The sequence below is a fragment of the Gopherus evgoodei genome, chromosome 4 (genome assembly GCF_007399415.2).
Source record: "Gopherus evgoodei ecotype Sinaloan lineage chromosome 4, rGopEvg1_v1.p, whole genome shotgun sequence".
In the NCBI taxonomy this organism is placed as follows: domain Eukaryota; kingdom Metazoa; phylum Chordata; order Testudines; family Testudinidae; genus Gopherus; species Gopherus evgoodei.
This window is the reverse complement of record NC_044325.1, coordinates 79,683,098-79,827,276: the sequence shown is the minus strand read 5'-3', so window position 1 is coordinate 79,827,276 and position 144,179 is coordinate 79,683,098. Positions and strand designations below refer to the sequence as shown.

Sequence of the window (144,179 nt, the reverse complement as noted above, 5' to 3'; positions counted from 1 at the left end):
TCCATGGTTATGTTTGTTACAGCCTTACTGTGTGACACTATATAAATAATGCACCATCATCTCTGGAGGCAGAGGCCAGTGCTTCAGAATGCCATAGAATGCAAGTTTCAACCTATTGGAAAGAATAGGTGAAGAAAATGTCCTCCGTTTTGCTTAGTCTGGCCTTAGGCTGTGTTTGTAAGGGTGAACCCTCTTTCATTTCAAAGTTCCTCTGAAATCAGCAGGATGACAAGCCTCATGGGATATGGGGAAGTTGCTGCTGCTGCTGCCACCTTTACCTTTTGTTACATTTTACAGGCCATTTGAGCCTAATCGATGCATGCTTCCCTCATTGCCTGCAAAGACACTGGCTGTTGCGACTCAATTTTCTGTGGTCTGCATAGTCTGGGGACAAGGAGAGAAACCACCAGGAACGCTTAGTGCCATCTAGTGGAGATAAGGATGATTTGGCCAATTTTTTTTTCCTGTTACAATAGACACAGTCCTGTCAGGTACTTTAGGATTGAAATTTAGTTTATAAAAAAGAAAGACAAGAGAGTTACAAAATGTTTCCATTAAATATTTTTAAAAGTCAATGAACAATTACTTAAACATTCCCTACACTGTTGAGAACTCAGGCACTTTTATTTGTGATAGTGAACTTGTCTGCCTGTCTAACCTTTCAATTACATCTGTCTAATAATCTGCCTGTCTCTTTAGGCATTATGTTCCTCATGTGGACATTTGATTTGCTGGAGAACCCGATAGTGAAAATGACTAGAAACAGAAAATGAAACTGGCTAAACTGAGACAAGTGCAGACAGGAAATGAACAGCATCAATGGTGAGAAGTAAACTAGAGCTGAATGTATTGGATGCAGTATCTGTTTTAAAACACAGTTTTTCTAATTTACACTGTTACTAATAACACAGGTGAGGATATTGACATGCACATTGTACATATATGTGCATGTATTTATACCGTCTCAAATGAACTCACAGAGAAAAATGATAAAGACAAAAACACCTATTCAATCATGGGTGAACTTTTCAAAAAGCGATCACTCCAGACCTGACCTCTCAACCCTTGTGTTCAAAGGAAACCTGCATAACACCTTCAAAATATGAACCTGGGAACTTAAATTCATAACTCTGTTTGGCACTAAAAACCATGGGCTTAACAGAGACTCTGGTTTTATGGCTCATTAGAACAATTTGTAATACATCTTACTGCCTCTTAACCCTTAATTGCCCACTTCATTTTAGTGGTCTCCTACAGTATGTGTGTGTGACAGGATCCCTGCGATGCAATGTGGAACTAGGGTATCACTGTGTCCTTTTAACTCTCCAGTCTCGCATAGTGCTTTGCTAGTGACAAACATCAAACCCCTCCTGGTGCTATTATCACTCTGCACAACAGGATGTGGAGCCCCATACCCAGTTAGATTGCATGACTGCTCCCTGAATCACTCACAAATCACACAAGAAAGGCACCAGCAAGTCTCCCAAGCCCCCAGCCTTGGACGCCAGAACTATACCGTCTTGCCCACGTCAGAAGCCTGACCAGTGTAAGATCATTGCCCAGTCTGCCCCGCCTCCACCCTTGATATAGAGAGGGCACACACTGAGCTGAGATTTCCCAAACACTTCAAGCGAAACACACTTTTAGGTAAAATATAAAACAGATTTATTAACTACAGAAGATAGATTTTAAGTAATTATAAGTGGTAAGCATAAAAGGTCAGAGATAGTTACCAAAGAAAATAAAAGGTAAGTGCACAATCTAAAACTTAAACTTATTACACTAGGCAGTATTTGGATCAAACAGTTTTCTCACCCCACTGGATATTGCAGATAGGTTCTAGTTCTTAATACACAGGCTTCCCCTATATATCTGGGATTAGTCTCTTCAATTCAAGTCTTTGTCTTCCCATAGGGTTGCCCGGCGTCCAGTCTAAAAGGGACCCTGGCAGCTCTGATCAACACCACTAACTGGGCCGTTAAAAGTCCAGATGGTGCGGAGCTGGCAGGCTCCCTACTCAGCTCCCACAACCAATGGGAACTGCGAGGGTAGTGCCATGGGCAGGGAAAGCTTGCAGAATCCCCTGGCTGTGCCAATGCCTAGGAGCTGGAGAGACATGTTGCCACTTCCCAGTAGCTGCCTCAGGTAAGCGCCACCCCAGAGCCTGCATGCCTACCACCCCTCAACTTCCTGCCCCATCCCTGAGCCCCATCCTGCATCTAAACTCCCTCCCGGAGCCCGCAATCCCTTCCCACAGCCCAACCCTCTGCCCCAGCCCTGAGCATCCTTCCACACCCAAACTCCCTCCCGGAGCCCAAACCCCTCACCCCCTCCCACACACCAATCCCATGCCTCAGCCCAGAGCCCCCTCCCACACTCCGAACCCCTCAGATCATAACCTTTCGTATGATATCCTACATGGCATGCTTTGTATGAAATATATCATAATTCTATGACAGAGATGAATATGAGGGTTCCAGAGTGCCACAGTGTGAATCCCTTATGTTTAACAATCGGTCCCACCTTGTATTTAGCTTAGACAATCTTACCTTCTTCAGATCTGAGGAAGAGCTCTGAGACACATAAAAACTTGTATCTACCACTACCAATAGTTGGTCTAATAAAAGATAAAACTTCACATACTTGTCTCTGTCATGTATTTATATGTGCATGCAGAGCCAGGTAGTGAATCCATCCAGACAAGAGACTCAATTACTTGAAAGATCACACTAGGGTTGATGTGGACTTTGAGCTCCAAAATCACAGCCTTCTACTAGGACCAAACAGATTAGGCAATATCTCTTGTGTCCCATATGATTGTTCCAGAGTTTCCCTCTATTTATTAGATGCGTTATGCCTGTATGTGCATGTATAGATTTTCTCTGTGGAAGGAGCTGTTAGAATTGTATAAGCATTTAAAATGTTGCTTGATTTTATGTAATCATAAAACATTTCAGCGCCTTTTTAATTGGTCAGTTTTCTACTAAATAATTAAAAAATGAACATGTTCTATCCCCTTTGGTTTTTTCCTCTATTTCTTTTCCCACTTTAATTTTATTTCCACTTTCCTTCTAATTAATATCTTAGTTAATTTTTCTGCTAACTTTTTAAGTGTTTGTTTTCCCTTGTTTTTTTCTTTAAAGTTTATTTTTATTCTCTGTCCCTCCTCCCTTTCTTTTCTTGTATTCAGAAATCCCTCAAGACCACAGTACCTTCGCCATATATAGGTTCTTTGTCCAGTGTCATCTCTGAAAACTAGTTGCCAGTGCTCCTCACTACAATCATGCTGCCGAGAGACCAGTGAGGGCTCATTGAACTGTATAAGTAAGGATGCAGAACTGGTGCTCAGGTGGGCATAGGTATGGTGTGGCTTAGTTGGGTATGTGAACGTGGGGAAACAAGTTCATGTTCTGGAAGGGGATAAGAAGTATAGGGCATTGCTGAACAGCTGCACTTTTGATCACCTGCAACCCTGACCCCATTTAAAAGTTTGTGTGTGAGAATTTTTTTCCTGGTTTTTAAGTAGAAGGTATTGAGGGTGCATGTTCAGGACTCAAATCGACAGTGTGAAGGAAGCATTGGTATTCTCATTAGCCTGATATGTTCTCACTAACCCATTACTCAGCAGACAGGCTATTGCATGCTGGACTGTCTGGAATTTCTCCACAGAGTTCTCCATCTCCCAGGTCCCAGTAGCTGCAGGAATGGAGCCATGTGCCCTCTAGATAGTCTCCAACTGATAGGTGGATCGTAGTGCAGCAGCTTTTTTTGGTTTAGCTACAGTGCTTGATTTGTGCCAGGGCTGAGCCCCAGCATCATGGGTGCTGGTAGGGCTGGATTACCCAATAGGCAGACTAAGCGCATGCTTAGGGCACCAGCAAAGAAGGGGGCACCAAAAAAATTGAGATTTAAAAAAAAAAGATTTGATATTTGATATTTCAAAAAAAGCATTGAAGTAGTAGTGATCATGGGAAAAATCAGAACTTTGTTAGGCTTCCTTACACTCCACTACACACCCTTCCCCCGTTTTTCTGTTCTCTTTTTATTACTTATCCCCACCTAAACCAGGGGGATGTCCTACTAACCTAGATCAAAATAATGCCAGGAAATCAGAAACTGTAACTGATCATCCTACTCCTGGTGGTAAAACAGACCTTGTTCTAGAAGGTGTGGATGTGTCAGAGACTGAACCTGCTCATGCTGTAAATAATAGGAGAAAAGATCCTGGTATGTGGGTTGATTTCAGTAGCAAAGATGTAGCTTACTGGATAGATCAGTGAACCAAATGACTGTCAGCACCATGCTGGGTCAATTGAGCAATCATGTCGGACTTTCTGGGTCTGTGTGTGGACAAGGCCGTGCTGGCTAATGACACCCCAGGGTAGCAGCTGGGGCTAAGTCCATCGTGCTGGCTAATGACACCCCGGGGTAGCAGCTGGGGCTAAGTCTATCGTGCTGGCTAATGACACCCCGGGGTAGCAGCTGGGGCTAAGTCCATCGCTGCGGTACCCCGAAGCGATCAGAGGACAGGCACCGGGCAGGGCTGACGGTGGCCACAGGCTCTGCCAGGGGTCACTGCAGGGTTCATGTGGTCGAGGCGCCATTGGCACGGGAAGGGCAAGGGTCTGCGCCTGGGAGAGTAGCGGGCCCAGCAGCAGCTCAGCTGCCCCAGCCTGCAGCGCTGCGCAGGGGGCGGCCCGCCTTGCCAGTCCCCAGTCCGGCTTCCTCGGCGGCTCCGCGCTCCCTCGCCCGGCCGCAGTGAGTCCACCGCGCCTGCAGGGGTCGCTGCCGCGGGAGGCGCGGAGCTGTTCGCTGGGCGGTAGCAGTCGCAGCAACCGCAGCGTCCGTGGCTGTAGACGCCCGAGCAGCAGCCGCAGGGGAAGCATCCCTGAGCCGCGGCGGCCTCGTTCCAGCTCCGGCCCCCGCCGCACGATGCCGACCGTGGAGGAGCTTTACCGCAACTATGGGATCCTGGCCGATGCCACCGAGACCGCGGGGCAGGTGGGTCCCGGCCGCGGCCTGCAGGGCCCTGTAAAGCCCCGGGCTCGCGTGCGGCGGCTCCCGGGCGGGGGGAAGCTGCGGGAGGCAGGCCTGGAGCGGGCGGCGGTTAGGGAAGCGGCTGGCTGAGGCTGAGGGGGCGGGGATCGGCCCGAGGCTGAGCAGCTTGGCGGGCAGCGGGTTAAGCAAAACAGTAACTGATTAAAATATTGCTCACGCCGCCCAAGCGTCAGCCTGGGCCAGTGGCGTTAGCGGTGAAAGCCTGGCTCCCCCCAGGCCATTTGCTGTTGCTGAGACCTGGCCTGGTTCAGTCGGAGGGGACTCGACCTTGTATTTGTTACACGCCGCTTTGATCTCAGGCGTAAAAGGGTTTTGTAGCCAGCGTTTCCCCAGGAGGTGGAAGGCCTGACTTCCAGAAGTGCGTAGCGACCACTGCTCCTGTTCGGTTTTAGTGGGAGCTGTGGGTAGCCATCACCTGTGAAAAATCTGTTCCTTGAAGCTCCCTTCTGCTTGTCAGGCCTGGGGCTCTGTTTCAAATGTGGTGTTCTGGAGTTTGAGTTATTAACGCAGTCTCAGAAAACAGACCTGCCTTGATCGGTGTTTGGCCCAGATAAACTTGTGGCAGTCATAAAAAGAAAAAAGATATGTCTTGCATTTTTTAAAATGTATTATTGCCATCCAGAATAGGCTGTGTTGGGTAAAGCATCCTTTCTGCAACAGTGAGGAAAGCAGTGTGTTAAAAATAGAATTCAGTTCATTTTCTTTAGAATAAAATGATCTGATTTTTTTGTTCCAGTTATAGTATGTTTTTGGGAAAATTCTGCTAGCATTTTAAGGTTTCAATCCTGCGTAACTTCATGTAACTAAGTAGAGTTAAGCATGTGCAGAGGAGCTTGCAGGATCTGGGCCTGTGTGCAATGAACAGCTAAGCAGATGTAGGAGTGAAAATGAAAATAGCCAAAGTAAGTAAATGACAACTGGTGCATAATAATTGAGGGATTACTGGTCAGGGGAAACTTATTTCCAAATATAGAAATTATGTACAATAGTTTATTTAAAAGACAAGTGGTAGGAACGATATTTGTATAAGACCAATATGATTATTCATCTGTCTACTACTGTCACTTACAGATGTATAATTTGGAGAGAGAGAGATTGCTGGTCCAGTTCTGGCCAGCAGTCATCTTTAGGGCATGAAAAGAAAAGCATCTCAGTATAATTTCCTGGCTTCCTAGATTAATTTAAAAAAAAAATGCCTTGGCAAGGCCAGGTGAAAGATCAAATGTCAAACGGCATCTGAGAGAGAAACTAATTATTGTAGTTCTTTCTATCTTTTACAATTAATTCCTTCCTGTCTAGATAGTAGGCTTCCAGGTTCCGATCCTGTCATAGAACCCTGATAATCATGTGGAACTCTGTCAACTTCATTGTGACCCTGCTTGTGTAAGGGTCTGCTCATGTAGATCTGATTGTAACATTTGGCTTTTAGATAGTATAAATATTTAACATTATTCAGCTGAACAGAAGGTGATTTATTGGTCCAATTGTCTATTAAGGGCCTGATCTCTCACTGAAGTCAGTGGAAATTTTGCCACTGTCTCAAAAGTAGTAGAATACCATAATCCATTTCCTACCTTATTGGTGGTTTGGACAGTAATTTTTTTCATTAAATGAAGCCTTTATTTTTTGATCAATAATTTTGTTTGTTTGTTTAGTAGTCAACACAGTTATGTCAAAGCAAATTATGGTCTGGTTAATTTATCATTAACATACATGAACTTTTTGCAAATTGGTTGCTGTATTAATGGTGAAAGTGAAGTGTAACTGAGAGTAAAAAGTCCTTTCTTGGTCCTAGGGAAATCCAAAGTAGATCCTGCTTTATATAGTCTGTCTTTTCTTCTAGCATAAAGATGCTTATCAGGTGATATTGGATGGCGTAAAGGGAGGTGCCAAGGAGAAGAGACTAGCAGCACAGTTTATTCCAAAGTTCTTCAAACATTTCCCTGAGCTGGCTGATTCAGCTATCAATGCCCAACTGGACCTCTGTGAGGATGAAGATGTTTCTGTAAGGATATATGCTGGACATTTTGTAGCAAGCTGCTATATTAAGTCTTATTTTGTGCTCCCTTTTATTCCTTTCCCATTTTATATAAGTATTTTCTTGCAAAAAATTGGACTTCAGTGTCCATATGTTTCCAAGCATATTATGTCTGTGTGTCATAAAATTATAATTAAACTAACAATACGTTAGTGCCTTCCTCTTGTTTCAGTCAAAACAATTCTGATCACTTTGGGTGAAATAAGCTGATTCCTACAGATGCATGTCACTTAGCTCATTGATAATGCTTATAACGCAAATAATGTCTGTAGAACACATTGTAATTGGACTCATCTTCTATCACCAGATAAATCTTCCTTGGGTTTCTTTCTTCACTATCCCTTGTGACTCGACTCTTTCTAATTACAGGAAAAAATTCTCTAGCCAGAGACTGAATTAAAAATATTTTTCATATCCCTAACACTTTAATATAAAAAAGTACTTTACATTTATTAAGCCTTTCATCTTCTCAGGGAGGTAAGGAAATATTTCTCCCATTTTACATTTACACATTGGAAACATGAGAGACAAAAAAAAAAATCGAAGACCTGATTTTCCAGCAGTCCTCAGCACCCACAACTTCAATTTGCTTTGATGCAAGTTCTATAGGCTAAGCACCTCTGGAAATCAGACCTAGGTGATTTGCACAAGGTCAGACAGGAAGTATCAGCTGTGCTAGGAATAAACCCCACTATTTCTGACTCTCGTACACTAACAACTAACCGGTCCTTTTCTGTTTTAGCCAATAATAACTATCTAGAAGTGGTCGAAAATGATCAAATAAAGGATGGAAGTTGTATTATTTTTTAATACAAATTTGTTCATGAGGTTTTGATCAGTTAGTAATTTTTTTTATGTAAATGTTCAAAGGAATGATTAAAATGGCATTTGCCCAAAAATATTAGGCTCAAGATGAAATCATAGTTATTTTATAATCTCAAATATCTGTTCATGAGACTTCTCCAACCCAACCACAGATGTTGAAGTTTGAGCTGTCACTAATGTCTGATTAATAGCTGGGGCAGAGACTTTTTGGTATGGAACTAATGGCACAGCAGAGTTAAATAAATCAAAAACCTCACATGGGTTTTGCAGTTTACATCAGCATATGCAATTCAGAAAATCTGAGTTCAGCATTTAATTCAGGGATGCTACAGGAAGTAAAAGGTAGGAGAAGTCACACACTAAATCATCTAACTCTTTGTTGGCTTAGATATCAAACACGTGTTTTTTATCTCATTTAGCTGTTTTTCTTCTGAACCTTTTTAGAATCAGTGCAGTCTTACTCTTCCTGTAATTATGTGCTAAGATTTTGACTCTTCTGTTCAGATGATGACAGTATTTCATTTTGACAGATCCGACGCCAAGCAATCAAGGAGCTGCCTCAGTTTGCCACAGGAGATAATCTTCCCCGGGTGGCTGACATACTGACCCAGCTTCTGCAGTCAGGTAACATGTACTGATGATTTCCTTGCCTATTTCCTGCTGCCATGTGCTTCTGTTACATGTATGTTTGTGGCTGGTTTAGTTGAAGAGAGTTACCCTTGTAAAAACTGAATTCTTCCTCTATTGATTCATTAGCTTGTTATGTAGCAATTTGCCACCGTTGTCTTCATGTCCTGTTTTTGCTCCATTTCTTTTCCCCTTTCATTCACATCTCATATCTGTAGTGCAAATATGCTAGCCTCCAGTTCTGCTGGGAAGTGACTGATTATCTTAACTGTAAGTCATTCTGCATTAAATTATCTCAATATTTTTGTCCAGCTTTCCATGGCCTGGACTACCCTTTCCCTCAATACAAGAGCTAATGAACTTTTCATATATTGGTGCCCTGGATCTGTCTTGAATCAAGTATCCATGGGGATCATTTATTTCCTAAAGGCTCTGAAAGACCAATGGATTTATCTTCTTTGGCACAATTTAAACTTTCACATTTTCAGTGCACAGTAAATTAAAATGTTTAACATCATTCAGTATTTCATATACAATATACATTAGTTTATGTTCAAAAAGAAAACCCTAGTGGCTTTATAGAGAGCTAAATATTTACTAAATGTTCAGAGTTATTTTGTAAATGCACTATTTTAGTCTCTCTTAGTCAATAAATGGGAAAGGTTGCCTTTCAGAAGGGACATGCATTTTGATGCCACTTTGCAGCAGAAGTCCTATTTGATACAAAATAAGAGAGAGAGAATTTGCTTCCTATTTGGAAAGCACTGGAGAACTTCAAACTTATTCTAAAGTAAATCTGTAAAAAAAAAATGTATCATTAATATATCAGTTGGTATCACTTTGGTTACTACTGGTTTAACCATCTCTTCAGCTAACCAAAATATTTAGTTACGATAATTAATTTACAAAAGTTTGTGACTCTGGTTTTTAAAGCTTTCTATTGGTGAAATTTATTTTTTCATTTCTATTTTGTATCTTCACTGTCAAGATGACAGGAAATATTTGTTAAACATTTAAACTCTGTAGTGATTTGCTCTTTGTAACCAGATGTCAGGAGCAGAAACCTTTTTGTATTATGATGGAGTATTCTTTTGACCTTTTATTCTTGCCCTTACTTCAGCATTTCAGAAAGATACGTGACTTTGAATTTTCTCTCCCTTAGATGATTCTGCAGAATTCAACTTGGTGAACAATGCTCTGCTAAGTATATTTAAGATGGATGCTAAAGGTAAAGAACAGACTCTTTTATATATAATGTTTTAATTGTTTAAAGCTCACCAGTCATTGGTAAGTATCAAGGAGCGAGATCAGGAATGGTACTTGTATTATCTGCTGCAGGGTAGTGTAGAATTTTAAGCAAATGTTATTACTTGCTGTTCTGTGTCAGAGATCTTGAGCTGCTTGTCTTATATAAATACAGATCCCTTACAACTTTGTAATAGAGTGGCACCCGAAATATGTTATTTGATATGCAAATATACAGGAGGCATGATCTCTCCCTTTAAGAGCTATGTGTTCTGCTGTGCTGTATGTTTACCTTGTTTCTAAAACTAGTAATTTTAAAATAAGTTCTGGAGCTTTTCCAATTTGGAAAGTAGTTTTCTTCTTACTGTATATCATAATTATAAAATTGTTGAATGGTTTGCGTTAATTGAATTTTGTTTGCATTTCAGGGACACTGGGAGGCTTGTTCAGTCAGATTCTTCAGGGAGAGGATATTGTGAGAGAACGAGCCATCAAGTTCCTCTCTACAAAACTCAAGACCCTGCCTGAGGAGGTGCTAACAAAGGAAGTAGAGGAGCTCATATTAACTGAATCAAAGAAGGTAAGTGTTGTATTTCACTCCAGATTTAGGTTTTGTTAAATCAGCTTTTTTTGTAATAGAAATGTTTCCAGTATTTAATTATTTAAAACGCCATGCACGTTATGGCATGTATACATGATTCTGTGATTACCCTGCTATGTTTGCAACCCAGATATTACAGCATTATGTTAACGTGTGAATGCGAAAGTAACTCTTTTTTCCACTTTTGTTTATAATCTATTTTCATTGTCCAGACTGAGAGAAATGCAAAAATCAAGAAAACCAACCAAACAATAAGAAGTAAATTACATGGTTAAAGTTCTTTCAGTTTTAGGCATTAAGTTTTTGTTAGTAATCTAAGGACACTTGATATTTAAAAATTGGCTGAGCAAAGTGAGGTCCTACGCTCAATTTGATGACATTTCTGTCTGTGTGACCCTCAAGTTACTTTAACCCAGAGGCATATACAGAGATACTTTATGTTTTCCCATTTTTTAAAATGCAGGAAGCTAAAACTGAACTATTGGATAACAGCGCTATTCACCACATTAAGTGTAATAGGAGACGGGTATTGCAAATTGCCTCAGTGGGATTTTGTTTTCTGCTTTTATTTTAAGGTCCTTGAAGATGTGACAGGTGAGGAATTTGTCCTTTTCATGAAGATATTATCTGGCTTAAAAAGCTTACAGACAGTGAGCGGGAGGCAGCAACTGGTGGAACTCGTGGCTGAACAAGCTGACCTGGAGCAAACCTTCAATCCATCCGATCCAGATTGTGTGGACAGACTCTTGCAATGCACTCGACAGGCAGTGCCACTCTTCTCAGTGTGTATTTCTTTCCTTTTGTATAGTTAGTACCATATTAAAGTTACTGACTAATGTCTTTAACATCATGACTAATTGTGTCAGAGTGATTGCATAGCTGTGACTTATAGTCAGCAGTCTCACTGACCTAAGTCTTACATGTATTATGGACTGATCTGTTCTGGAGAAGTTCCATTCAGATTTGTAAACTTTTGTGTCTTCCCTAAGTTCCTGCTTTCTCACAAATTGAAGAATTTGATGTGAATGATGTCTCAGTCTCCCACTTTTGTTCATCAGCATATGTGGTATTTGTCTTGGTGTGTTAGCTGAGAGAATTGAAATTTTCTTTATTGGTTTTGGAAGATAATTTTACCAACTTGACTCTAGGAGCTCTCTCTCTAATAAACTCCGTGCTCAGCAACTTCTAGGCTTAATTTAGTAAACATAACTTTCTTCCATGGTTACAGAATGCTTTCAATACCATTCTTTTTGCTCTTTGTTAGCATCCCTGGCAGATGGGCAGTTCTGTTGCATTGGCTCTGTGTGCCCAGTGTAGTTTTTAGGAACTACTCTTTCAGAATCGGGGGGAAAACATCACAACTCAACATTATAAGAGGGGTATGAGAAATGAAGTATGTCCTTGTGGTTAAGGCACTGGATTTTATTTGTGGCAGTATCACAGACCTCCTTGGTGATCTTTGGTAGGTTATTTAATCTCTGAACCCTAGTTCCCCAACTTGCAAAATGGAGAAGCCTCTGAAATTCTAACCCTTGCACTGATTTAACTGTTTTTGATGCACTCCTCCACTCCAGGAGATTTTGACAGTCTGTTAAAGGAAAATATGGTGTTTTTCTTTTTGTATCTATAGCACAGGAGGAACTGAGCAACTTCTGAGACATCTTGTGTTCAAAAGTTTTGTCAGCTTTTGCCCCAGTCTTGCAAGGGAAAGTCATTATAAGATAAAGGCAGGATTTAAGGTCATGGGCAGGGATTTCTAGCCAAGTGAAAGCTCCATCTCTCAACTATATCAGACACAGATTACGACTTTGAAAGGAGGCTTCAGCCTAACTTCAGAAATAGGTTAATAACTTCTTTTTAAAATACTGACACTTACACAACCAGAGTAGGATGAGTCCTTGCAAAAGTTCCTGGGTTGTGTCTTTTTTTTTTTTTTTTTTTGCTCAGACTTTGGAATCTTGTACCAATCCCCTCTTTAGACATAAAAAGTGAATATTTGCCAGGTATACTATTAATTATACATACCCCATATCCACTGGGCTGACCTAGCACTATCTGCTGTCGAGAGAGAGCTGGGTTTGAATCTTAAGCTCACCCTCTTGCTCCATTCTCAGTGAGGGTTAGGAATATTGCAGAAGTGAGAGCACAGAGTCCAATAGACAAATGTTCTACTGATGGGTTTAAATTTATATATTGATTAACTCAGTCCACTGCCAGACATATTGCAGTAGTTTAAGGCCTATTTTCAGGGAAATGGAACTGTTATAGATAGGAAAAAATAAGCATATGCAATTTTATCAAAATCCCCTGTAGCCTAGGCACCACTCTTAGCTGGAAGGGCCCGTGTGTTTTGAGGGGGGAAATTGGCTAAGGGGTAGCAAAATGATGGGTGTCCATTGGGCAGGGAAGGTGGGGATAAATTAAATCAGACTTCTACAGTAACCTTAGTGTCTTTCTGACCTTTTACAGAAAAATGTTCATTCTACAAGGTTTGTGACTTACTTCTGTGAGCATGTGTTACCAAACCTCAGTTCCCTGACTAGTCCAGTGGAGGGCCTTGATATCCAGTTAGAGGTAAGCTAAGCCTGTAAGAGCTAATAAACCTCAAACATACACATCATAGTGCCTGTTCCAGAAGTGAATGTTTCTCTGCATAACTCTCTGGGATGGTAAAAACTACAGTGTGTTTTCCAGCAATGTGCTGGTCTACTCTTCTGTGGCTCTTTCAGTTAATAATGTGAGGAAAGACCATAGCACTGTACCAGCTGATGGAGCTGTGTTGAGCAGAACCTTCCTTCTAATGCCTAAGAGTAAATACAGAAAGCAAAACCCTTACCCTAATTAAGAGGAATAATGACTATAGTCATTAGTCATATGGTGATCTCTCTCAACTCTCCAAGCTGTTGCTGTTCCTTCACATTGTCTTCCAAATAGCCCCCTCAGAGTTACTACTTTGTCAGCAATGTGCTTGTGCTGTGCAAAAAAAACAAACAAAAAGTGAAAAATTTCTGCCTGAAAGATTTTACAAGCTGAAAGGCAGATCCAGATAGATAAGATTCACTGAGAAGCCATGAGGGAATAACTCGAATACCTTTTTTATATTCATTATTTTTATTGTGTCACTTCTTGTGGGCATCCTGGAGGGGAGTGTAGCTTTAGGAGGACTTAAATGCATTGAGGAAGGAGGCTTGAATGAACATCTGGCAGATTGCAGACAGGAGATTCAGACAAGCTTAGTCTGGCACTCACTGCATAATAATTGTTAAAATACATGTACAAATATTACTGTCACATGTTAATTTTCATTAGTTCTCTACAAATCTCTGCTACTTAAAGCCTGCATTAAAGGTAAAATGTCCTCACCTGGGATGAGTTGTATTTTATAGACTTTCCAAAATCATGATTGCTGTTTCTGGCAATTGAATGTTGCAATATGCTGAAGAAGCCATGTTAATGTTGCAATCCACTTTTATTTAAAATTATGCAACCATGTGATTATAACTCTTAGCTTTACCAAGAGCTGTTCTTATTTGTAGGTATTGAAACTCCTCGCTGAAATGAGTTCGTTTTGTGGTGACATGGAAAAGTTAGAATCAAACTTGAAGAAGCTTTTTGATAAATTACTGGTAAGGCAGACTTTTGCTGTGATACAATAATAAAAAATGCACTCCTCAAAGTGAGTGACCTTCAGTAGCTTATTACCCATTTATCTTTGGTCCCTTTCTGTTGTAAAGGTAGTTACCCCTGGTTACTCTTCTGTTCAAATAAGTGCAAAGATCTCTGCCCACTTTGAATCTCTCAGTAGCATTGCGGAGCTGGATGATTTCTCTACACACCATTTTTGATCTAAGTTGAAGAAAGTAGTATTGTTTGTGTTCGTATGATGATCTTAAAATCTGTCAGTGCTAGCAGTAGTGGCAGGGCTACCACAGACGCTTACTGGCTCAGAGCAGGTATAGCTGAGATGCTGATAAAAGTGTTGGTTGCTAATCTGCACTGGCCTGCAAACAAATGATAGTAACATGGAGCTAGTGCAATGAAGGAAGACTGTTAGAATTGTCAGAATAGATAAGGCCCTATGTAATGTAGCTTAAACTAGTTGTGTTGGAGTCTGTACAAGACTGCAGCAGAGCCTATAGAAAAATGGTCCTCCTTGCAATCCAACAATGCACAGAGTGGTACTAATAAATTAGATGTTTGCTGGACTGGCTGTTTCCAAACACTGACTTTACAGAGGAGTTTTGTACGATCATATATTCAAGAGAAACTGTTAAATAATTAGACTGCTAACCTGCTTACATGTTTAGCTAACTGATTTTGTAATGCTGTTCATTTCCTATTTTGAAGTTTTAATTTTCATAGCCATGCCCTCTTGTGAATGTGGGTAAGATGCAAAGAGTGGAGAAAAGGGAACAGGTGAGTGAAAGTGTCTCATTTATCTATTCTGCTTGGTGTTCATCAGGAGTACATGCCACTCCCTCCAGAGGAAGCAGAGAATGGGGAAAATGCTGGCAGTGAAGAGCCCAAGTTGCAGTTCAGCTATGTGGAGTGTTTGTTGTATAGCTTTCATCAGCTGGGGCGAAAGCTTCCAGACTTCCTCACGTCCAAGCTCAATGCAGAGAAATTGAAAGACTTCAAAATCAGGTAATGTACGAGAGACTGGAATGATCACTTAGCTGCAAACCTAGCTGGAATGGGCATATTGGAAGTGTCAATGTAGAATATTATTGATCCTTCCTCTGCTGAATTGTTTGGGTGCAGGAGAAGAATAAATCAGATTAGTAAGTAAAATAATGAACTGGTTGAAAAATATATTCAGCATTTATTTAAAAATTAAAAAAACCTCTTGTCCTATCACGGTTTTCCTTTTGCTTGTGGTTTTATTTTACAGGAATGTGTGAAGTTTTGTGCTTGGCTTGGCTGGGGTTCATTAAATACTTAAACTCTTTTTTCTGTTAGGCTACAGTATTTTGCCCGAGGGTTGCAGGTTTATATACGGCAGCTTCGTCTGGCACTTCAAGGAAAAACAGGTGAAGCCTTAAAAACAGAAGAGGTATGTATTCCCCAGGAACAGTTCTCTTATCGATTCTACAGAAATAGCTATTGCAAACCATTATAAATGCTATCCTTTTTTGGTTAGATGACTAACTGAATGATATTGGGAAATGACTCACTACACTGCTTAAGCCTACTAAATGAATGTAGATTGACACTGCCTTTCAGGCAAATACTATCAGTACAGCTGATAGCAAGTATTTTAGAAGCGAGAAAGCTCTTGTAGTTTGAATAAACTTTGTTTTGTGGTCTGGAAAGTGAAAAATGTTTTCTAGATTTAGTAAGTGCTAGATGACAGCATGTATGAATGCACCATTCTCTTACTTCTACAGACCCAGGTTCAATTCTCATGTGCAAATGAGTTTCAACTCAAATTTGTTATTAATATTTGTCAGTACTACAAAAGTACTAAATTAGGTGCCATTGGCCATGTCCAGGTTTGGAGTACCAACTGCGTTGCAGGTCAGTAGTCAAGGAGGCTGAAAGAGCTGTGTGACGGCACAGGGCCGCAGTGCCAAAGGGTGCTGGAAATCAGGACTGGGGTGCACTGTTTAGCAGGGAGTGCAGCAGATTGGGACTGAGGCTCATAACAGAGCTGTACAGTGGCCAAGCACTAGGACAGTGGGGGCAACAGATAAGATTGAATTGGTTTAGCAGAGCTGCGGCGGGAAGCTGGCATAGTACATCATTGTACTGTTGCTTGTCTCTAACCAGTGCCGTCAGTCACTTTCAGAAGCATTAGCCTTAATTTTTTATTATTTTTTTTTAAATAAAGGCAGTTTGCCAACACTTTATACCAGAAAGCAATGTTCAGTGTCCTGGGCTTGTTAATGTGACAGTCTTGTAGTTCTCTAAGCAGTTAAGTTTCCCATCTATTGCAGTACCAATCATGGATTTCAGAAGCAATGTTACTCCACATACAACAAACCAGTGGTGCTAGCTTCCTAAGTCAGTATCTGATTATTCAGTAGTTATGCCTGATCCTGGCCAGTCTTCCTTGCATATTGAAACAAGACAGTGATGGAGAGTTTTCTGCAAAAGGTTTTTGCTGGGCTGCTACTGTTGAACATCCCTTAGTTCTTGCATTTGCTTCAGTTACGCTCTCTTGACTGGGTTTGTATTGCAAGCCTGAATGGGTGGCAGATAGATACATGGAGTGGTTGCATGACTGGTAGTGTAATCTATCCAGATGCCATTTCTGGAGATGAGGGACAGTTCTAAGCCACAACCACATGCAGCTAGATGCAACAGGTCACAGTTGAGCTTTGGTTTTCAGATTATAGTAGTGTTTTGTTCACCCACAGATTGTCTGTTTGGCCTAGTTACACGCCATACATCTCGTTTTGAATGAGACTGCTAAATGTATTGAACAAAGAATGGAAGGAAATTGGAGATCCTGGAATTCTGTAGCCAATTGAATTTCATTGAATGCAAAATTACTGAGAATTAAATATTGTAACAGCTAAGTCATTTATAGAAATGTGCCATAGATCTCTCATCAAGGCCATAGAAACTTATTAGAAAGTGTGCAGTAAAATTCCAGTACTTCTGTCTTCACTAAATGCATCTGATGTAATCTCAAATTACTAAAATAGCTGGAATTAAAATTGCTGTATTTTTCCTGTTTTGCAGAACAAAATTAAAGTGGTTGCCTTGAAAATAACTAATAACATCAATGTTTTAATCAAGGTAAGCCTTAAATCTTCTGTTATGTCTAAGTATGGAACAGGTCTGTAACAGAAGGATCTCTAAAAAGGAAGGCTCAGGAACAGAGAGCTATTGAGAAATTTCCCAGATGGGGATCAAATTTTATTGTCAAGACACTGCACTGTCATCTCTACCATGGAATAAATCAAATTCAGCATTGGCACTACGTTAAACTTCTTCCCTTAAGTTTTTGTTAATTTCCTGGTCTGAGGAGATGAGTGCTCCCCTGCTATCATGCAAGTACATTTCCTTTGTGAACTCTCTGGAGCTACATGTTAGCAACTAACAATGGAAATTACTAAACAAAAAACTTATTGAATTGAAAGTAACAGTGACTGGGTGACTGAAATCCATTTCAGTACTCTACCTGCTCACGGTATAAAGTTTGTGGCATTATTATCATGACATCCAGCCACCTTGAATTGGGTGGATTATCCTGCTGAGGAGCTGGAATTTTAAGTGTTGCAGCCCTTTGTTTGTTTGTAGGCCAGTATATTGATGTTTCAGTATCATGAGGGGAAGATTTACTTTAAAAAACACTATAATGGGTCAGTTGTCCTTTGCAGTGTCATTTTGATCAGAAATTTGGGCCAATTGTACTATAACAATGATGTTCAGTTTAGGATTTACTTGCTGTGTCTGATTTCAGCAGGTTTGATGGAGTTTACAGTATATTTAAGCATAAAAGCAAGTTAAGGATTAAGCAAGTCTTGCCTCGTAACATTCCATTCTTTGGTATCTATACTTTGAAATATATCCCTGAAATGTTGACTTGAGGTTTAATGTAATGTTTTTAAAGCAAATTGTTTTGATTATACTTTCCCTTCAAAGTTCCTACCATGGCACTCAACTGAGAGTGCCAATTCAGGATCAGTTGCTCAAACAGGGCAGTTACAGCCCAAGGCTGGGGTTTTTCCACCTCTAAGGCAAACCAAACCAGCCAGACAAAAATGACTTCGGTTTCACCCCACTGGCTAACCACAAGTCACACAAGCAATTTCCTTAGACACTCCAGTCTCCCAGTATCACCACCAGTGCCACTCGTCCTGAGGATGAATGGTTATGAAAACCAACACCCCAATAAAAGAAAATAGTTCTCTTGATCCCAAAGAATCAAGCCCCAGACCCAGGTCAATATACACATCAGATCTTACTCACAAATCACGCTGTTGCCAATCCTTTAGAATCTAAAATCTAAAGGTTTATTCATAAAGGGGAAAAAGGTAGAGCTGAGAGCTAGAATTGGTTAAATGGAATCAATTACATACAGTAATGGCAAAGTTCTTAGTTCAGGCTTGTAGCAGTGATGGAGTAAACTGCAGGTTCAAATCAAGTCTCTGGAGTACATCCTCAGCTGGGATGGGTCATTAGTCCCTTGTGTAGAGCTTCAGCTTGTAGCAAAGTCCTTCCAGAGGTAAGAAGCAGGATTGAAGACAAGATGGAGATGAGGCATCAGCCTTATATAGGCTCTTCCAGGTGTAAGAACACTTCTTTGTTCTTACTGTGGAAAATTACAGCAAAATGGAGTCTGCAGTCACATGGGCAAGTTCCTGCACACCTGCTGAGTTACAGGGCGTATCTGCCTCCTCTCAATGGGTCAGTTGTGTAGCTGATGGTCCTTAATGGGCCATCAAGCAGGCTAGGCAGAGCTAACACCCACTTGTCTGGGATTTTCCCCAGAAATACAGCACAAATTTGAAATACAGACAGTATACAGCCAATACTCATAACTTCAACTACAAAATGATACAGACAGCGTAATCATAACAAGCAACCTATAACCTGGTCTTAGACACCTTGTATGACCCCCTTTACATAAGATTTGGTGCCACTACAGGGCCTTGGTTGCAAACCATGTTCTATATAGTCCCAGTTTATATCAATAACATCACAGGAACTCTAGTGTGAGCCAATTCTTGCTCATTCCCATGCTGCTGCTTAGCACCGTGGTGGGGATAGCAGAGATCCAAACAGGAGCCATTGTAATTCATTGTAGTAATGTACAGTACACATGTTAATGTATTGTGCAGAATCATAGCATGAGATACTTCTGTTAATACAAAATTAGAATTTCATATTAGAGTGCATGGAATAAAGTGGCTGAACTTTTTAAGTGGTTCATCCAGGTAATTCTTGTTGCTGGATCCTAGGACTTAAGTCATCTTTGGTTTTAAAGAGCTTGTTTGAAGGAGGTGAGGGAAATAGGGAAGTATGATTAATACAGACTCATAATATAGGTAATATTATGTAGTGTTATTGGCGTGGACTTCATTTTATGGTAAAATGTCCACAATTTTGTTTCTTTAGGACCTTTTTCACATTCCCCCTTCTTACAAAAGCACAGTTACGCTGTCCTGGAAACCTGTACAGAAGGCTGACGCAGGGTAAGAGTTACCAGGAAATCTTGCTTAATGTGATGTTATTACATACATACGTCGTGGAATCTTTATTTTGTGATGTTCAATAACATGTCAGTGTGTGTTGGTCAGCAGGATCTATAAAACAAAGATTTGCATGCAAAAAGCTTAGAGAGAATTAAGGTTATAACTGCATAATAGTACCTTGCAGTCATTGTGCATAAGTGATAGTCTCAGGGTCCAGTTTGCCATCCTATGAGCCACATAGCAGCTCTAGTTGTTGGCGAATGGTATAAGGTGTCAAGACTTGCTGGGATGATACAGTAGAAAATTTAATCAAAATGAGGATCCGTCTTTTAGGAAGGCTCTACAATACCATTTTCCATTAACTGCTCTGCTGGCTTATAAACACTAATCAGTGGGGCTGAGCATACTGTGTCTGTACTTATTACCTCGGAGATAGTGCAGCATCTTTCAAAGACCTCTTTATATTTTCTTGCCTTTGTAGTCAAAAAAGAACTAGTGAAGATACAACCTCAAGTTCACCACCGAAGAAGGCTCCAGCAGGACCGAAAAGAGATGCCAGGCAAATATACAACCCACCCAGTGGGAAATACAGTAGCAACCTGGGCAGCTTTTCTTATGGTGAGTTGGAGAGTTTGGAAGAACCTTGCAGTGTGAATTATACCCCTCTGGGAAGGATGTCAGTTAAGCAAGTTCCTTTCCAGATCCTCAGATGATCCAGAATTTGCTGTCATGATTTTTCCATGTAATTGTATCTATTACATGGAATATAATATATATATATTTTAATCACTGGTCTAGTAATAGGATAAGTTTACCAGCCTAATAACTAAGCAACTTTGCAACATAATTTTAGCAGCCACTGGTCTCTTGCAGATCTGGGGATTAAATTGTTTAAAAGCTAAAATTCCACATTATATTATTATTTAAAATAATGTTCTGTTATCTCCAATATTGTAATTTTTGTCATCTCCAATTTTAGACATGATAGGCAGACCTTTAGGGCTACAGGCTGTTTTAACTTTTAATATCATTTTAGAAATTATAGCTGGTAATGATTCTATTAATCTGATTTGTCCCTGTGCTAGTGCAGGATCCGCTGAGGATGGTAAACTTTGAGTTCCTCATTCAAATATGTCTAATTTTAAATATCCAAAGTTCTGTCCTTCCCTTTGTAAAGTTAAGCTTAATGTAATTTTAAAGGCTCAATATTAATAACTATTACAAAGGGAGGTAAAAATAGTAGGGGTCTAAAACATTTTGATGTATTAAGGCTTCCACTGGGATCAGACTCTAGATAACGGAAGCCTGAAAAATCTTGAGAGACACTTTGGTTCTTCCAGTGAGATCAAACTTACTCTTAATGGAGCTAAATGAAAAACTGACTCCACCGTACAAACCGTTCATTTATATCTTCTGGTTCTTCCAGTGGCGTTGGAGCCTTAAACTGAAAACATTAAGGTACCAATACAACAAAACACTTAAGTATATACTTAATTTTAAGTATGTGATTAGTCCCATTTGAAGTCAGTGTTTGAGATATGTTATGATGGATAGGCAATAAAAACTCTTAATAAAACTGATAGAGAACCTTTCGAACCAATATACTATACTATACTATACTAATATACTATAGTCTTGTCAGAAGGTTTTAAGTACTGTTGCGTAGATGGGGTTAGCCCAGATAATTGTACCTAAAATAATAGAACAACTGTAACAGGCATGATATTATTGCAATTTCATTTTTAATCTGCTATTCAAATACCAGAGACCTGTATTAGATAAACGTTTGCATTTATTTTCAGAGCAGAGAGGTGGTTTCCGGGGTGGCCGAGGGAGAGGCTGGGGAGGACGAGGTAATCGCAGTCGAGGAAGAATCTACTGAACGGACCATTGCATTCTCCAGAGCCATTATGGGGTAAAACACCAGTAAAAGTGAAAGTAGTGCTCATCAAAGGATTGCCTGGAGTACTGTATCCCTTCAAGGACTGCCTTCTGCTAAAGACTGACTTAAATGTTCTTTATACCTTTGTATGTATGATCTACTTTTCTAACGGACTACAAACTTGTCCATAGTGAAACTACAACTGTATTTTTGGATGATTAGTCAGCAATTTTGAGTTATTTTAGAAGTGTCTTCAGGGTTTATTCAGAATTGGAAAACAGCATAGATGTTTTATCTGAAACTACATCTTGACAGTTTGTATATTAACCTAAAAATCAGCTATTACTCAACTAAAAGTATATTGTAATTGAGTTTATAAATAAAATAATGGAAAGGGATGACTACAAAGGTACACGTCCATTAAGACTGATAGCTGCAGTAATCCTTTCCTCATCTGTAACAGTATCTTGCAATATGTGGAGAAGAGTACCATTATTAAATTACCATTTATTTACTCTTTAACAGAATCGTTGACTATTCAGACAAATGCTGGATTATTAAAGTCTGTAACATGGAAATACACATTTTTGCTTGTAGCATGAAGCAATCATTTAACTTAAAGTTGTGGAGAATGTGATGTTTTTGTTTTTGTACAAATTACTCTTCTCCCTAAATTGTAATGCAAAAGTGGTGTTTTGCAAATGGGTTTTTAATGTTCACTATGAATATGTATGCATATGCCCTGAAATTTCAGTAAAACAGGTTTAAAAAAAACAAACTAGAAGTACTTTAGGAGTGGGAAAAGTCAGATGCAATGATTAAGCTTCATAGATAGGAGTTGGACAGCAGCAATGGCCTGGCTCTTTCCTGTGCGTTTGAAGATTTCTGGGGTGGTTGGCACTTGAAATTTTTTTTTAAACAATACCAACTGCATTTTAAAAATACACAAATAAAATTTTATTTTGGGTACCACTGAAAAAAATCCAGCTATGTTGTTTGATTCAGGTGGAGAATTAAAGTCTCTGTACTAGTTTGTTCTTCGTGGTAACCTAAGATTTTGATTTAACAGTGGACACCCAGTACATACAACTTTATTTAAGAGCAGATATGGCACAGAGGTTTGGTCGTTGTCTTCCCCGCCCCCCAACTTATTTTCACCACTTTTTTTTACTTTCTCCTCAGGTCATTCTTAAAAGATTGAACATTGTAAAAGGTGTGGTTATAGTAAAAAAAAGAGAAGTTGTGGGGAAGGAAGAAATATTAACAAATTCTGTTGACATAAAATAGCTTAGGCTTTAGAGTGTTGAAGATTTCCCTAACTTTTATTTTCAACATTTTGATGACTGTACCCCAAACCAAATGCCTAAAAGTAATGTTTTCCTACTAGTTTCATGTGTATTTGTGAGGAATAGCTTGTGAATCTGACACAGGTGTCTTCATTAACATTCTCTGATATTTATCACTGCAACCTGAGGAATGCAGCATTTGCATTTCTGGAAATAGTGCAAGATGCTGTAGAAAACTGGCCCTTTAAAAAAAAAAAAAAAAAAAAAAAAAAAGGCCAGAACAGGAAAACTACAGAAGCTGTCTCCAAACTTGATTTTTGTGTAGCTTTGGAACAGTGATGGTAAACTTTGGACATTCCATAAGCACTTGAGTTGAACTTATTTTACTGATTACAAGACACTTGCTAAATTCAGATGTTCAGTAAGAAACTGAGCAATTAAACTTCAGCTTTCATTTTGAAAATAGGCACGGGATCAATGTTATATTTCCAGGTGAAAATTCAGCATGTTGCACATAGGGCAATAATTTGTATTATTTGAAGATTTCTTAATTATTTTCAAAGCCTATTTGTAAGCACATTTATATTCTAATCACTGGATGCAAACAGCTTCTTTGCTCAATGAAGTTTGAATGAGAACTTCTGAGACATCTTTTTTCAGAGACGGTGTGCAGCATCAGCAAAGTTCTTGCTGCCTCAGAAATAGCTAGTTTCCCCCCTCCTTTCATTCTCAATTTCTGATTCAGTGAATTCTTTTGGAGACACCTGTTCACCACCTTGTTCAACTGTAAACGTTCCCTTATGCTTTTGGAATAAATTCATTTTGTAATTTTGTTTGAGTGGCTTACTGTTTCATGATTACTGTAGTTTTAAACAAGTTTCATACTTTAAGACCATTTTGTGATGGCTCACTAATGGAACATTACAGTATCTTACAACTTTCTAATGGCTTTCATTCCGATAGGATCTCCTTGATTATTTCACAAATATATAGAATTAATAGTTTAATCTACAAATTAGAAGCAGCCACCATTAAGACAATGTTATAGCTATTTAACTCTCTAAATCAACACTACAAGCAAAGTTTCAGATAGGAAATGAAAGTACACCTCTAATAGAAATAGCATGAGTTTAGGTCAGTTGAATGCAATGACAAAGTAAACCTAGATCGTCACCAACTGGTGTTTAGCCAACCTGTTCTTAAAAACCTCCAATTATGGGGGTTCTACAGTCTCCCTTGGAATCCTTTTCCAGAGCTTAATTACCCTTATAGTTAGAAAGTTTTTCCTAATATATAGCCTAAATCTCCCTCGCTGCAGATTAAACCCATTATTTCTTGTCCTACCTTCAGTGAACATGGAGGACAATTGATCACCATCCTCCTTATAACAGCCCTTAGCATGTTTGAAGATTTATTGGGTTCCCACTGTCCTCTTTTTATCAAGACTAAACACACCTAGTTTTTTTTTTTAACCTTTCCTCCTAGATCAGATTTTCTAAAGCTATCATTTCTGTTGATGTCCTATGGACTCTAATTTGTCCATATCTTTCCTAAAATACAGCATCCAGAATTGGACACAGTATTCCAGCTGAGGCCTTCCCAGTGTCAAACAGAGTGGGACAATTATCTCCTGTCTCTTACTGACAAAACTCCTGTTAATACACCCCAGAATATTAGCCTTGTTTGCATCTGCATTATGACTCATTCAATTTGTGATCCACTATAATTTCCAGATCCTCTTCAGCAGTATTAGCATCTAGCTAGTTATTCCTCATGTAGTTGTGCATTAGATTTTTTCATTCCTAAGTCAAGTTCTTTGCAGTTACCTTTATTTATGTGGGATGCCAGTATGAACATATCTTGCTTGGGAAAAGTAGTGTTTAACATTGTAGACCCAAACTCCCATTGGCAGTGACTAGATTCATTAGCAGATAGAGGCTATTGAAATGATCTCTGTGAAATGAGTTTACTTTCTACTCTCTATCTTATTTTAATTGTTGGAATTTGCTAGGCCTGAAAATTCTATCAAGTAGTCAGACTTCCAGGAAGCATGTCTCCACTTTAGAAGAATTTTAAGCCAATATGTTGATTTGGACTTAGCCTCTATGAGCACATTCATATGGCCTCCAAGCTTTGCTATAATTCTATGTACCTATGGCTGATGTTTCTTTCTTAAAAAGAAAACTACCTTAAATTGATTCAGATTAAAACAACCTGTCTGTTCAGCAACACAGGCTTGCTGAGACATCATTGCTGTGTTTTGTTGTTTTCTTTGGTTTCCAGATGCCTGTAGGGTCAAATTTAAGGTTTCAGACAACCTCAGGCTACTGTCCTACTGTTCAAAAGTCTAAATCAAACAGAAGTACCTTCAGAGCAAGGAAGTATGTCAAGTTTCCTGCATTCCAGAAAAGTTCAGTAAAGAAATCATGGGGAAGGTTCGATGACATTGGGTACTGCTGCCAGTCGGCCACACAATACTTTCAGAAAGTGCACTGTTGAGCATGGCATGGCTTGGAATGCTTGAATGTGTTCTGTTACTACTGTGATGAGAGGTAGGGAGTGGGAGAGATTTTCACATAGTTCAAAGGCAAAGTTCAGTTTCCTTCCGAGAAGACCAGCAATGGTTTAATGTTTCCATTCAACCCAGCAAAGGCGGTGTAGCAATTTGTACAACTTTTGGTTTGATTTTAATAGGAAAAATATAGTTTGCAGGCTCCAGGCAGATGCTAGTTTCACCAGGCCTACTGCAGTCACCATTCATAAGGCTTCAATGCTTTGACTGTACGCAGTATCCTAGTATTAATTTCAAATAGAATTGTCTCATTACAATAATTATGGCATTGTAATGCCTTAAATCTCTAGGTCACTTTGCTCAGGTAATGAAGAAGGAAAAAGTGCTCTGTAAATGACTGCCTCTACAATGACATGTAAACACCATCAAATCCACAGCTAGTAGTGCAACTGCATATTTAAGAGCTTTTCAATATCATTCCACTAAGTTGGTGATCTTAGGGGAAGCACTGACCTTAATGCCCTGTAGTACTGAAGTAGCAGAACTTGGTTTTCCACAATTAAGAAACAAGCCTTCAAATGTGTAACGGAGCACATTCTGGAATCTGATGCTGCTGTTAGTGAAACAGCATAATGCAGATGCTTCCATATCCATCAGGCTATTTCTGAGTTTGAAGATGGAGGAGGACAGAATATAGTTGTGGACACATTCAGATTGAGTATTCAGCTGCAAGAGTAGGTAGCTCTAGCTAAGTATTAGACTAGGGCAGGGGTTCTCAAACTGGGAGTTGGGACCCCTCGGGGTCATGAGGTTATTACATGGAGGGTCATGAGCTGTCAGCCTCACCCCAAACCCCACTTGCCTCCAGCATTTATAATGGTGTTAAATATATAAAACAGTGTTTTTAATTTACAAGGGAGGGGTCACACTCAAGGCTTGCTATGTGAAGGGGTCACCAGTAGAAAAGTTTGAGAATCACTGGACTACGGCTATTCTGCATATGGAGATCTGGATTCCTAGCCAGGAGGACATTATCCATAACTATGAAGGTAATAGTAGCAATTCCTTATCTAAGGTTCTCTTCAGTGCTTCTTTTAAAGCAGGAATTGAATGTTTCAGTGTTATAGGAAATTAAGCTTAATTTTCTGAAGATTTTAAAGAGAATTTGTTAAATTTGAGTTAATTGGTCTTAATTTTAAGAAAATCACTTCAGACTCCAGTGGAAGTTTTTGAGCCTTCTAAGCTAACACACACAGTAGCTTGTTACTAACCCTTCAAACCTACCCTGTCATTAACTCCTTGAAAAAGTTGAAACTAGTACAACCAACACAAACCACATGTTGCAACTTTCATTTTGCCTTGTGGGAGCGAATTTGGGGAAAGAAGATTCTGAAATTCTGGTATCCCTGTGAGACCTGAGTCAAAGTTGTGGTGTGTGTAGTATTTGGTGGATCTGCTGTTAGTGAAGTCTGTGCCTATGCATGGAGGAATGTGAAGAGTACATACTGTTAGATGACTGAACTTTTCATTTATTTTGTGGTTTTGTTATATGTTGTTTGATATACAATGTAGTGCTTTTGTATATGCATATAATTTAAGGAATTAGAATTATTGTATTTTAAATAAATTATGATATAGCTTCCATCTCTGACTTAGTAGTAGAAGTGGCATTAATTTACATTAAAGTGAAGACAAAACTAGACATAAGACTGTTGCATTAAAAAAAATGATAAATACAAATGATAAATCCCTGGCCCAACAGTCCAAAACAGAACAAGCAGGATGCAGAAAAATTCCTTTACAAAATCACAACATTTAATCTTAATGTATGTGACAGAATGGAACCACAACTCCAAAACTTGGGACAACCAAGTTATCTTCTTAGATGACTAAATCTGAAGCCTTACACTTTGCCTGTTTGAAATGGGCAACTGTACGGATTCAAGGTGCAGTTTGCACAGATGGACTAGATCTATGATAAAGTTTGCATCAGTGTAGTTATGCCAGTTGCTAAAAAACAAAACAAAACATCGAAGACAAGACTTTAGCTTCCTGTCCACAAGTGGTCGCAAAATGTTTGCAACTTAGCCATGGACCTCAAAGCCTATTTATTGTAAGAATGGCCCAAGTCACCTGAGGGACCATTTCAGCCTATATTCCATGTATATGATGGAGCTATCATTCTCAATGGTGAGTGTTCTCAAAACACAGAGTTTTGACATAGACTGGCCCACAAATCTGCAACTCACTTCTGGAGGAAATCAGGATGAACACTTCAATCTACTCCTCACAATAACCCCTCCGCCAAAAAAAAAAGTCCAGTTTCTCCTGATAGAACACAGTGGTGAGAGGTACTAACGAAGAATAATTGAGTCTGTAATCGAAGGCTCTAGTCAATGTCAGTTTGAAAATGACCTTCCAAATGTAAAGTAAAAGTATAAGCCTACACAGGGATGTCTGTCTGAACCTGCAGACAACTCTAGCACCTCAAGCTTCTCAGAGTCCCAAGCTACAGCAGAGTGAAAACTGATCAAACAGAAAAGCAGCAGGTTCACTTCATTCTGTTTTCATTTGTGTAAGTTTTGCACAGCTGCTGTAGAAACCACTGGAACTATTCACTAGAGCTGAAAACTTAAAATGGGAGGCTAGGGGAAGATTCTCTTCTACTCTGGAGAAGTCAGGAGATAGAAGAAGGGGAGAAAATGCTGCTTCACCTTCCTAGCAGCCAGAGGTGTTTTGAAGTAGACACTTCAAATTTATTAGCAGAGGGTTAGCCAGAGCCTGCAAAAGATGGGAACCCCAAAGCAGATTCCAGGAACAGCACCTTGGCAGGAATCCCAGTGGTTGGGTGTGAGGAAGAAAGAGGCTTGACTTTTCAACTCTGTGTTGCTCCTAGACAGTAGCACCATCATTTTAGTTTAATTCTTTGGCTATTAGGAGTCAAGTACATTTTTAAGCCCTTAATATGGTGGGGGAGTGTACAGATTGAAGGAGTGAAAGTAAGAGTTGGGCAGAATAAACTAGAATGAAGACGTAAGGAATGGAAAGAGGTTGTGGACGACAGAAAAGAGCATGCAGGGGAGGAGGCAGCAGGCAGTGAAGAGGGAAGAAAAGTTCACTGGATTAGATCTGGGGTTGGCTTTTGGACACATGGGTGGGTCCATTTCTCCAACTTTGAGCACAGCAACAGTTATCTGCACTAGGCCTGGGCCCCAACCATTCAGCCCTCAGGTCAGGGTTCAGGTAAGGGTCAGTATGGAGAAAAAAAATTAGCAGTACTCTACCAAATTCTACCTACTTAAGACAACAAATGGAGATGCCATTCCCACTAGATTGGGCAGATGTTTAGAACAGGAGCATGCACGCTTTGCTGGGCATCTTGGACTTGGCTTGACTTCACCTCAGGGGAGTTCAGGTGCCCTGCTAGGCTCCTGAAGTGCTGATTCCCCTTGGTAGGTCTCTCCTAGGCACCTTCTCAACTGGAAAACAAAAAAGGGGGTGACAGCTCCCAAGCACTGTCAACTGGCACCAAAAGGAGTCAGCATTCGGAGTCGACAGCGCAGATCTCCACGTAACTGTGATCGTGCCTCACACGCATTGAGCAGCAGCGACCTCGCTGACCAAGCTGGCCTTTAAATGACCAGCACGGGCCAGACGAGCTAACAAGCCGCGGAGATGCGGGGGACAGGTCAGCCCCTCGGGCGACCACCACTGCAGGGGTAACGCCCGCTCCCCTTTCGGGGGTTCTCTTCAGCTCCTCTCTGTAAAGCTGGGATTGAGGAGCACCCGCTGGCAGCGAGGAGAACTGAGCACACACACCCTTCCCCCCCCCGCCCTGCTCCGGCAGCGGGGAGAACTGAGCACCCACCCCGGCCCAGCAGCGGGCCTCACAACGCAGGGGGCATTCGGGGCTGTTCTCCTGTTTCCAGCTCTTCACCGAGGCGAGACGAGAGGCCCAGCCCCCAAGCACAGCGGGGAGGGTGGTGGCTCTCCTGCTCCCAGCTAGGACCCAGCGGCGCCTACAGACAGGCAGTAGACAGCAGAGCGGCTCTAGCCCTGCAGGGCAGGAAAAGCCGCTGACGGGGGAAACACGCCCCCTGCCCTCGCTCCCACCCCAAATGGCGGAGCGGGCATTTCCGGTTCCGGGTAGTCAAGGAAGGCCGGGATCGGGGAAGATGGCGGTGGCAACAAGAGTGCCCGGGTGGGGCCGGCGTTGGCCGGTATGGGGCCGGGTGCTGGGCCTGGCTTTGCTGCTGGGTTTAGGGGCACGGCCCGGCGCCGCCACCACCCATTGGGTGGTCACCGAGGATGGCAAGATACAGCAGCAGGTAAGGGGGTCCCATAGAGACCGTCCCCTGACGAACACCCCCATAGTGTGGGGGTAGCCAGTTCTCAGCGAGACTGTGGAAACCGCCTCCCTGCTGTCGCCATGGAGATCTCTTAGGGATCCCCATTGGATCTGTCCCACGACACCCCCATCCAAGCTATCGTGCCACCACCCCTCCTTCCGTTCCCTTGGAGACATCGCCATGGTGACAAGTCTCCCCCCCCCCCATCCCACCCCGCTTGTCTTGCCCAGCGTGGCCGTTGTTGCTATGACTTTCTCCGCCGGGTGCCATAGCCCTTTCGCCCCCCTCGCAGAGCCGGTTCCCAGGGAATCTCCCTGCTGCTGCTGGGCAGGGTGGGCCTAGTTAGGTCTGTTCCCTGCAAGGTGCCCAGGGCAGGAACCCCTGTTAGGCACCTCTCTCCTCCCCCCACCTCCATTTGCCAAGTGATGGAACCTAGTCTCTGCCATTTTCCTGTCTGGTACCAGAGTGTCTGGTGTCCCAGAGAAAATGCTGAAAGGGTCAGGACGAGCAGATGTATAGGGTTCATTTTGTAGATGGAGGCATGTTGATGTCACGTGGTACTTTCTCCAGAGGAAACTCCCTGATGGTTTTTGCACAGGGTATGGATATGTCTTTCTGCTTCTTGAGTTGGGTAATACTTGTTCTGGGTGGTGATACCTAGGCTGAACTCAATGTGTTGGTACAAATCCAGGCTGATTTGAGAGTTCATCTCACTAACTAGCTCATAGTCATAACTGCTTAGTTAGTTCTTCTGATTTAGTGCCTGTTGGCTGTTTCAAGTAGCACCAGAGTTTCTAGGGATTGATTAGAAACTCTATAATATTTACCAATGAAGTGCTGACAATCCAGCAGGCCCTCAGTGGCTATTGAGGTTATTAATCAGTAGAGCTAAGTACTTGGGGAAGTTGAATGTAAGTTCAGACTAAAGCTATGTTTTGAACATTCAGGTTCCGTGCCTGGGTGTAACACACTAAGAATGTTCAAATTTATAGATGGTGACACAAAAGAGAGAGAAATCTGAGTTCTGAGTCACAACAGTGAAGTAACTTAGTTCTCCTATGCAATAAGTGCTCAGTACCCTAGTGGTGAAGCTTCAGGCAATCCTTTTGGTATTAGCAGAGCTCACTGTCTTTTATCTGGAAGACAAGGAGAGTGACTGCTGTGCCTGTTGCTTTTGTAGCTGAATCTCTTTGCTTTATTGGCAGTTGAAATCTGAAGTATGGATGAGTTTGGGATTTTCTCTCCTGATCCTCTTCCCCATTCCTATGGGTTGGTTTAGGATGAGACAGAAGCGATATTTGCACTGAAATGCAGCTAGCTGTTATATCCACCCTACAATATTTGTATCTTCTTGGTCACAGCTTTTCATTTTGATACTAAGGTTTGTGTCCCAGTTCAATCAATTACTGAAGCAAAGTAGTTTCCATTAATTTTGCTCTTTTCTTACTGATTTGTTTCCTCTGTATTGTAAAGAGAAACAATCAAAATCTACTTTACTCTAAATAGACTTTTAGCCTGAACTTCAGTTCAAAAGCCAATTCAGCATCCTGAAAGGAAAAGGAGAGGAAACCCTAGAATGGAAAAAGTCAAGGCATCTTCTCCCTTCCTCTAATTGATGAATCGGAGAAAATAGGGAAAGGTGAGTGAGAGCCTTAGACATCCTGTCTTCCCTCTCTAAGGGCTTGTCTACATCACAAAGTTGCAGCGCTGGTGAGGGGGTTACAGCGCTGCAACTTAGGAGGTGTACACATCTGCAGGGCATCACCAGCGCTGCAACTCCCTGTTTGCAGCGCTGGCCGTACTCCCGTTTTGTCTCGGGTGTAGAGGATCCAGCGCTGGTGATCCAGCACTGGTAATCAAGTGTAGACACTTACCAGCGCTTTTCTTGACCTCCGTGGAATAAGCAGGTATCCCAGCATACCTGAGGATACCTCTCTGGTAATCAAGCAGGTCTCCTTCCCCGCGGTTTGCTCCGGTGTTCTACGAATCCCCCCCCCCCCCCCCAAGCGGGTCTCCTTCCCCGCGGTTTGCAGGGGGGGTCGGGGAACGCGAGGGCAAACCACGGGGAAGCAGGTCTCCTTCCCCGCGGTTTGCTCTCGCGTTCCCCGAACCCCCGTGCAAGCAGGTCTCCTTCCCCGCGGTGTGCTCTCGCGTTCCCCGAACCCCCGTGCAAGCAGGTCTCCTTCCCCGCGGTTTGCAGGGGGGTTCGGGGAACACGATAGCAAACCGCGGGGAAGGAGACCTGCTTGCAGGGGGGTTCGGGGAACACTGGAGCAACCCGGGGAAGGAGACCTGCTTCCCCGCGGTTTGCTCTCGCGTTCCCCGAACCCCCCTTGAAGCCGCCCAACAGCGCTGCAGTGTGGCCACATCTAATACTACTTGCAGCGCTGGTTGCTGTAAGTGTGGCCACTCTGCAGCGCTGGCCCTATACAGCTGTACTAATACAGCTGTAACAACCAGCGCTGCAAAATTGTAGATGTAGACATACCCTAAGAAGGAGCTGCTTTGTGGGGGGTAGTGAAATGGGCTGTGAAATTGTATGTAGTCTGGCTATATGAAGTGTGGTGAGATGGCTCCTTCAGTAGTTTGTAACTATGATTGTTCTTCATAAGGTGGTGCAATTGTTCAGTGCATCTTTCCGAATGAGATCTAAATTCTCTGGATGATGATAGGAAGAATAGATGGGAAGTTCCAGTGTTGAGAAAGTAATGGCTTCAGTCTAGGTGTTTCTTTCTCTTCCAAGAAGACATTCAGATTACTAAAACTCCCAATGTTCTTAGTCAGAAGGTAATATTATCCTAGAATAATCCAGGAAAATAAATCCCTGTTTTTCTGTGTTCTAGTTGGGGGATGCCCGGCTGTTCCTATTAAACTGAAATCTACATTGTTGTCAGTTTGAATTTCTGCAGTGCAATTGCTAATATTACTGAAGAAGCTTATGGTTATCAACGTTTCCAAATATAAAATACCATGCCTATTTCCTCTTCAGTTTAGGTACTATGCGTTGTAAGGAGCATCACTTTTTATTTATGGTGTATCAGCTGCCCCAGGGATTCATTCAAAGTAATGAGCACTTCTTTTGTTCTCTTGTCAAGCAAACCTTGGACGTTTGCTGCAATAGCATAAAGCTCTACTAGTGAATGTGAAAATACACCCTGTCTGTTTTTACAGTCTCAGCACTGTTGGAGCAAGTCTCCTTTGCATCTGCATCTTCAACACCCTTTCTAGGTCTCTGCCTCATCATCTCCCACCTCCTTTCCAATCCTGGCTGAAAATATTTTACTTCAGCAGGTTCCTTCTTAATTTTTCCCTCGCTCTGATGGTATTTCTATTAAAGCACCTTGCAGTATAGTTGGTATAAAAAAGGGTCCAAAGTTCTATTTCCTGAAGATTACTTTCATTTAATTATTTTTATTTATTTATATATATGTATGTATGTATCTAGGTGCCATTAAGTTTGTATCTTAGCAAATACAAATGCTGTACTACACCAGAGATGACTGAGGTTGTAGTCTCATCTGTTTCTGATAACTAAGGCTTATGCAGCAAAAACTGTAGTAACCTTCAGCAAAGAACGTTTTGTAAGTTAACATATTTCCAGCATATCCTGTTGAAGGAATTCTCTAACAAGGAGAAAGTACTTATAATCTTGAGGGTTTCAGTTAATCAATTACATGATTTTGTTTGGACTTCAGGTCATTTTGTTTCATTGCAGAAAGCAACAATCTCTAACTTGTCTTGTGCTGGCATTGGCAAGGTAAATCATTTATTAAAAACTACAGACTTAGAGGACACAGGGATGACCCAGCAGCTAGTGTATGCTTTTCTGACCTCAGCTGGGTGAACATGTGATCATTGTTCACTGTGAACGTTGTCACCAAGGAACTGTTTGGCATATTGTAAATGCATTTCTAATGTGGAGCTGGAGATCTTGTATCTTTCCCATTGGAATGGTTTATTATGCAGAGTAACCTTATTACATTGATATATTTCCTATCTCTGAACTTGTTCCTTCGTCTGAACCCCAGAGGAGATGATTATAGAAATCTCATTCTAATTTACATCAAAATCCTAACTTAATAGCTGGTGTGTGGTCATTGAGTTTCCATTCTCACCCCAGCAGGTCTGCACTGAATTTTTATTTTTCATTTATTTGGGTTTTTGTAAGTTAAAAACTGAACAACTGAAGTTATTCCCCTTGCCAAGTGGATTGAAAGATAGTCTAGTTTTATTGCTGCTTCAGTAAGTGTCCTTTCTTCAAATGCCAAAATATAATAATGTAACATCTTGGCACTGTAATCAGTGAACCACAACAGACAATCCTCCAATGCCTATGGCAACAAGGTGTCAGGGACTATTTGCCACTTCAGTGGTGGAAGCACACAAGTGGTGCCAGATGCTACATGAGACCATACTCCTTTGGTACCAGTAGATAATACATAAATTAATAAGTAGAGTGTAAAGCTAAATTCCTACCAGTGCATCTTTTTCTTTTTGTTTTAATTTTCCAAAACATTACTGGTTTTTAGTTAGGTCCACAGTTCTTTCAGGTGAGTCTGTCTTGTTACCAGAGCAATTGATCATTCAATCAATTGTATAATTACTGTTACTATTCAATAACATTTTTAATTGAGCAGGACAGGTGACTACACATTTTCAATAGGGCTGTCCTCTGGAGCTATTTTTTCTCTCTCTCTCAAACATTGGCAGCAGGAGCCCTTAGGCAGTCCAGCCTTGTGTCTAGTGCTTAAGTGAGGCCACATATAGTAGGCACTTGTCTGATTTTCACACTCTAGGGTATCCTGCAGTATTCTATTGAATGATCTAATTAGTGTCTCCAAATCGCTAGTTCTTGGTTTCATTTGCTGCTGCTTCACAATTTTTCACTGGTATTCTAGCCTCCCAGGTCCTACTTTAATTATGAGCCTGTGTTCTGGGCCTTGGTGCCCCCATGGCTTCCCATCTTCTGTTCGCAGAAGACTCTAACCTGCATGGAGACTCCCTGTTTACAGTCATGAGGCTCAGGTTTGGAGCAGGCTCAATTTTATTGCCAGTTTTGAGTAAGGCCAAAGTAAATGGGAAGTAGCGAACACTGGCTGATGGCTAAGGTCTTAACCTGGTGGTAATAGATGGTTGTCAAGGTTAGTATTTGTAAAGAAGGTATAGTTACAATTTTATGGAAGGGAAAACTGAACTTGAGAAGATTTGACTTATTCAGAGCTATAGAGGTAGCCCAGGTGGAGATTAAGTATCTGGAGTGCAGGTGCATGAGGGTATGTCTATACTGCAGTCATGTGGCATGATTGTAGCTTGAGCCAACGCACATGAGTTCACTTTAATCTAGCTAGCTCAGGTTCCAGAGCAGTGAAGCCACAGCAGCTTTTGTGTCAACACAGACTAGCCCCATGTGTAATTACCCAGGGTTCCAGGCAGGCTTATAGAACATAAGCTGAAATGTGGGCTAATGCAGCTTCATGGCTCTGGGAGTCAAGCAAGCTAGATTAAACCCAGCTCAGATATGTCAACTCATGTTGCAGTTGTACCCTATGATTGCAATGTAGATGTACCCAACTATGTATAGGCAAGGCTATGATGATGGGAAGGTAATATGACACCTCTGGGTCTTACGAGGTTAGTCACTAATCCTGGATACTTAAATAAGCAACAGTGACAAGTAACATCATCCCTGACCTTCACTTTGCAGAGTGATCCACACGTTTATCTACAAATTGGACTACAGGTTACTCACTGCATCAGGAGCTGAAAATGGAGACAATATAGAAACACCAGCCTTTGCGCAAGATGTGTTCTGTACCCTTGTAAGTAGGGCCCCACCAAATTCACGGCCGTGAAAAACGCATCACAGATTGTGAAATCTGACCACCTCCTGTGAAATCTGGTCTTTTGTGTGCTTTTACCTTATACTGTGCCAATTTCATGGGGGAGACCAGCATTTCTCAAATTGCGGGTCCTGAACCAAAAAGAAGTTGCAGAGGGGTCGCAATGTTGCCACCCTTACTTCTGCGCTCCCTTCAGAGTGGGGCGGCCAGAGAGCAGCAACTGTTGGCTGAGTGCACACCTCTGAAGACAGTTGCGCTACTGCTGGCGGGGCGAAGTAAGGGTGGCAAAACCATACTATGCCACTCTTCTTCACTGCTACCTTTAGAGCTGAACAGCCAGAGAGCGACAGCTGCTGACTGAGGGCTCAGCTCTGCAGGCAGCCGTGCCGAAGTGGGAGTGGCCATACCATACCATGCCATCCTTACTTTTGCGCTGTTGCTGGTGGTGGCTCTGCCTTCAGAGCTGGGCTGCTGGCCAACAGCCGCCGCTCTCCAGCTGCCCAACTCTGAAGGCAGTGCCACCACCAGCAACAGTGCAGAAGTAGGATAGCAATACTGCAGTCCCCCTACAATAACCTTGCAGCCCCTTCTCCCAAGTCCTTTTTGGGTCAGAACCCCTACAATTACAACACCATGAATTTTCCAATTTAAATAGCTGAAATAACGAAATTTGTAATTTTTTAAAATCCTGTGAAATTGACCAAAATAGACCCTGAATATGGTAGATGCCTACTTATAAGGGAGGGGGAGAATGCTGAGAACATATCATGCTTGTGTATTACACTCTCCACTGGCTCCTGTTGACGTGTACTGACTTTATTTCAAGGCCCTCAACATCAGAAATCACTTCTCTATTCACAACCCTGTGAGACAGCTGTGCCCTCCTCTCCCCCTTCCCCTTTCTCCCCTAAGGACAAGGCAGTTAACAGTGCCTTGAATGAAGCTTGGATGACGAGATGAGCCCAAACCTAAAAATTTTCAGTACATCAGAGAGATCTCGTCTGTACTACTCTGGTAAACTAGTGTAGTTGTCTAAGAGGCTAGGAACTACTGTTTCAGTTTATAGTAAAAATCTCCAAATGATGTAGCTTACTAATTCCCTACAATGTGTGTAGGGATCTCTATTGTCTCAGTAATGACAAAGCCAGAGTTTCAGCTGTTGCACTAGTTGCTATTTTCAGGTTAAATTTATGATCCTATAGAGTAGTTAATATTCATTCCTTTGATAGGTTTGCATCCACCCTGAAATGCTATTTCTCGCAAATCTACTAATACAGCAAATCATCTCTTTTTAATAATATTAGGAGCACATGTGCGGAGTGGATATAAATCTGTTTATCACAAATTTTGTTGTAAAGCTCAGACCAATATATAATTGACTTTTTACTGCACTTATGGCTGTCACTAAGGGTATGTCTGCACTACTTGCCGGATCGGCGGGTAGTGATCGATCTGTCGGGGATCGATGTATCGCGTCTCATCTAGACGCAATACATCGATCCCAGAACGCGCTCCCCATCTACTCCGAAACTCCGCCAGGGCGAGAGGCGGAAGCGGAGTCGACGGAGGAGCAGCGGCCGTCGATCCCGCACCACAAGGACGCGAAGTAAGGCAATCTAAGTCGATTTAAGATGCGTCAACTTCAGCTACGCTATTCTCGTAGCTGAAATTGCGTATCTTAGATTGATTCCCTCCCTCCACCTCCTTCGTAGACCAGTCCTTAGACTCACCCGACCAGTGGCAAAACTAATGCTATACACTTCATCTGTTGCAAAGCAGGAAAATTGAAAGAGGACCAACACAAATGATGCAAACAAAATGCAATGCTATCAGGATTTATTTGCCTAACTCATTTACACCTCATTTATGGATGGAGAGAAACAGCTTTACCAAACTCTTGTGACAGGGTGGTTTGTCTCTTTAAAGGACAGCCAGCCTGTGTAAGAATAGGTGTTTGGGCCTAATAGAAGGCATTATCAGATGATTGCCTGGTGAGGCCCTCATTTCTGTGAAGGTTGAGAGAGCTGAGTTTGAGAGGGAAGGCTATGGGAAGCAATCTGGCTCCTGTGTCAGGGCCTGGAGCAGGGTGACTTCCAGGCATATGGCTTATAGAAGAACTGGGGAAGAGTTGACAGGAGTATGAAGGAGTTCCCCGGGTCAGGGGAAAGGTAGCTGTTAGATTTATGTTGAACTGCTTGATTTGGAGGTTTGCTTAAAGGTTGATGGTGCAATCAATAAAACAGTGCCCTAGAGAAAGGACCTGAACAGACCCAAGGTGTAGCATTTAAACTTTCCTGGGGTGAGGAGCTTAACCAGCAGTTTATATCACAGCAATGAAATCTTAATAAAATCCCACGTAGTCCCATAATGTGTCTTCTCTCTCTTCCCCTGTTCTGTTAGGTGCAAACAAAGAAGAGGAAAGTTAAATAACAGTTATGTAGTTGATCTGAGGTTTGGATGTAATTGTGCTACTAATTTAAACAAGGGAGAGTCTCCACGTCAGGATGATTCATGGAGGAGCTAGTTAATGCAATAACCTGTGTGTGTGTAGCAAGGTAACTAGAAAATAGTGTATTTTTGGTCTTTCTGCCTGCCAGAGTATCTGCTGGCCTGCTCCTGCTTTTCCTGGTGGTATTGACTGAGCGACATACTTGATAAACTGAAAGTGACAACTGAGCTCCTGCCTCACTTTCCTTGTAAATGCCAGTTTGCCTGGCCATCTGGCCTACTGCTTTACTGAGTTTCTTCTCCAGCTCTGCTGGGTCCATTGTGCAATTGGGGAGGAGGGCAAGTGTTTAATTTTGTGTGTGCTCCCTGAAGCACTGCAGTACAACTCCCTTTGATCGCATTTACAAGGAGACCAAGGCATTGACTAGCACATCCAGCATGAAGAGGACAATCAAAACACCAAATGTAAGTTTAGGTCAGAGTAGCATCTTAGCCTTGAGGGAAGGACATACAACACACATGCAATACAACTTAATTTTAAAAAGCAGCTATATTTGAGATCAGGTTGTCCTTGGCCAAGCTATCTTAACTTTTCTCTTAGCCTGCTTAATGGAGAACTTTAATGGGATGTCAGGCCCTTTCTATTTAAAAATTTGGAAGACAGTTGCAGGTACGTTTTGTCTTACAAGAGCATTTTTCAGGTTTGATCCTGATTATCTTTACATAAGGGTTAAGAAACCTAGCTTGATTGTTCCAGATGATGGGGAGTTTCTGAGCTATAATGCAAGTACTTGGTCAAGCATCAATTGATGTGTGCTTGCAGCTTGACAGAAAAAGTGCATAGATTTGTATATTATGAAGATCAGTGGTTAGATGTTGGATTGAAATAGTGATTATGTTGTTTGTGTGGGTCAGGTGCTGGGACCAGTCATGGAGATGCATAATTATTTTTTTGCCAAGCCAAGTGTAAAACAGGTAGCTTCTATTAGCTCCTATTCAAAAGTCAGAGTATTTGAGGCAGAGGGAACCTGAAGCAGGCTCAGAAAGGTGACAAACACAGTAACAGACAAGTTTGGAGGAAAGCTTAGTTCAAGGTGTATGAGGTGGTGGCTTTTTGCAGAAAAGGGGTAAATTTGGGCCAAATCCAGTGTGTACGCATTGGTATGAGAAAGGAGGAACACCACCTGTTCACGGTATGAAACTAAAAGGCCCTAATCCTGCAATTCGCTGCATACAGGCATAGAACTGTGCCCTCCTGAAGTCCCATTGATTTCAGTAGAGCTCCGTGTAGGCACTGAAATGGGATCTTAGGGTGCAGTGTTTTCCCATAGCTACTTTCTTTAAGAAAGTGGGGGCATGTTAAGTGTGACAGGAGGCATAAGAATAAAATGTCATTTTTAACATATGAAATATGCAAAAATGAATAACCCTTCTTATGCTGTTAAATACTAATGGTGCACCTGCTTACCCTTGTCTTAATTCGGAAGTGTGAAGATAGCATGGCAACAAAGTGCAAATTAAAACACTTATTCGGTGCTATAAAGGTGCCCTAAAAGTGGTGAAGTGGAAACATAAAAGCCTCTGTCATAAGATTTGTGAGCACACTCAGAACTATGCAAGTTACACAGCTGGTGGCAAAGATTCTTTTCCTGAAAATTGTGCTATAAAAACTCAGTCTACGACTGTAGCCTACAGCACAACTTGTCTTGCACAGTTCTCAAAACAAACCCTACCCACACTCTTTAGCAGAACTGTAGCACAATTTTTCTACCAACAACCATGTTTGAACATTGCTTGTCCCATGTGGGCAGGACCTAAATGAGCCCTTCAGTCATGCAGCTCTAGACTTTCAACGCTCAGTTTTGCAGATACCTTTGTGTGAATTATTTTGGTTTACAAGGAAAGGCATAGGCTGGTACTTCATAAACACACAGCACTTGGAGTGTGAATGGTATGTGATTGTGGGAACGAGGCCTACATGCATAAAATGGATCTCTTCCTCAGAATATTTCTAGTGCCACACATGCTGCTTTGGGTAAGGAAATATATTAGCTAATAGGAAAGAAGGGAACCATTATCAAGGGGAAAATTTGATTCAGAAACTGGGTGTTGGGACAACCACCACAGCCTACAAGAGGCCACTGCTCTTTACTGCCAAGAATCTCATAGAAACATCTTGTCTTATTTCATAAGCTATAGGATTGTTACAAGATCCTTGGAATTTACCCCCATAAGACAAATAGAGGCCTGCCCATAGACTGATTACTAGAGAGGATCAGTGTGCATGCTTGCTGGCAGACACAAAGCTGATGGGTGAGAGAATGACCTAGACAGCCCTATCTTAGAATCCATTGCTTTAGCTCTATTACAGTTTATCATGAATTAGGTATATGGCTTGTAATGTGGGCAGTAGACTCAGCATTCCTAGAGGTTAGTAGATCAGCTAGGAAGGGCAGGGCTAAGTTGTAGAAGACCTTAGAGATGTAAATGATCAACTTGTGTTTATGCTGGAAAAAGCATTGTGAGTTTGGTGCAAGAGTAGAGAAAATGGTGAAAGGAGAGGGTCATGAGCCAGGAAGACTATTTTGGTAGCTTTTTGAATGATTTGAGGAGCAAGATTGCAGCTGTTTATATGCAAAATGTCATGGAAGATAGATTTGGAAAAGACTTCACATCACCTTCCCTTCCTCCCCCCAAATATAGGATATAATCTCCAAAGATAAGTTGGTAATATGATTTTCTAACTTGTAATCGTGTCATCATAAATGTTGGGGTGTGGAATGCCATAAAACATCTTGTTGGTAATTGTTCAGTTAAGAATGCTGCTTTGTTTAATGTGATATGGCACACTTCTTCCATGGATCTCAATGCTCTTTGCAAAGGATGGGGAAGTCCTGGTATATCTCCATTTTGCAATTAGGTAAAATGAAGTAGAGAGAGATTAATATACCATATTCAAAGAACTTTTATAGGCTGCAAAAGAGGGACACTTTGAGTATGTTGGATCCAGAGTTTCATCACAAACCTATTCTTCATAGAGATCTGCATTCAGATTCTTCAGTAGACATCAGTCCTTCGTAGCAGTTGTATTATAACATGGAGACCCCTTTGTTTGTCAGATCATGCTAGGGTAAATGCCATCTCTGACTCCTGTGAAACTGGAAGCTTTGAACATATGAAACAATTGAATATGGAACCTAAGGTGTCAAATTTAAGAGGAAAAAGTCAGTCTTACTCAGAAATAAATGTTCCGTTTCATAGTTTTGCTCAATTCAGGCTCTACAGCAGGGGTCGGTAACCTTTCAGAAGTGGTGTGCCGAGTCTTCATTTATTCACTCTAATTTAAGGTTTTGGGTGCCAATAATACATTTTAACTCTTTTACAAGGTCTCTTTCTATAAGTCTATAATATATAATTAAACTATTGTTGTATGTAAAATAAATAAGATTTGTAAAATGTTTAGAAGCTTCATTTAAAATAAATTAAAATGCAGAGCCCCCCGGACCGGTTTCCAGGACCCAGGCGTGTGAGTGCCATTGAAAACACGTGCCATAGGTTGCCTAGCCCTGCTCTACATCATTCTTAAAAAAAAGTCAACAAACATATTTGATCATATTCCTCATTATTTACACTGATGTAGAGTATTTGTAATTATTGTCATCAGAAAATGAAGCTCTACCTCTGTATGTAAACTACAGACTCGGATACTTAAAGTGAAAATGCCGGAGAGTGGGAAATGTGACATTACCAAACCTTGATGTAGTTTCCTGGCAGGTGGAAATGACTTGAGTAAACTCAAGGATATTACTGTTTGGTTATATTTATTTTGGGGGAGGGGGTAATTCAAGTTCTTCTGAGCAACAATCTCTTTTCATTTTAAAGGAATAATACAGTAAAATACTACAAGGTGTCATAAACAGATAGTTAAGGGTTAATAGAACAGGAGTACTTCATGTCTCTTTTGCCTGTAAAGGGTTAACAAGTTCAGTGAGCCTGGCTGTCACCTGACCAGAGGACCAATCAGGGGACAGGATACTTTCAAATCTTGAGGGAGGGAAGTTTTTGTGTGTGCTGTTAGATTTTGGTGTTTGTTCTCTCTGGGTTCTGAGAGTGACCAGACGTGCAACTAGGTTTCTCTCCAATCTCTCGGATACAGTCTCTTATGTGCTCAGAATAGTAAGTACTAGGTAGATAAGGCGAGTTAGGCTTATGTTTGTTTTCTTTAATTGCATATGTGTATTTGGCTGAAAGGAGTTCAAATTTGTATTTTGCTGAAAGGATTTTAATTTGTACTTGTATACTTAGGCTGGGAGGGTATTCCCAGTGTCTATAGCTGAAAGACCCTGTAACATATTCCATCTTAAATTTACAAAGATAATTTTTACTGTTTTTTCTTTCTTTAATTAAAAGCTTTTCTTGTTTAAGAACCTGATTGTTTGTTTGTTTGTTTTTTATTCTGGTGTGAGATCCCAGGGGACGGGGTCTGGATTCACCAGGGAATTGGTGGGGAGAAAGGAGGGAAGCGGAGGAGAGAGGTTAATTTCTCTCTGTGTTAGGATTACTTTCTCTCTCAGGGAGAATCTGGGAGGGGGAGAGAGAAGGAGAGGGGAAGGTGAATTTTCCTCTGTTTTAAGATTCAAGGAGTTTGAATCACAGTAATCTTCCAGGGTGACCCAGGGAGGGGAAGCCTGGGAGAGGCAACGGTGAGGGAAAGGGTTTACTTTCCTTGTGTTAAGATCCAGAGGGATTGGATCTTGGGGGTCCCGGGCAAGGTTCTGGGGGGACCAGAGTGTACCAGGCGCTGGAATTCCTGGTTGGTGGCAGCGCTACAAGTATTGAGCTGGTAATTGAGCTTAGAGGAATTCATGCTGGTACCCCATCTTTTGGACGCTAAGGTTCAGAGTGGGGGATTATACCATGACACAAGGCTTGGATACTATGCTGGGCGCTAGAATAAACTTTAAAATAGATTGCAACCAGTATGACACTGATTCATTTGCTCACATTCGAATGTCTGTAAATGACGTAAAGGTCCTAAGGACCGCCACCTCATTCACTATGTAATACTGGCTTGTGTGCTGAATGAGGAGGGCTCAGTGGGGGAGAATCAATATGTGATCGTGTAACTAAAGATTGTCACAGTTGAACTTGATGTTGTAACCCTAACAATATTCTTAACGTTTCTTGCTATGGAATTTTCTAGGCCTTTTCTACTCTATAATGGACCCTCTCTTGCACTCCCCCTCCCATCCACCCTCCATGGATAATCATCAAGGTTTAAACCTGGAACCTTCAAATCCACAGTGCAGACTTTATTCATTTGTGGTAAAGGAGCAGCTGCTAGCTGGCACTGGTCATAGGTGTGATGGGTTGTCACCCCGGGATGCAGTCTGGGAGCTGTGAGAACTGTTGTAACCCTCTAACGACCCGGCTGGGCTGGCCCAGCTCACACTTCTTTGTGGACATTTACAGCCAGCTTCACCAGGCCCTGTTGTCATCCAGCACGACAGCAGGTGGCGCCACTCACCCAAACTGAGCTACCTGAGTGCAAACAGCAGACATCAGAAAATTTCCCAGCTCTCCAGGTATGCACCCCCTACTAGAGGATAAACCCAGAATTATACCATCTTGCACTGCACAGGAATCTGTACCATGTAAACTCATAAATAGTTCACTCTTCCCTCGATGTGGGGAAGATATGCAGCAAGCCTGTGTTAATCATGCTGAGGTTTTTCCTCAACACACTTCACTTAAAGGCACATTGGTTTAAATAAAGCAAACAAACAAGTTTATTAACTACAAAAGATAGACTTTAAGTGATTAGAAGTGACACTTATAGCAAACAGATCAAAGCAGATTACCTAACAGATAAACAAAACTGCAAACTAAGCATAAAATGCTGGATAGATTGGATGTGAATAAGCAGTTTCTCACCCAGGCTGATGATTAAAGCTCCATGTTTGTCACAGAAGTCACGGATTCTGTGACTTTCCATGACTTCTGCAGCAGCCCTGTGTGGCTGGCCCAGGAGCTGGCTGAATAGCTTGGGCAGTCCCCTAGTCAGTCACACTGGCTGCTGGCAGAGCAGTCTCGGGATCCCCCATCCCCTGTCAGCAGAAGTTTGGGTGTGGGGTGGCTTAAGGCTTGGGGTTGGGGCCAGTGCTTACCTGGGGGGCCTCCTCTCCCTCAGCTCCCCTAGCTCCACACGTTGCCTCTGCTGGCAGCCAGGCACTGCTCTCACAGCTCCCAACTGGCTGTGGTTCCCAGCCAATGGGAGCTGCAGAACGGGGGCTTGGGATGGAGCAGAGGCAGCACATGGAGCTCTAGGGAGCTGGGTAAGGAGCCTGCCTCAGCCCCACCAACTCCTCCCTCCCCCCCAGCACCCACAGTGCTTCCCCTCCCCAGCACCTGTGGTGCTTCCCTGGGCTGCACCCCCTGGTCCTCAGCACCTGCGGCTCCAGTTTTAGTCAGGGGTATTTTTAGTAAAAGTCATGGACAGGTCTCTGGCCCATGAATTTTTGTTTACTGCCCATGACCGATCCATGACTTTTACTAAAAATATCCATGTCTAAAACGTAGCCCTAGTGATGATACAAGCAGTCCATCAGGTTTCTATACATAGGCTAGAAATCCTTTTAGTCTGGGACCAGCACTTCCTCCAGTTTAGTCTTTGTTTGTCAGATGTTCCCAGGAGTTCTCTTGTGTGGGGAGTGAGGACCCTAGATGATGTCTCACACACACAAACCCCTTTATCTAGCTTTAACATATGGCGTGAACCATTCATTCCAAAAACAGTTCCCAGCCCAGTTTGTGGAAAAACACAGGTACTCAAAATGGAGTTCAGTATCATGTGGTCTGGTCACATATTACTTACAGGCCAGCTGAAACATTTACGGGAAGGCTGAACTCTTCCATAGCCCATTGTCTTTGCTAGTGGGCCATCAACACTGTCTAGCCTCTTTGTTGTATCTGATAGGCTAGCTGTGCATACTACTCAGAGTAAGCACAGTTGAAATACAGATACATAGTCAATATTCATAAATTTAGGTACAAAAATGATACATGCACACAAATGATTTACTGAATATCACTATCTTAACTTTTCCAGTGACATCTGACATGACCTATCTTATACAAAATGCATCATAATTATGCCATAATCATATCACTATGACGAATATGGGGTGTAGTGTCACAGTAGGCCAATATCGTCTGTGGACCTTTGTATAGAAAAGGATGCATTGATAATCCCATGCATATATAAGTAATTACTGATTGGCTGGGCCACTGTGGTGTGTGAAGTAGAGCTAGGAGAGAACACAAAGAGCTCCCCATGCTGTGGCTAGCTCCAATCCCAGTTCTTATACTTCCTGAGTGCAAAGTCTGAGAGGGTTTGGATCCAGGAGCAGTGTGAGACACTTTTCCAAAGGAGTTGAGGTGTGCTGTGGCCCTGCCACTTCCACACCAGGTGGCAGAGCTAAACTGGCATCAGGAAAGGATCACATCATTCCAACTCTGGTATGTAGTTCCACAGCTAGCTGAATGCCTCCTTCTGCACATCACTGTCATGGAGTGTGACTTGACTTACCTACAGTGTAGCCCTACATATTGAGCTACCAGTCTCTGCATATGAACTATTGAGACAGAAGCAAGATGTTTTTGGTTGAAAACCTTAACTTCTGGAGTGTGCTTTGCTGTTGATCTGACACTTCATGGTGCAGTGCTATGCTCATTTATTTCCAGTCTTCTGAGTAAGTAAATTCTTGAAAAGGGTTGAAAGTAGGTGGGTTCGTTAAGGTGATAGCTTACATTACTTTTGTGTTGTATACTTAGAGGGACTTTATGATGGAAATGTTTTAAAACTGATCACTGCAATCTCTATTTAAGGTCTTTGGTACTACAGTAATGGATGTTTTAGAAATTCATATAAAATAAGAGGTTTAATCATCCATTTGCCATTATCATTAGTGGAAGCTGTACACCTGAAGATATTTGAACAGAGTTGAAAATAAATCCTCAACTGAACTGTAAACTGAGAGCCCCTTCAGACTGGGAATGTCTGAAGGTAAAAACTTCTGAAATTAGTTCAACAGCTCCATAAAACTGGTTTGAGCCTTTGTTAAGTATTAATTTTGATTTTTAAAACTCTATTTGTCAAAGCTGTAACATTCTCCAGATTAAAACAATTACATTTTCAACTGTCTTGCAGGTGGATTCGCCAATGAACTTAAAACATCCTCATGATTTGGTGATACTAATGAGACAAGAAACAACGGTAAACTACCTCAAAGAGCTGGAGGTAATGCGGTGTTGTGAGGATTAATACATGACTGTTTGTAAAGTGCTTTGGTGAAAAAGGCTGTGCAAATGCCATCTAGGGATAGAGGTTTGAGCAGGGAACATAATTCACATGTCTGAGCGTGCAGTGCTGTTTCAGTGGAAGAAAAAGGAATTCTTCCCTGCCTTTACAGGCAAGTCTCATCTTAGGCGGGCATTCGGTTCTGCAGTTATCATGTAAAGCGAAAACCATGAATAGCCAAAATTATATCCCTAAGCCCTTTAAACCCCGCCCGCAGCTCCTGCAGCTGGGCCGGGGGGGTGGAGCCCTTTAAATGCACCCCCGCCCCGCTGTCGGAGCTGCTGGCAGGATTTAAAGGGCTCCGCCGGGCTTCCCACTGCAGCGGGGAGCCCGGGGGAGCCCTTTAAATGATGGCCCTGGCCCCGCCACCGGAGCTGCGGGTGGGGTTTAAAGGGTTCCACCACAGCGGGGAGCCCAGTGGAGCCCTTTAAATGCTCCCCCCAGCCCCGCTGCCGGAGCTGTGGGTGGGATTTAAAGGGCTCCGCCGGGCTTCCCGCCACAGTGAGGAGCCCGGAGGAGCCCTTTAAATCCCACCCACAGTTTTGGCAGCCAGGCTCGGGCTGGCATTTAAAGGGCCCAGAGCTCCAAGGTGGCTGGAGCTTCAGGCCCTTTAGTTCGCCACAGGGGCTACCAGCCACCTCTGCAGCTGGGAGGCCCCTGGGTGATTTAAAGGCCCTGGGACTCCCATCCACAGCTGGTGCCCCAGGACCTTTAAATCTTGAGGCCATGCCACGCCCTCCCACTCCGGCCCTGCGCGTATAGTTGAAATTGCGCATGTTAAATGTGCGTAAGTTGCGAGAGACCTGTATAGGCTTTTTCTGCTGGAAGTCTGATAAATCTGGTGGTATTGTCTTGGGCTGTATTGCTAAATATATTGTTAATATTCATAATATTATCCATAAAACCTACATTAGCTTTTTAAAAAATATTCCTGCTAAATTATTTGATTCTGCTGCCTGGTGTAATGAATTCCACAGGCTGCTAAGAAGAAGCATTGCTTGGAGTTCTAAACTGGCTTAGCTGCAGACTGTCAGCTTGCCTCTGAGTCTTCCCTGACTCAGCCCTCTGGCCAGGTCACATAATTCAAAACACCTTCCATGGCATAACAAACTCAAAAATAGAAACTGTTCCATGCCCTTCTGGGCCAGTTTATAAGCAAAATAAATTCTGGCCCTTTCTGGGTTAAATTTTCTCTCTGGAATTGAATCAACAGGGTTTCATCTGCAACTGATTGTGTGCAGTAATGAGGCCAGGCCTAGCACCTCTGGCTGCAGCCTGGGAACTGACTTGCTGGCTGCAGGCAGAGCCTTTTATTTTGACCTGCTGGCCGTTGATTGGCTGTTGCTAGTCCCACGCCCTTCTGACTGCTGAAGAATCAGATCTCACTGGTTTTGAAAATGGCTGCTCTTTTCCTCTCGACTGTTTCCTGGAGCCGGGTGCAGCAGAGCTGTGGGCCCTCCTGTATGGAATTGCAAAGACCTGATAGACCCTGTCACAAGGAGTCTACACTTCGTATTGTGGTGTTTCCTCTTTCTGTTTGTAAATTTATCTACAGTGAATTTTGAGTGGTATTTGGTTATTCTTTAGGGACAATGGGAGAAATAAAGGAGGATCTGGTCAGTTAATTCTTTTTTTTTTTTTTCCTGTAAGTAGAAATCAAAATATCTGTAAAAGACACTCTGAAATGAGGGAAGATATCTCTGATTTCTGAAGGGAGACCTGTTTAAGTGGTGGTGCTGTTGGTTGTTTAGATAGGCTGCTTTGGTAAGAAAGAAACTTGGCTTGTGCAAGTGTCCTGTCAGTAGGGATATAGAAACATGCATATATTGAGGAAATAAACTCTTTCTCTTATTCCTACAGAAACAGTTAGTTGCTCAAAAGATTCATATAGAGGAGAATGAAGACAGAGACACAGGGCTGGAACAAAGGCATAATAAAGAGGATCCAGACTGCATTAAAGCAAAGGTGCCCTTGGGGGACCTGGATCTGTATGATGGCACATACATCACCTTAGAGAGCAAAGATATCAGGTAATGAGATGAAACTCATGTACTTTAATACGGTTTTACAAAATGAAAATTAATACCTGAGCGTGAGATCAAAAAAAGTTAATACAGAGAATTTTTAAGAAATTGTCAGATGATAGTTCTCTTGGATGACAACTGTTTTTATTGTGTGTTAATGTTGGAGTAGTTTTCACTATGCGGAGGAGTACTGCTTTCCTCCCCACACTAATGTACTTCAGTCCTGACCTGTAGTGTTGCATTTCGGGGCTTTCATCTGTGATGATCTATAAAGACACTAATGTTCCTAACCAGGATTTCTCCTGAGCAGTGACTGTCAGTCATGCGAATCAAGCTACAAGGTGGTGGGGGGTTTTTTAAATGAATAAATTTCCTCTAGTGTGGAGCAGACTGAAACCACCTGGTTCATTTCTAACTCAAGACAGATTTGAAGTTGCATCTCCAGAAGTAGAAAGCTAATGAATCAAATGCTGCTTAACCGCAATGCTTAGAAGATCAAAGGAATATGAATAGTCCATGTGAAGCTCAACCTTTTTGGTTGAGGTGATCTTCAGGGCTGATCTTCCTGTCTTGCCATTTGTGTACGTGAGGGGTCAAGAAGGGTTACTTTATTTAAAACTTTCTCTCCTTAGATCTGAGGTGTCTTCCCCATTTCCAGATTCTACAGGTTTCTCTTCACTGTTCATAATATATGTATATCACAGTCTAAGAGACTTCTCCGGTCAGAATGTATTGCTATCTGCCTTGTAGAGGGAAGAATAATTACAACAGAAACACATTGAGTGGACAGATGTTCCTCAACATGTATTACCAACATCTTCCAAATAGTATCTTTCTAACTATCAATCTGTCTCTTCTAAGGCAGCTAACAGTTCACTGATTTGGGGCTTTGCTCTGAAAGTAAAGTACTGTTATCCCCTGTACTGACTCATAAATCTGAGAGTGTGCTTCAGGGGTGCTAACTAGCTCAAACACAGATGCCAATTTTTTTAAAGTAGTGGTCAGTTTAGCACAAAATGTTGGCACTTTTGACTAACTCTGTTTCGCTAAAGCCTCTTGTGAACTTTATGGATTAAAGCACTTGTAAGCACTGAGTTTGATATGTTGCTTTCTGGTTTTAGGCCTGAAGACTATATAGATACAAAGTCTCCTGTACCTCCAGACCTAGAACAACCAGACTGTACAAAAATTCTAGATCTTCCATACAGCATTCATGCTTTTCAGCACTTACGGGTAAGTAGGCAATTGCAAGGTGTTTCTCCTCCTGTTGCCTGATGGTTTGAAGGGGTTTGCTGGTATAGCTTTTGGGAAACCTTCCAAATCTAAATGCCGCCTGTACCAGCACAAGAGTGCTTGTGCTAGTATAGAAAAGCTGTATAAAAATCAGACCTCTAGGCAACATTACTGTAGTGGCAAAAGTTTCTAGTGTAGAATCCAGGATGAGATGCTGCTTTTGGATGTGTGTGCATAAATATCATTCTGATGTTTTCCCATCTGTAAAAGATTGAGTATAATGCTTTTGTCTCGGGGATGAAGCTTAAGAAACGTGACAAACTTTGAGATACTTGGGAGGAAGATGTTACAGGAGCATAAAGTATTATTTTGTAAATTTTCCTGAAATCTTCTGTATTGTACTCTTGTAGCCTCAATAAGAAATATCTACTGAAAGTTTTGTGTTCTCTTCCCTCAATCTAGGGTGTTCAAGAGAGAGTTAATCTTTCCGCACCCTTGTTACCTAAAGAAGATCCTATCTCCATTTACTTATCCCGACGTTTAGGAAGAAGTATAGAAGACATAGGCCATCGTATTTATGAAGGTCTAATGAAGGTATGACAGTAGGGAGCCCCATAGTTGTGGCATGCACAATAACAGCCTCAAGAAGCTCTTGTGCTGCTGAATATACAGGGTATTTGTGGAGTACAACACTATAGGGACTGTCTGTCCACATACTATTCATTATGTGCAAGTGCCAACAAATGTTGAGATCCCTGGTACATGGGGCAGCACTTCAGTGTTTTCCACTGGAAAATCAACGCATCACAGGATGCCATGTCTTTGACTGCAGTGAGGATCAGCAGCCAGAGAAGTAAATGGACATGATTTAAAGTTCAGCTTTAGTAACTGGTGAGATGTAGCTCATCAAACCACAGAAAATACACAGTCATCACTTAACAGCCTGAACATTTGAAATAGAACTCAAGTTATTAAAGAGCAAAGGCATCAAAAAGACAAAATGATGGAATCATTTTCGCAAAGATTTTTCTGCACTATACTGCTGTGCACATTCCTTATTCAGCTTAAAATAAAACTGTTGGTGCTTAAATGATCACTTCAGGCATCCTTGTGAAAGTTAACGTTGGGATTCATATGTCCTTGATGTATTTATATGCTGATTCATTCTCCCTTTAAATGCTCCCAGCTCCTATCGAAGGACATTGTTGCAGAAGGAGAGGCATAACTGAAGGCTTGTTCAGAGTTTAATTCTGCCTCCCATACCAATTAGAGTCTAGTCAGCCTATTAGTTTATACCTTGGCTCTTGAATTGTTACAGTTGTTACAGACATGTGTTTTCTTACAGAACTCTTCTTCCTGGGTGCTGTATAATATGGCCTCATTTTATTGGCGAATAAAGAATGAACCATATCAGGTAGTTGAGTGTGCCATGCGGGCTCTCCACTTCTCCTCAAGGTGAGAGCAGCTGATACAGGTTCCTTTTCCAGTCTGCTTTCTGTTTAGGATAAACAATGCATGGCTTTTTAGTTACTGAAAATTGTATCCTAAGAAATAGGTGATAGTCTACTGAATAGAGACTGCCAGAGTTTCACATTAAGCAGCTATATTTTTAAATAGTTCTTAAGAGCATGAAATAGTCAGGAGACGAAGACTGAAAATTTTATTCATTTTACATTAGAATTGTGCAGTCTTTTACGTCAGTAATCCACAAACCTGACAATACCAAAAGAATGATAGTCTTGCTGCTTTTTAGTAGAAACTTATTGGCCAAATTCTGTAGAGGAGGTACGAAATGTGCTGCAGAACAGTTGGTGCAATGAGATGTGAACATAACCAACACTAAGCTATTAGTGTCGAGGCACATCTTGTAATGGAGTCTTGTCAGATTGGGAACACAAGAACAACAGTGGCTGTTGCAATTTTAGGGCTCCAGTAGTATCCCTGGAGATTCTCTAGTCTGTTGGGAAGGGTTATTCTCTGGCTACTAAATTTGTGAACATCTCCCTAGGGAAAATGCCACCAACAATATTAATATCCATTTAAAGCCACTCTTCAAACATCAATTTTCAAAATCCAGTGGTTTGCCAGGAAAACACCATTTAGAAAAGGTTAACCTGGAACAGCAGTACAAGAGTAGACACTACCTATAAGGTGCATTAATTAAAACTGAAAACTAATGACTCAGAAGTTGCAATGTATGGTATTTGTAATTAAGCTCAGTGCTCTTATCGCTTCTTATCCTACATGGTTGGCACTGAAGAAACCTCTGCTGTGCCATTGGGGAGGGTGTGTAGCTGAATAGGGGTGGCTTTCTTTAGAGGTTATAAACCCACTTTTGATTTCATTCTCAAAACAACAACTTGAGGTTGGCTGTAGGTGGCTGAAGCATGGCTTTGAACTGCTATCTTAGTATATTCTAGTAAACAATACATTCTAGTTTTCTAAAACTTGCAAGATGGCACTTCAGCAAATTCTTTAAATACTTTAATGAGGTAAATCCTGCTTGCTCACTGTGACTTTTGGAATGATAAAGGAGCAGGAGGATGGTCTAGTAGTTAAGACATTGGTCTGGGATGTAAAAGATCTAAGTTTAGTTTCTGGCTCTGCCATGAAATCATGATCTTGATGCAAGTCATTTAATGCTTTTCTTGTCAGTTACTCATCAGCACAATGTAGATAATACCTCACAGGGATGATAAATCCATAAATATTTTAGGATATGTACAGATATTATTGTGAAGAGATTCAGTAATGTACCTAGTTTTATTTTAAATGTGTGTTGCTCTATGATTCTGGTTTATGATTCTGGGCTGCTAAATGAAGCTTGAGTAGTTTTAGTCTATACACCCTGTATGAGAAATAAAGGTTGCATGTACATTTTATTTTAAAGTACAGAAATGGAGTATAAAAAAGAAAAACAGTACAACATTTTCATAAACATAATGCCGTCCATCCAAATGACACCTCGGCTGGAACAATCCAATATTAAAAATTGGTTTCCTTGTCTGTGAAAAAACTACTCATTACTCAGTCAATCTAGAAACCTGTTTGGGTGAACTTACTTTGAGAATATATTTTGGCTGGATCAGTGGTTCTCAAACAGGGGCACACGTACCCTGGGGGTATGCAGAGGTCTTCCAGGGAGTACATCAACACATCTAGATATTTGCCTACTTTTACAATAGGCTACATAAAATGCACTAGGGAAGTCATTACAAACTAAAGTTTCACACAGGTAATACTTCTCCATATACTATACACTGAAATGTAAGTACAATATTTATATTCCAATAGATTTATTTTATAATTTATACAGTAAAAATGAGGAAGCAATTTTTCAGTAATAGTGTGATGTAACACTTTTTTTTTTTGTATTTTTATTTATGATTTTGTAAGCAAGTAGTTTTTAAGTGAAGTGAAGACATCAGATTCCTGAAAGGGGTGTGGTAGTCTGGAAAGATGGAGAGCCACTGGGCCAGATCATGTGATTAAGGCAGGAAGTCAGCATTGCATACTTGCAATGTTTACTAGCTGCTCTTAGTTTTGGAAAGTCCTTGTAATATGTGCCTGGAGAGCGCATGAGAAACATGCATAAAGAAACTCATTATCAGGCATCTTTTTTATCGATATTTTTTTTTCCTTCTTTCTCTAGGCACAGTAAAGATATTGCACTGGTAAACTTGGCAAATGTTCTACACAGGGCTCATTTCTCAGCAGATGCAGCCATCGTGGTCCATGCAGCTCTGGATTACAGCGACTTCTTTACCAGCTATTACACTTTGGGAAATATATACGCAGTAAATAAGATTTTTATTTTCCAAGAACTGCAGAATACCAGATACTGTAATTTAATCTGTTTGTTCGTAGTTGCAGCACTTTTAAAATACGGCGCAGTAATTAAATGATCCTGCAGTAAATTTCACACATTGTTCAAGCTTGATATTTAAATTGCTTGGATTCAGACCTCTTTGCAGAGAAATTAGTCTCTTTCAACTAACAAAGAAAAGCTTATGTCTGCTGCTGAAAACATCTTTTAGAGCAAGACCAGTCTTCTAGCTGATTTACCCAACAACATGGTTCTAATTTCAGAGGAGATTGGCTGCTGATTAAAACAGAAATCAATATAAATTGAAGTAAAAAAACTCATCTTATTAATCACTGGAAACGTTTCATTAAATATTGCTGAACAGTGGCTAACTTTCTCTTTCTTTCAATCATTCTTCAGATGCTTGGGGAGTACAACCACTCAGTCCTGTGTTATGATCATGCTTTACAGGCCAAACCAGGGTTTGAACAAGCTACAAAAAGGAAGCACGCTGTCCTATGTCAGCAAAAACTTGAGCAGAAACTGGAAGCTCAGCATAGGTAACTGAGACATGCGTCCTCTGAAAAGCCTAACAAAAATTCATATGCAAGTGGTCTCATTCTCAAAGTTCGGTTCCTGTGATTATTGCTCACCATTGTGGTGATATGTTTTAACTTACTACAGTTTACAACTATTGCATAATCATAAATAATACAAATTATTTTAAGCAACCAAAAGTTTCATATGAATGTGAAACGACAACGATGGCTAATGTTTAAAACAATCAACATAAACTTTCCTGGTGTCAAATTTTAAGATCACTTCAGCGAACGTTAAATGAGTTGAAGGAGTATCAAAAACAGCATGACCATTACCTGAGGCAACAGGAGATCTTAGAGAAGCACAAGCTGATTCAAGAGGAGCAAATCCTGAGGAACATCATCCATGAGACGCAGATGGCAAAAGAGGCACAACTAGGTACAGATTTTGTAATGAGCACTGAGTGTAACAAGTAAGAGTTAGTCACTTTCAGTCACAGCTTAATGTAGTGAAACAGTTCACTCGCATATTTGGTTATGATGCTCTTAAGTGGCCATTTCATTTTGATTTTGAAAAAGTTGTGTGTGAAATGTTCTCAGATCAGTCCATGGGTCCTTGTCTGGCAAAGGCAAAAATGTATAAAACAGCATGCTTAGTTTCAGGAAGAGGGAGCATGTTCTGTTGTTCTTGGGTGGCCCTGAGCTAGTACAGCTCATATTGATTGGCTTAACAAGGGACTGTAGTTCATCATAGCTAGAAATGGAAATGGTGAAGATTTTGAGGCCTTTGAATAATGGAGGCTGGGTAATTGTGCAGGAAAACATCTGACAAAAAATCATCCCCTCTACTTAATACTAAACTGTATTTGAATTTTGTTAGACAAGTTATTCTAAGGACTTATCTACATTGCAAGTTAGTGCTGGGTGCAAATCTGCAGTGCACTAGCTTGCCACATGCTAACTAGCCATGTGGACTTCATTACAGTTTACTAAAAGTTCTGCAGTGCATTTTGATGTCCTCCGATTTCAACTACAGAACCTTTAGTGCACTTGTCTTAGGGTGTTCATAGCAAGCAATGTACTCTGTGTCCATACCTGGCACTAACTTGCTGGGTAGACAAGCCCTAAGCTATAGGTTCTAGACTTGAGTGAATTCTGAGTAGATCCAGGACACTCAGTGCACTACAAGAACAGACATTTGGAATGTAATGTTCTTTCTTCTGTGGCATTCGTAGTTAAAGGATTAAATCTATCCTACATCTCCAGTATCTGAGCAACCCTTCAGTTTTCTCAGCAGCCCTCTTGTGTCTGTCTATTTGGAAAAGACTCACTGCCAAAAAAGCTAAATGAAGTGCAAAAGGAGTATAGGAAAATGAGTAGGAAATGCAGAATTGGGTATTTCAAATCCCAAGCTCCATGCAAACTGTATTGCAGGAAGTGTAGTTAAATGTCATATAGTCCTTTACACAAATATTAGTTTCGCTATCTTCTTTCAAAGATGGAGTTCTCCTTTAATACCAATCAACAAGATAGCTTGAAACTAGACTCTGATAATGTTTTTGGTCAGCTGAGAAACCCTCTGCTCTTTTACAGCAATGAACTTTTGTTAATGTTTGTGCTCCATAGGGAACCATCAGATATGTCGGCTTGGCAACCAACAGCACGGCTTGCACTGCCAGTGGGACCAGCCTGTTCGCTATCACCGTGGGGACATTTTTGAAAATGTGGAATATGTTCAGGTTTGTCTACTATGAATTGGCACCACTACTAGCCACTCAAGCAACACAGGTCCTTGAGACTGACGTAAAATGTCCATAATTGCTACCCCAACAGTACTTTTTTTTTAATAGATCAAAATATAACTGTAGGAACTGTATAGTCCTGCTAAGAGTAAAAGGCACATTTTGTTAGTGTAATTTTCCTGTGACCCTTTTGCTAATAATGGGAGAAATGGAAATAACTCTGGATTTTGACAGCCCAATGCCTGTTGTTTAAAGATTTTTGTTTTGTTATGTAGGGAGGGGGCAAAACGAGGGCTCTTCTCAACTATCTTTTTGGGAGGAAAATGTTCTAGATTGTTTTGTGAAACCCCAACATTGCCCTGGGGTTTCCATCCCGATCTTGTTTCCTCTGTATAGAATGCCCTTTTTCTACTAGGTACAGGCGTCAGATGATTTGAGGAGGAGTGTAGTTGTCTTACATGAATGTGCTAAATGTCATGTAGCTAGGAGTATGCCTCTAGAGATGTGAAGCATCCATTTCCAAATCTAGTTTCCTTGAAGGACACAGCAAACGTACACTAGAGAGACAAATGGCTTTAAGGAATCAATTTTCCCTTTGGATCCACATATAGTACGTCCCATAGAATAAGGTACCCCACTATGACAGCTGAAAAAGTGCCTATATCAGGGGTCGGCAACCTTTCTGAAGTGCTGTGCCGAGTCTTCATTTATTCACTCTAATTTAAGGTTTCACGTGCCAGTAATACATTTCAGCATTTTTAGAAGGTCTCTTTCTATAAGTCTATAATATATAACTAAACCATTGTTGTATGTAAAGTAAATAAGGTTTTTAAAATGTTTAAGAAGCTTCATTTAAAATTAAATTAAAATGCAGAGCCACCAGGACCCTGTCAGTGTGAGTGCCATTGAAAATCAGCTCATGTGCCGCCTTCGGCACGTGCCATAGGTTGCCTACCCCAGTCTATATAAATAATTGTTGGTTTTTACTTTATATATGCTTTTAAAAATTATTTAAGATGGATAGCGATACTTCCCTCTTTCTAGACATTTTCAGTCGGTTCACCTTGATGATTATCCTTCAAAAAACTTTTTGTAACATAATGAGATTTAAAGAGGAGGGAATCGGCATTATATACTTCCTAATATTTTATGTTGCTAAGAGTGTGAGTGGTAATGTGAGTTCTGCCCATCTAACAATGACTCTCAGTACTAATAAAGGTGCTGCTGCTGTTCTAGTAGCTTAAAATATCAGCTTTTGTGCTTTGAGTTTGATAGTGCCAGAAGAAAGGTTGAAACAATCTGCAAAAGTAGATATCATATTTGTAAAAAGTTTTGCAAAGCCTGGTATTAATAGAAAGGGTTTCACAATATTTCTTTAAAAAACAATAAAATAGTATTTTGGTTTGAGCTGCATTTTCTCTTTACATATTTGAAACCCTACTATTGTGCTAGTGCAAGAGGACCAGAAATGACTCATAAATTGACCAGTGTAGTTTTGCTGCCAAAGCTGAGGGAATTGCAAGAAGTAAACAACCTGCATATGTGATGAAAAGCAAATCAAACTTACAAAATTCAGTGTTCACTACCTTAAAAGGAAATACTGTCTAAAAATAGTGATAATGTCCCTGTCATTTTCTTCTTTGACAGTTTGGAGAAGACTCATCAAGATCCAGTATGACATCCGTGAATTTGGATCTCCATGCAAACCACAGCGATCTCAGCCACTCTTTGCAGTCTTCTCCTGTTGCCCGTTCTATTGTTTCACTGTGGGGCCTGGAATCAGATACCTACAGGGTGAGCAAAGCGTATGAGCTCGCTCTTTTATACAGGGCTATCATGAAAGATTGTGTTCTTCTTTAGTAAAAATGTATTCTAAAGTAGTAGTGTCCAACCACTCATATGTAGCAGGACTTAGGTGCCTGGTACTCCTGATTTCTTCTTCATTGTCTCTCGTAAGCTGCTCTGCTGAGCACTAATGGACTACTTCTTCTGCCTGTCTCTCATTCATTTGTGTGAACTCTACCACACAATGTGAATTTGGGTTGCTCTCATGACTTCAAAATTGGGATTTAGAGCCCAAACCTCAGTTCATGGTAGAGCAGCACAATTCACTAAAAATAGAAAGCACTGTGCTGGTGCAACCGAAATGTTGGCTTGATAAATTGGGACAATTTCCAGAAAAGGCAGGAAACTATTTTCTTAAGGAAAGTGTTTTTTTTCTTTTTTGTCATCCTATTGAATTCCTGAGGCATTCTTATCAGCTAGTTAATGTGAAGGTTAAGATTGATGAATTATTTCTCAACAGTCTAAGAAAAAAAATCTTCTTTGCAATTAGGATAAACAGCATATTCTTTGGCCTAAAAGATCAGACTGTGTAAAATCCTTTCCAACAATCCCGAACCCAGAGGAACTGCCAACCTATTTTCTGCCTCCAGAAAACAGAGAATTCAGGCAAGTGTTGATTAATCATAAAGGGAATTTCCCATTATATTGTTTAAGCTGGTTATAGTGATGTGGCCATATTATGAGAATCTGGGGTCACTGACCAATTAGTGTATTATTCTTTTAAGGTGGCTGGGTCTCCCTCTGGTTAGAGAAGATGGCATGTCAATCTGTCTAATAATAACAGGCAGCATTTGTGTTCTTCTGGAGGCTCTCCCTCTTCCCACTCCACAAGAGGAGTCACAGCCATCTTATGTTCTGTCCACATTACAGCTATAACCAAGTCAGGAAACCAGTTCCAAAATTACTATCCCCTTACCTGGATTTAAGATTGTTATAATGTAATATGGACAGGACCAACCATGTGCCACTCAGCTATTTGTGTGTTTACATACCACCATTTGAAACATGAACTCATGTTTTCTCCGTTCTTTTCACTGCCAGAGTCCATTCGATCCTGAGTAGCCCCGGAGAGGCCCATGTGCATGGAGAGGCCCAGCTGCCAGATTGTTCATCTATTACTAATGTCCGTAACAATGAAACTCTGTACACGTTGGTCAAAGAACTAGATGGTCATCTGGAGCTGAAATTTAAAATGCCAGATGATCATGCAAGACAAGTAAGAGGCACTGTTTTCATAGGTAACCTTTTCATTCTGACTGTCTGCCTTCTATGGCCTTAGAGCTAAGGTCTTCAAGATTTGACAGATTCTGGCAACAAAAAGATGGGCCTGATTCTGCAAGGTACTCAGTACTTCCATAGGCTTCCCCTTGCTGGCAAGTGTAAGTTCTTAATCTCTGACATGAGGTCCTATGACATGGCCTCTTTAAACACCTATCAAAAGTGTATGAGACAAAAAATGATAGAAGAAAACAGTACTTTCTAGATTAACTAAAAACTCTGAAGACCACATGAAAACTGTTCATTGGCTTTATCACCTTGTTGGCACAGGAGAGACACCTGCTTATAGCTGTCTTTCCTTACTGCTTACTGTCCCTTGGTTGCTTTAATGGATCTTTAGTCTCTCCCCTCCTCCAGACCACCATCAGTGCATCTGTAGGGGTCCCTTTTCAGCTACAGTGCAAAGAAGGGGCTTAGGAAATTTTAGGGTCATGAGACTTGAGCAACCCAGATAGCTATATCCTGTAAAAAACATCCTATTTTTTTGTTAAATGCTTTTTCATGTTGTTCAGATCTTGCATTCGCGTATCAACAATCAATCTATTACAGAGGAGCAAATAGGGGCATTCATCTATCATGCTATAAAGAAGGTAAGTCAAGAATTGTAGTGTGAAGTAAATTTGAGAATTCTTGTTTATCTATGAGTGTGATAACTAGATTCATGTTGTTCAGTGGCACACTATTTACAATTTGCCTTGCCTGGGGAGTATAGCAGAGCTGAAATTTGTAACTTCTTTCGATCTAGGTTCCACAAAGAACCACAAATGTTCAGAGAAGCATCCCTTTCACTCAGCTTACTCAGTGACCCTATTATAGCTTCCTTTCTACGTAAGAACAGTGGTGGAGCGAGTGAATTTCATTCCTGTAAAAATTTGCAAGATATCGTGCGAGGGAATACAATGCCATTTCCTGAATCAAACAAATAATAACCATGGAACTAACATGATGTTGGCCAACCAATAGACCTTGTATTGCTTTGTCTGGCTTGTCTTGTTTAGATCAGTAGCTCTTCAGGGCAGAGAGGATTGTAAGTGTTTGCACAGCACTTAGCACAATGGGACCCTGATCATGAGTAGGGCCTTTGAGTGCTACCACAATACAAATAATAGTAGTAAATGTCAGGATGGTGGAAAACTTGGAGAAATCATATTAGATCTAGCTGTCAAATTAACTCTGTTGACATGCTGCCTTTCTGTGTGTACATCACATTGTCAAAGCCTAAATACAATACGTGGAGTGTTTTGTGCATCTTTTCATTGCCCATAAGAAGGAGAACGCATCTGAGTGGTATTCATATTCTTGTGCACATAACAACCCTTTGCAGGCCTAATGTCTTACCTTCTGAGTTTTCTTAAGTGGCCATCTGAATGCATAGGGTTTTTTCTTGGTAATACTCAGTTATTTCATAGCTTTAGTGCTGAAAAAGTTTCTCCAATAAACAACTTCTTAACCAGTTAGAGCATGTCATAAGCATGTTCTTGTCATGCTTGTGTGCACAAATTGCAGAGGGCAGGAGGCATTTTCAGAGCAGAAGTTCAGCAGTAAGCGTCATGGTCTTCCTAGGGAAAGACAAAATGTGTCTGCAAACAGGTTTGAATGTTTAAATTAATGACAGCATTATGTTGAAAAAATGGGATGAAAGCCTTGGCAGTACCCTTATAAGCAGTGCCATTGCTAACTCATGCACAGCATTTATTAATTATTACTGTAGCACCTAGAAGTCTTAGTTATGAACCAGGACCCCATTTGTATTGGGTGCTATAGAAACAGATCAAAAAGACAATCAATTCCCCCAAAGAGCTTACAAATGAAGTATATAATACTTTGATGCATACAGACAGGCCAGTGTGGGGATTACATGGAAACAGTGAGACAATATTGGTCAGAATGACAGGTAGCATGTTGCTTGTTCCTGACGATGTGAAGGGAGGGTAAAGGAATTGTGCACAGAACCCTGCAACTATTTCATTGAAAATGATTTTATTTTAATTAGGGTGTCTTTTGCAGTTAGTAAAATCAGCTAAGAAAGCAGTAATAAATCTGAAAATAACTGCTTCTCCTACAAAGTGCTGGGAGGAGGAAGCAGAATTTACAACTAGAAATACAAAAAATCAGCCCCTTTCCCCCCCCCCCCCCCGAAAAACAAAACAAAAACCTGAAATACAAAAGTCTTTCTAGGAAAAAAAAGTTGTAGACAACAATAGCTATTACTACAGTTATGTCTAGGATTAAAAACAATTACTCCAAGCGCTGCATATAGACCATTGCATTTAGCACTCTATTTATTTTTTTGTGTTTCAGTATAGGGCCTAAGAATGCACCCCTGACAGATCTGCATGCATGTGTGACATTATTCAGTGACTGGTCTCATCAATAAGCCTTACTCACACAAGTGACATTACACATGTGTAAATTGTTGCAGGATTGAAGCATTAGTTTTATCCTACAATTACATATTAACCAAGAAATATTGGAAAGGGGATTTGACAGCATATTAAAATATCAATTATATCCTGTAATGCAAATAAAACTTTTTAGTATAAGGCGGTTGATTCAAAAATACTGAAGAAATACCATTATCTACAAAATTTACTTCTCTCTGAAAACTTTTACCCACTGTGGTTATAAGAAACACTTAAGATTTCTACAATTGAAAGAGAGAGAGTACTTGTTTTACATATTTTGTTGTGCATTTGACACAACTCTACATAGTTTCATTGTTCCTTCTCTAAAGAATGAATTAGTCTGTTTATGTAACTATAAGTCAAGGGCCAGCTAAGAATAATTAGAAATCTGATTGTCCATTTTATCCCTCTGCCCGACCATGTTTACTGCTTTTAAGTTGTGAGCATTTGGGGTCAGGGACTATCTTGCTATATGTTTAGACAGTTGCCAAGCACATTGTGAATGGTTAAATAATTATTTAAAATAGGAAAATATGATTTTAAAACATCAAATTGGCTTTTTGAAACTGACTACTTCTCAAATTGATGGTTGTCACATGTGGCAATGTGGGTCCTACACTCTGGAATGGTAAAGGGCTAAGAATCATTGATTCCTGTGGCCAGGCAGCATTAAAGGACTTTGTGGAAATCGTTTGGGGCAATCACATGAATCAAGGTTGCTAGCTGAATGCTCTTGCTGAGCAACAGGTACTACTAAATTAACATTAGTTCATCTATCCTGCACCTGTGAAGGTCAAATGATAAGCTAACTACCTTCAGCCAAGGGAGAGGGTAGAATAAATTGTATCCAGTTCATAAAGCAATACACTGAATTGTTTATGTTGGAGAGAGTTTATGGTAAGCGATTGTATATTCCTGAAATGTTATGACTTATTTTTTTCAGCCAAAGGATCCTTTATGGCTTATGCTTAATGAGGCTGGACTCTACTGGCGTGCGGTTGGAAATAGCACCTTTGCTGTCACGTGCTTGCGAAAAGCATTGAACTTAGCCCCACATGGGTATCAGGATATCCCTTTAGTCAATCTGGCTAACCTTTTGATTCATTATGGTCTTCATCTGGATGCCAGCAGGCTCCTGCTAAAAGCTGTAGCCATCAATAATTCTGAGGTAAGGGTTGCTTTTGTATTAATTTAGTAATAAACAACAAAACACTTCCTGGAAGATTGCTTCATTAAGTACCAATCCCAAGTTTTATTCTCCTCATATATGTAATTCTTCAGGCATCTCATTTGGAACATGTTCATTTAAGTCGCTGCTTCATGTTTGATATGATCAAGAAATTAAAGTGCCAGATAACACTGGATGCTGAGAGTATAAATGTTTGGAAGAATAAATAGCTTTAAATATGGGCAGCACGTTAGGTTGCTTCTGGACAACAGAATACCAACCAGATGGCTGGTTTTTTTGGTCAAGTTTGATAGGAGGTAAGCTATTCTTGAAAAGTTGCTTCTACCCAGCAGTTTCACTAAGACTGGTTGTACATGAGAATAAGTATGGTCTTGTGGCTAAAGCACAGGACTGGGAGTCAGGAGAGCAAAGTACTGTCCTAGCCCTGCCACTGACTCATCCTGTAATATTACGCAAGTAATTTACCTACTGTGGCTCAATTTCCCCATCTGTAAAATGGGGCTAATACGTCTTCTCTATTTCATAGTGCTGTTGTGAGGATTAACTAATTCATGTTTGTAAATGCTTCGAAGTTTTCTGATGGAAGATGCAAGAGAATGAAAAGTACCCTGTTCTTTTGGAAACTGATTGTTGCGCAATTAGATTTGGAAATCTACATGTACGTCTGCATAAACACTTACTGCACAACAAGCTGGGGTGTAAACCTACAGCGCTCCGGCATGCCATACATTAACTGCATGGACTCAGGTACTCTGCGCCAGAAGTTCCCTACTGCGCATTCAAACAGTAAATCAACGCACACTAGAAAGCTTTTAGTGAACAGCAGGGTCCGTGCAGACAGTTAGTGCATGGCACTGCACCCCAGCTTGCCATAGCCATGCCCTCAATATTAGTCATCACTTAGATGTGCAGAAGAGTTAATTTGGAATCTGCTGCCTCACACATAGTGGGTGGGTAGATATAAAGATAAATAACATGCCTTTCAGAAATGTGGGAAGACGGTGCACAACTGGATTACTGAAACACTAGCCAGTGCTGTGGAACTTTTTTTTTTTTCTTGGAGTGTTGTAAGTATTTGGGAAATAATGTCTTCTCTTCATTTCAAGTTTAACAATGAGCTCTTCTTTAAAAGAATTCAAAATGAGTTCCAATTGTCAGAACAAGACTGTTGCCTTATCAAAGAAAATGCTGCTGATCAAAAGGTGTTCCAAAAGTAGTAATGTGCAAGAATAGTCTCTTGGCTATGTAGATATCCCTTCATAACACACACTCGTCTCTGCTGCCTGGATGATTCCTTTGTTTTCTTGATTAATCTCATGCATTTTACATTCCATTCTTTTTTCATTTTTTTTAATGCTGCTTGTGATATCTTGTGGGAATAGACTATTGCAAAAGTTGTTGCATCTTTGCAAATATTTTGATTAACTTTTTATTTCTCATTAACTATAAATATGCCTGGTATAAAGTTATGGTATATTTCTACATTTTTTAGAGTAAGTACTTTGTAGCCTGCAAATGATTTGAAGAAAACTTTCTCAGAGAGAACATTGATATTCAGTTCTCTTTAAATATAATTAGACCATATTTACGACTTTCCTTCTTGTAATAAGAGATGTATATAACCATTGGATTGGCCAGAAAAAGTTGTGTAAGTCTTAAACAAAAACAAAAGGGAAAACAACCCTAAGTGAAATGAGTTTGTCTCACTCCAGTTCCCAGGAGACGAGTCCAAATCACAACTCCTCCTTCCCCCATCATATTTGGGGCCTAGAGTTGAGGCACTTCAGCAGTAATATGGGAAGCTGATGGTTGCACAGTTAGATTTGGTTGCTTCTCCCTATGCTGTCCCTCTTATTTGGACAAAGGACTTGAGTCTCCAAGGTTGTCAGCCCCTCCAGCACTAAATTCACTTTAAAATAAGTGGGGAGGGAAAAATATAATCAGCTGTGTAGCACTGGGATATTTTTAATACAAGAGCTAGCAGCAATTTTGCAACAGTTTGAAAAGGAATCTAACCAGTTTAGATTGCAGATAAGTATATGAAAAAGGAGGATCATAAGAAAGCAAGGGTTGAATGATGAAATGTTTGAATTAGGAAATTGGAGGGAGGGAGGGTATGACAATACCCATGGTATTTAGAAACAGGTTGCACTAGCAGGAGTTTCTTCCAATGGTTCTTCCAAAGGTTCTTCCATTACTTTTGGCAAAACTCTACAGTAAGACTCGAGAGTATTGTAATCAAACTTGAGTGTGTCATGCTATAGTGATGTCAGTTAACTTACCTGATGTTAACATGCTAACCAGACTGTGGATAGATTAGAGTTAGCATTTAAAGGGGATTCTCTGGTGTGTAAGGGAAAGATAATGTGAACAAGAAGGTATGATTAACAATAAGGCAGGATGATTTGGGGCTTGTATGAATGAATGGGGTGCAATGAATTACCAAAGGCACCCAAGAAGTAGTATCACCAAATGAAGATAGCAAACATGATTGGAGGTCATAAGAAGAAGAATCAATTAAACTGGCTTGACTACGGTTGGCTGGAGCATCAGACTGAACTCACATTTGAATTTGTGGACATGAGTTAATATCTTGTGACTTAATTGCATCATCAGATGGTTAAAAGCACACACTCTTCTGAAGCATGTTTCTAATACTACAAGCAAAATTTTTGAAAGCCATGACAAGTCTTAAAAGTTCCATGACAAAAAGTATCATTTAGTGGAGGAAGTTGGCTGCTCTGTTGCATCAGCATGGTCATTATTCTGGTCACAGGGTTAAATGCAGCACTTAATTTCTCTACATAAACCATAAACATGCTTTTGAAAACAAAGTGTAATGCTTCGTTGTGTGCCAGGACTTAAATCACTGGATGATATCTAAAAATGCATGTCAAAGTTAATTTTGAAGAATTATTACAATGTCTTTTGTCTCTGCTGCAAGAGATTACTCTTGGCTAGTCAAAGTTATGAGTAAGAGTGTTGGCTTACTACTGCAAAGAATTGAACAATGGGGATTTGTGTCTTTCGGCCAAGTTAGTGTGAAATTGGAGCTCTGAGTAATTTAATTATTTTCTGGAGAGCAATAAGCTTGGATTGGCAAAAGACTAATCGGCACTTCCATCTCATATTAGATCTCATATTACGTGGTACCTTTTGCTTTAGACTTCTTGGCTCCTTACTGAAAACTCCCCTAAAACGTTTCCCTTCACATTCTTTGCTGCCATATGTAGAATGTGCTACGTTTAAGATAGGCTGTAAGTAAGTGGCTTGTTACACTTGTGGGTATATCACAGGTTTATGTATCATTTAAAAAACCTGACATCCTAAACACAGCCAGTATGTCCAACTAATTATTGGTTTTAAACCCAATAATTTAAGTTGATTATTCTGCATCCTAGGAATAAGCAATCCCTCATGCCTAGAACCCTTCTAGCTGATTTGGGAGTGTGGAGGGCATGAGACTTGGTCTATTGCAATAGCTACCTTCAGTTTTGAACTCTGAACACATTTGTGGTGCTGATACAAAGTCGATTTTCTCTTTGCAGCCCCTGACTTTCTTGAGCCTAGGAAATGCCTATCTGGCTCTGAAGAATATCAGCAGAGCCTTGCAAGCCTTCAGGCATGCGCTGGATTTAACTACAAAGTGTCAGGAGTGTGAGAGCAGCCTGAAGTTGATCCGCTGTCTGCAATTTTTTCCTTTTGTGTACAACATCACCTCTTCTGTATGCAGTGGTAAGCAGCTGCTGAAAAATGGCCAAAAAATGACACAGAGTGCACTCTGACTGTAAGGCTATCTACTGGAGCTCAAGACCACTGTATTCTTTCCCAAGAATCATCCCATTTCCCTCTGTTTACACTCCTCTCTGCTAGCAAGGACTAACCATTGAGGCTCATCTCCTCTGGGAGAGAGGATAGTTCTCCCTTCAGAGCTAATTCAGGGCTACTTATGTTACTAGAGGTGCTACTGTTCAGTACAGAGCACACGCTGCCTTCACAGCAACCTAACCCCTCGTTTTCTAGGTAATGAGGGTTGAATCCATGTCTCTCCATGTCATTGAACAGCTACAACTGGTGTGTTACTCTTAGCCCCCTTATATGCCCATTTAAGTTCTTCAGACAAGTATTGTGAAATCTTTCTTTTAAAACTATAGGTTCTGGTAGGGAATATTGTCTATTATAGTTTTTTTTAATTCAGTATTTCCAGGCTTGAATAACAGATTTTAAATGGCATTTACTTTTTAGAAATGCTCCATAATGCATTCTTACTACACTAGATGATCATTTCTTTGTTTATGCAGGACCTGCAGTAAGTGTTTCTAGATTTCTAGTTGTTTTAAAAAAAAAATCCAGTGAGATGGGGGATGAAAAAGATGTTCTTTTAAAATTATGTCTGGAGATGTGATGCTTTGTTGCCATTAATGGCTATTCTAAGATCCAAAGTACAACCTTGTGGAGCCAAGTGAAATTGAGTGATCCTTCCTCTCATTGAATATTTCAAATGTCTTTTTATGTACTTGCTAATGGTGCATGTGCTGCTCCCAAGCTATCCTGAAGACCATTTCTGAATGTATTTGGCAGTCCCTTTTCTGTGAAACCATCACCAAGGGACACTTTTGGATGATTTTACTCAGTATTTAAATGAAAGCTTCACATGATGAGAAATGTGTTTGATTTTAATGTTAAGTACCTTTCCCCAAGGGTTTCCTGAGTTCCGAAAAATGTAGGGGGACAAATCTCTTCTCTGATTTAGCATCTGGAATTGAACACTTTAAATATATACCAAGAAATATGTTGGCCATTGATCGATGTGAATGCAACACAACAGAGGTGATTTCCAAGACTATGCCGCCAGAGTAATATTTCCTGATGCATTTACACATTTACACATTTCATTATTTGGTGCGCAAAACAAAAAACCTTTGTTTGGTCTTTATAAATATATTTTAGTAGGTGGTGTTGCTGCTCAAGTGTTAGGCTTCTCGTTTACCTCCATTCTAAAATCCTCTTTCTTGAAGCTGACTTGGAAGGGGCTCTTCATTCTGGGCTACCATCCCTAAAATCCGTTAAAGAAATCGTTTCCCAAATGGTGTGTCAATTCAAAATGTTTTCCCTTGCAGTTTTCCCAGCAGGATGGAACTGTACTGCAGCCTTTTCTGTGGCTTATAAAAATCTTCCTCTGTCTTTTTAAAATGATTTTAGTGGGGTTGGGTGCTTACCTGAATCCCTAGAACCTTGTTGGACTGAAACCTGAACAAAAACCAATTCTATTTTGAAATAGAAGCAAAAAGAAAAGACACCTTTTAAACTTACTCTATTTAATGTGACCCAAGAGTCTCATGAACAGTGGCTCTGTCTGAAACTACCTGTGCTTCTACAAGAGTTTTTCAGTCTCGCAGTTCCTTTTATGTGCACCTTCTTGATCTCATCATCATCACCACCACATTTGAAAGTGTACTTCAGCAAGTATTAATTGCTGCTGTTAGCATGGTTTCCCTAACCAGGACTTTTATTTTCTGTTCATGTTATAACACAGGGTTGTAGAGCATTTTAGAAGACTTATATGGTTCTTTGGGGGAGCGGGGACCTCTGCCCCCACTGCTTATGAAAACTATGCAAGCATTATGGCTTTGCTAATGTGAGCATGTGTTAACAGAGCAGGAATGTAAAACTGGTGAGGTCCTTTAGGGAACCTGTAAGACTTATAATCAAAGGGGAAGCTGAATGTTTAACAGGTATATTAACTTCATTAATGCCAGAATTCAAGTTTCGAGGTGTCTTCCATACATTTGTACTGTTCCCCCCCCCCGTTTTTTTTTGGGTTTTTTTTTGGTGTCTTCATGTCATGCTGCTCCCATTAGAGATGGGAGAGACCATCTAGGTTATCTTATGCATCACTGGCCAATGCAGAAGAATTAGAAGTATGAAATTGACACATGGTGTAAATGTCTTTGTGTTGTTGAAATGTTTTTTAAATAAACTTACCAGTGTATTCAGCCTTGATATTGATGAGTTTTCTGGTTTAAAACTTGGATTTAAACCAAAATCTAAGAATGCAAAAATGGAGAAGCAGACTTGTTTGTCTGCCTTTTACAGGGGAGAAGAAAGACAGTTCCAGGATGCTGAGAATGATTTGGGAATTTTTATTCATTACACGTTTAGGCTACATCTACAGTACAAGCTGGGGGTGTGATTTCCAGCTCATGTACACACATTCATGCTAGCTTGGGGAGAACTAGCATGATTATAAATAGACTGTCGCCTCACAAGTACAGGCAGCATCCATGCTGAGTGGGTACACATGGGTTTGTACTCAGCATGTCTAAGCTGTGCTACTGCTGCCCATGCTTCTATGGCTACGCTGTTTATAACTCATGCTAGCTCTCATTGAGTATGTATGCAGGCTGGAAATTGCACCCGTATACCATGGTGTGGTGGTAGCCTCAGATGGATTAAAAAGGAAAATATATATAGGCCATTGGAAAGGGAGGGCCAAGACTTCAAAAGTGTCTTAAGTGTACACATACTGAGAGTGCACAGACAAATTTGAGTTTGCACACAGATACCTATATGTGTACGCATGTATTTTGGGTTGTCCCTGTCTGTGTCAGGCCTGCACACAAAGTGTTTGCACAACTTGAAAGAAATCACCATTTTTAGTGGTAGGATTTTAATTTCAATCCTAGCTTTTCGATAAGACAAGTTTATTGTGAGATTTAGTTAAGAACATAATTAGTGTGGGACATGATTTAATTGCTGTTTAGTAGTATACCATCTTACGAAATACAGTAAGCCAGGAGTAGGCAACCTATTGCATGCGTGCTGAAGGCGGCACGCGAGCTGATTTTCAGTGTAACTCTCACTGCCCGGGTCCTTGCCACCGCTCCAGGGGTCTCTGCATTTTAATTTAATTTTAAATGAAGCATCTTAAACATTTTAAAAACCTTATTTACTTTACATACAACAATAGTTTAGTTATATATTATAGACTTACAGAAATAGAGCTTCTAGAAACGTTTAAAATGTATTACTGGCACACAAAACCTTAAATTAGAGTGAATAAATGAAGACTTGGCACACCACTTCTGAAAGGCTGCCGACCCCTGCAGTAAGCCATAAACTGTATAACCAAAAGAATGAACACTGCATTGCAAATATGTAAAACAACGCACAGTGTTCTCATCTGAAATCTGTTCCGTCTTAAGGTATTTCTGGAAACATATGAGAAGTACATAAGTAACTTACTAAGAAGTACATGAGTAATTTACTATGAGATGCACTTGCTACTGCTGGCTTCATAGTAAATTGAAACACTCAGTGATAAGATGCATACTGCGTACGTATATGCTGCTTACTGAATCAAACATTCTAGAAATGGAAAAAGACCAGTCCTTCCACTGCCAATGCAGCACATTGTCAAGCATATGTTTGAATAATTTCAGCAATGGGGATTCTGTTTGCCTCGGTGCACTCCTTCCAGAGTCTAAATGAATTATTGCTAAAAAGTCTCCTGATGTTGTTTCCCCCTTTTTCAGCTTTGTCCTATTGTTTCTATATATTCACCTGGTGTGTGTGTGTGTGTGTACACACACACAAACCAATCCTTAATTTTGAAGCCCTTCACATGTGTTGCCAGATATAAGAGCACTCTTGCAGCATGTGGTATGCTTAAAACTCCAAATCTGTGAATTAAACTTTTGTATAATCCCTGACCTTTGATAAGTATTTGTCTTGCATTCTTTAAAAGAACACTACCAAGGTTTCCTGTGCTTCAGTTTACAGGCATGTGTGCATGTTGTATTATCCCTGTGCTCTGCCTGTCTGCTACGTAAGTGTGAATTGGGACGGATAGCAAGACACACAAGATGTTGAATTCCTATTTGCTTTGATTCTGTGCCTGCTTACCAGAAAGGAGCAAATGGGCTCAGGGAGGAATTTGTGAAGCAGCATGGTCTAATGGTGTGAGCATGGGATTAGGAAGTACACATTGCTGAACTGTAGTCATGGCTCTTGCATAGACTGTTGGTGAGGCTCATTTATCTCTTTTCTGTTTTGTTTTTGTTTCCATCTGTAAAATGAGGGTAACTCATCCCTACCTCTTAGGAGTGTTGTAAAACTGGATTAATGTTTATCTAGAACTTTTGAAGGTGTGCTATAGGAATGCTAAACTTGTATTGGATGCTTTTTACTGCTAGATTACCCATCCCACCTGAAAACAGCCACCATCTGAGCAGCACGTTTTATTTTCTTGACATCTTTTCTTTCTAGTGTCTGAAGCAGGTTACATTTAACAGTCCCACTCTCTCATTTTTATGTTTAGTTTTCACCTTCCAGATCTAGGGCACTAACCAGTACTGTTGAGCTTGGGTTTTAAACACTGAAGGGGAATGAGTAAATCTACAAAACAGTTTTCATTATTTTTGTCAAAAATGGTTGATAAAAACCTAATCTTCCATGTCCCTATAAATACCTACAGTATGATATTAAACTCTTATTTCAGGTTTCTAGACAGGCAATGTCACTGCAGGAAATGTTTGTCAACAGGTGAAAATTATGGACTCTTGTTGTTGATGATTAGAGTCTTTAGGCACTATCATTCTAGCATCTGTGTTCACTTTACATAATTTAGACCAACAGAAACACTTCCCCAATTTCCTTGGAATGGGGGGGAATACCAACCAAGAGACTAACTGCCAAGGGTCCTACGTATGCTGGCCCTTAATGGAAAGTGATGTGGGAGCTCAAAAGATGTTTAATTACTGGAGGATCAGTTATTAGAAGACCTGACAAGTCAATTATTTCATATACACATTAAACATAATTGGAAAGACAGGCACCCCGCAACAGCTGCTTAAAGTAGTCTTAAAGGGTGTGCAAGTAACAGGATCAAAGAAATTGACATAAAGGAGTTAAAATGCAAACAGGAAATATTGGTCAAACTCCATAGCATCCCAAAAGCTACTTTCAGGAGTTAGCCGTTCCTGTCAACCATATTCTGCTGGTACTGCCAGTGCAGCAAGCTGCAGGTGTTCCATCTGATAATGAACAGAACTCTGTCATGGATGTTGTTGCATATTTTTTTATCCCTGAACAGCTGGGAGAGGTTAAAAACCTGATTAACATAAGAAGCTTCCTCTTTAAAAATTCTTTAACCCTTTAGAAAGCAGTTGTCCTTACACTGCATAATGCCATAATCTGAACACTCAGATGTTGGGAAGTGCTGCTTGCCATAGCATAGAGTAATTTTGAACTCATCTGGAGATTAAAGTTGGTTCATTTCTCAGGTGACTGCTGAAAAGAGGCAGCTTCTGTAGTATGGGAGCTTCCCGTGCCCTGTGCTCAAAAAAGCTGCTCTGTTGCATATAATGCTAAACCATAGGCAGGCAAAAACCCCTTTATTTTTAAACAAAATATTATTTTGCCTACATGAATAATTGCACCCCTCTTTCTAATTGTTTGCATTTGTATGATCTCCTGGCCTCAAGTTGTATTGTCATTTTTAAAAAGCAGACCTTTTCAAAAGCAAGATTTAAACAACCCCCTAGTAGTGTATAGACTGAATACATTTTCTCCATTTTGAAATCATAATTTGTTTTAATGATTTAGACATTCTAGTGTGTCTCCAGTCTCAGATTGTCTCTGACTTATACACCAGGTGGGTGTACTACTATTAAATATTCTAGTTCTTGTGCCTTTTTATTGGTTTCAAAGTACAGGTGATGTTTGCTGTAAGCTTTTCATATTGGGTTCATCCCATCATGTACGATGAATGCAAATATTTTTGCATATGGATGCCTGTTTTCCTAGGTAATATGCATTTCATCACATTCTTTTTGATGTTATGATGTGTATATTTTGCAACAGAGGTTATATATTTAACAGCAGTGGAAACTTTTATTTTTAAGATACTTTGGTTTTGGTGCCCTCTTGTGGTCTGAATATCCTACACCATAGGAAATCAAAAGTTTAGATTCCTCCATTCACCTCCTTTTAAAATAAAGCATGGGGGAAAGTATCTGTTCTTCTTCGAGTGATTGCTCACATCCATTCTAGGTAGGTGTGCGCACCGCGCGTGCACGTTCGTCTGAAACTTTTTACCCTAGCAACTCCAGTGGGCCGGCAGGTCGCCCCCTGGAGTGGCGCCGCCATGGCACTCGATATATACCCTTGCCGGCCCACCCGCTCCTCAGTTCCTTCTTACCTCCGTGTCGGTCGTTGGAACTGTGGAGCGCGGCATAGCTGTCCTCCACGTCCCTAGCTCCCCTTGTTAACTATCGTTATTGTTAGTTGTTAGATCGTTAAGTGTAGTTAGTTAAGTAATTAGGTGTAAATAGTATTGTAGATAGTTGTTCGCCGGGGGGCTGTAGCCCTTCCCGGCTCCTGGCACCGGGCTCATGCCTGGTTCGCCGGGCTTTAAGCAGTGTGCGGCCTGTAAGAAGCCTATGCCTACCAGCGACCCCCACGACGCGTGCCTGAAGTGCCTGGGGGAATCGCACAGATCGGACAAGTGCCGCATCTGCAAGGCTTTTAAGCCCAGGACAAAAAAGGAGAGAGACCAAAGACTCAGGACTCTCCTCATGGAGGCGGCACTTGACCCGGCGGCTTCGCAGGCCATGATCTCGGCGCCAGCACCGGATCGCACCGGCACTGGGAAGACTCCCCGGCACCGACCTTCTCCGGCACCGGGTGCAGAGGCGAGACCGTCAGCGTCTGCTACTCCAGACAGACAGACCCGATTGGAGCGCCCGGCATAGGCATCGGCCGCGGCGCCACCGGCACCGTCGACTCCGGGCCCGGTGGGTCCGTCGAGTCCGGTGCCGCCAAGCTCCCCCATAAGATCTGGGGTTGAGCTATTGGTCCCATCCACGCCGGAGACCTTCGCCTCGGCACGGGACCTTATCGCCCTAACGGAGTCTACTCAGCTGCCACCCCCGGTACCTCCGGTGCGGGTCGCATCTAGAGGCAAGCCCATGATGTCAGCACCGTCTCGGGACTCGCACTCGCGATCCAGGTCCCGACGCCACAGTCGATGAAGATCCCACCGCCGCTCGCAGTCCCGGCACCGCTCCCCTCGGCGGTACCGGTTGCACTCGCGGCGCCGATCAACCTCCAGACGGTCGCGGTCTGACTCCAGCCGCCAATATTGGCACCGTGACTCCAGGAGCCAGTCCCGCCGTCACTCGCCACACCGGTCGACCTCCCGGCACCGCGTCGGTGGCAGGTCCCGGTCCCGATCCCAGCACCGAAGCAGCGGCCGGTACCGGTCCAGATCCCGGCACCGAGACAGAACCCGGTCCCGATCCCGGCACCGCTATGACTCCCGGTACCGATCCCCGGCACCGAGAAGATCTTCGGTGCCGACCCGCGCAGACCCTTACCAGCCAGGGTCGGCCCCGCCATGGCCTTCTAGGCAGCCGTCGGTGTCTTCACAGACAGACAGCGTGTATGCGCTGGGCACCGACAGGCAGGCGGCACTATTCCAAGACCCTCCGCAACAGGACCAAGGTCCGCAGCAGTGGGGGTTTTGGACCCCCTGGGCATACCATCAAGCCCAGGGCCCCCAACAGCTTCCTGCTAGGCCTGCGACGGCGGAGCACTGGGTGCCGGAAGCTTCGTTGTCTCGCCCCCCTCCCTCCCCGGATGGAGAGGAAGGATCCAAGCAGCAAGACTCCGCTCTGGCTCCTGAGACAGAGGCGAGGGCCGAGGGAGACCCCCCATTGGACACTTTCTTGCCGGGGGTCTCCTCCTCCTCCTCCCCTGATGAAGCGGTGGCTGGCACCACCTCCAGTAGCCCTCCCACGCTGGATCTCAGGGCGCACCAAGACCTCCTTAGGCAAGTAGCTCAGAATCTGAGCCTACAAGCCGAGGAGGTCTCTGAGATCGAGGACCCGATTGTCACCATCCTCTCGTCTGATGCTCCCACCAGGGTTGCCCTACCCTTCATTAGGACGATCCAGGCCAACGCCAATACAATCTGGCAGTCACTGGCCTCCATCCCCCCTACGGCGAGGGGCGTCGAGAGGAAGTACATGGCCCCCTCCAAAGACTACGAGTACCTCCACGTCCACCCGACACCTGGTTCCCTGGTGGTGCAGTCGGTGAACGACAGGGAGCGTCATGGGCAAGAAGCTCCAGCCCCCAAATCCAAGGAGGCCAGACGTATGGACCTCCTTGGACGCAAAGTCTACTCGGCTGGGGCCCTGCAGCTCAGGGTTTCGAACCAACAAGCCCTGCTCAGCAGATAGGCGTTTAACTCGTGGGTGGCAGCGGACAAATTCAAAGAGCTGCTGCCACAAGACGCCCGCCAAGAGTTTGCGGCCATTCTGGACGAGGGCAAGAAGGTTGCACGAACCTCGTTGCAAGCTTCTTTAGATGCTGCAGACTCGGCTGCCCGCACCCTCGCCTCGGGGGTAACGATGCGCCGTATCTCCTGGCTGCAGGTCTCTGGCCTTCCACCGGAGCTCCAACATACCATCCAGGACCTCCCGTTCGAAGGCCAGGGCCTGTTTTCGGAAAAGACAGACCCCAGACTTAAGAGTCTCAAAGACAATCGGGTCATTATGCGCTCCCTAGGGATGCACACGCCAGGAACGCAGCGCAGACCCTTCCGGCCACAGCAGCAGCAGCAGCGCAGGCCATACCCCCAGTTCCGCCAACGGCAGGACCTCAGTAGGTGCCATGGCAGGAATGGAAGGCGTAGGCATTCGGGGAACCAAGGGGGGCAGAATCAAAGCTCCTCTAAGCCCCCGCCTGGACCCAAGCCTTCGTTTTGAAGGTGCGCCCGAGGGCGCAGTAACAGTTTCCCCCACGGATCCTTCCCCCCCGTCTTCCAACCGCCTTTCGTTTTTCCTTCCAGCGTGGACCCAAATAACATCGGACCGCTGGGTCTTGCGTACGGTGCAGACGGGATACCGCCTGCAGTTTATATCGTTTCCTCCTTCCCGCCCCCCTTCCTCGTCCCTCTTCAGGGACCCCTCTCACGAGCAATTCCTTCGACAGGAGGTACAGACGCTCCTCAACAAAGGAGCTATAGAGGCGGTTCCGGAAAACGAGAAAGGCAAGGGGTTTTATTCCCGCTACTTTCTGATCCCCAAGGCCAAGGGAGGCCTCAGGCCTATCCTCGACCTGCGAGAGCTCAACAGATACCTGGTGAAGTTGAAGTTCCGCATGGTATCCCTGGGGACCATTATCCCATCCCTGGATCCGGGAGACTGGTACGCCGCCCTCGACATGCAGGATGCTTATTTTCACATCGCCATTTGGCCACACCACAGACGTTTCCTTCGATTCGTGGTGGGCCCCCTTCACTACCAATTTGCAGTCCTCCCATTTGGCCTTTCTACGGCCCCGAGGGTATTTACAAAATGCTTGGCAGTCGTTGTGGCACATCTTCGGCGCAGTCGTATCCACGTGTTCCCTTACCTAGACGATTGGTTAATTCGGGGCACGTCGGAACTACAGGTTTGCAGCCACGTCCGCGTGATCACCGGCCTGTTTGCTATCTTGGGCCTCATGATCAACATGGACAAGTCCACCCTGATCCCCACGCAGAGGGTGGAGTTCATCGGGGCCGTCCTGGACTCCACCGTGGCCAGGGCTCTTCTGCCGTTACCGAGGTTCCAGGCATTGTCGGCGATCGTTCAGCGATTGCGGACAGCCCCCTTGACATCAGTACGGACATGTCTAACCCTGTTAGGCCACATGGCAGCATGCACATTTGTGACCGGTTACGCTCGGTTCCGCATGAGGCCCCTCCAGTTGTGGCTCATCGAACATTACCGTCCGGCAAGGCAGCCGCTAGACATGCTGATCACAGTCCCCCAGGGGGTGTTAGATTCTCTCGACTGGTGGTTAGACCAGTCCGTAGTGTGTGCGGGGCTCCCTTTCCACCCACCTCAGCCCTCGGTGTCCCTGACAACGGATGCCTCAGATCTCGGCTGGGGGGCCCACCTGGGAACCCTGAGAACACAGGGCCTGTGGTCCCCGCAGGAGGTGAAGATGCACATCAACATGCGGGAGTTGAGAGCGGTCCACCTTGCTTGTCAAACGTTCTGTCACCAGCTTCAAGGTCATTGGGTCGCGGTGTTTACCGACAACACGACGACCATGTACTATATCAACAAGCAGGGCGGCACCAGATCCTCTCCCCTATGTCACGAGGCGATGCGACTCTGGGACTTTTGTGTAGCCCACTCCATTCACCTCACGGCTTCCTTCCTCCCCGGAGTACGGAACACGCTGGCGGATCGCCTGAGCAGATCCTTCCTATCACACGAGTGGTCCCTTCGCCCGGACGTCGCCCTCTCAATCTTCCAGAGGTGGGGTTATCCCCGTGTGGACCTCTTCGCGTCCGGGGGGAACAAGAAGTGCCAGGCGTTCTGCTCCTTTTAGGGCAGGGAGCCCAGGTCTATAGCGGATGCCTTCCTTATTCCGTGGACGACCCACTTGTACTACGCGTTTCCCCCGTTCCCACTGGTCCACAGGGTCCTTCTGAAGGTGCGCAGGGACAGGGCTCGCGTGATCATGGTAGCCCCGGCGTGGCCCAGGCAACATTGGTACCCCATGGTGCTGGACCTGGCCATAGCCGACCCAGTTCCCCTGCCCCTTCACCCGGACCTGATTACCCAGGAACACGGGACTCTCTGTCACCCGGACCTGCAGTCGCTGCACCTAGCGGCGTGGTTCCTGCGTGGCTGACCGGTTCTGAACTGTGCTGCTCCACCCCGGTACGGGAGGTACTTTTGGGCAGCAGGAAGCCTTCTACTAGAGCGACATACTCGGCCAAGTGGAGGCGTTTCTCCTGTTGGTGCGTGGAGAAAGGTCTCCGCCCTATGGAAGTTTCGGTGGCCAATATCTTAGACTATGTTTGGTCCCTCAAACAACAGGGTCTGGCGATATCGTCGTTGCGGGTCCACCTGGCAGCTATCTCCACCTTTCACCCCGGTGGGGATGGCCACTCCGTTTTTTCTCACCCGACGGTGTCTAGATTCCTGAAGGGGCTGGAACGTTTATACCCTAACGTCCGGCTCCCTGCTCCAACCTGGGATCTTAACCTAGTGTTGTCTCAGCTCATGGGGCCCCCCTTTGAGCCATTAGCTACTTGCTCCCTACTCTCTCTCTCTTGGAAGACTGCCTTTCTAGTAGCTATCACCTCAGCTAGGCGGGTGTCGGAACTCCGGGCTCTTGTGGTAGACCCCCCGTATACAGTCTTCCACAAAGATAAGGTACAGCTGAGGCCACACCCTGCCTTTCTCCCCAAGGTAGTCTCGACCTTTCACATCAACCAAGAGATATTCCTCCCGTTTTTTTTCCCGAAACCTCACTCTTCAGGCAGGGAGCAGCAACTCCACTCGCTTGATATCCGTAGGGCTCTCGCGTTCTATGTGGAGAGAACCAAACCGTTCCGCAAATCCCCCCAGCTTTTCGTGGCAGTAGCGGACCGCATGAAGGGGCTTCCTATCTCCTCCCAGAGGTTATCATCATGGGTAACGTCCTGTATCAGGACCTGCTATGACTTGGCCCACGTCCCTACGGGCCGTGTGACTGCGCATTCTACCAGGGCGCAGGCGTCGTCGCTGGCTTTCCTTGCCCGTGTGCCCATCCAGGAAATCTGTCGGGCAGCGACCTGGTCATCGGTCCACACCTTTGCTTCCCACTACGCCCTGGTCCAGCAGTCAAGAGAGGACGCGGCCTTCGGATCTGCAGTGCTCCATGCCGCGACTTCTCACTCCGACCCCACCGCCTAGGTATGGCTTGGGATTCACCTACCTGGAATGGATGTGAGCAATCACTCGAAGAAGAAAAGACGGTTACTCACCTTTGTAACTGTTGTTCTTCGAGATGTGTTGCTCACATCCATTCCACACCCGTCCTCCTTCCCCACTGTCGGAGTAGCCGGCAAGAAGGAACTGAGGAGCGGGTGGGCCGGCAAGGGTATATATCGAGCGCCATGGTGGCGCCACTCCAGGGGGTGACCTGCCGGCCCACTGGAGTTGCTAGGGTAAAAAGTTTCCGACGAACGTGCACGTGCGGCGCACACACCTACCTGGAATGGATGTGAGCAACACATCTCGAAGAACAACAGTTACAAAGGTGAGTAACCGTCTTTTCCCTTTTAAAAAAATAAAAAAAATGCATTTTCCGTTCGTTCTTTGCCTTTTAAGGTTTACACATTTGGGGTGCTTAGACCATAAACCAAATGACACTAGCTTCAAAGGAGAAACTACATGCTTGAGCCTCAACAGAACTTTTAGATAGGTACTATTCAAGCAGCAGATGCCCATTTGGTTGGGGAGATAGGATAAAGAATTGAGGGATTAAATGATTTGCCTAAATTAACATCACAAGTTAGTTGCAGATTCATGAGTGGAACCCAGGAGTCCAACTCCCCAGCAGCAGGCTGCAACCACTAGACTGTACTCCTAGTTCTGTAGAGTCATATTTCATCCATACAAACTCTAAGCAAAAAGACTTTCAAGCGCTATACCCTTCAAATAAAACTAATTATGAAACACTTTTGTGTTATATATGAAAATATTTCATATGAAATAAATTAATAAACATGTGGAAACACCTCTGTCGTTTACGTACCTAGGACTGGACTTTCGGATAGTCTATAGAGCATGGTTAGCCTTGCAGTTCCAAATGGGAAGCTGCCAAAGGTATCCTTTCCACAAAGTTTGCCGTGGATATAGACATCTGTGCTTATTGTATTGGCATCACCTGAGGTTTCCTTTGCTCAAGCTGCTTTAACTTGCTTTTTCTTCAAGACATTCTCATCTGTCTAGAGGTGTCTGGTTTTGATTTTTTTTTTTTTTAAGGCAAGCTCAGAATCTAATTTTGTTGTAGTTGTTTGCTCCAACTAGAAACACACAAAGTTTAAGGCCAGAATGGGCCATCATGATCATCTAGTCTGACCTCCAGCACATTGCAGGTCACAGACTCTCACCCTCGCACTCCTGTAATAGAGCTATAACCTCTGACTGAGTTACTGAAGCCCTCAGATTATGATTTAAAGACTTCAAGTTACAGAGAACCCACCATTTACACTAGATTAAACCTGCAAGTGAAACACACATTGACTGGGTTAGATTCTCAAGCAAGTATTTTCATTCAAATAAAGCTTATCCCATTTCTTAGTGACTCCGTCCCTTATCTGTTGAATGGAGGATGCTTGACCTCTCCTGAGTTTTCATTATTTAGAGGTCATTGTTAGTATGTCCCTTGAATTCTGCATGCATTAGAGGGAGTGAGTTAGCCTGTTACATTCATTTCTTGCCCCCTACTGTCCTATTAAGTTTAACATCAATCAGGTCTTGTCTGCCCTTGAAAGTTAGTGTGGCTTAAGGTAAGATGTGAATTTAAAGCACAGTAGCTGTTCCTTATTAACTCCATGTCTTGACATTTCTCATTCTGGAAAAAGAATGCCTTCTTCCTTTTCACTTAACCCACTTTTTTGTTCTGGTATAACAATGTTTCCACGTGGATTTGCTCTGGAACTTTGTGTAGACAAGCCCTCAGTTACTTCTATAGCAAAATAAACTCTCTGAAGCAAGAATAGTTAGGAAAAGGGAATTACATTAGGATTTGTCTTTGGAAATTTTGTTTATAACATAATTAAGAAACTCTAAATACCTACTGATGGCTACCCTTTGTGCTTCAAAGGCTTTGACAAGTATATACTTATTCTGTTGGCGAACAACTAAATACTGGCAATATTCTCCCTGTAGATTGAACTTTTTTCCTTACTGTTAACCATGGGATCTGAAAGTCAAGCTGGATTCTTTCTGCCCCTCAGTTAACGGATCTGTTGCTTTTCATATAGAATCAGGTCGCCTTTTCTAAACTGCATTGGCTCTGCAATGTGAACAAGAGTGGTTCAAAGTGGTTCAAACTTACTCTAGTCAGTAAAGTGAACCAATGTGCCTCATTCCACACAGATCTGTTGAATAAGAGTAGTACTTATTCCAGTTGTTTTTTCCTTAGCAGTAGACCGAGCAATGATGGATATCTAAAGTTTTGCAAATACAAGGGAACTCATTCTGGTAGGGCCTATAGAAGTCTTTTAATTGGTCTTCTGGTCTCTCACTGATCCTCTGGTTCCAAGCTACAGTTTCACCAGTACCAAGGAGGGAGGCAACAGTTCCCTCCTCCCTTGCAGCAGCTTTCAGTAATCATTCAAACCAAGAATTGAGCACTTAAAAAACAAAATCTGCTTTGGTTTAGTTACACATTCTAGGTAGCTAATCCGCTGGATGCATCTTCACCATGTATAACTAGGAGACAGTTTTTTGTCAAAGAATTACTCTGGCAAACAAGATTCCTGCCTTTGTTGCCTTAATGTAGACTTTTCTGGTACTCGCAGGACAAATTTGTGCCAAGGATAGCCGCTTGAATGAAGTCCTTCCCAACAGACTCTTTCTTGTCTAGTGGTTCTTTTGTGCAATAGATGTAAGCCAAGGTACAGTAGTTTCCAAACTAGCTTGCTCCCATGGAAAATGAAAAAGAGGTACTAAGATTATGTGCAATAAATCCCTGTAACTCTTTCGCTTCCCCACCCCAATTTTTTTTTTTTATTTCTTCCCTCTCCTTGTATATACCACATTTAAAAATCCTCTCATGTAGTGCTGGGCACAACACGGAGTTCTTAGCAACCTGAGTCGTGCAGCAAGGTTCTGCAAGGAGGTTTAACACAGTGGTTGTGAGTCATTTCCAAATTACTATGGTCTCTTTGGGAGCAGTTCATCTCTTTGAGTTTGATTCTTTTAGACCACATTAGACAATGCTGTTCAGAGTAAAGAAAAGGATGGAAAAGATTGGATCCACCTCAGGGTGGTCCATAGCAGATGTGAGTAGTCTAGAGTACAGTTGGAATAGGGATGCCTGCTTCTATCTTACATTCGGGGCCCAAACATGTCCTCATTAGCAACTTTCCAGGATCCTGAGGGTTGTACCCATTTTGCTTAAGCTGGAGATACCTTTTTAACCTCAGAGCATGGCCTGTGGAGATTGAAGGGCCTGCAATGCAATGCTTTATATTCAGGTTATATCAGATCAGCATGCAGTGCTTTAAGCAATTGTACTGAGAGGATGGAATGCAAGCTGGCAGTGGCACCTGTAGTACTAGTATCACTGGGCTATATAACCCTACTCAAGGATAAGTTGAGTCCAGGCCTTGTCTAACTCCACAGCCATTTTTGGCCCATGAGATAGACTTTGGTTACCCATAATTTATCTATTTTATTGCCTTGTTTTTCTTTTGCCTGATCCAGATTCTTGTGTTGTCTGTCTTGCACTGTTTTGAGTGCCTTCAAAAGCTCTAAAATGATAACCTAGTATAGCTACCAGTGACTCCGGAACTAGGACAATTGAAAGCTTCCCTACAGAAGAAAACTGGATGTTCCTTAGGCCAATATTTACGTGGGGGTGGCATGGTCTTTCCAAACATCCCACTACAAAACCCCTATCCTAGCTGTAGGAGGGAGCTTGATACTGATTTAACAATGGGGAAGAAATCCTCAGTATTGGAGCCTAAAATAGTGTCACTGGCAGTACATCAGCCTTATTTTGCTTTCACATGCTATTCTTGTCAGCCTTCACTTTCTGCAGGGATTTCTTAGCTGGGCTTTGAGGAAGCTAATCCTACTTACTGAACCTTGTGGTCGATAGCCAAGAGGGAGACATTTATTTTTGGTCTTCTGTATCGTGGGTGGTGTCCCTCACTGTATTGCTTCTCTGGGCTGCCCCTCTTAAATTCTTCCTCTGGCCAAGGATTCTTGCTTATTTAACAGCTAGAACCATATTGACAGTGAGTAAACATGGACTAAATTGCTAAATCTAGGGACAAAATATTGAAGGTAAGACCTAATTTGTAGAATGAAAAGCAAATGAGAGAAGAAATCTTCCATAGCTGCTTCAGTAATTTTACAAAAGCCTGAATTTCTTTTTTTTTAAAGTAACCAGTGTGATATAAAATTGATTGCATCATATAACCTTTAAAGACATTCATAGTTTTGTTCCAAATGTGGCCTATATTTAAAAACTGTAACCTAGTAGGAAATGTCCCATTGACTCACCATTTTTCACTATACAGTGATTTAGAAACTTTAAGACAAATTAGTGCAGGTTGTGTTTGTTTTATTATTGGTCTCTGCAGAAACAAAATGTGAACTCCTTAGTCCTTGCTGCCAGCTAGCAAGCAGTGTTCTTGAGTTATTCTATCACCAGTGGTACTGTGTAAACCAAAAATGGTAATTTTGGCTCATTTAGGAACAAAACAGGGAGCATCCAATGAAACTGAGGCAACAAATGTAAAAAGGATAAAAGAAAACACATTTGTACATAAATTAATAATGCAATGTGCATCTTGATGGCCCAATATATCTTTTGAAGCCGAGAGCTCACTGGGATTGGAAACTGGTTTAAGCAGTTATGTAGACAATGAGAAAGTCCACAGTTACATTAGATATGTTTGGGGGGGGAAATGGGATATAAATTCTTAGCAGTTGGCTTATGGCCTAAAGGACAATTGCCTAGAATTAGCAAGAAATTTCCCTTACGGGTAGGTTATTCCAAAATTGCCCATTATAAGGTGTTCTTGCATCTTTCTCTGCAGCATTTGGTACTGGCTAGTGTGAGAGACCTGATGTGAGACTGAGGGTATGGCTACACTCGAAACTTCAAAGCGCTGCCTAAGTGTGAGTGTGGTCGCAGCGCCAGCGCTGGAAGAAAGCTCTCCCAGCCCTGCACTTACTCCACCTCCTCATGAGGATTAGCTTGCAGCACTGGGAGCCACGCTCCCAGCGCTGCAGCGCTGTTTACACTGGCGCTTTACAGTGCTGTATCTTGCAGCGCTCAGGGGGGTGTTTTTTTCACACCACTGAGCGAGAAAGTTGCAGTGCTGTAAAATGCCAGTGTAGCCATGGCCTTAGATAGACCTCTAGTCTGATCCAAAATGGTTATTCCTACATTTCTAATAAATGTGTGTCAAATGAGTAGGAAGAGAATAATTATTATAGAGAAAAGTAATATTATGTTCTGGGCTCCTTTTAGATCCTGCAAGCAAAGGAGTGGTAGGCTAGGACAGACAGCATGTGTTCTCCGAGACATGCTGCTGATGCTTGAATAGGTGCCACTCCTCCCTCTGCATCAGCAAATAGCCCAGTGCTCCAGTACTGTGCTGCTAAACATTTTGTCCTCTAACAGAGACTTAAAACCAAGATCTTGACTGAAGTGTCCAGTAAAGATTCCATCATGCTTTTTGCAAGAGTAGAGAAATTAACTGTAGTTCTGGCCAAATTCTAGCTTAATTTTTTGCCCTAAATTCCCCTAGCAATTTTAGCTAGATATGGTATTCTTTGTTTCCTGGGCTAAAACTGTTGGGTGCCATTGCTAAGTATTGTTAAACAGCTGTTGCAGTCCAGCCCAGAAGTTGCCTTTTTATGTTGAGGTAAATTAATCTCCGTTTAGAAATGGACTTACTTTTCTTCAAATTTATAATGCCATAGGGCTGCATGGTCCTTTACAAGCAATTAGGCTGTGGGATGAAATTTACTGTGTAAGGAATACATGGTGTGGTGTAAGTTTAATTAACATGAGGTTTGGATGGCTGCATTACTCGTGAGTGACAAGCCATGAGTGAATTATGCAGGTGCTCATCCCATAAAGTTAATTAAATCTGTCATTGTTTTGGGCCTGAATATTGTTCATCCAATAAAAATGAATGTCCTTTGGTAAAGGATAAGTAGTACCACGTGTAGAGAAACATAAGGAAACACTTGTGGCAGATTATTAAATATTAGGTGTCTGAAATCTGGGGATGGTGGAGTGTTAGAAGCACTTGCCAGAGAGAATTCTTGGGCAGAGTGCGCCTGAGACAGTCAAAGTTAATGCAGTTTGTTGCATGACTTTGCAATGTGGATCTTACCACAACATGTGGTATAAGTAACACTACCAATATTATTTCTTACTATTACATAAGGGACTCTTTTAGCACCATCAGTTGAACTGATGATTATCAAACATAGTGCTTGATCCTTCAGTGCCCTTACATGTGAGTAGTCTTTAACTCATACGTATAGTCCTGTTTAAGCAGGTAGGGATCATAGGATCTGACCCAACAGATACATAAGATTACAGGACAGGGAATATGTCTAAGTAGCACTAAACAAAAAAACCTAGAACAATGGCCCAGTAGGGTGAGGTTGGGGGGAATTTGTGCTAAGGAGGTAGGGTTTCAGAGAGGGTTGGGTGTGGGCTGGTCAATTGTGATGTTAGGCTCAGGGCTTGTCTAAACAGAAATGGTACCTGTAAGGGTGCAGACTCACCTGGTGGCCCCCCTGCTAGTCATCCTCAGGAATTAGCTCACCATCCATCTGGAGCACCTTCTGCAGGCCGGTGTCCTGCTGCCGCTTGGCCCTCATGTCCCTCTCGGACCAGGTGCCCTGTTATCGGGCTGCTGCCCCCTGGCAACAACCCCTCAGTCTTAGGGTCTGCCCTCCCCCAAGAACCCCCACCTACTATCCCCACCTTGCCTCAGTATACAGCTACTGCCAGTCATTGTCTAGCCTCCAAACCCTGGGGCAGACTGCAGTATCAGCCAGCTCATCACTGGCAAGGTTGGGTTTGGACCTGCTATCTTTGCCTACCCCTGGGCTGCCCTCTGCAACCTCCAGTACCTATTAGCCCAATGCTAGGCCACAGCCTGGGGCATTCCAGGCTGGAGCTCCCCAGCTCCACTGCCTTTCCCCAGCCCTGCTCCACTCAGGTATCCTCTCTCTAGCTCCTGACAGCCAGACCCATCTCCCTTTATAGCCAGAGAGAGACTATTTGCTTGAGCTCCTGGCTCAAGCCTTTATATGGCCAGCTGGGCCCTAATTGGGGTGTGGCGCCAGCTGAGCCTGCTTCTCATTCAGCCTGGGCTGTTCTCCCAGCCCTCTGTCAGGGCTGGAATGGGTAACCACCTCACTACAGTACCACTTTAACCATACTAGCATAATTAGTGGCACAAACCCTATGGGGGTGTGATGCTCTATGGAATCTGGGGGACACTTTGGGAGATTATGAATACCAACGTTGTAAAATTGCAATGAGTTATGCTGGATATGCTGTGTGTGAGATATCTGTGAAAATGTTATAATTTGCCAAATATGATCTTGTTTATATGTTTGTATTACCTTGTGCTATGCTTCTGGGTGACACCCCCAGACAGTTTGGCATCAGCACTGCCTACCCTGCTTGATGGCCCATCAAGAGCCATCAACTATACAGCTGACCCATTGAGAGAAGGCAGAGGATACATCTTATCCATGCATGCCTTGCTGAGTCATGTGCATGGCTTCCAAGCCATGTGCTGGACAGCTTGTGTTGGAAACAAAGGAAGCACAGCCCGCATGGCAAAAGACTATAATAAAAGGAAGCTGCATCTTCTCCATTTTGTCTTGAATCCTGCTTCTTTCCTCTGGAGGAACTTTGCTACAAACAGAAGCTCTGAGCAAAGGACTGAATGACCCATCCAAGTTGTGGATGTATTCCAGAGGGACTTTCAAGTCAGCAAACTCACCAATACTGCTAGGAATCTGATATATGGACTCTGAAGTCTTTGTATGTATGTGACTGTTTTACCATTTAACATCTCTCTTCCTATTCTTTCTTTTTCTTTATAATAAACCTTTCGTTTTAGACACTAAAGGATTGGCTGGCAGCGTGATATTTTGGGTAAGATTCAAACCTGTACTGACCTGGTGACGTGGCCAACCCTTTGGGGTCGGAAGAACATTTTTGTATATGTGAGCAGAATTTAAAATAACTTCTCACTATACTGGACCTAGGTGCTGATTGGTAGCCAGAAAACTGGAATGCAAGAAAGGGGGCTGTGTATTTTTTTTTTTTTTTTTTTTTTTTTTTTTTTTTCTTCTTGATAACTAGTGTGGGGGATCAGAAGCACAATTTGTGACCGGTTGAGGAGAATAACTTCAGTGTTACTCCCAAGCCTGGTGGGTATCTGCTCTCCCTTTTGCAGCCTGCCCTGACATTGGCATTTCCAGTGAGGCCTGCACCAAGCACCTTGCGTCACATTGGTTTACTTGGCAGGATCCACAGAATCAGGTCACTTGGTTTTGGATCAGAAGCCCACACTATCCCAAATTTGAAATTTAAAACTGAGTGTTAAAGGTTAAAGTTAATCCCAATGAGTGATCCACAATCAAAATGGCAAGCCCTGAGAGAGAGCCAGCGCCTTCGGCATAAGAGAGAAATGGCAGAGCTTCAGATGCAAGAGAAGCAAGCCTTGGCCCAGCTGGAAAAAGAAGCTGAGGAGAGAGCTAGGCAAGCTGAGGAAAGAACCAAGCAAGTTAGAGAGAGAGAGACAGAGAATTTCACAGGAGGTGAATGGAGCTGTTGCAAGCTGAGACCAAAGTTGCCAGACTTAAACTCCAAATCAAAATAATGAAAGAACAGCGGGAACTGTGCTATCCTGGAAGCTCAGCTCCTCTCTACAGCAATGATGGAGATAGTCTGTTGAGTTTATACGAATGTTAGTATGTTGTTTAATAATGATGTGGTAACTGTTTAATCAGGTAATGTCATAACCTAGTCCCAGAAAAAGTATGAATGTGAATCCTCTGTATTGTCTGTAACATACAGGGAGATTTATTTATTATGTGGGTGAGGGGGGAGGGGAGTTGACTCTCTAAGCAGTGACATGTGTTTAACCAGGTATGCTGTAACAAGGAAGAGAGTGTTTCTAGCCTTGGGATTGTGGAAAATAGCCATTTGTCCACTCAGAAATGCAGTTTATATAGTGAAGAAATTTCTAAATGTCTGTCTAATATCTCAGAAGTGAATCTGGAATTAGATGAAGTGCAGAAAGGAGCTCAGGGAAAGATTTCTTTAGAGCAAATCAGAGTTGATGGTCAGTTTGAAGCCCTAACTGAGGAAGGTAAGAGCAGATTTCAGGTGGGTGATAGATTGCTGGCAAGTGAGGTTTATAAAAGTGAGCCTGACCCAGGTAAAAGTGATGTGCTTAAAGTAGCTCCGTGTGATGAGCCACTATTTGTGGAAAGCAGCAATTTATCTGTTGAAAGGAAAACTGTTTCCAATTGCTTGCCTGTTAAAAATAGCAATGTGCCTAATGAAGGAGAATGTACCTCCGTACCTCCCATCCTTTGTCTGTGGAGCAGACAGATGGTGCCTCTCAGCCTATGGTTGAGGATATTTCAGTTGTCACAGAGGAGGTTCTCGACTTAACTGATACACAAGAAGGAAGTGTTCCTAATGCCAGTGAAGAAAGCTGCAGAGGGAAAGAATGTGGCCATGTCTACATCTAAAATTTTGCAGCGCTGGTTGTTACAGCTGTATTAGTACAGCTGTATAGGGCCAGCGCTGCAGAGTGGCCTCACTTACAGCAACCAGCGCTGCAAGTGGTGTTAGATGTGGCCACACTGCAGCGCTGTTGGGCGGCTTCAAGGGGGGTTCCGGGAACGCGAGAGCAAACCGGGAAAGGAGACCAGCTTCGCCGCGGTTTGCTCTCGCGTTCCCGGAGCCACCCTGCAAACCGCAGGGAAGGAGACCTGCTTGCTCGGGGTTCCGGGAACGAGAGAGCAAGCCGGGGAAGGAGACCAGCTTCGCCGCGGTTTGCTCTCTCGTTCCCCGAACCGCCGAGCAAGCGGTTCTCCTTCCCTGCGGTTTGCAGGGTGGCTCCGGGAACGAGAGAGCAAACCGCGGCGAAGCTGGTCTCCTTTCCCGGTTTGCTCTCTCGTTCCCCGAACCTCCGAGCAAGCGGTTCTCCTTCCCTGCGGTTTGCAGGGTGGCTCCGGGAACGAGAGAGCAAACCGGGAAAGGAGACCAGCTTCGCCGCGGTTTGCTCTCTCGTTCCCGGAGCCACCCTGCAAACCGCAGGGAAGGAGAACCGCTTGCTCGGGGTTCCGGGAACGAGAGAGCAAACCGGGAAAGGAGACCAGCTTGATTACCAGAGGCTTCCTCCTTCCACGGAGGTCAAGAAAAGCGCTGGTAAGTGTTTACATTGGATTACCAGCGCTGGATCACCAGCGCTGGATCCTCTACACCCGAGACAAAACGGGAGTACGGCCAGCGCTGCAAACAGGGAGTTGCAGCGCTGGTGATGCCCTGCAGATGTGTACACCTTCAAAGTTGCAGCGCTGTAACTCCCTCACCAGCGCTGCAACTTTCTGATGTAGACAAGCCCTGTGCCTCTAACAACCCTTTAACCATGGAGTTTAGGAGATTGCCTGAAGAGGGGGGGGTTATGTGAAAATCCTCTTAATGCTCCAGCGGTGATTCTGGGTGTAAGTGAAAAGCAGAGAGTTTGTTGTGGCATCACAGAGCAATGCTTCTGTAGAACAGAAAAAAGATGGACTGTTGCTTAGAAAGATTCCTAAAGAGAAAAAATCTTCAGAGTAGTCTTTGCAAGCAATTTGCTGCTACTGATGGGTGTGGAAGTGAGTTGATTTAACTCAGGGTGAATCACTGTATGGAGAAAGCAACAGTTTGTTATGGAGACTTGTTTCAGTTCTTAACTGCCAGAGTCTTTCTGAGGTGTATAGATCCACTCACCTTGCTTTAGAAAGAGCTAGTGTGGATAGAAGGTTTCAGAAGGAAAATTGTTAAATTGAACAGCCCTATGGCCAAGTGGCTGGGCTTCCCCAGCATGTTCTCAATGCTGATTCTTTGAGTAAGCACTCTGTACCTCAGGGTTTGAGGAAAGATTGGGTTACTGTTTTTTCAGAGCAGAACAGTCTTATGACTGAATCCACAGGGATGCAGGGGAGAGCAGGCAAACTCTCACCCTTAGACACTTTGGATTTGTTTGGTATCTCTTTAAAACAGAGTCCAGTCTTTAAGCCGATGGTGGTGCTGGATCCAGAAGCAAGCATGCAGGAGAGTGTCTGTGTAGATGTTCATAGCACAGAGGGACTGCAGTTGGTTTACACACTTAGCCAGCAAAGGGATTCCTATAAGCAGGGAGATTCAGTTTTCAGCCTTCTAGGAAAAAGGTGGGAAGGGTGGGGAGGAAGAACCCAATTCTGCTGAGGAGAAGAATGAGTATCCAGCCTTGAAATTAGTAGCAAATGAGAATGTGAAAGCTAGTGTCTGGGTTGATACAATCTACCTGGCTGACAAGAGAGGGGGAAGATTTGCCCCGTAGTTGGTAGCACAAGGACACACCTGGCCAGCCATGGGATTCAGTCAGACACGAGGCATGGTATGACCAAGATATTTATAAACACTGACAAGTAACAGATTTGGTGTTACTGTTAAGGTTAAGCCTTCTGATGTATTTGATTTTGATGTCAACCCTGGTTAAAAAGGGTGCCATATGCATGACTTTGATAAAAAGCCTGTAAACATATTGGGGATGATACCAAAACACAGTGTAGGCTAAAAAGCCCTTGTCATAGTGAAATGGTATGACTGGTACATGTAAGCATTCTTGAAACTTGGCACAGCAGAAGAACCTTAACAAAGCCAGTCTGCTGTATAGAAAGGGAAATTGAGGCACACCACATAATGGTGTTCATAACTAAATGTCCAGGGAATTCCATCCTTGAAAGCATTAATGTCTGTATTAGAATAATATCAGAGAGAGGATACTTTCAAAGAAGAAAGAAGCTGTATATAAAGAGCCTGATTTAGTCAAACAGAATTTTGATAAACTATTTCTGTTGTACCCTAATATTTGTGATGTAAACTGAAAGTGTAATAATATAGGCCCGAGAATGGAGAATTCTTGTGATGCATTCAGCAGTGTCTAGGGACACTCCTTTCTGCATCAATTTTGTGTGGGACGTGTGTGTCGCTCTGTGGGATCTGGGGGATGCTTTGGGAGACTATGAATACCAATGTTGTAAAATTGCAATGAGTTATGCCGGATATGCCGTGTAAGATATCTGTGAAAATGTTATAAATTGCCAAATATGATCTTGTTTATATGTTTGTATCACCTTTGCATTAAGGGTTATAGATATGTATGTCATGTCTGTGTTTCAAAACTTGTGCTATGCTGCTGGTGACACCCCTGGACAGTTTGGCATCAGCACTGCCAACCCTGCTTGATGGCCCATTGAGAGAAAATGGAGGATACACATTATGACTCAACAAGGCATGCATGGACATGCCTATGGACAGAAAAGGCTTCCAAGCCATGTGCTGGGCAGCTTGTATTGGAAACAAAGGAAGCACAGGCCGCATCACAAAAGACTATAATAAAAGGAAGCTGCATCTTCTCCATTTTGTCTTCAGTCCTGCTTCTTACCTCTGAAGGAACTTCACTACAAGCTGAAGCTTTGAACACAGAACTGAATAACCCTTCCAAGCCGTGGATGTATTCCAGAGGTATTTTCAAGCCAACAAACTCACCAATACTGCTAGAAAGCTGATATATGGACTTTGAAGTCTTCAGTGTTATTCACCAGTCTTGGAAATATCTGCTCTCCCTTTTGCAGCCTGCCCTGACCTTAGCATTTCCAGTGAGGGCTGCTCCAGACACCACAGGCCACTGGGGGTAAAAAGGTGCTTTACCCATATAATTTACTCATGTACAGGAAGGAGAATAAGCTATACCAGTATAACTGCACTTTTATGCTAGGACAACTATTTTGTTGTTTTTTAAAAAAAAAAATCACAACATTGTCCGAAATAATTACACACATACAAAATCTCTTCTATAAAAGTGAGGGCAAGTAATTCTGGGTAGACTTCTTTTTAATTTGAACTTAGTGGATCTCTTTTGCCATGATTTATGGTAATGACAAGACAATCAACCACTGATCAAAAGTTGACATCAGACCCCCTTCAGGAAGTTCACTGCTTCCAGCTAGAGGTGGGGTCCGTCTCACAAGTGAGCTGAATGGTTTATGTAGTTATGAACTGAAAGAGCCAGGTGGAGAGAAAAATAAGTGTTTTTAAATTTAAATATTTTTATTTGGCAAATGCAGTGCCAGGTACATAGGAGAACTCACTGAGGACGAGCCATCAGCATTCTGAACTTGTGTATGTGTGTCTCTCTCTCTCCTCATTTCTCCAAAGGAAATCGAGTAATTTTTGAGGCACTAATTGAAATTCAGGCCATAATGCTGCTTAACCTGCTGCCTCTATATGTAGCACTGGAGCAGGCTGAGAGAGGCATTTGCTAATCTCATTTTCTAGTCTCTCTTATCTGCTGACGGGGATGGAGAGTTAAATTTAGATACCTTCTTCCATGTTTGGGCCCTGTTCCCAGACAGCTCTGAGAGCACACTGTGGCTTCTATACCCACGTCATAAAGAAAAAGCTTCTGTTGTAGCCAGTGACGAGCAAGGAGAAGAAAGGGAGGATGTGCGGTGATTTAATATTGCTAGGTCCCCCCTTGCCCTTCATTTCCCCTACCCTTAATTATTGAAGAGGATTTTTTTTTTTAAAGAGTTCACTATACTGTTTGTAAAGCCCCAGTGGATTCTCCAAGGGTATGTTGTTTTGGTGTGTGTCCCTTTCAAACCACACAGCATACAAATTTAAACAGGCAGATCTTCCTCTTCAGTTTTTCTTTTCATGTTTTATTTATTGTTGGTTTATATTTCATAAGGGCAATTTGTGGTGCTGTGCTCATCAGGGATAGGTCCATTATGCAATGGTAAGGTATTGCCATCTCTTAACATGAACAAGAAATCTGGTTATATCAGACAACATCTCTGTTTAAATAATAATCCTCTTAACTGAAAACCTGTTACTGGGATAATGTAATAAAAAGAATGAAGTTTACATACTTCATTGTAAAATTAGAATGAGGTGGTTTGTTCCCTTTGCATAAGGCACAACATGTTGTGATGCTGTCTGCACTGGGGTGTGTGGGTGGGATGTTCAGAATCACTCTGTGTTGGCCTAACTTTGCTAACCTGAAACTATTAACTTCCATGGGAGCAGACTTAGGCCAGCACGGAGTGCTTTTGCAAAGCCCAGCCCACATGACTAAGGACCACTGTCAGGTAACCTAAAGAAGGAGTTTACTACTAACAGCTTAAATTATAATTGACAATTTAAAAAAAATTACCTTTCACTTTTCACCACTCAGGAGGGTTGTTCAGCTTTTGCATTTCACTCAGTTTCTAGTTAGCTCTATTTCTGACTCAGGTAGCGTTGCAAATACTATTGACTGAAAGCTTCCAACTTTGCAAGGGAGTGTTCGCATTTTTTAAAAAAACACCCTGTAAATATGAACAACCTTTCTGTATGAAATAATGAAAAGAGTTACAATTAAACTAATCTGAATGTTGAGTTCTTCATTGATGTTAGCTCTTTAATATTTGAAAGTTCTACAACTTAAGCAGCCATTAGAAATCATAGCCTATGCTTTCAGGAGTCCAGTGCACATCCAGCAGGTTAGGTCCAAAACAGTGACCAGGCAGCAGAGGAAAGGAGAGCCCTTCAGTTAAACCTTTGCTACTGAGCTGACTGTGCAGTATTCCACTGGAGAAGGAAACCTTATGTCCTTCGCTACCTGAGAACGCTGGATGCCAACTGTAGTCCTTGGCAGCACTGCCTGTGATTTTTACTGGCTACTTGATGCTTTGGAACTTTAAGTATGTTTGCCTTATATATAAGCATTGTGGAGCCCTATCTTACCCTTATTGAAGTCAATGGCAAAATTTCCATTGGCTTCAGTGGGAGCAGAATCATGCATTGTGGTGGCAAAAAGCCAGTTCAGAGTTGGACGAATGGGAAGAGAATCGTTATTTATTATGATGCATGTCCTACTGCAGTTTCACTGTAATCTCACTGAGTCAGTACAACAGTGGAGTCTGTTACTGTTTTAATCTTCCTCATTTACTTATTTTAATTTTTTCAAGTGACCCGCTAAGGCACACCATGACAATGTTGGGAAGCCCCATGATCATAGCATCTTTCTTTATCCAATCCCTTCCCTGCTGCTCGTTTCCTTTATTCATGGTAGCTCATCTCAAGACTAGACTGCGAGCTCTCTAGGGCAGGGGCCTTGTTTTGCGCATCTTTGGGTGCTGTAAAATAACAAACTATAACCTCTTCAATGTCAGTCCTGGAGCAGGATTCCCTGTGACCATTTCAGGAAGGCTAGGTCATACCGTCAGACTCCCTGGTGACGCTGTAGTCCCAGCCTGCTCAGTAAGTGTGTCTGTCTTTGTGCTCTCTGCTAACAGAACTCAGGATGGTGAGTTTTTTAATATTGTAAATATGTATTGCTCTATAAAGAAACACTAGGCAACACAGTGCCAAATGAGATGGTGTGGATGCTGCTAGGTGTTTTTTGGCCAAATCCCAGCTAATGTTAAATGAGCGTGGCTGCACTGAAGTCACTGGAGCTATGCTGTTTTATTCCATCTGAGGCTCTGGTCCTTTATTCTCTAGTTTCTGCAAAGACTATTTGTTTTTAAGTAAAATTGCACACTATTCAGTTAATTTAATTAATAATGCTATCTTATACTACTAGAGTGTCTTCACTCCAAAGATGTCAAGTGTCAGAGGGCTAGCTGTGTTAGTCTGAATCTGTAAAAAGCGGCAAAGGGTCCTGTGGCACCTTATAGACTAACAGATGTATTGGAGCATATGCTTTCATGGGTGAATACTCAGACATGCATCTGACGAAGTGAGTTTTCATCCCTAAAGCTTATGCTCCAATACTCCCGTTAGTCTATAACGGGTCCCCAACGCAGTGCCCATGGCCGCATCTAAATGTGACTGCATCCTGGCTGGTGGTCGAGCATCCGCCAAAATTTGACAGCATTTCAGTGGTGACGCCTCTGGGTGATGCCGCTTGCCACCGACAAGCGGCGTCATCAAGAGGCGTGATCGCCAAATTTCAGCGGCATTTTGGCAGATGCTCGACTGCTGCCACAGTCCGGTTGGGGACCACTGGTCTATAAGGTGCCACAGGACTCTACTGCTTTTCACTCCAAAGGGTCTCAACGTGCTTTGTAACCAAAATGGCATACAAAAGTAAATCACCCATAACTGAAAAGTAGGTTGAAAAGTGGGATGAAAAGTAGCAGCTGTTTAATAGTGCACAAAATTTTAAGAAACTGAATATCATATCCACCTGAAACTGCAGGAAGTATTCAGAGATGCAGAATGTAATCACCCGAATCATAACCACTAGATATAGCACTGCAACTCTTATAGGAGGTGCTGTGGGAATCTTAATTACTGTAAGAGGTCAAGGCCTTAATTTTATATCTCACCTGAAAGATGTCACCTCTAGCAGCACAACTGCTCCTAACATTATGCTGGGACGTTGGTTCAGTATTGATGTAGAGAAGAGTGCCACCAACTGAATCACGCATACCACTTACTGCACCATCCATGGAGATCGCCTCTCCAAGTGCTTGCTGGATCAAAAACCTGGATAATTTGAGACTGCCAGAATTACCACCCAAAATGGTATTTTTGATGGTAGGATCACTAGTACTAAATTACATTATAAACTCTTTGAGGCATGAACCATATCTTCCATCCTGCTTGTTCTGTAAAGCACCAAACACACTTCTGGGCCTGTAAACAGGATAAATGATATATTGTGTTGAAATTTCAGTAGTATGGTGGCTATATCTAAAACCTTCAGTTTTAAATTTTAATTTGTAGACACCCTAGTAGTGAGTGTCTCCTTAAACCTTCCTGAGATCCATGAATTTTCACTAGTTTTCGTGTGAGACTGAGTAATGTACATGTTCTCTCTCTTACTGTTAGCTGGCAATACACTATGTAATCATGTGGTTCTATATAGGCAATTGGTAGTGAGGTTAAACAGGATGCAGTTTATAGTGTAACATTCCTCAAATACTTACAATTGGACTTGCCTATCTACCGAGTAGCATCTCCATCTCTGGGAAGCATAGGGGTGTGCTGTTCTGACAGTGAAAGAAACACTTGAGCTTTGCAGTAGAACTATACTAAATTTGCTGCTAGGTGTACTATATTGTGGAACTAAACCCAAGTGCACAAGTATGGGATTAATTTTCTTTTATTAGCACTTGCATCAGTTTGTTCTGTACCCTGACACACACACACTAGATTGCCTTGCCGCTGTGCTGGGGTTGTCTGGTTACACTGCAGTGGTTTTATTTAACAAGGAAACCCTTGTTCTCAGACACCTTAGCTCGGTAAAGTAATAAGTCGGGTAAAGTAATAAGTCGGGCCCCCCAAAATCTTGATTTTAAAAATTAATGCAGGTTGGGTCCTTGTTGTTTGACTTGTGGTGATGGTGGAACCTTTATAGTTCATGTTTGCAAGCATTTCTTTGCAGCCATGAGTACTGGAAACTTTAATTGTATTTTTTAATGAAAGCTGAGATTCTTATGTAATCACATGAAGCCAGGAGCTGGGACTTAAGAAAAACACTACATGTCATGAGACTCATGATAAAATATTGAATTCTGGCAACATTGTAATCTGTGAACCAAAAAGCCAAGAATAAAAACACAACATAGATTCCATTCCTTTAATTAACTGCATGCTTTAAAAATGAAAACCTGTATATGTTTTCACTTTGATTCACTTACATTGTTACTAGCCCAAGGCTGGGGGATGCTATATGGGAATCAGGCTGTGAAAATAAGCAGTGTGCCATTGCTGTCAATGGTGAGTATAATGCAAGATGTAAACAAACAGCATTACTGGTGACTAATTTAGATTTTATGATATCTGAGTTTGAATCACTTCATTACTGTTAATGTCAAAAGTTTGACTCCATGGTTGAGTCCCTTCTGAACACTTCCATGAGACCCACAAGGCATAAGCCAACAGTAATCATTAATGAAAACCTCTGTACTTTCCAAGTCATCCAGTCTTTTATGCTTATGAGTTCTTTGGGGCAGGGACTGTCTTTGTGTTTGATTCTATACTGTTCACAAAAAAAGTTTTTGACTTAACAAATAAGAGATGGATATTTTGCCCCAAATATGATTTTTATCTTCTAGCGAAGCCTGGTTACTTGAGTTGCAGTTTATAATACACATACAACTCTTAGCTCTTCCCAGGATGGGATGATGAGTGCTTGACCTTTCAGCAACTCCTCCCCTTCTCCTACTCCCTACCCTTTTTCTATCACCACACATGCACAAAAGTGCATTCCAATCGCTGCTAGAGGCTGATGTCATCCTTTCCCGTTTTCCTCTTTGTTTCTGTACTACTCTTTTCCTTCCTTCCTTTTCTTTTCAGTGCTGTTTATCTCCTTGTGCTAAGTAGAATGGAGGATCTAACAGGTCTTCTCCCTATTGTTTAAAATTTTTATTACAGTAATACCCAGAGGCCCCGATCAGGATCAGGACTGCATTGTAGTACGTACTCTACAACCACAAGCACAGTTGTCTCCAAAGTAATTGCAATGTAAAACGATATAGGGAGTGTTTCATTGTTTTGATACTTGATATATTTGTTACTAAGTGCCACCTATCCCCTTTTGGCATGACAGGAAATGTTTAGGAGGGATTAAATGGAGGAGAGGGCGTTACAGATCAATTAAAAGAGGACTGTCTAACATCTCTGATCCCTTCCCTTTCTTCGTGGTACTCCTGTATGCATTCTCCGCTGCTGCCCTACAAACAGTTTGGCTCATTGAGTGATGGCCCTGACTTCAGGGTATCCCAGTCAATCAGGAACTCCTACTATGGTAATGAGGGCATGTAAGTTCCTAGTTAGATACCTTCTCTCTTCAGAGTATTTGCATACTGCAGTTCTATTAATTCAAATGAAATGTGCCTCTTCTGTTTAGCATTTGAAATCATGCTAGTGTCAACCATGATTACACATGGTTGTTTCTAGCACCCTTTACCAGGTAGGTTGAGACTTTCATCTGGAAAAACTATGCCCTGAACATGAATTTTATAGCGTGGGGAATGAGGAGGGAAACTCTTCCCACACTTATCAGGGAACTAGTATAAGCAACAGCCATAATTATTGCTAGCCTAGTGTTCATCACTGGATGCCAACGGCCTATCAATGAATTGCAGGGATGGAAGGAAAATAAACACAGATGTGGCAACTAACAGAACATCAGTGCAACTGATATACACTCCTACTCACAAGTGACTTTCAAATCAAATCACTGAGGATTCCCATACTTAATGTGTCCCTGATTTTCCCATTAAATTGACTCAATTTATAGGTAAAGAGCTTCCCCCTAACCCTCCACTTTCTAGCTCTGCAAAGTTAGCTTGACTTGAAGAATCAATTTGGGCTTTTTTTCCCCCTCCTCTTACATCAAAACCTATAATAAAGGCCTGGAAGGCCAAATTATGACCTCATGTCACCTATGCAACCTCTTTATTGTCAGTGTAACACAGATGTAACTGACTGGAACTTAGTAAACAATTCTGTTGGTATCACACACGGTAGAATAGAATCCAGTGTGTTCTGCCTGAGCTTTATCAGCAGCAGCTCCACACACACAACAGGTCTGCTGAGTAAGAAAGTGACATTTTTATAGTCACTTTTCAGAGTAACTAGTTTAAAAAAAAACAAAACTTTATTGCACATCTCTAGGTCACTAGTTTTCATATAATATCAGCGTTGTGAAGATCTGTGAAGAAATAGCAAAACCCATCACTCAAAATTCAGATAGACACCCCTGGGAAACTAGAATCGGGAAAGGTTGGAAATGTACATCTGGGTTTTGGTCAGGAACTGTCTTTAATCTGTCTGTACAGTGCCTGATGCAATGGAGTTCTGATCTGTGACTAGGGCTCCTAGATCTTATAGTAATATAAATAATTAATAATAAAAGTCTACAGCCCATGAATGATCACATGCTTGTGGGCTATGTTAGTATCTTTTAGTCCATTTTTCTAACCCCATGTTCTCCAGTTATTCTTCTGGCAACCATCATTGGCGACAAAGGATTTAAAGTTCTAACTTGAGACTTTTCACCAGCATCAGTAACTTGATCCAGTCTGCAAAGATCTTTGGTTTCAACCAGCTTCTCTTCGCCGGTGATGCCAGGCAACTGGAAGCAGTAATTAAAAAAATTAGGCCACTTGGCTTTCTATATATAGCAGCACTTCTGATCCCAAGAAACGAGCACTCTCACGCAGTCTGTTTTTAGCTGTCAGTGTTTGTAAATTAATATTGATGTTAGTCTTAAGTAATTCTTTTAAATGTCTTAGTATTTTTCCCTAGCTGTTCCTAGCTTTTTTATTTTAAAATAGTAGTTTAAAAAAACACCCTGTCTGTACCTCAGTCTTTTCTGCTTTCTTCTTCATCAGAATGCTAAGTTGACCAGGATTCCCTCCGCTGAAGGGCATCATATTCTTAGAATGCACCTGACTTGCATCAAAGTCAGTCTGGTTTTGATGTCAGCCAGAAGGACTAATTTCAGCTTTGGGATCCTGTGTACACCACTTCTTATAAATTACACATGAAGCTCTCTGCATATTGCAGAGATTTAAAAAGATGAAACCAATTAAATTTTCATTGACGGGGGGAGTAGAAGGGGAAAAAGGCAGAGATCCAATGACTGATGGAAGAAGTAAAATGTGAAAACCAGAAAGAATTTAATTGTATGGCAGATGTTAAAGCAGTTTATAAAGTTTAGTCTTTCCATTTTGTTTCATCATTCACCCATTTAATAAAATCTAGTTTAGCCAACATCTCAGTATACAGCTGAAAAGCTAAAGAGCAGTAAATATTTACTGTCACTAGGAGGCTTACAGATCTGGCGTGTGTGTGCGCGCATGCGTGCGCCTTCCCAGTAAAAATGTGTGAACTGATTTTCAGAGGTTCTGATCACCCACAATTCCCACTGTTTCAGTGGGACCTGTGAGTATTCAGTACCTCTGAAAATCAAATTATTGGATTTTTTTTCTACATAGAGAAATTCTAAGGTTCCAGTATCAAAGATTAAGCTTTGAAACAGCATGATCTGTTCCATGTTTTTTCAGTCTGGAACTCACAACCATCCTCCCTTTCTGTGTGTCTGTCTTTGTCAGAAGGAGATCCTAAAACTGTACGCAAAAGGTTGAAAACCACTGATCTATTCAGGAGCTTATTACCACACCCATCACTGTGGAATCAGTGCACTTTCCATAATGCATTAAGCAATGTGACTAGCATCTTTGAGGACAGAGTTGGGGACTGAGCCTCAGGACTCCTGCATTTCCAACTCTGCCGCTGATTCACTACTTCACCTCCTAAGTATATTCATCTGTAAACAGAATGCAATAATTCTTACCTCACAAGAGACAAAAAGGAAGGTCCAGTGGTTAGGACACTAGCAGGGGCAGCTCCAGGCCCTAGTACACCCAGCGCGTGCTTGGGGCAGCAAGCCGCGGGGGGTGCTCCGCCAGCTCCGCGAGGGCGGCAGGCAGACTGCCTTCGGCAGCTTGCCTGAGGAGGGTCTGCTTGTCCCGCAGCTTCAGCAGACCTCCCTCAGGCGTGCCTGTGGAGGGTCCACTGGTCCCGCGACTTCGGAGGACCCGCGAGAGGTCCGCTGAAGCCGCAGGACCAGTGGACCCTCAGCAGGCAAGCCGCCGAAGGCAGCCTGCCTGCCATGCTTGGGGCAGCAAAATGCCTAGAGTCACACCTGGACACTAGTCTGAAACTTAGAAAACCTAGGCTCAGTTCCCTATTCCAATGCAGATTTCCTTTGTCATTTAGTCTCTCTGTGCCTCAGTTCCCCAGCCGTGGTAAAATGGTAATAATAGCACTTTGCTCCCTCACAGGGGTTTTGTGAAGGGTGGGCATTTGATTCCTTACATTGATAGGTTAAATATGCTAGGTGCTCAGATATTACTGTAATGAGGGTTAGATAACTGCATAAGGTAGAAAGGTTGAGATTTACTGTTACTTAACATTGGTAAAGCATTTGAGATCTGCAGGTGAAATGTACTTTAGACATTGAAAATGCTGTTACAAGTTTGTGGTTAGATTCTTAAGTGGCTACTCTTTATTTCAGCCTGTTCTTCTTCGAGTGATTGCTCACATCCATTCCAGTTAGGTGTGCGCGCCGCGCGTGCACGTTCGTCGGAAACTTTTTTACCCTAGCAACTCCAGTGGGCCGGCAGGTCGCCCCCTAGAGTGGCGCCGCCATGGCGCTCTATATATACCCCTGCCGGCCCGCCCGCTCCTCAGTTCCTTCTTACCGCCGTGTCGGTCGTTGGAACTGTGGAGCGCGGCATAGCTGTCCTCCACGTCCCTAGCTCTCCTAGTTTTCAATCGCTTATCTCTAGTTCTATATAGTTGTTAATTAGTGTTGTTAAGTAAATAGTTTAGTCAATAGTTGTTAAATAGTTCTTGGCCGGGGGCTTAGCCCTTCCCGGCACCCGGCGCCAGGCTCATGCCTGTTTCGCCGGGCTTCAAGCAGTGTGCGGCCTGCAAGAAGCCCATGCCCACCAGCGATCCCCACGAAGCGTGCCTGAAGTGCCTCGGGGAATCGCACAGGTCTGACAAGTGCCGCATCTGTAAGGCTTTCAAGCCGAGGACAAAAAAGGAGAGAGATCAGAGGCTCCGAACTCTCCTAATGGAGGCGGCACTTGACCCGTCGACTTCGCGGGCCGTGGTCTCGGCACCGGCACCGGATCGCTCCGGCACCGAGAAGACTCCTCGGCACCGACCTTCTCCGGCACCGGAATCACAGCCTAGGCCGTCGAAGTCTGCTACTCCGGCCAGGCAGACCCGGCTTGAGCGCCCGGCCTCGACATCGGCCGCGGCACCGCCGGCACCGTCAGCACCGTTGACTCCGGGCCCGGCGGGTCCGTTGAGTCCGGTGCCGCCGAGCTCCCCCATGAGATCTGGGGTTGAGATAGTGGTCCCATCAACACCGGAGACCTTCGCCTCGGCTCGGGACCTGATTGCCCTGACGGAGCCCACTCGGCTGCCACCCCCGGTACCTCCGGTGCGGGTCGTGTCCAGGGGCAAGCCCATGATGTCGGCGCCGCCCAGAGACAGTCCTTCGCCATCTAGGTCCCGACGTCTTGGGCGCTCCAGATCCCGACGCCGCTCGCAGTCCCGGCACCGCTCCCCTCAGCGGCACCGGTCGCACTCGCGGCAACGGTCGACCTCCAGACGGTCGCGGTCAAGCTCCAGTCGGCGTCACCGGCACCGCGACTCCAGGAGCACGTCCCATCGCTACTCGCCGCACCGGTCGACCTCCCGGCACCGAGCTGGTGGCAGGTCCCGGTCTCGGTCGACCTCCCGGCGCCGAGCCGGTGGTAGGTCCCGGTCGACCTCCCGGCACCGAGCCGGTGGCAGGTCCCGCTACCGAAGCGACACCCGGTACCGATCAGGATCCCGGCACCGTGACAGATCCAGGTCCCGGTCCCGATCCCGGCACCGATACGACTCCCGGCACCGGTCCCCGGCACCGAGACGATCCTCCGTGCCGACCCGCGCCGGCCCGTACCATCCGGGGTCGGCCCCGCCGTGGCCCTCGAGACAGCCGTCCGTATCTTCGCAGGCGGACAGTGCGTATGCGCTCGGCACCGACCGGCAGGCGGCGCTCTTCGGGGATCCGCCGCTGGAAGACCAAGGCCCACCACAGTGGGGATTCTGGACACCCTGGGCATACCATCAGGCCCAGGGCCCCCAGCAGCTCCCTCCCACACCGGCGAATGCGGAGCGTAGGGCCCCTGAAGCCTCCTTGTCTCGCCCCCCTCCCTCCCCGGAGGCGGAGGAAGGGTCCAAACAGCAGGACTCCGCTGTGGCTCCGGAGGTAGAGGCGAGGGCTGAGGAAGACCCCCAGTTGGACACTATCGTGCCTGGGGTCTCCTCATCCTCCTCCCCGGATGAGGCGGTGGCGGGTACCTCCTCCAACAGTCCCCCCCCGCTGGATCTCAGGGCGCACCAGGACCTCCTCAGGCGGTTGGCCCAAAACCTGAGTCTGCAGGCAGAGGAGGTCTCGGAGATAGAGGACCCGATTGTTACCATCCTCTCTTCGGATGCTCCCACCAGGGTCGCCCTGCCCTTTGTACGGACCATTCAGGCCAATGCCAATACTATCTGGCAGTCCCCGGCCTCTATCCCTCCGACAGCGAAAGGAGTCGAGAGAAAGTACATGGCCCCTTCCAAGGGGTATGAATACTTGCACGTTCACCCGACTCCCGGTTCACTGGTGGTGCAGTCGGTGAACGATAGGGAGCGTCACGGCCAGGAGGCTCCGGCCCCCAAATCCAGAGAGGCCAGGCGGATGGACCTCCTTGGCCGTAAGGTATATTCGGCTGGGGCCCTGCAGCTCAGGGTCTCTAATCAGCAGGCCCTGCTGAGCAGGTACGCTTTTAACTCCTGGGTGGCAGTGGACAAATTTAAAGAGCTGCTGCCACAGGATGCTCGCCAGGAGTTTACGGCCATCCTGGACGAGGGCAAAAAGGTCGCGCGCACGGCCTTACAAGCATCCTTGGACGCTGCGGACTCGGCTGCCCGTACCCTCGCGTCGGGAGTTACGATGCGTCGCATCTCCTGGCTGCAGGTTTCCGGCCTTCCGCCAGAGCTCCAGCACACGATACAGGACCTTCCTTTCGAAGGCCAGGGCCTGTTTTCGGAAAAGACAGACCCCAGACTCAAGAGTCTGAAGGACAACCGGGTCATTGCGCGGTCCCTCGGGATGCACACCCCCGTGACGCAGCGTAGACCCTTTAGGCCACAGCAGCAGCCGTACCGTAGGCCGTTTTCCCAGTTCCGCCAGCGGCAGGACCCTTACAGGCGCCGCGGCAGGAACGGCAGGCGCAGGCAGTCTGGGAACCAAGGGGGGGGCAGAACCAAGGCTCCTCGAAACCCCCGCCTGGTCCTAAGCCTTCATTTTGAAGGTGCGCCCGAGGGCGCTGTAGCAGTTTCCCCTATGGATCCTTTCCCCCCGTTTTCAAACCGCCTTTCGTTTTCCTCCCGGCGTGGTCCCAAATAACATCGGACCGCTGGGTCTTAAACCTGGTGCAGACGGGATACCGCCTGCAGTTTGTTTCGTTTCCTCCTTCCCGCCCTCCTTCCTCGTCCCTCTTCAGGGACCCCTCTCACGAGCAATTCCTTCGACAGGAGGTGCAGACGCTCCTCAGCAAAGGAGCCATAGAGGCGGTTCCGGAAAACGAGAAAGGCAAGGGGTTTTATTCCCGCTACTTTCTGATCCCCAAGGCCAAGGGGGGCCTCAGGCCTATCCTCGACCTGCGAGAACTCAACAAATACCTCGTGAAGTTGAAGTTCCGCATGGTATCCCTGGGGACCATTATTCCATCCCTGGATCCGGGAGACTGGTACGCCGCCCTCGACATGCAGGACGCGTATTTTCATATTGCCATTTGGCCGCGCCACAGACGCTTTCTCCGCTTCGTTGTGGGGGCTCTTCATTATCAGTTTGCAGTCCTCCCTTTCGGCCTGTCCACGGCCCCAAGGGTGTTTACAAAATGCATGGCAGTTGTCGTGGCGCATCTTCGACGCAACCGTGTCCACGTGTTCCCTTATCTGGACGACTGGTTGATTCGGGGCACGTCGGAGCAGCAGGTCAGCAGCCATGTCCGCCTGATCACCGCCGTATTTGCAAGTCTGGGCCTCTTGATAAACACAGACAAATCCACTCTGAGGCCCACGCAAAAGGTGGAATTTATCGGGGCGGTCTTGGACGCCACGATGGGCAGGGCCTCGCTGCCTCTGCAACGGTTCCAGACCATGGCGGCGATCGTACAGCGTTTGCGGTCAGCCCCGTTGACGTCAGTAAGGACATGTCTAACCCTGTTAGGCCACATGGCAGCGTGCACTTTTGTGACCGGCTACGCTCGGCTCCACATGAGGCCTCTCCAGCTGTGGCTTATCAGCCGTTACAGGCCGCAAAGGCAACCTTTAGACATGTTAGTCACAATCCCCCAGAAGGTCTTGGACTCTCTCGGCTGGTGGTTGGACCAGTCCGTGATATGTGCGGGTCTTCCCTTTCACCCCTCTCAGCCATCGGTATCCCTGACAACGGATGCCTCAGATCTAGGCTGGGGGGCCCACCTGGGGACCCTGCGGACACAGGGCCTGTGGTCCCAGGAGGAGGTGGGGCTCCACATCAACATACGGGAGTTGAGAGCGGTCCGCCTTGCTTGTCAAGCGTTTTGTCATCAGCTTCAGGGTCGTTGTGTCGCCGTGTTTACGGACAACACGACGACGATGTACTATATCAACAAGCAGGGCGGCACCAGGTCCTCCTCCCTGTGCCACGAGGCGATACGTCTCTGGGACTTTTGCGTAGCCCACTCCGTTCACCTCAGGGCTTCCTTCCTCCCTGGAGTACGGAACACTCTGGCAGATCGACTGAGCAGATCCTTCCTGTCGCACGAGTGGTCCCTTCGCCCGGATGTCGCTCTCTCCATTTTCCGGAGGTGGGGTTATCCCCGGGTGGACCTCTTTGCGTCCAGGGGGAACAGGAAGTGCCCAGCATTCTGCTCCTTTCAGGGCAGGGAACCGGGGTCGATAGGGGACGCCTTCCTCATCCGGTGGTCGACCCACCTATGCTATGCATTTCCCCCGTTCCCTCTAGTCCACAAGGTCCTCCTGAAGGTGCGCAGGGACAAGGCGCTCGTGATCATGGTAGCCCCGGCGTGGCCCAGGCAGCACTGGTACTCCATGCTGCTGGACTTGGCCATAGCCGACCCAGTTCCCCTGCCCCTTCATCCGGACCTGATTACCCAGGACCACGGGACCCTTTGTCACCCAGACCTGCAGTCGCTGCACCTAGCGGCGTGGCTCCTGCGTGGCTGACTGGCCCAGAGCTGCGATGCTCCACGCCTGTGAGAGAGGTGCTCTTGAGCAGCAGGAAACCGTCCACAAGAGCCACGTATTCAGCGAAATGGAAGCGCTTCTCCTGTTGGTGCGTAGAGAGAAATCTCCGCCCTATGGAAGTTTCGGTTTCCGAAATATTAGACTACGTTTTGTCCCTCAAAGGGCAAGGTCTGGCCTTATCGTCGTTGCGAGTCCACCTAGCTGCTATCTCCACCTTTCACCCGGGTGCGGACGGTCGCTCCGTTTTTTCTCACCCGACGGTGTCGAGATTCCTTAAAGGGCTGGAACGTTTATTCCCTAACGTCCGTCCCCCTGCTCCCACCTGGGATCTTAACCTGGTGTTGTCCCGACTCATGGGGCCCCCCTTTGAGCCGTTAGCTACTTGCTCCCTGCTCTACCTCTCTTGGAAAACTGCCTTTCTAGTGGCTGTCACCTCAGCTAGACGGGTGTCGGAGCTCCGAGCTCTTGTGGTAGACCCCCCATATACGGTCTTCCACAAGGACAAGGTGCAGCTGAGACCACACCCTGCTTTTCTGCCCAAGGTGGTCTCAGCCTTCCATGTCAACCAAGAGATTTTCCTTCCGGTTTTTTTCCCAAAACCTCACTCCTCAGGCAGGGAGCAGCAGCTCCACTCGCTGGATGTCCGTAGGGCTCTCGCGTTCTACATAGACAGGACTAAGCCCTTCCGAAAATCCCCCCAGCTTTTCGTGGCGGTAGCAGATCGTATGAAAGGTCTTCCTATCTCCTCCCAGAGGATATCCTCTTGGGTTACGTCCTGTATCAGGACTTGTTATGACTTGGCCCATGTCCCTGCGGGCCGTGTGACTGCGCATTCTACCAGGGCGCAGGCGTCATCGCTGGCTTTCCTAGCCCGTGTGCCCATCCAGGAAATCTGTCGGGCAGCGACCTGGTCATCGGTCCACACTTTTGCTTCCCACTACGCCCTGGTCCAGCAGTCGAGGGAGGATGCGGCCTTCGGAACTGCGGTGCTCCGGGCCGCGACTTCTCACTCCGACCCCACCGCCTAGGTATGGCTTGGGAGTCACCTAACTGGAATGGATGTGAGCAATCACTCGAAGAAGAAAGACGGTTACTCACCTTTGTAACTGTTGTTCTTCGAGATGTGTTGCTCACATCCATTCCACACCCGCCCTCCTTCCCCACTGTCGGAGTAGCCGGCAAGAAGGAACTGAGGAGCGGGCGGGCCGGCAGGGGTATATATAGAGCGCCATGGCGGCGCCACTCTAGGGGGCGACCTGCCGGCCCACTGGAGTTGCTAGGGTAAAAAAGTTTCCGACGAACGTGCACGCGCGGCGCGCACACCTAACTGGAATGGATGTGAGCAACACATCTCGAAGAACAACAGTTACAAAGGTGAGTAACCGTCTTTTTTTCAGACTCTCAAGATTTAATCCTATCATTTGTTTACCCTGGGGTTGTACCTAAGGGTGTCAAGAGAGCAGTATAGTCATAGTGCAGGATAAATGGATACATTGCTCTGTCTATGCTCATTACTGTCTTTCCTTCTGGGTCTGACTTTTTTGAAATTTCTCCCAGACATTTTGTGTAGTCCTTTTATGTCTTCAATGAGTTCTGTGCTTCCAAATCTGTAGGTCGACACCAAGGAGTTCTGAATTTTGAGTTAAATTCTCAACTTAATGAATTTATGATTTTGGCTTATGTTAATAGTAATAACGTGACTAAATCGTGCTTCAGAAATATACATCCAAGTTAGCACCCAGTGTTTTTTCTCCTCAGGTACTAGTTGCTCCAGTAGTCTTCCAAGAGAAGAAACTGGGTTACTAATGAAAGAGAAAATCAGAGTAGATTAAGCATCTGAGATACTTTTAGTGGCCTGATCTAGCAAAGTGCTTAGCACTCTGCACTCCCACTAAATTCTCACTGAGCTGAGATACCTTGTAAGATAGGCTTATTTGTCTCTATGTAGGAGAAGGAAAATGGTGAAATGTCATCTCTGGGTTGTTGCTTCTGCACCTTAATAATTCAGGGTTTGTATTAGATGTGTCCAGAGGAAGCTGTTTTATAATGTGTGTGTGTATATATCTTTCTCTGTTTTTTTTAAAGGCCACTGTCATGAAAGAAACCCTGATGGCAGCCATGACAAGCAGAAGTACTTTGTTGACCCCCAAGAGTCTGTAATAACAGCTGAGGAAGAAAACTCTGAGGGAGATATAGAAGAAGATCCAGAAGCCTTTGTTCAGAGTTCAACAGGAGACCCTACCTCCCTGAGACTGGAAAGTAAGTCAGCCTTGGAATTTCGGTGCATGTTTGGACAATGAGCCACTTTCTACACTTCAAGCCTGGCTTCCTCTTCAAAACAGCTGTTTTGCTTCCTATAGATGTGCTCTCCAGTTTTGCTTGCCTCAAGGATGAAACACCTATGACAAGACATAAGAGAGGCTATTTCTTAATTCAGTTGATTTCTTATTTGATCTTTCGAGTCCGTCGCAAATGGCAGACAAAGGTGCTGCAGACCAAGACTATAACTGAGTTTTTTACCTCTCAAGTGCTTCATTTCTTTTAGTTTTGTGTGGGCAAAAACAGAGCCTGTATACAATACTCTCACTTACTGGAACATGACTTGTTTCTCAAACGGCTGCTCCTCCCAAAGTGAAATAAAAAGAAAACCTTTAAGAAGTTATAAAGTTTTTTTTAAAATAATGTGTGAAGCATCTTTGATACATTCTGCCTCTTTAATGCAAGTTTTACTAGGGGTATACTGTATAAGGCCTTAAAGCAATCGCCTGCATGACACACAAGTTAGAGAATTATGTACATTAATATTTAACGCCCTTCAGATTTTGAGAGCCTTGGACAGCAATACTGGTGAGTTTTCCCCCCGTTTACTTTCCCTAATGAAACACAGTAGTAATGAGGTAAACGCCTGTGTAACAGGGTTGGGACTCACCACCTGGTGCCTCCCGCTGGTGACTCTGGGAATTAGCTCTGTCCAGTGGAGCGCTCCCTCCTTGTGGTCTCCTGTCTGTCATCTCACCCTCAGTTGGCATCTCTGGACCCGCGTTGCTCCATGCTTGGCAGCGTCCTCTTCAGGACCACTGCCCTCCGGCAGTGCCCTTTAGTCCATCCACACCTCCTTCCAGGATGGAGGGGCGGGGGGTAGTTGATCAGCAGTCTCTCTATGGCCCAGCCACCATGTCCAACCACACATCCTAAAGTCTAATCCCTCTTGTCAGGGATCCAGCATAGTCTATGATGGCTGCTCCCTATGGCCGATGGCTGGGTGTACTGCAAGGAGGAAGGAGGGGACCCAGGCCCGCCCTCTACTCTGGGTCCCGGCCCAGGGACCCTCTGGCAGCAGCCTTGTTGTCCTCCTTCTCTCCCTTTGTCTGTCTGCTTCCCTGGGCCATTTCCCCTATGGCACCTTGCACCCGCTAGACCCTTCCCTTCAGGGCCGGCAGCCTGGCAGGCTACAGGCTAGAGCTCCCTTTTGCTCTCCAAGCCTGGCCAGTACTGCGCTGTCCGCAAGGCTAGTCTCCCACCTTTAGAGACTGACCTTCCCCTCTCAAAGGCCTGGGAAAGACTGACTGCCCTCTTCCTGGGCAGCCTTCTTATAGGGCTGAGCCTGGCCCTGATTGGCTCACAATAAGCCCTTCTTTAATTGGCTCCCTGTCGCACAGGCGCCCTGGCCTGCTGCAGCCCACACTCTCAGCGAGTGGGGTAGTCGCCCCACTAAATGCTGAAATAGATAACATTTCACTGTGTGGCACTTGAAAACTTCTTATTTCGTCACCTTATTCCTGTTAACAGTTTTACAGGGAGAGAGAGGGAAGAGAAACAAGTAACCTTTTAAACTGATCATATTTTGTTCCCCACTCTTTTTTTCCTCAAGTCTAACAGCAAAAAGCATTAGGTTACAAGTAAAAGCCCAGAGAGTAGGGTATTGTCCAGATTTAAGGATACTATTTCCTAGAAGACACTGTTGATTTGTATACCCATCTCATGCGCACCTTGATAATTCCTGAATCAACTGTACTAGATAAAAGTGAAGAGAGGAAGACAGAGTTGGTAAGATCAGGACATGGAAAGGTTTACTCCATGTCAGTGCTCAAGCTCAGAAAGCTACAGAGAAGCAGTTATCTTCCCACTGAAACAAAGAATTGTCATGGACAGGGAGAAGAAGAATGTGAATTGATCTAGAGTTGCCCTCTTTTGAATCAGCAATCGATGAAGCATCATTATGGGAAGACCTATATTTTCATAAAGACTTTCCAATAGCTTCTGTCCAGTGAGCGAGCAGTGATCTTCCTATTCTATACTTCTGATTTTGAAAAAATAAATGAGAAACTGGTACTGAGAGCACAACTGTCATGGTCATAGCAAGGTCTACATTTCACCTAAGCCTTGTTTACTTATGTCACTTTGCAGAGTTCTTTGTGTGAATGCATGTGTTCATGGCGAGGAAGGGGATTTAGTCAAATGAAATATTTCAGTTCTGTTTGTTAAAACAAAATATTGTCATCAATCCAGCTTTCATGAACAGCCCTATAATAACAAATCAACTCAGCAACTCAACAGTTTTTAAGAACTTTAACAAGCCAGGATGTTTGAAGAAAATCAGTTTTCTGGCTCTCAACAGGTAGAAATGGTGATTTTTAAAAATTGTAGGAAGTGCCTTGCTTGAATAATCCATGGTGTTTACTTTTTTTAATTTAAGGTTTTAGATGGTCTGCATCATATTTGCACAGGTAGAAGACTTGAGGCATAGAATAGTGATATCCCTTTGTACTGCCTTTTGGTACTATTGTAACACATAATTTTGGTGACACTTATTGACATTTCGTTTCAGACACAGTTGTTGCAGAAAGCAATGACTCAGAAAGGATGGAGACTTTGAGAGATGCTCAGATGTCTGAAGAGATGTTGGCCTTGGTGGACGAGTTTGAAAATTCCTGGTCTCTTGAAGCCTTTGAGGGGGCACTGGAGGTGAAAGGTCGTCGGATGGACTTACAGGGAATCCGGGTTCTAAAGACAGGTTCTCAGAATGGACTGGCTAGCTCCTGTTTTGGAGATTGTGGAGAGGATGATGAAGCTGAATGGGTAAGAACACTCATTTGCAAGATATAATTTAGTAGTATTCATAAATCATATCCTAATTTACCATGACTGTAACAATGTTGATTTGAAGGGAGGCTGACCAGTTCAGCCTGGAATGCAGAGTCTTTAAACTCTAGGTCACCAGTCTTTCCTGGGTTGTAAATGACCAAAAGACATGACCACCTGAGAGCTGGTGGTTGGCCTGTGAGAAATAAATTGGTAGTTTCAGTCCACCTCCTAACAGACAAAACTGCCACCAGCATTGTTACTAATGTATATCTTTATTGGTAGCAAAGAGGCCAAGTATTGAATGAACCATGGAGCCTGAGTACACCTCTTATCTTTGGGGCAGTCGAGGCCCTCCTAGACGAGGGTTGAGTCTCACTGCTGGTGAATAGGAATGAAATTTGCACTGCATTGTGTAGGTAGAGGATTTCATTCTTCTGTGCTCTCAGATCTGGCACTTACCAGAACTGAATTCATTTTGATAAATACATTCATAAATTTAGAGAGACAAGGCAGCTGAAGTAACTTTTATCAGAGCTACTACTGCGATGAGAGAGCAGCTCTTGAACTCCACAAAACTCTTCTTTAGGTATTTTTCTGACCTCAAGAAGAGCTCTGTCAAATGTTAAAGCTTGTCTCTTTCACAAACAGAAGTTGATCCAATAAAATATTTTCACCACCATCTCTCACATACCGTGGGACCATGACAACAACATGAAAAACATTAATAAACAATTGTCTTTTTAAAAAAAAAAAATCTACCTTGATGCATTCAAAAAACTAAAAAATAAAATGCTATTCTGCTTTAACTGACCTTGGACTTTTATCCCCCCAATGGCAAATTAGTATAAAAGGAAGGGTACAATATTAACTGAAAGGTCTAGTTAGTTGAAGATACCTGATGTCCATTTTGATGATGCTAAAAACAGAACAAAAAGTAAAGTGTTCCAGTTCTGTAGCAATTAAATGGACTTTCTCTCTCACATGCTGTCATGGTATATTTCCCCAATCTGAACCTTAGAGTCCAAAAGTAGAGGTACCAGCATGAATTCCTCTAAGCTTAATTACCAGCTTAGATCTGATAAGCTGCCACCAATCAGGAATTCCAGTGCCTGATACACCCGGGGTCCCCAGGGAAGGTTTTGGGGGGACCAAAGACCCAGACCCCCTGGATCTTAACACAAGGAAAGTAAACCCCTTTCCTCACCATTGCCTTTCCTAGGATTTCCCTCCCTGGGTTACCCTGGAAGATTACCATGATTCAAACTCCTTGAATCTTAAAACAGGGAGGAATATCCCTCCCCCCCCTTTCTCCCTCACCCAGAGGCAAAACAGATTCAAGCTCCGTGAATCTAAAACAAAGGGATTCCCCCTTCTCCCCTCCCTCCCTGTTAAGTACAGACTCAATTCCCTTGAGCCTCAACAAGGGGGAAGAATCAGACAGGTCTTAAAAGCAAAACTTTTAATAAAAAGAAAGAAAAAAGTAAAAGGTGTCTCTGTACTTTAGACGGTAAAAGTTACAAGGTCTGTCAGCTTATAGAAACTGGAGAAAAAGCCTCCTCCAACGGAAATACAATTTAAAATACTTCCAGCAAACTACACATTTGCAAATACAGAAACAATTAAAAGACTATAACTGCCTTTCTTACTAAAATACTCACTAAAAAAGACTGTAGCAGGGAGATTGGCAAGAAAACTGGTTGCCCGTCTAGTCCCTTCCAGGACCCAGAGAGAACAAAACAAAACACCCAAAAACACAAACAAAGGCTTCCCTCCACCGAGATTTGAAAGTATCTTGTCTCCTGATTGGTCCCATGGTCAGGTGTTTGGTTCCCTGTTTGTTAACCCTTTACAGGTAAAAGAGACATTAACCCTTAACTATCTGTTTATGACACATGTACAAGTGAAATACATTAGAGGATTCATGTGTGCAGTATGGTATTATTTATCACAGTTACCCCTACCAATGTTATTCTTTTACAGATCACATTCCAGGTCAAACGTTTAAAGAAACCAAAAGCAGAAAGCTTGGATCTTCAAGAGCCCCCTGGGAGAAATGGAGAGGAAGGGGTTAATGTAGAAGATGAAAACCTTTACCAAATGGCACTGGAGATCAGTGGCCCAAAGATACCATCCCCTGGACCAGCAGGTAAATTAATGTTGTCAGGGAATGCAAATCCCTCAGTGCCTCACATTCCATTGTATTAATACATCAAATGGATAATAGTGAGATTCTAGAGGTATATTTTGGTTTATATGAATAAGTGGCACAATTAGAATTCTATTCTATAAAAATTCTTCAAAGAGCCTCTATTTCTAGAGTACAGTTGTGTTTTATATAGCACCTTTCACCTCAGCTGTTTCCTAAAACGCTTTTAGGGGTTAAATGAAAAATATGAGAGAGAAAAACTGAGAGGAGAAAAAGCAAGGGAGGAAAGATGTTTTGGGGCAATATTTGAATGAAGCCAGAGATATAATGAGGTGGAGAAAGTGGTGGTGGTAGTAATAGTAGTATTTACCTGGTGTCATTGAAGTGCAGAGCATTTTTGTATGTTCAGACACAGTATGAGATACATTTTATATAATGAACGATGCCTGCCCCAAGGACTTCACTCTGAGACAAAAATCAAATGTGGTCCCAGTCACAGAGTAGTGCCGAGTTTTTATTTTTACTATATTTTCTTTGATGATGGCCTGAAACAATGACTAGACATCTGTTCCAAATGGCAGGAATTGCAGAAGAGAATATATTTTTGTGCCAACTGAGGTGAAGTAAAGTGAAGAGAGAAATTGAGGTTGTGCTAGGGAGCAGAGAGAATGCAGGAGGAAAATAGAAAGAAGCAAGATCTGTAAGATAGGCTTGACCCAAGTGTGAAGATGTGCATCCACCACAGGAGGCATCAGTGGTACTCTGCACATGCTGGAATCCGAAGCTCCTGGAGTCTTGGGATGCCGTAGAAGAGAGAGTTCAAATAGTCAAGATGAGATGAAGTGGAGGTATGGGGAGGATTTCAGCAGACCTGTAGTCTAGAGAGTCTTGTACTTGGGTAGTGTTGCAAAGTTGATGCTAGACACATTGGTTTTTTCAAGCAAAGGGCTGTCTTATTGCAACAAATTTTAGTCAGTGACCAGTTAAAAGGTGGAATGGCAGAGTAAGGGGCATAGCTACAGTTATGAGTTTGAGTCTAATTCAATCTCAGACTTAAAGGACACCTCCAGTTCACCCAGCTGCAAAATGTGTACCTGATCCATTGGACTAGGACAGTCCAAGTAGTTGGACATGATGCTGGCCACATCACCATAGTGTACTGCTTGCTATGAAACCGACATGCCTGGACCATGTCGTGTCAATGAGCCATTGGCTCAGGGAAACTTTTTGACTTTGACCAGTTCGGTTGGATTTGACCTTGTGACTTAGGAGGCCACTTTGAAGGTTCTAATATGCACCTTTTAGTAAGCTCCCATTTTAGCAGTTGGAAGACTTGGATTTGTTAAATATTCAAACAGTAAAGATTACTTGAGGCTAAGCAGGTTGGAAATTGGATCGTACCTGTAACCTTACACTCTCCCATAATGCTGAGCTCACAAATACTATCTAGCTGTCTCGGTCTTAGGTATTTGTATGGTGTCCATTACAGTAGTATCTGAGCATCTCATATTCTTTAATGTATTTATCCTCTCAATATGCTGTGAGGTAGGAAGTACTATTATCCCCATTTTACAGATGGAAAGCTGAAGCACAGAGAGGCAAAGTGACATGCCCAAGGTCACGAAGGAATCTGTGCTAGATTAGGGAAATAAGCTCAGATGTCCCATGTATGAGGCTAGCTCCCTAACCAGTAGACCATCCTTTCTCCTGTTATATATTATCATTCCTCAGTGAGATGATCACTACCACTTCCAGCAGGGGGGCTCAGAAATGCCCATGTGAACTACTGAATACTTAAGAGTGAAATGCATTCCACAGTACTGACATGCTGAGAAACGATTACCCTGGCATGAATTTTCCCAGTGACACACTTGAGTACAACTTCCTTTAACGGGCCTCTAATCAAAGTGTTTTCTATGAGTTGATGTAATAGATTTATTTTAATTTTGCAAAAATAAAGGGAAGCACTTTCATGCAGGGGTGGGCAGTAAGATTTGGATCCAAATGGCAAAAGAAAATCAAGTAAGTACAGTAACTCCTCACTTAAAGTCGTCCTGGTTAACGTTGTTTCGTTGTTACATTATTGATAATTAGGGAACATGCTCGTTTAAAGTTGTGCAACGCTCCCGTCTAACATTGTTTGGCAGCTGCCTGCTTGTCCACTGTTAGCAGGAAGAGCAGCCTGTTACAGCTAGCTGGTGGGGGCTTGGAACCAGGGTGGACCGGCAGCCCCCATCAGCTCCCCGCTTCCCTAAGTTCCCTGTGCAGCAGCCATCCAGCAGGTTAGCAGTTGCAGCTGTCCCCCCCCCACTGCCATGTGCTGCTCCTGCCCTCTGCCTTGGGGTGCTTCCCGAGCTCCTGCTTGCTGTGCGGCAAGGGTGGGGGTAGGGAGAGGCTAATGTCGCAGTGTCCCCCTCACCCCTGCTCCTACACCCCGCTTACCCCTTCTTCTCCATATAGAGCAGGGTGGGGAGACAGAGAGCCTGAGGCAGCAGCTGCTGTCTCAACTTCCTGATCCACTTAAAAAGACAAGGCATTTAAGAGTGAGTCAGCTTACTTAAAGGGGCAGTATGCATTTCTCTCTCTCTCCCACACATAAGGTGTGTATGTCTCTGTCTGCTATGCTATCTCCCCTCCCCTCCATTCCTGCTGCCTTGTGGAGTGAAAGGCTACATTAACAACGTGTTAATCCTTGAGGGCTCAGCCAAGTGCTAGTTCATCATTTAGCACAGGGGTTCTCAAACTGGGGGTTGGGACCCCTCAGAGGGTCACAAGGTTATTACTGGGGGTCACGAGCTGTCAGCCTCCACCTCAAACCTTGCCATTCCTCCAGCATTTATAATGGTGTTAAATATATAAAAAACTATTTTTAATTTATGTGGGGAGGTCACACTCAGAGGCTTGCTTTGTGAAAGGGGTCACCAGTACAAAAGTTTGAGAACCACTGATCTAGCAGCAAGGCATCCCCTGGAAAATATCCCACCCTCTTCTACCCTCTAACTTCACCACCTCAGCCAAGCTTCACAATCATCATAGCTGTGAACAATATTAAATTGTTTAAAACGTATACTGTGTGTATATCTATATAATATATAGTTTTTTGTCTGGTGGAAAAAAATTACATTAATTCTTATTGGGAAATTGGATTTGCTTAACATCATTTCACTTAAAGTCGCATTTTTCAGGAACATTACTACAATGTTAAGTGAGGAGTTACTGTAGAAATAGATCTTGAAATGCTGCCTAGGCAATGTATTTAGCTCTTTGCTTGCTTGCTTTTTTTTTCTGCATAGTATTGTTGATGTTATTAAGCACTAATAGTTAGAACCATATAGAACCAGCATAGTTAGCCTCTTGCTTAGCTTCTAAAATATTTTTCTGCTTTATACACTCCACTTGTTTTGAAACTGCCATGCGAGAGACCATATTGACTGGTGGTTAAACAGGAAATCTGAAATCTTAGAGCCTGATCCAAAATGCACTGAAGTCAGTGGAAAGACTTCAGTGGAGTTTGGCCCATTTGTCTTATTCCTTACTTTTTCACTGATCTTCTGCATAACCATGGACAAAGTATCTCCCTGCCTCCATTTAGTCATCTGTAAAATGGGAAGAATAATATTTACCTAATGGGCAGTTCTGAGATTTAATTTCTTAATGATTTCTAAGGTACTCCTAGATCCGCAAGCAAGACTCTCCGTAAAAGTTCTCTTCCATCACGATCAGTAATAGTGTTATTCCCTGAAAAATATTGACATTATTCCATCTCACCCTGAAACAAAAAGAACAGAGGCTATAATAGTCAAAAAATATTTGTATTGATTCTGGAAGTAGTTGCAGAACTGACAAGGAAAGCTCAGCAACTCCTTGGTAATTTAATAATTTACCTCAAGAAACTCCACATGCAGAAATGCAGGTAACACATTGCTTTTTTGTGTGTAACCCAGAGAATAATTATTCTTAAACTACAGATGTGGAAAAGTGTTAATAAAAAGGTTTTTAAACATACACATTGCAGCCTGTCATGTCCTATTTAGGCTTGGATCCTGCAATCAGATCACCATAGGCAGACCTCTGGGCCCCACACATGCCTCTGCATTTGTAAAATGGTGTGTAAATCTGATGCTTTATACATCTTCAAAAATCTTTGTAGCTTGTTTTGGTTGTTTTTTTTAAGATAATTCCTTGTATTGCCTTCTTCTTTCTAGGGCAAAAGCGTGACTATCGCAGCCTGGGCTGGCCAAGTCCTGATGAGTGTTTGAAACTCCGCAGGGTGGAGTTCACTACTGTAGCCAGCACATGGCTAGCTGTTTCTGCTAAAAACATTGAGTGAGTATCATGCATGTGAACTTAATCAAGTGATCGGGGTAGGGTGGCTGTATGGTCTTATTATGTACATGTGCCAAACATCTTAGTTGCCTGCTAAAGCAAAGGGCAACTCTACTATGGCTTCAGCCAGTCTAGATACCACCTGTATAGTACTCCACCCAGGGAAGTGAGTCTTTAACATGGAGCCAACATCAGGGCTGGGGACTGTGACAGCCCCTTTGTTCTTTGATTTGAGAGTGTCTGTCCCTGTGGGCCACCCACATTTGCAGTTTAGGGTTAGTGGTATATGCTCAGTTGTTTCAGACGGTCCTACAGCAGCAATGAACAGGGTGGCTATTTTCTATCTGTGTTTGGCAAGGACCTTTTTCCTCAAATACAAACCATGTTACTGTTGTCACTGACTGTCACCTCAGTATACATGGGGCTCCTTCTTAAATCCATTCTTGTGCAGAATCCTGCAGCCTATTTGTTATGCACAGTATCTTGTGAGCATGACACCAATGCGCTCAGGTTTACTTGGGCTGCCTGCTGGTGTCCAGATGGTGTTTAAGGACTGAGAGAGTGCTACCTGTGAGTGATAGTGTTGTAGTTGCAGTCAATGGAGGTGCTGAGTTAGATCCCAATGATATAATAGAGGGTAGGCTGTCAGCAGGTCATTCAGCAGGGCCTTTCGGCTCTGGAACTTGGTACCCACCTTGGTCTGAATCTGTTGACGTTCAGGGATTGCTGCAAAGGCCATCTATTTGCTAGGGCTTTGGGGAAGGGTTGTGGGTTTGCATGGGTATCTTTTTGTTTTTTTTATTTATATATTGATTAGTTAAATTTTTGTTGTGTTCTGTTGTTGGGTGGTTTTTCCTTGTAAGGACTGTTATTTAAGTCAAAATAAATAGACTGTCTCCCTTCCCCTTTTCTCATCACTTTCTAGCCCATGCTGTAATATTGCAAGTCCCCTTCATATTTGCATTCTTTGCAGAAGAGAATATTGGTTAGGCAAACAGAGGAGGGTGAGCGGTCTTGGATTTGGAAACCTGCTCTAATTAATGTAAACACTGAGCCAGGTTGGGGGTGAGTGGGTGGGTTGCATGATCTGTATAATCATACATGTACCAAGTGCTAATGGAAAAATTACCAATATGCCTCTATCCTTGGTGATCTATATCAACTCTGCTGCTGTAAGGAAACTAGCTTGTGGTTAACGGCCACTCCTGACGAAGAGCTCTGTGTAAGCTCAAAAACTTTCTGTCTCGCCAACAGAAGATGGTTCAGTAGAAGATATTATCTCACCTACCTTGTTTCTCTACCACTCAGTTATGCAATGTAATAAGACAGACAAACATCAGCTAGAATGGGTTAGCAAAGAAGGCTGCGGTTTAGAATTTTGTCTACAAAGCGAAGGTCAAATTCTCCTGTTCTCCAAATGAGGCTCTGCCAGCATCCAAACAAACTTACGCTGCCTGCATAAGCTGTTTTTGTTAATTGACTCCTCCCTCTCCCTCTTCTGACCAGAAGGATCTGTGTATGACTTAGAACTTGGTTTCTTCCTTTCTAGCATTACAGAGTACATTGATTTGCCACACAGCTGCAAGAACCAGCCATGGAGCCCCTTTGCAGCCCCAGTCTACCTGCCAGTATGCACACCTTGGACCATCTGCAAGGGGTCTCCAATCGGGCTAGCCTGCATTACACTGGAGAGAGTCAGCTGAAGGAGGTACACTTCTGTCTTCACATTGCTGTTTGGAGGCTATCCGAGATTTTAAGGATCAAGAGACCATGAGATTTATGTCAAGGATGGGATGGTTCCAAGGATTTGTAATAGGCTGACAAACCTTTCCTCACTGATTCACTGCTCATGGGTACTAATGAATGACCAAACTTACTACCAAATAATGAGTATTCAGCAGCCTATGATGATCTCACTTCATTTTTTAGTAGATCAGAGACCTTATTATTAATTCCCCTTTCGGCTTTCTAAACAAAAGAGACGAGAATCAAATGGTCCCTGGACACTGAACTGCCTTCTCTCTCCTAGAAGTGATCCCTCTAACACACAGTGGAGAGGAAATTTGTCTAGCAACTACCACCAAGGCTGTCCCTATTCTGTAGCTAAACAGTCACTAGAGTTGTCAATCTGGGACCTATTGCCAATAATAAAGTTATATAAAGAAAAATTTTGCCATATATGTTGAGCAGATCACAAAATGCTGAATCCATCTCTTGTCATGTTTTCCATATTTCAGTACTATACTTCAGGGGCCGTATTCTCACTGCCAGCTAGTGCATTTGTATTGTACACAAAAGCCCCCAGATATGCAGGCAACAGAGTCCTTCTTAGGTGTGGGATCCAGTCTTTGCAGGGAGACAGCATGAGATTTTAAGAAGCCATTTACTTAACCTGTGTTTCCTTGATTTCATCTTGTCAATTTCCACCCTCTAAGCGCCTGCCTTTCCCTCCTCCCCAGGTATTACAGAATCTTGGCAAAGACCAGTATTCACCACAGTCATTAGAACAAGTTGGAACTCGAATAGCCAAAGTTTTGGAAAAGGTATGTATGTGTGTGTGTGAGACAGACAAAATTGCAGCAGGGTCTTATAGTGTCCTGTACTTTACTTGCCTGACAATTCAGCCTCAGGGCTATCTGTCCAGAAACTCAGTCTAGGACCATGGTGATATTCGATGATAGTTTAAAGAGAGTTCTATCTCTATGCAGTATCTGCAATTGCTTGTAAGCCTTTTTCTGACCAACATTCTGTGCTTATACAATGTGAGGTGAATCCGTCAGATCTCTGTGTGTATCGATTTAATAAAATAAAATTTTTTTAAAGTCTTGGTATCCCACCCATATGACATCATCCCTATGCTGGGCAGCATTATTATGATACTTCATTCTTCTTCACTGGCTTCCATCTGAGGATCTTGGAGTACTTTGAAAACATTAATAAATGTAGCCTTATGGCACACCTGCCAAAATAGGGATAGTACTGTTATGTCTGTTTTAAAGCTGAGGAAACTAAAATATAGAGAGATTAATGTCCAGATTCTCCTCTCTTACACGGCTACAACTCCCACTGAATCCAGTGAGCTTCACCCAAATAAGTGAACCAGAAATTTGGCCTATGATCTCCCACAGGCCTCTCACTAAGACTATGGCTGGGTTAAGCATAGAACACAGATCATCCATCAGCTAGTTTTCTTCCTTAGCCAAAGAACTTATTCAAACCCTGCAAGACTGCTATTGAGTTAATGGTGTGTGGGTGTGTGTGCGCGCACGTGTGTGTCTCATAAAACAATGGTCAGATTTTTATACCTGGACCCAGTTTTATTACATCTGCTGTCTTACTGACATCCATCAAAAAATTGATCAGGTGAAGTTCAGAACATTCTGCTCCAAAGTGGGAAACCATAAAGCAGGCTGATTTATAAAGTTAATGGAAGAGGTTTCCTATTTGGGCATCTCTGCATCAGTGGTCTGTCTTGACATCACTCATTTCAGCAATACTGGACTATCTACTAGCTCTGAAACAACCTAGACTTCGTTAGTCCCATAATGGTCCACTACTCTTTGGTAGAGGCTTCTAGATCAGATGCCCACTTTGGTAGGGCTGTCCTGACATCTTTAAGTAGGACTCTGACTAGCCATCTCCAAGCAGCCAGATAGCTGCTTGTTAGTTACCAAGAGTGAAATCTATGTGCACAGTCACTCAGTTATCTGCCCTACAGTAACTTTAAGATGTAATACATATGGATTCCATGACCAGCCTCCTTCCCCACAACTACGGAGTCCTACTCCTTTGGGATTCTGTATTGGTGAAGGAACCAGTGGACAGTTGGGCCTGTTCTTTCCTTTTTGCCTTCAGCTGGGGGGATGGGGAGGCATAATGACAAGTAGGGTGCAGGTGTAGTCCCAACAAACACTGCTGACTAGGAGAATTCAATCTTATGTGCATGGATCGTAGGCATGCCAAGAGTAGAATCCATGTGGACAACACATCTGAAAGGACCATAGTTACTCTAGAGTAAGTAACTCTTCTTTCTTTAGGTTGCAGAGTCAAGCACTCAGAAATTATGAAATGCCAGAATTCAGGTTGTCCATGCAACATTGATTTGGCCCACTGGTGCAGATACATTGTTAGTCCTTAATTACATACTATTTTTCCATAGGACTCATGTTCAAGAGTGCATAAGATGGATGCACAACAGGTCACAATGAAAGTTGCAGAAGCAACCATAAATTTGGCATTTCCTAATTTTCAGGCATTTGACTTTGCAATCTAAATAATTTAGCTGTTTTGTATATCTCATTATCGGGTAACAAATGCGTTTTTGCTGTCTTTTCTAAAGTTATATAGTTTAATTTTTAAATGGAAAACATTGGTTATGGAGTGTAGAAGGAGGTGGTGGGCTGGGAGAATATTTTGTACAGGTTTGTGTAATTTTTTTCCCTTTGCTGCATTGTTTTTTTTCAGATCAGACTTCCTGGGTCCTCTCCAGCATGGCGGCTCTCTTACTGGAGGGTGAAAGGTCAAGGGAAGAAAGCAATAGACTGTCTGCGGCAGGCCTTGCACTATGCGCCGCATCACATGAAGGTACGTGCACCACTGCTCACCACTGAAATGAAATACTGGCAACTCTTCCCAGCTTGTGGCTCATCTGTAGCCAGATAAGGAGTTCTCATCAGTTGACTCTCATCAGCGCCCCCCAGCTAGTGTAAATGTCAGATACACTCTCACTTGGCCAACACATTGACCTAGAATATTAGCCAGTCCTAGTGAAGGTCCTTGAGGCTTTCATCACCTCTTTAATGTAGGATGTATTTTTACACACTTGCAGAAGACATAGTTATAAGTCTCCCCTGAGCCTGGAAGGGCAGGTGAATGTTCTTCAAGACTGACATGCTCAGTAATAAATGGCAGGCAGACTATCAATACATACATGAATCCCTTGATCATATGGAGTTGCCTTAGTTGCTAAATGTACGTGGGCATGCTGGAACAGGAATTGGTTGTTTCTGCCTCCCAGGGATTAGTTAATATGTGCTAGGAGTGCTTAATGCTTATATAGCACTTTCCATCAACAAAGAGTTTTACCTCTGTTGGGGAGGTTGTTCATAGTCGTTAGCCTCTTTTTACAGCTATGGAAACTGAGACATAGAGTGGAGAAGGGACTTTGCCAAGGCTACACAGTGAGTCCATGGCAGAGCTGGGATTAGAACTGAAGAGAAAAGAAGGAAGAATGGTTTTGTCATTAAGGAATTGGATTACAATTTGGGAGATCTGGGGTGTTTTGCCGGCTCTGCCACAAATTTCCTGGGCCAGTCACTTAATCTCTGTATGCCTCTATTCCCCATCTGTAAAATGGCATTTAGAGTGTTTCCCTACCTCAAGGGGTATTGGGAGGATGTACATGTTTTTGTGCGGCGGTCAGATACTGTGGTGATGGCATCCACATGGGTGGAAAGAGATAATTTAGTTTATGCCTGGCTTCCCTGTCCCACGTGCACTCCACCTGACAGCACTGTGTCTACCCAGGGTTGTGAGTTCAGTCCTTGAGGGGGCCATTTAGGGATTTGGGAATTGGTCCTGCTTTGAGCAGGGGGTTGGACTAGATGATCTTCTAAGGTCCCTTCCAACCCTAATATTCTATGATTCTATTTTAGTTCTACTGCATTTGTTTCACTTCTGTAATTCAGTCTTGCTTTGCCCTGCGTCTCCTAAAGGAAGACTGGAACTAGGAGATTATGCAGGTTAAGCACCATCAACTCTTTTTTTTTTTTTTTCCTACTGCTTTCTTTTTTGTTTGTTTTTTGAACTGTTTAAGGCTCTTCAGAGTTGGTTCCCTTAGCAATGTGTTTTATGGGAGGGATTGGAGTAACATGATTGGCAGTTATTAGCACACTGCCAACTTGGCAAGAACACAGCCCTTCAGTGCTAACCAATCTCCAGCAATTTCATGTCATTGCTCAACACCAGAATGCTTTCCAACCTCAGGACTTGTCTTCCTATTTGAAGGAGCAGCTGTCTCCAGAAAACATGTGGGCTTGGTTTGTTGAAATCCAACAGCTTGAAAACTCTGTGCGGCTTGGCACTGAATGAGCAGCTATTCAATATTTTGTTTTATCCTCATGTGTGTCTCCATGCCTTATTTACGGCACATTATTCAAATCCTTTTCTCACTACAGAATTTCCTTGTAGGTTTTTCTGTGGCACTCTTCACTATAGTATCTTAGTGCTTCACAAACATGAATGAATTTATTTTTACAACACCTTGTGAGGTGAGGTGGTACTCTCCCCATTTTAACGACCAGGAATGGAAACACAGGGAGACTAATGTCAAAAGTGTCCCTTAGTTTTGGGTGCCCAATGTGAGATGTCTAGGGCTTGATTTTTCAGAGTACTTAGCATTATGAAGCAATTTATGTGTTCAAAGCATAGCTCTCATTGATTTAATTTGCAACTGAAGTGCTTAGCTCTTCTGCAAATCAGACCCCCATCAGGTGCTCAGAAAATGAGGAATAAACAATTAGTGGCCACCTGGGCAAGTTGCATTGTCATAAACAGATAGTTAAGGGTTAATGCCTCTTTTACCTGTAAAGGGTTAAAAAGTTCACCTAGCCTAGCTGACACCTGACCAGAGGAACCAATGAGGGAACAAGATGTTTGAAAAGGAAGGAGGGAAGTTTTCCTTTGTTTAATCAGTTTTCAGTTTCAGCTGGAGTGGAAAAGATCAAGGAACCAGCCTCTTATCAGAGTAGTAAGTTTTAGAAAGAGATAAATAGGTTTATGTTTATTTTCTTTGTAACTTGTCTTGGTACCATTAAAGGAATTATCAAATTTGGGTATTCTTGTGTGTATTAAAGTTTTTGCCCAGGGGAACATCCTCTGTGTTTTGAATCTGCTGTCTATGAGAGTAGCTGTGTCATAAACAGATAGCTAAGGGTTAATGTCTCTTTCACCTGGAGCACCTGACCAAAGGACCAATCAGGAAACCGGATTTTTTCAACTTTGGGTGGAGGGAATTGTGTGTCTGAGTCTTTTGTCTGTCTGCCTGCTGTCTCTGAGCTTTGGAGAAGTAGTTCTGTTTTCTAATCTTCTGTTTCTAAGTGTAAGGACAAAGAGATCAGATAGTAAGTTATATGGTTTCTTTTCTTGGTATTTGCATGATATAAGTGCTGGAGTGCTTTGATTTGTATTCTTTTTGAATAAGGCTGTTTATTCATATTCTTTTAAGCAATTGACCCTGTGTTGTATCATCTTATACAGAGAGAACATTTGTATGTATTTTTCTTTCTTTTTTATATAAAGCTTTCTTTTAAGACCTGTTGGAGTTTTCTTTACTTCAGGGAAATTGAGTCTATACTCACCAGGGAATTGGTGGGGAGGAAGAAATCGGGGAGATCTGTGTGTTGGATTGCTAGCCTGATTTTGCATTCCCTCTGGGGGGAATAGGAAAGTACTTTTTGTTTCCAGGATTGGGAACAGAGAGGGGGGAGTCTCTGTGTAGTTTCACAGAGCTTGTGTCTGTGTATCTCTCCAGGAGCACCTGGAGGGGGGAAGGGAAAAAGGATTATTTCCCTTTGTTGTGAGACTCAAGGGATTTGGGTTTTGGGGTCCCAGGGAAGGTTTTCCAGTGGGACCAGAGTGCCCCAAAACACTCTAATTTTTTGGGTGGTGGCAGCAGGTACCAGGTCCAAGCTGGTGACTAAGCTTGGAGGTTTTCACGCTAACCCCCATATTTTGGACGCTAAGGTCCAAATCTGGGAATAAGGTTATAACATGGTGGCAGAGGTGGGATCTAGACAGAATCCAGAAGCCAGTAGGAATATCATATTTTTCTTTTCTCTGCTAAGGGCTTTTTAGCAGAGAGAAACAGTTTGGTTTTAAAAGGGAACCAGAGAGAATTTTTTTTTCTGCTCTCTCTAGCAGTTTGTGGTTTGCATGTTAAGCGAGAAGCCATTACCAAACTGTTAAGGGTCTTTTGTCATGCAATAGCCCTCCCATTAGGAGGCAAGTACCAGCACTTATATGCATGCAAATAAAGTGGTTTTTCTGGTTTCCCTTCACTGAACATTAGCTAGAGAGAGAAAGGGGAAAAAGCACTGTTGCTAGGCAGACTCCAGGAGGGAACAGAGCCTGCAGTTCAAAAGAGAAACACCGGAGGGCACCCCAACACAAGAAAACAGGAACCATGTCTACCAGGACAAAAATGGAGGCCGAAGACCAATTCAAAGAAGCTGAACACAGGCGAGAGATGGAAAAACACAAACAGGAACTAGAAATAAAACAAAAAGATGGAGATAAAAGAAAAGGAAGAAAACATGAAACTGGCAGCCCAAGAGGCAGCACACAAAATAAAACTAGAAGAAGAAGAGGTAGCCTACCGAAGGAAACAAGCAGAAGATGAGTTGGCCCACAGAAGGAAGCAAGAAGAAGAAGAGGCGGCCCACCGCCGAGACATGGAAAAACACCAAAAGAAATGGAAAAAACAACAAAAGAAAATGAAGAGAAGGAAAAACAGAGAAAACATGAACTGGACTTGGCAAAAGCTGGGCTGCATGTGCCAGCCAACCCTAACAACCCGGCGCCAATTATTGCTCCACAGCACAGGAAATTTCCCACCTACAAGGCAGGTGATGACACCGAGGCCTTCTTGGAAAATTTTGAAAGAGCCTGTCTTGGGTACAGCATCCCCGAAGACCAGTACATGGTAGAATTAAGGCCACAACTCAGTGGACCTTTAGCAGAGGTGGCAGCTGAAATGCCTAAGCCGCAAATGAATGACTATAAACTTTTTCAAACCAAGGCCAGATACAGGATGGGGATAACCCCAGATCATGCCCGTCGGCGTTTCAGAACCCAAAAGTGGAAACCAGAGGTGTCATTTCCCAAACACGCCTACTACATTGCAAAAAACTATGAGGCCTGGCTAACAGGAAACAACATTCAAACCTTGGAAGAACTGAACCTCCTCATACAAATGGAGCAGTTCTTGGATGGTGTTCCTGAAGACATCACACGGTACATACAAGATAGAAATCCCAAAGATATCGCTGAGGCGGGGGAGATTGGAGCCAAATGGATGGAACTGGCAGAAAGCAAAAAAGCTACTGTCAAGGGGAACGATTACCCCAGGGGGCACACAGACCATAAACCCTACAACCGAGGACAGCCAAAGACCCCACATACCACCCAAGTAAAGCCACAAACACCCTACTCTTCCACCTCACCAGTCTCCAGTAACTCACCTCGGCCCAGTGACCCGTCAGATGGAAGATGCTTTAAGTGTAATGAACTGGGACATATCAAGGCCAACTGTCCCAAGAACACCATACGAGTGCAATTCATTACACCACCATCACACCAAAGATCCCCAGGCCCGGATGCCTCTCAAATACCCGTGGAGCGAAGGGAAAATTTGAGAGTGGGCGGAAAGAAGGTTACAGTGTGGAGAGACATGGGGGCACAAGTGTCAGCTATCCACCAATCCTTCGTAGACCCCAAATTCATCAACCCAAAGGCCAAAGTTACAATTTACCCCTTCATGTCACAAGCTGTAGACTTGCCTACAGCTGAACTGCCTGTCCAGTACAAAGGCTGGTCAGGAATGTGGACTTTTGCCGTATATGACAATTATCCTATCCCCATGCTACTGGGGGAAGACTTGGCCAACCAGGTGAGGCGGGCCAAGAGAGTGGGAATGGTTACCCGTAACCAAACCAGGCAAGCTTCCAGACCCATTCCTGTTCCTGAGCCGTCCACAGAGGCCCCGTCTGTGTTACCAGAGACCCAGACAGAGGTAGTGGACCCGGATTCCATGCCTACCACTGAAACAGCCACCGCATCTCCAGTCCCAGGCCCGGAACTGGAACAGCAACCAGCACCAGCAAGTGCAACCACATCTTCAAACTCAACGCCAGAGGGCGCCAGCGAGCCAGAACTGGCAGAAGCAACAGACAGCCATACCCAAAAGGCTCAGCCAGAGCCTGAAATACCCTCAGGTGCACCAGCGGAGAGCGGTTCACCAGCAACGGAAACAACCCCATCACCTACATCGCTTCCAGAGGGACCAAGCCCAAGTCCACAGTCTGAGGAAGAACTGGTGACCCCAGCCTCAAGGGAACAGTTCCAGACTGAGCAGGAAGCAGATGACAGCCTTCAGAAAGCTTGGGCGGCGGCACGGAGCGCCCCACCGCCTCTCAGCTCTTCTAATCGATCCCGGTTTGTTATAGACCAAGGACTTTTATACAAGGAAATTCTTTCTGGTGGACACCGGGAAGAATGGCAGCCGCAAAAACAGTTGGTGGTTCCAACTAAGTACCGGGGGAAGCTCTTAAGCTTAGCCCATGATCATCCCAGTGGCCATGCTGGGGTGAACAGAACCAAGGACCGGTTGGGGAAGTCCTTCCACTGGGAGGGGATGGGCAAGGATGTTGCCAAGTATGTCCGGTCTTGTGAGGTATGCCAAAGAGTGGGTAAGCCTCAAGACCAGGTCAAGGCCCCTCTCCAGCCACTCCCCATAATTGAGGTCCCATTTCAGCGAGTAGCTGTGGATATTCTGGGCCCTTTCCCAAAAAAGACGCCCAGAGGAAAGCAGTACGTACTGACTTTAGTGGACTTTGCTACCCGATGGCCAGAAGCAGTAGCTGTAGGCAACACCAGGGCTAACACTGTGTGCCTGGCCCTAACAGACATCTTTGCCAGGGTAGGTTGGCCTTCTGACATCCTTACAGATTCAGGGTCTAATTTCTTGGCAGGGACCATGGAAAAACTGTGGGAAACTCATGGGGTGAATCACTTGGTTGCCACCCCGTACCACCATCAAACCAATGGCCTGGTGGAAAGGTTCAATGGAACTTTGGGGGCCATGATACGAAAATTCATCAACGAATTCTCCAATAATTGGGACCTAGTGTTGCAGCAGTTGCTGTTTGCCTACAGGGCTGTACCACATCCCAGTTTAGGGTTTTCACCATTTGAACTTGTGTATGGTCACGAGGTTAAGGGGCCATTACAGTTGGTGAAGCAGCAATGGGAGGGGTTTACGCCTTCTCCAGGAACTAACATTCTGGACTTTGTAAGCAACCTACAAAGCACCCTCCGACACTCTTTAGCCCTTGCTAGAGAGAATCTAAAGGATGCTCAGGAAGAGCAAAAGGCCTGGTATGACAGACATGCCAGAGAACGTTCCTTCAAGGTAGGAGACCAGGTTATGGTCTTGAAGGCGCAACAGGCCCATAAGATGGAAGCATCATGGGAAGGGCCATTCACGGTCCAAGAGCGCCTGGGAGCTGTAAACTACCTCATAGCATTTCCCAATTCCTCACTAAAGCCTAAAGTGTACCATGTTAATTCTCTCAAGCCTTTCTATTCCAGAGATTTACAGGTTTGTCAGTTTACAGTCCAGGGAGATGATGCTGAGTGGCCTGACGGTGTCTACTACGACGGTAAAAAAGACGGTGGCGTGGAAGAGGTGAACCTCTCAACCACCCTGGAACGTCTGCAGCGGCAACAAATCAAGGAGCTGTGCACTAGCTTCGCCCCATTGTTCTCAGCCACCCCAGGACGGACTGAACGGGCATACCACTCCATTGATACAGGTAATGCTCACCCAATCAGAACCCCACCCTACCGGGTGTCTCCTCATGCCCAAGCTGCTATAGAACGGGAGATCCAGAACATGCTACAGATGGGTATAATCCGCTCATCTACCAGTGCATGGGCATCTCCAGTGGTTCTGGTACCCAAACCAGATGGGGAAATACGCTTTTGCGTGGACTACCATAAGCTAAATGCTGTAACTCGTCCGGACAACTATCCAATGCCACGCACCGATGAGCTATTGGAGAAGTTGGGACGTGCCCAGTTCATCTCTACAATAGACTTAACCAAGGGGTACTGGCAAGTACCGCTAGATGAACCTGCCAAGGAGAGGTCAGCATTAGTCACCCATGCGGGGGTGTATGAATTCAATGTCCTTCCTTTCGGCCTTCGAAATGCACCCGCCACCTTCCAGAGGCTGGTAGATGGTCTACTAGCTGGACTGGGAGAATTTGCAGTTGTCTACCTCGATGATGTGGCCATTTTTTCCGACTCCTGGCCCGAACACCTACTCCACCTGGAAAAGGTCTTTGAGCGCATCAGGCAGGCAGGACTAACTGTTAAGGCCAAAAAGTGTCAAATAGGCCAAAACAGAGTGACTTATCTGGGGCACCAGGTGGGTCGAGGAACCATAAACCCCCTACAGGCCAAGGTGGATGCTATCCAAAAGTGGCCTGTCCCACGGTCCAAAAAGCAAGTCCAATCCTTCTTAGGCTTGGCCGGATACTACAGGCGATTTGTACCACACTACAGCCAAATCGCTGCCCCATTGACCGACCTGACCAAAAAGACCCAGCCAAATGCAGTTAAGTGGACTGATGAGTGTCAAAAGGCCTTTACCCAACTTAAGGCGATGCTCATGTCTGACCCTGTGCTCAGGGCCCCGGACTTTGACAAGCCATTCCTAGTAACCACGGATGCATCTGAGCGTGGTATAGGAGCAGTGCTCATGCAGGAAGCAACAGATCACAACTTCCATCCTGTCGTGTTTCTCAGCAAGAAACTGTCTGAGAGGGAAAGTCACTGGTCAGTCAGTGAAAAGGAATGCTATGCCATTGTGTACGCCCTGGAAAAGCTACGCCCATATATTTGGGGACGGCAGTTCAAACTACAAACTGACCATGCTGCACTAAAGTGGCTTCATACTGCCAAGGGGAACAACAAGAAACTTCTTCGTTGGAGTTTAGCTCTCCAAGATTTTGATTTTGAAATTCAACACATCACAGGAGCTTCTAACAAAGTTGCTGATGCTCTCTCCCGTGAGAGTTTCCCAGAATCCAGTAGTTAAAAAGTGTTCTTAAAATGTACAAGTCTGTTAGTTATATACTTAGGGGTATATGTAAAGGTGCATGTGTTGTATTAATCTGTTTATTTTCAAGTTCTAGAAGGAAATCGCCGCCAGTGAGCTTCCCCACTGTCTGCAATTTGGGGGGCGTGTCATAAACAGATAGCTAAGGGTTAATGTCTCTTTCACCTGGAGCACCTGACCAAAGGACCAATCAGGAAACCGGATTTTTTCAACTTTGGGTGGAGGGAATTGTGTGTCTGAATCTTTTGTCTGTCTGCCTGCTGTCTCTGAGCTTTGGAGAAGTAGTTCTGTTTTCTAATCTTCTGTTTCTAAGTGTAAGGACAAAGAGATCAGATAGTAAGTTATATGGTTTCTTTTCTTTGGTATTTGCATGAATATAAGTGCTGGAGTGCTTTGATTTGTATTCTTTTTGAATAAGGCTGTTTATTCAATATTCTTTTAAGCAATTGACCCTGTGTTGTATCATCTTATACAGAGAGAACATTTGTATGTATTTTTCTTTCTTTTTTATATAAAGCTTTCTTTTAAGACCTGTTGGAGTTTTCTTTACTTCAGGGAAATTGAGTCTATACTCACCAGGGAATTGGTGGGAGGAAGAAATCGGGGAGATCTGTGTGTTGGATTGCTAGCCTGATTTTGCATTCCCTCTGGGGGGAATAGGAAAGTACTTTTTGTTTCCAGGATTGGGAACAGAGAGGGGGGAGTCTCTGTGTAGTTTCACAGAGCTTGTGTCTGTGTATCTCTCCAGGAGCACCTGGAGGGGGGAAGGGAAAAAGGATTATTTCCCTTTGTTGTGAGACTCAAGGGATTTGGGTTTTGGGGTCCCAGGGAAGGTTTTCCAGTGGGACCAGAGTGCCCCAAAACACTCTAATTTTTTGGGTGGTGGCAGCAGGTACCAGGTCCAAGCTGGTGACTAAGCTTGGAGGTTTTCATGCTAACCCCCATATTTTGGACGCTAAGGTCCAAATCTGGGAATAAGGTTATAACAAGCTGGATGCTAATCTCTCCCAGAGGGTTTTCTTTTACCTTTCTTTTCTTAAATTAAAAGCCTTTTTTTCTTAATACCTGATTGATTTTTCCTTGTTTTTAGATCCAAGGGGGTTGGATCTGGATCCACCAGGAGTTGGTGGGAGAAAGGAAGGGGGATGGTTAATTTCTCCTTGTTGTAAGATCCAAGGGGTTTGGATCTGTGTTCACCAGGGAATTGGGGAAGTTTCTCAAGGCTACCCAAGGAAGGGAGTGCTTGTGAATGGTGGCAGCAATACCAGATCTAAGCTGGTAGTTAAGCTTAGAAGTGTCCATGCATGTCCCCACATCTGTACCCTAAAGTTCAGAGTGGTGAAGGAACCTTGACACGCATAAACCCAATTTTCACAGCATCTCATAGGAACTCTGTGACAAAGGCAGTTCTCCAGGGTCGCCTTCAGCTGCATTAACGATAAGACCGTCCTTTCTCTTCCCAAAATCCCCTGCCTCATCACTACACACCTTCTAACTTCTGCAACATAGAAGGCAGGGGTCCTACAGTCTCCTTCAGTACACAGTGCTGATTTATCCCCAGAGGAATCCTGTGGGGGGAAAATAATATGGGATCATGTAATTAAAGATTATATCATGCATATGCCCAAGGGGCCCAAATTAGAATTGCACAGGCAACCTTAAAACTGGCATTTCTTAACTTTTGAGTGCTCAACTTTGCAACCGTAATGAATGTTCTGTTAATGTAGATTTTTGTGTGTAATTACATATAAATATTACAGATGTCTGGATTTGTACTTCTGAAGTCTAAACCCATGAGAAATAAAATAGGAGCCACCCATCCATCTCCAAGAAATAACCCAGTGGGAAGGAAGAGATGGTAAAGTCCCTGCCAACTCCATGATTCAGGGTCAAGAGAATGCAGCTTGTACTGCCCACTCCCTTTATACTTCTGGCTCTTCTCTTTTCAGGATGTGCCACTAATAAGCCTAGCAAACATCTTCCACAATGCAAAACTTTGGAATGATGCCATCATCGTGGCTACCATGGCAGTGGAAATAGCCCCGCACTTTGTGGTTAATCATTTTACACTGGCTAATGTCTATGTTGCAATGGTGAGTAGCAGCTGCTAGATTTTCTCCCATCTCCAGATACAGCGTAAAGCAGCTTTGAGCCCAGAAGCAAGCTTAGAATTTCAAGGCTAGAGGTGCAGGAGGCTGGAAGTGGAGATGAACAAGATCAGAAAGGAGGAATATTCTTTCAGATATGCTCTTGCAATTATTCCAACATCTACACAGATCATTTAATACTGGGATGGCTACTGTATTTATAGTCTGATGTCACAATACTATGACTACAAGGCCTAGTAATGACAGTAGCAAACTGCAGATCATTCTGCTTAATCCCCCCTCTAAATAATGTCCTAAAAGTTTACATGGCACTGAAAAATTGGAGACAAATAAAGAAGAGTCCCTGTCTTGAATAGTTTGCAGTCTATAGGCCCAAGTGGTACAATACAATACAAAATAACTGGATAACGCAAGTGAGACATAATTTCAAAATCTAGATTATCAGACCACAAAGATCACTAGTGGGTAGAAAAAGTTTCAACTCCCTCACATTGTAAACATATTTCTTTCAACATCTTTCACGCTGTTGATTAAAAGGAGCAAGTGTGTCTCGTGCTCCTAGATTATCCACTTCTCATTGGACCTATGTTGTATACTTGATTCTGATCAACTAGCAGTACTGGTGCCAAGAAATCAGGATGGTAAAAGGGGTACCATCAACTTGAAATCTAGTTAGTATCAATGAATGAGTCTGAAATATTTTCAGGTACTACAGTTGCCTCTGATTGCCCTGACAAATTTTTTTAAATGTTTTGACTCTCCATTGTTGCTGTTTGAAAGGCCCACACAAATAACAGAGGAAACTGACTTGGTGGTCAGGTACTATTGTGGTGGGGGTGGAACATATAAATAATTAGATATATTGTGGCACTAACTGCACACAGTGCTGCCAAATGCACAGTGGAAACAAACCAAAAATACGATTTTTCCTCTGTCCCTTTATATTGTAGTAATCTGAGTGATCTCTTGATATAATACTATGCAAAACGTGTCAGACAGAAGTGAAATTGAGTTGCTGGTGTCCCTTTAAAGTTAACCTTCTGAAAATACATACCCCCAGGCCTTTTCCCATCCTCAGCACACTCTTTCCCTGCCTCCAAAATGCCCCCTGGAGCTAGGGGTTCTTGGCAGGGGTGGGGCACGACAGAGCTGGCAGAATTGGTTCTGCACCAAGTGGAGAGGGCTTCCTGGCCTTGGGATGTTCCTTGTATGGGGGCCTTTTTTGCGCCAGTTCAGGCCGTACATAGGGCCTGCAGCATGGAGACAAATTCAAGTTACACATATATCAAAAAGAGTAGCTCCAGCAGAGTGAATGGGATTACTTTACTGTTTCAGGGAGCAGAATCTGTCCCAGTAAGCTAAGTATCTAAAATGTCATATTAGCTACCAATACAGCATTAAATGTTGGCACACACTAGATTTAACCAGAAAATGTCCTTATTTGGAAAGGTTAGCCATCTGGCAAGTGGAGGAAATTCTGGGAGATTCTACTGAATCTTGCACAAAACTGTAGAATTGTGTGGAAAATAAAACTTAAGGGACATCAGAGTAAAACCAAATCACTATAAAAGTATCCTTACGTGTGTAACTAACAGAACTGTAAATAATAATAGCTGAAAATGGAAAAGTCTCTGGTTCTACACATCAGATGCTGCTCGTTAATTTCTCACTTTTCCAGTAAGAAACTAGTTTGGGGCTGTTTACGTGTAATTCCACAACAAATGCCCCTTCTTGTGTGAATCATAGAAAAATTATACTTTGTTGTTTGGTCTGTGTAACACTTATAAATAACACTTGGCATCTTTTATCCAAAAATGTCAGAGAGCCTCACAAACACTGATTTAATTAAGCTTCCTAACCTCACGGGGCGGTGAGTATTGTCCCCATCGTATAAACGGAAACACTGAGATATGGAACGGGTATGACTTAAGCAAAACCACTTGTTGAGTCAACGGCAGAGCAAGACCCAGGAGTCTTAACTCTGAGTCTTCTGCTCTAAGCACTAACCCACACTGCATTTCAATGAACTATACAACTTGTGTTTTAAAATAAATAGATAAATAAAACTGAGAGAGAAAAAAATCTTGAAAAATAGGCTACAGTGCTAGGCATTATATCTCCCTTCATCCAAGGATCTCCAAGTGCTTTACAAATACTTACTGATCAAATCGGCACGGCAATTAAATGCCCACGGCTGGGCCAGGTCAGCTGCTCAGGCTGCAGGATTTTAAAATTGCTCTATAGGTATTTGAGCTCCGGGTGGAGCCTGAGCTTGGGGACCCCCATGAAGGAGCAGGGTCCCAGAGTCCAGGCTCAAGCCTGAGCCTGAATGTGTGCACAGTAATATTTAGCCCTGCAGTCAATGCCCTGCAAGCCCAAGTCAGCTGACCCAGCCTAGCCATGGCCATACCATGGGCCTTTTATTCTAGTGTAGATGTACCCCAGAGGTCATATCCTGGGAAGTGCTGAGCATGCTCAACTCTCATTGACTTAATTGTCACTCATCACTCTGTGGGATTGGGCTATAAACCACACAATATCCCTGAGAGGTAGGCAAGGAAAATATAGAGATCACTTCAACTATATCTGGGATAGAACACCACACATTTAATGACGCACCGTAGCACTGCACAATCATTTAGGACAGGAAGTGAATAGAATATGTTGTGGCATTTGCTGTTTTGAAAGCTGACATTTTCAATCTTCTTTCCTTACAGGAGGAGTTTGAAAAGGCCATGAGATGGTATGAATCAACACTGAAACTCCAGCCTGAGTTTGCACCAGCAAAGAGTCGAATCCGCACCATCCAGTGTCATTTACTCATGAAAAAAGAGCGACGGTCTCCATAAAGATCAGCAGCTGCCTCTTTTTTCTTAAGACAACAAAATCATTGTTCACTGTTCTGCTTTTAATGAGGGGTGCTAAGATAAATTGGGGAATCAAGATTTCTAACAAAACTGTTGGAAAGAAATGGGGTTTGGATCAAGGGATTTTTAGTTTGTTTTTTCAGGCGGGGGATTATCTTTGGGAAATACATTTCACAAACCATGATTTAAAACATCTGTGTAAATACTGAGCCAAGAAACTTTCCATGTGTCCACGAACTACTCCAGGATCATTAGGTTTTTCTTAATGCTCAAATTAGTGCCAGCACCAACAATAACTTGCTTCATTTTGTAGCATTTAAGTCAATGGAAATGCAAAGCACATCCCTGCACCAAATAGCAAAAAGTTATAATCAGCTCTTCACCCATCAGAAATTCTTGTTTTACCCAGTCTCGTCCAGTCCATATTGCTGTCTTACCAGCTTCAAGTTAGTTTGTGGGGAAGAAGGGAACATGATTTAATACAAAATCTTAGTTTAAAAAAACCAAAGTGTTTTAGGAACATCAAGCCTTTTTTACACTGTTATTTCTGTTGGTGGATGGGGATGAGTAGCAGGATAGGAACAGCAGGAGACCACAGTCTAAATGGTTTACATTTTGGTTACAAGACAAAAAGAAGCCAATCAGTTAAAATCCAAATAAGTGGTTTTATATCTGTATGTATATTCAAAGCCCTCTGCAGCCCTGAGTCTTTGTTTTACTAATTCTTTGTTCACTGTATTTTTATCCATCTCGGAATAAGGTGCAAGTGTTGCAGTCTATCTCTCTGAGCCTTAGACTTTCAACTGCTGAGAAGGGGAGAGAGAACAGAAATTGTGAGCAAACAAGTCAGGTGGAGTGTTTCCATATCAATCTTCTTTGGTTGGTAGAGGACCTGAAGCTTCCGACGATATTGTTGAATCAACAAGGGCACATACTTGGAACAAAATAAAATTAGGTTTATGAACAAAACCCTGGCCTGTGGTTTAATTTTTCTGTGCCTCAGATTCCCCTTCTGGGAGAAAAATGGGAGATGATAGTTTGAGCTGGTCGGAATACTTTCGACTAGATTAAATTCATCAAAATTTGTTTCATTGAAGCTGAAACATTTAGCAAAGACTTAGCAGTTTTGATGAAGTTTTTGTCAGTAGGGTTGTTTTGAGAGAGAGAGACTCTCACACTGTATAGTGGATAGTTAGGGCATTAACGTTGGGATATAGGAGATCTCTAGGGCAAAGAACTCTGCTCTGAATCAGGCAGAGTAGGGACATGAACCTGAGTCTCCCATATCCCAAGGCAGTGCCTTAAATGTGCGCGCTTACCCCCTCCCAAACACAAAAGCTCAGGTTTTGATCTAAAACCAGACATTTGGAGACAATTTCATTTGTGCAAAAGCATTTGAAAGGGTTTTCATCACAGTGCAGAACAAAAATAAAGTTTGGAACCTCAAAAGTGTTTTTGAACAGAACTGTCCTCCTCCAGTCAGATCTAGTGATAATAGCACAGGTACAGCTTGTTGAAAACTGAGGGGGCGGGAAAATCACAAAGTCAACGTTTTTTGTTTTGAGGTTTTAAACATTTTAGAACTCGGTTCTTTTCAAACATCATTCACTTTTTTCATTCTTCTGTTCCTCCTGGACCATTTTACCTCTTTTTGTTTTGCCATTGAAAAAGGGGTAGAGGGGGAGAAATCAACATTTTTGTGGCTTTTATTCAAAAAATAGGAAAATTTGGATAATTTTTTTTACAAAACGTCTGGTTTTGGACAGAAGCCAATTTTGACCAGCTCATAAAATACCCCTGTAATGAAGATATATGGGTTCTTTAATGCACTCTGAAGATGAGAAGTGCTGAGAATTATTTATTTCAAATTTCTGCTTATCTAGAGAAGATGATGTAGGTCTGACCAGATACTACAGTTGTGGAGATTCATTTTTATAAAAATAAGTGAATGTCTGAGTTAAGCGATGTCCTCTGGTTGCCGACAAAGCCCAGGTTGTCACAAAAGTTGTTATTCCGCAGACTAGAAGTTTACTGAAAGCTAAAGGTTACTGAGGAGGAGGGATGTGTATATAGGCAAAAATATAGAAATGGTAATTTCAGTAAGATAAATTCTCCAAAATCTTTTCCTAGAAGATCTGGGAAAACACAGCTGTTGGATCTGAACTCTGAAGAGGCTGCTAATATGGTACTCTAGCTTTGTTTCTGTAGCCAAGAGGTAGGGTGCAGATAAATTGAAAGAAATCTCATCAGTTGTCTGCTTGTGCCAGAAATAATTATAGTAAAGGACTTGCTTATAGTTGAACTGAAGCAACAACCAAGCTGGAAAAACCTATTTACAAAGTGGCTTTTCGGTCTGCTGCTTAACTCAGCCTTTGTTTGCAATTAGAGCTGATAATAGATGTTGGGAGCCACCTAGTTGGTGGTACAAACCCTCCCTTGCTGCTTCATTCACAAATATTAAAAGGAAAAGTACGTCACCTGTTCTGGCTCTAGACTAAGGAGGTTCCTTCCTCTTGCTCTCCTATATCCTCTTGTCAGTATCAAGAGATTGTCGCACTCTAGATTCTCTGCACTGCTGCTGTCTCTTTCTGGCTGGTGCCAGTTGTTCATATGGATGCTAAGGCCATGAGAACCTAGAGCAGCAGTGGGAGGAAGATAGAAAACGATCATTGGCCTTGGCAAATGATTCAATAAATCTCTATGGACCACTAGAAATTATGCTCAAATACAGCAGAGATGAAAATGTTTAACTACCATGGTAGACCAGATGTATAATACCATGAGGACTGCTGGATACTTTTCTCTTAAAAATAGCCATGCCAATAGCATACAACAGGATGGAACAAACACTGTTGATCAGTAACTGAGAATGTGTGCATGACAATATCCACAAACTGGTACCATAAGCAAGAAGATCTCAGAACTCAGCGCTACAGGCCTTTTTAATCTGATTACTTTCCAGAGTTCTCATCAACTTCTTCAGACAAATACGTAATAAATAATTCGTCCATTAAGGGAAAGACTGTTCTTTGAAATCTGTCTGCATGTTGGCTAAGTACCGCAAGGAAGCTTCCTCTGCCCTTCCACCAAAGAATTTCTATTTACAACTGTTCATTGCTTATTTTTTGTTTAATTTCTACAATCCACCTGTCCTATAACTTTGGGCACATTCACAGTTACTATTTAAAAACATTACAAAACAGACCTGAGTTGGCAGTAATTCTGAAACCCACCTTTTGTACCCAAACTAAAGCTATGTCTATGCTATAGACCTTATAGCAGCACACTTGCCACTGCAGCTGCACCACTGTAAGGTCTCCCATGTAGCTGCTCTATGCCGATGAGAGAGAACTCTCCCGCCAGCCATAATTAAACCATCCCCAACCAGCAGCAGTAGCTATGTTGGTGGCAGAGCATCTCCTGCCGACATAGCACTGTCCACACCAGTTCTTCTGTCGGTGAAACTTATGTTGGCCAGGGTGTGGGTTTTTTTCACACCCCACTACCGACAAAAGTTTTACCAAAGAAAGTGCTAGTGTAGACATAGCCTAAGACTTTGTCCACGAAACCATTCCCTAAGAAAACGTCTGAGTGCATGTAGTCTTTGAAATATGCCCTGAACCAATAGAGTTGGGGTGCATCTGATCAAGAGGTGAAACCAAAGAGAATGTCCTTCATTCCAAACTCTGTGCCTCAATAGGGATTGACAACTTGAGTATCCCAGCTGTTCTCAAATATCAGGTTAAAACATGAGGAGGTAAGGTATGCTGGACCCAGACCACAGCAGAACTTTTTTTAAAAAAAATTGGCTTTGTAAATTAAAACTAGCACCCTGAATTGGAAGTCAAGGGCATTTTATGGAGCAGAAAGTGACATGTGCCATGTAAAGTCTTTAAGTAAAATAGCCAGTTCATTCTGCATAGACTGACATTATCACTATAGTAATCTAGTCCAAGAGTGACAAAGACCTGGATAGTTGATGCAAGTTCTCCCAGCTGACAGCAAATGTAACAATCACCTAGCCTCTAAAAAAAAAAAAAAAAAAAAAAAGCCTCTTGATCACTGCTGCCATGTGGAGATCTAGCAATAGCCAGTGGTCCAGTTGTGTACGTTATTGACACAAGGTGGATGGGCTCTCCCCTTCCCCAGATAGCTCTGTCATCTTCAGGTAATGCCATAGATGGCTTGTGCCACCAGTAATCTTCCAAAAAGGGAAATTCAGGACAGGAGGTGATAATTGGGAAGATTGTCCATGTTAAGATCACGACTTAATCCACGGGCTAAGAACATGAGAGATGCCTGCATGCTATCTTCACGGGCTAAGAACATGAGAGATGCCTGCATGCTATCTTCATAAGGGGAAGGGAAGTGGAGGCAGTCTTCACCAATAGTGGACCCAGTACCACCCTACTAGATAGTATCAGCCAAGAAGGATACATCTTAATCACAGATGGTAGCCCAAAATTCCCAGAGCACATCCAGGAACTTGGTAAACTAGATCAGCTGAAAATGGAGAAGAAATTGAAAAAGTGCTCTGCCACCACTGAGGTTCCAAATGAGTCCAAATCAGAGTGATTTAATCCAATGGGAAAATTCACAGCAAGAAACATTTGATCCTTTTTCCAACAAAAGGTAGCTCTGAGTCAGCAAAATCAGAATAGTTCTGCTGATCAGGATTTCATGAATGCTATAGTGGAAGGGGGGGAGGAAACTGTGTTGCTCCCATCATGACCCACAGCACAAGATTTTATCAAATCTTTTTGAAATGTAATAGATTGAAGTGGGAACATGACTTCCACGACCAGTGCCCTAGCTGCTGCTTTCCTCACTCTTGTCTGTTGCAAGCCAACTGTATAGAAATCAAAAACATGCGCCTGAAAACAGACCTCTTTAATTAAGCTTATGAACCCCTAGCTTGCTGAAAAGATGTATGCGAACATGTAATCTGGGTAAAAACTGTAGAACTACAAGCCATGTTCTTAGCATTCTTATTGAATCTGGGTTTAGGGCACTAGCTCTGGAGTCAGGAGACCTGTGATCTGTTCTAAGGTGGGAATACACACAGCAAAACACATTTGATTCTCTGTCCAAGAATTCTATTCCCAGCTTTGCCACTGATCTACCGTGTGTGCTACATAATACAAATAATATGAATAATAATTAATATCGAGATAACCAATGAAGCTGATAATATAAGGAAAGGAGGAATTTAAGGGCCACCATATCAATAGTCAGCAGGCAGTTTTGAGTAGTGAGAAAAAATCAAGATCCTTTCCCCTGGAGAACTCTTGGTTCTTGTTCCACGGTAGCAGACGTGTTAGTCTGTATCTGCAAAAAGAACCGGAGTACTTGTGGCACCTTAGACACCATCAACTTTATTTCAGCATAAGCTTTCGTGAGCTACAGCTCACTTCTTCTGATGCATAGAATGGAACACACAGACAGGAGATATTTATACATACAGAGAACATGAAAAGGTGGAAGTATGCATACCAACAGGAAGAGTCTAATCAATTGAGATGAGCTAGCAGCAACAGGAAGAAAAAAAACTTTTGAAGTGAATTGGTTCTTGTGTATAGTAATCAAAATGATCCCCTGGTTTCAAGCATCATAAGTGGTGTCCCTCTGGAATGCTGCCAGTAACTCTAGAACCTTGATTTCTTCTTCTTGATCAGCTGGTCAGATTCCTTTAGATCAATTGGGATCCTCTTGAACACAGGTCCAAAAAGGTAAGCAAGGCTTCCATGTCTCCATGTACTTGAGTCAGTTGTTATAAAAAAAAAATTTATTGTGGAGCACCCAAAAATGCACTAGGCACCATCTGGACACACACAGACTCAGCCCCATCCCTGAAGATTTTACAGTCTAAGACCTGTCAACATTTAGGCATGTAATTTTAAGCAAGTGAGTAGTCTCACTGAGTTAAATAAGACTAGTCTCATGTTAAAGCTAGTCACATGTATAAGTGTTGACAGGATCAGGGCATAGGCAGAAATATGATTGGAGGAGCTTTATTGCTAACCACAAGCCTTCAAAAGTCATGAATCAGGTCCCAAAACATCACAAGATTGTTTAAAATCTCATGATTTATTTAAAGCCAATTTGATTTCTTTTAGCCTTTGTTTTTTGAGCCTTTAGGGGTGCACTGGGATCATATTTCCCAGTTTTATCTCTGCAACCATGAGGGTCAGAAACTTACTTTTGTTTTTAAAGGAAAGTTGAAAATCCCACCTTATCACATGTCTTCAGGAGCTGGAGCTTTAAGAAAAACATGAAATATGGCAAGATTTTCAATATAATTGTGAGAAATGACAACACTTGAGGAAGGGAGACAAACCAGAGGGAAGAGGTACTACTGAGGAAATGTAACTTTACAAATACAAGATGAGCTAGGTTTACTGCGTATTCTACTGGTTTGGCTTGGTTTACTTTACTAATTTTAAGCACTTCCCCTTCTTTAGTCACTCAGAATCAGGCTATTGCTAGATCATGTCTCATTATTAACATTTTATTATTTATATTTCATGATGCCCGTTGTTTCACAGCTAGACAGGCTTCAGCTCTAACAAGCTTAGCATTTGTGGGCCGCAGCTTACAAGGAGCTCTGGGTGGGCACAAGGATCCACCAGTATGGGGCTCTGTGCAGGATCAGGGACTGAATGACACTTATTTATTCAATTTTTTATCAATATCCATAGGTGTCCAATCTAGTGCTGCAGGTAAGCGAGGATATAACACAGACCAGCAATAGGCTGGCAGGGAAGCAGGAAAAGGTTACTCAATGCAAGCATATGTTTTTTCTGAGTAGTTGAGTTTTTTTTTTTTCATTTTATCTACAATGTCTTTTGAAGGGTCAAACAGCCATTTTTAGTAGGCATTGCTGCAGAAGAGGACTTTCAAGAGGTGAGGATGGAGGGTAGATGAACAGATTTTGAAAGGGAGGGACAAGCGTAATGAGTATCGTGATAAAAGGCACAGACGTGTGAGGAAACAAAAAGCGGGAGAATGGTTGGTGTCATTGATGGAGCAGAGAGGATGGGAAAACAAAGGGAGCCCAGGTCAGAGAGAGAGCCTAGGCCTGTTTGATGTAAGGCTTGGAAGGTAAGGACAAAGGTGTGTTAACTTGATGCCAAGCACAATGGGGAGCCAGTGAAGTGACTCCGAGAGTGACACAGTGGAAGGGATATCAAGAAAGATGATAGTTGGCGACAGCCTTTTGGATGGGATGTGATTAGTGTCTGAAAGACCTGAAGGAAAGGCTGTGCTAGTCATGGTAGGAGATGATCGGGCATGAATGAATGGTTTGGCTACTTCAATGAAAAGGAAAGGGCAGATGCTTTTTTGAAATGTGGAGGAAGATGGACCTAAGTGACAGAGAATGGTGGTGGTATGGAGTCTTGCTGAGAATTGGAGGAATAGACATGGCTTAAGGAAATATTATTAACTCAATTTTGACCACATTAAGTTTGAACAGATGGAGAGCCATTCTGGATGAGACACACCAGGAGTGGAGAAGTGTATCTGAGTGCATTAAGGATCATACTCTAATACCCTGGTTGCTTCTTGATGTTAAAGACTAGGTGATGCTGTTACACTAATTTCTTTCCTTGAATACGTATTGCCACCAGACTTATGATGGTCTATGACCCTGTTGCCCCAGCAGCATTGTTCTTGTTTGGTTGGCATTAAAGTGCTCCACATTTCTCTTCCTAGAACAAAAGATATGACACCAGTAAATCAAGCAGTGATCCTTCTAACCTAGGAGTGAAGTAGTGAAAACCTTTGCGCTATACCTTTTTAGCTGTCTCCATCTCTGTCTAGACTCAAAATTGTCTCCTCGCTAAGCTTATTTAATGATATTATTTATTATACTTATTTTAGAGCTGTTTAACTTTAAACTAAGCATCCTGGGTCCTACATGGGAGAGAAAATGGAGAGTTGACTGTCTTTCTGTTCATGTTTGTCCTCTTTTCTTGTAAGTGATTGACTGGAAAAGGCACAGCATGACTACAGCAACCATGAAAGGTGCCCGCAGTTTGGAAGGTGGGGGAGATCTCTGTTCTCTGGGAGCCACCACCAGAGAAGATATGGCACCATTGTTGACCTGGTGGTGGCTTTTAGTGTTTCTGAGAATGAGAAACCAATGGCTGTGACTAATGCTGAGCAGAAACGCTGTGAACTTCTTCCGTCTGCGCTCAGGCAATGCACCTCAGTTTTGGGATCCTGGTCATCTCCCTCTTGCTCTGCTGAACAAGGAATCCCTTTAGGGTTGCTGTGCAGCATGGTGGTTTTGTAAAGTGGACAAATGCTCTCTGAGCACCACACACCCCAAAAACACTGTTCCGAGGTCTCCAGAGGGAAACGCTGCTTGGCTTGGCCTATTTGGCCATTTGGGTCTTCCTCTCGGCATCCAAAGGATTTGGTCTCTTAGATCTCTGTGGTGTGATTTAAAGTGCTTTCCTCGCCATGTTGAATGTGGCCTGAATAATCTCTCTGCAAGGCAGAGAAATAGTCATTGCCCATTATCCATATGAATCCAAGGGGAAACTTCTATTTTTCCATCTTTTTATTTACTGATTTAATCACATCTCCTTTCCCCTAGTATTTGAGAGGCAATCAAACAGATGCAGAGCTTGAGGAGCTGAGGCCTGGCTAACTCCTTGGCTTAGCAGTTTTTGCCACCAGTACTGGGACTGATCTATTCAACATGAGACCAGCCTTCCAAGGTCATGCTTCTGACCTTCAAGAACTTTTCTGTATGCCAGGAAAGCCAAGATGAAAGTCCTTCAAAACCAATAGTGTCAAGGTGAAGGTAATCTGGGAGGAGCAGGGGAGGTGTCGGGAAGGGGAATTAGAAAAGTGGAGTGAATTTTTAGCATTAGTGAGAGTGAAAAACTGACAGAACAAAACAGGGGCAGGGCAGGATTGAAATATTTGGTATGGCTCTTCAAATCCTAGGCGCCAGCAACATCTCTTGATTACACTCTTCCAAGACACAGTATCCCATACTCACCTGCAGACTGGCCCCAAGGTCTCCAGAGGGATGCTGGTCAGCAAGTCCTTTTCTTTTCTTTGCCTCCCCAGATCCTGCCAAACATGAGAGAAGGGGGAATGGTAGTCATTGCCTTCTCCACTTCACTCTCCCTAGTTTCTCTCCTCTTCACTCCAGGGCAGATCCTAAGAACAGAAGAATGGCCATACTGGGCCAGACAAATATTCCATCTAGCTCAGTATCCTGTCTTCCGACAGTGGCCTGTACCAGATGCTTCAGAGGGAGTGAACAGAATAGGGCAATTTAGCAAATGATCCACCCCCTGTCATCTAGTCCCAGCTTCTAGCAATCAGAAGTTTAGGGACACCCAGAATGTGGGGTTGTGTCCATGATCATCTTAGCTAATAGCTATTAATGGATTCATCTTCCATGAATGATTCTTTTTTGAATCCAGGTGTACTTCTGGCTTTCACAACATCTGGCAATGAGTTCCACAGGACAACTGTGTGTTGTGTGAAGAAGTACTTCCTTTTGTTTCTTTTAAACCCACTGCGTATTAATTTTGTTGGGTAACCCCTGGTTTGTGTGTTATGTGAAGGGGCAACACATCCTTATTCACTTTCTCCACACTATTTGTGTTTTACAGACCTCTATCATATCTCCCCTCAGTCATTTCTTTTCCAAACTGAACAGTCCTCATCTTTTTAATCTCTCATGATATGGAAACTGTTCCATAACTCTAATCATTTTTGTTACCATTCGCTGTACTTTTTCCAATTTTA

The 144,179-nt window shown here is 43.2% G+C and overlaps 2 protein-coding genes across 2 annotated transcripts; both read left to right on the top strand.

Annotated features, from left to right (window-relative positions):
- The first annotated feature begins 4,802 nt into the window (after nt 1–4,802).
- On the top strand, nt 4,803–23,541 carry API5 (apoptosis inhibitor 5). The gene is made up of 14 exons (XM_030560003.1): nt 4,803–5,001; nt 6,902–7,063; nt 8,452–8,545; nt 9,711–9,776; nt 10,222–10,373; nt 10,970–11,176; nt 12,864–12,968; nt 13,931–14,020; nt 14,857–15,038; nt 15,354–15,447; nt 17,082–17,138; nt 19,464–19,540; nt 20,022–20,158; nt 21,343–23,541. Exons 1-14 carry the CDS (start codon nt 4,933–4,935, stop codon nt 21,420–21,422), a joined length of 1,572 nt encoding a protein of 523 aa, XP_030415863.1. The 5' UTR covers nt 4,803–4,932; the 3' UTR covers nt 21,423–23,541.
- A 5,845-nt stretch (nt 23,542–29,386) lies between these two features.
- Nucleotides 29,387–134,908, top strand: TTC17 (tetratricopeptide repeat domain 17). The gene is given in 26 exon segments (XM_030560002.1): nt 29,387–29,548; nt 46,067–46,156; nt 48,077–48,246; nt 49,362–49,473; nt 49,936–50,067; nt 50,819–50,928; nt 53,126–53,270; nt 53,699–53,838; nt 54,096–54,256; nt 55,444–55,556; nt 57,207–57,353; nt 57,895–58,010; nt 58,446–58,620; nt 59,195–59,272; nt 62,031–62,255; nt 65,825–66,011; nt 107,058–107,231; nt 109,801–110,051; nt 112,038–112,203; nt 116,409–116,529; nt 118,079–118,092; nt 118,095–118,237; nt 118,989–119,072; nt 120,994–121,113; nt 131,380–131,523; nt 134,256–134,908. Coding segments are annotated over 26 exon segments (3,603 nt in total). The 5' UTR covers nt 29,387–29,395; the 3' UTR covers nt 134,388–134,908.
- Nucleotides 134,909–144,179: the final 9,271 nt, after the last annotated feature.

Bases quoted from the DNA above. Each gene is read 5' to 3' on its own strand.
- API5 (XM_030560003.1), top strand. From the start codon at position 4,933: ATGCCGACCGTGGAGGAGCTTTACCGCAACTATGGGATCCTGGCCGAT. The intron at 10,374-10,969 runs GTAAGTGTTGTA...TTTTATTTTAAG, and splicing joins TATTAACTGAATCAAAGAAG to GTCCTTGAAGATGTGACAGG. The intron at 15,448-17,081 runs GTATGTATTCCC...CCTGTTTTGCAG, and splicing joins AAGCCTTAAAAACAGAAGAG to AACAAAATTAAAGTGGTTGC.